This window comes from Antechinus flavipes, chromosome 2 (assembly GCF_016432865.1).
Source record: "Antechinus flavipes isolate AdamAnt ecotype Samford, QLD, Australia chromosome 2, AdamAnt_v2, whole genome shotgun sequence".
In the NCBI taxonomy this organism is placed as follows: domain Eukaryota; kingdom Metazoa; phylum Chordata; class Mammalia; order Dasyuromorphia; family Dasyuridae; genus Antechinus; species Antechinus flavipes.
In genome coordinates, this window is record NC_067399.1 from 335,314,307 (window position 1) to 335,458,485 (window position 144,179).

Genomic DNA, 144,179 nt, shown 5'->3' on the forward strand with positions numbered 1-144,179 from the left:
GTTGTGGCTTTCTGAATATAGTGAACTATGTAGGATACAAGCCCAACACAATAAGCAAACTGGTCAAATTACCTTTGACCAACTAGCAGGTAAAGGTCAGTTATGCAGACGCTTTAGCACAGCATCAGATTTTACACAGCACTGGCATACCTTTTAATCTTCAAGGGAAGACAATAGTAGAGAGGAGAAACAGAGATATTAAGACGCTCCTCCAAAAACAAAACTTTTAAATTTGGCTCTCTATACCATTAATTTTTTAATTTTTGATACAGATGCACTGGCTCTGGCAGCCAGGTTTTATAACCCACCAGAAGGACAGTGTCCATGCCAGCAGCTCCACTAAGTTCTTTCGATAATTGCCAGGTGATGTGGAGAGATCTAGAAAGTGATGAATGGAAGGGACCAAATAGGTTAACTGCTTGGGGGAGAGGGTTTGCTTGTATCTCTACAGAAAGAGAAGGAATCAGATGGGTGCCAACGAGCCATATTCACCTTGTCCATCAGAGAAAGACAGAAAACAGTGAAAACCTCAAAATGAAGGAGGAGTCCTAAGAAACATCTGACACTGAAAGAATATGGCTGATAACAAGACTGTTACAGAACTTTAAAACCCTCAGGAATCATTAGATTTCCTGAGATAAAAAATTGTTGATAAGACTGTTGCAGAACTTAAAAATCTTCAGGAATCATTGGATTTTCTAAAACATGATAACACTGACACAGGACTTCAAAACTTGCAGGAATCATTGGATTCCCTACACACATAAAGTAATGGATAACAGATTCCTTTTGGACTATTTTTAGGACTTACGGACATGTATAATTCCTCATGTTGAGTCATGTTGTCACATCATTACTAGCCTATGTTACTATGTGCTTATGTAATTTATGTAATTATGTGTAATACCTCCCATGTTGATATTGTATATACCTGTTTCAAGCTAGACCCTTCAGAAACCCACTAATATGATTTGATTCCCCATTTCCTTTGACATTTTCATCTCCCTTCCTGACACATTAGGGAGGGTATGATCACCTCCTTTTATGGTGTTTTCACCCCTTTTTTGAGAAGTCAGGAAAGGCGTGATTACCTCCTTTTTGGGGGTTCTCGTCTCCCTGAGAAATCAGGGAGAATGTGACCACTTATGTTCTAACACAAAAAAAGGAGATGTTATGGGCCAGAACTCTGAAACAAGGATTCTTACAAGGTGTTAAGTCAGTGGAATTGATAAATACAATGGTTATCTAGTTTAGCATGTTCTCTAGTTCAGTACATGTACTTAGTACTTAATACACTTCTACAAGATTCACACCTATGATAAGAGAACATATAAGCTTGGACAAACTCAGCCAGATTCAAAGCTAGAGAAGACAAGTGGACTGGAGGCTGAAGCACAAGCCTTTGGACTCAGATTCATTCATCCCATCTCACACCACTTTGGTGGCAGGCTCTCCTCCTTAGTTTCTCCACTGAAACAAAGACTCCAGAAGGCCTTTAAGAAAGCTAACCAGGCCCCAGGAAAGGAAACAAGACTTTGAAGGAGATAATAAAGGATTTAGACTTTAACAGCTGGCTACTCTTTGAAGGCTGCTCCCAGAGACCCAAGAAAACCAAACCAGATAACATTACATGCAGGTCCAACCATATCACTTCTTTACTCAATAAACTCCAGTGATTCCCTAACATTTTCAGGATCAACTACAAAATTCTTCATATGGTGTTCAAAGCACTTAACAATCTTGCCCTTTCCAGTCTTATTCTCTACCAGTAGCCTCCTGGATATTCCCATAAACAAGATACTTTGCAGTTTCAGACCTTTTCTCTGGCTGTCCCCCATGCCTGGAATATTCTTCATTTTTGCCTTCTGCTTTTTAAAAATCCATCTAAAATCCCATTTCTATAGAAAGTCTTTTCCATTACTTTTTTTTTTTAAAGGCAATTGGATTAGGTGACTAGCCCAATGTCACACAGCTAGTGTCTGAAGCTGGATTTGAACTCAGGTCCTCCTAAGTCCAGCAGCTCTATCCAGTGAGCCACTTACCTGTTCTTTCCAATACCTCTTAATACTAATGTGTTCTGTTATTTTCCATTTATCCTGTTTTTTTTTTTTTTGTACTTTTGTTTATTGTCTCCCCAATTAGACTGTGATCTCCATAAGGGAATATCTTTTTGTATCCCCAGAACTTAAACTAGTGCCTTTCAAGTAGTAGGTGCTTAATAATTACTGGATGATTGGCTGAAAATCCTAAGGGGCTATATTTCTTCCAATATCATTGCTCCCAAGCTCCTATTGATAAGCTTCTTAACAACAATGCCAGTCAAACCTAATTAGCTTTTAGAAAAGGCAATCCTCAAACATCATAGTAAGAAGATTTGGTTTAAAACATTCCCACCAAAATCTGGGTCATGTTCTACCTCAAAGAAATACAACATCCAGTGTGGAAAGACAGCTCTAACTTAAGAGTACATTGATGGCTAGGTGCATGAGTAGAGCAAAGGAATAACACATAACTCATGCACTGTCAGTCTTTTTCTTTCTTTGAAGAATCCTCATAAAGTTCCCCTAAATATAACTTTCAGATAGAGTTTAAGGGCTGACTCCTTTCTAAATTTCATACAGGTATTTCTCTCCACCTTCAAAGGGTCACCCTCTCAAAGCAGTTATTACCTTCACTAATATTAGCAAACTGTCACGTTAGGGAGACACTTTTCTGCCTCTAAGAGAGGCTGGTATTTCAGCCATTCAACTCTTATCAATGAGACTTCAAGACCTTCTAAGCTAATCAGGTTATACAAAATGCTGCCAACCTGGAAGGCTCATTTGCCCAAGATCAAGGAGGAACAATCACAAAAAGACAGAGGTACCATGTGTTCAGTTGCTGTAGCTAGGTAGCACACACAGAGAGATAAGGCAGCCACTTATCCTCCACTTAGTTTTTCTGGCAGCATTCCTGCTTCAAAGCTAAGAGGAAAAAAAGACAGTCAGAGAGAAAAAGAGAGAAAGAGCAAAAGAGAGAGATGAGTGACTCCTTTTATATGCACACTGAGTTCAACTTAAAAACTAGTCTTCAGTTCTTAGAGCTAGTTAGAAATTTTCCTCCAACATATAGCATATGCTCCTTAATCAGGCATGGCCAGTAGAAACAGGCTTTTCATAATTTTCCACTTGGACTAGAACCAGGTAGGGAATGCCTGTGCATGTGCCAAGAACTGGTTCCCTTAAATCCAGATACCCATGCTATATTGCTATTAAGGAAATAATCAGCTTTGAAATATTTTAATGCTCTTTTTATCCCTTTTTATGCATGATTACCAAATGATCCTCTTTGTCAAAAGAGAAACATAACCTCTTAAAAAATCTTTACTAGAGATATTAAAGTAATTTAAATTTTCATCTTGGCTACATACAACTTTAACCATGGATTAAAAATAATTTAACTATGCACAAAGAGAACAATGAAATATTATGGAATAAATGTCCTGCTTTTAACCACATTGTGTATTTTTAATGGAATAAGAGTAGGCTTTGGCGACAGAAAGACCTATATTCAAATTCTCCCTCTTACAGATACTATCTGTGTTATTCTGGGTTTGCCATTTAGCCTATCTACATCCCAAGTAACTTATTAAGACAATAAGTTACAAGTCAAAAAATAAACCTAAGCCAATACTATAAATTACTGAATTGTTGATATGCATTAGTAGAGTTCTCACACTGATAAAATCTCAGGTTCAGACTATCTCAAATATATTACAGGCGACAAGTCAAGAATTAGGGTGAAATAAGAAAGAGGAAAAAAATCAAGGAACAAACATTGCAGAATAAATGAAAATGCCAAACAAATTTTATTTATTCTCTAGCCATCTTCTACAGGTCTTATATTCAAACCACTAGAGAAAACAATCTATGATTTTAAGTCTAGTTGATTGCAGTGAAGAAGAAAAAAAAAGCCAAATATCTTTTGTGTCATTCATTTTCATGGCCAGTCTTACAATCACCAACTTTTGATCTGCTGTTAGACGTAATTAAAGAAATTTCATAAGCTTGTATGATGGGCTTGAGTTGATTAATAATTTCCTTGTCTGGAATTTTGATGTTAAAGCCCATCATCTTCATAATAGATTCTCTAAAATCCATGAGCTACAAGAGGGAAAAAGTCACACATACAAAAAGAAAAAAAAAAAGCAGCATCAGTGGCACAGGATTTTTGACATTTACTTGTTTAAGACAGCTATAAGAGAGCTACCTCTTTCATGAGTAATGGTAACAGAACATCAAACCAGGTTTTTAAAACAAATTTTTAAGAAAAATGTTCCTTTCTGAAATGAAGTCTGGATAAAATGACATTGTATTTTCAAAAATATTTCTTAATACTTAATTCAAAATTTATCAGGCATCTACATTTCTTAGCCCAATGGTAGAGTTTTTACTAGAGTAAATGTAGTCTGTTTCAGAAGCCTTAAAGCAGATTTAAACTTTAATAATAAAAATAACTAATGTTTCAATATATTTTTTAAAATAATATTTTATTTCCCTCTATTTTTTATTATAGCTTTTTATTTACAAAATATATGCATGGGTAATTTTTCAGCATTGACAATTGCAAAACCTTTTGCTCTAATTTTTCCCCTCCTTCCCTCTATCCACTCCCCCAGATGGCAGGTTGACCAATATATGTTAAATATGTTAAAGTATATGTTAAATACAATATATGTATACATGTCCATACAGTTATTTTGCTGTACAAAAAGAATCAGACTTTGAAATAGTGTACAATTAACCTGTGAAGGAAATAAAAAATGAAGGAGGACAAAAATAGAGGGATTTATTTCCCTCTAATTATAAGACAATTTTCAACTTTCATTTTTTAAAAATTTTGAGTTCTAAATTTTCAACCTCCCTTTTTCCTTCTTTCCCCCTTCCTGAAATTGTGAGCAATTTGATATATATACATGTTCAATAATGAAAAAGGCATGTTGTAAATCATGTTTAATCATGAAAAAGATATTACTATATTGGTAAATTGTAAAAGAAGGCCATATACATACAAAAGAAAGAAAATGAAAACAGTATGGTTAGATTTGCATTCAGACTCCATCTGTTTTTTTCTCTGTAGGTGGATAGCATTTTCTATCATGAGTCTTTTGGATTTGAATCAGCAAGAATAAGCTTCAGCACCTTAAAACTACTCTTAGACTTTTGAAATTCCTGTACAGTTCCTGTCCTCATGGAGTTTACAATTTAGGACCAACTATGAAACATACAAGCAACTATAATTCAATTCTTTGTCATGTTTTGTTGAGTCTAGCCTCAAAATTTCTTTTGCATCCTCTTCTCTATATTCATGCAACCACTGCCTTCATCATCTCTAACTTTCAATACTCTAAGTATCTCCTGGATCTCATTTTGTTGTTTCTCCAATCTATCCTTGACATAGTGCCAAAATAGTCTTCCTAAGGCCAGAAACTATTCCTATCAGTCTTGTTTTCAAAAATCTTCAGGTTCCCAAATTAAACCCCTATGAAAAACATCTTCTGTTCCCATTTGTTAATGCATACTCTGTCTTCAAATTACCTTTTGCTCATCTATCTACAAATTATATCCTACTGTTGTTCAGTCACTTCAGTCATATCAAACTCTTCATGATCCTATTTGGGGTTTTCTTGGTGAAGATATTGGTATGCTTTGCCATTTACTTCTCCAGCCTTTACAGATAAGAAATTGATACAAACAGGGTCAAGTGACTTGCCCAGGGTCACATAGCTAATAAATATATGGGACTAAATTTGAATTCAGGAAGATTAGTCTTCCTGACTTCAGACCCAGCACTCTTTACACTTTGCCATCTAACTGCCCTATTTAGGGCATGTAGTATGACCACAAAAAGTATTTGGTTAATGTTTCTTGGACTGAATAATACCTTGTATGACATAAAAAAAGCACAAAGTATTAATGAAACATTTTAATATAAAATGGACTTAATTTCATTGCTGTTATATTTTTTCAAGAAAAATCTTTGGGGCACAGATTATTGCCAATAGGTACCTAATAAATATTGAATTAGATATCAAGAAACATACTTGAAAATACAATGCTATTTTATGGAAACTTTTCATATTAGAAAAGAACAATTTTCTAGGAAATTTGGTCATATAAAAAAAAAAAAGAATCTTTGACCAAAAAAGACTATAACTTCCTAAGCAACACCAGAAACTGACTCAATCAAAACAATGCTAAATTTTAACTAACCTTTTACACATTACTTTTTTTAAATGGTTGTTAGAAAGTAGAGAACAAAAAAGTACCTGTTTTTCTCGTCTTACTACTTCTTCAAGTGCTCTTTTTACTGTGTATAGCTCATTAGTGACAGCTTCCAGCATTTGATAGGCCATCTCTTTTTCCTCTCTGGCTTCTTGTTCAGTGTAATCTAATGTTGTTTTCAAATTGACTGCTTTTTTAGTTGCCTTCTCTTTAATTGTTTCAACCCTTTTTAAAGATTTCTGAAGCTTTTCAATGGTTTTGTCCTGTGGGGAGTGAGTAGAGAATGATTATGATTCTGTGTCTCCTCTATCTGATAGGCAAGTTCTTGTATCTTCCCTCCAAAATGCTGGGCAAATATAAAAGAGGGGAAGGGAACAAGTATTAATTAAGTACCTACTAAGGAGCAAAGGGCTGAGCTAAATATTTTACAAATAACATCTCATTTGATCCTCACAAAAGCTATGGAAAATATGTTTGAATTATTACCTCCATTTTACAATTGAAGGAACTGAGGAGAAATAGAGGTTAGTGTCTGGGGTCACATAGCTAGCAATTGTCTAAGGCTAAATTTGAATTCAGAGCTCCCTCATTCTAGGGCCAGGGTTCTATCCATTGTTTTATCTAATTGTTCACAAGGAAGAGTTACCCACAATAACAAATATCATAATTGACAGAAAAAAAATAGTCATTAAGAATCTACTCACAGTAGCTATGTATATGCTATGTCTATGTCTATGCTAGTCACACAAAGGAAACCAAAGGGGAAAGTCTGGTCAGACTATTGCCAGTAAACTACAAACTTCATTAGGTGATCCATAAGTATATAGTAACAGCCATCATTCATTTAGAACTTTGTATTTATTATCTACTTTAAGCTTCAAAACAAAAACTATTAGATAAGTAGTAGATCTGGGGTTGCCCCATTTTACAGGTGAAGGGACTGGGGATTGAAGCCTTTCTCATGGTCAAAGAGTTTACTCTAAATTTAACCTTCTATGGACTGTGCCAACTGTCTTTGAAATGAATGGTAATATTTAATGCAGAAGTTGACTTGGGGACCTTGGGACACTCAGTGGAGAACTTGAGGAAGGTCCAGAAGAAAACAAAATGACTAATAGTTTGGAAATTTTCTTTTAAACAAAGAGCTAAAGGGCATGTTTGTTTAAATGAAATAAAAGGGCTTCGTGAAATACTAAGAGACAAAGAGTCTGGTTGAGTTTTTGAAACAACTTCACTTATCTCAACTTACTTTGAGGTCATTGACTCTCATCAACTGAGTTTTCATCTTGTGATTTGACAATTTCATTTCACTAAGCTCTTTCTCAAGTTTTTCCACCTTTTCTTCTAGTCTTCCAGTTGTTGAGTTCTGTAAGCTCTTCTCAATATTTAAAAATATTTGCTGTCTTTTTTCTTTTTCTAATTGCCTGGCCCTCTTGCCAAATTCTTCAGTCTGCGAAGTCTTCATTTGGTTTTTTCCCCTTTGATTTTCTCCCTACATCAAAACAAAGGAATTGGTCCTTAAGAGTATCTTAAAATACTTAATGCTTCTGTGATTCTCATATTGGAGCCATAGTTGATTAGTATGTCGTTTTCTTAAATCAAAGTTAACTTCTTTCTTATTTCTTTCTTTTTTTTTTTTTTTTTGGTGAGGTAATGGGGATTGAGTGGCTTGCCCAGAGTCACACAGCTAGGAAGTGGTATCTGAAGTTGGATTTGAACTCAAGTGCTCCTGATTCTAGGGCATCATCTAGCTATGCCCCTCAGAGTTAAATTCTTTAACAAATACAATCTACATCTACTTCAGAAGCAAACTATGTAGAGTACTAGAGAAGTAATAAGATGGTCTGGGGTTTGAATTCCAGATTTTTCTCAACTGCCTAGACTGCAGTTTCCTAATCTCTAAAATCGTAGTTTTGGTATTCCCTATCCCACAGGGTTATTGTAAGGATCAGATTGGACAATATATATGAAATGATTTATAACAGAAAAGTTATTTCTATCTAAACTATAAGTTCTTGTTATTGTTTTTGGTTCTTTTTGTGAAAGGGATGTAAGTACTGTTATCAGCATGAAACCAACCTTTGACTTGGTTGGGATGGGGTGTAATGTCCAACTATTTCATCTAACAACAGGAGCAATGTTTTTATTACTTCTATTGTCAAATGAAGTGGTCACTATGACAGAGACAAAATCAAGGAGTCAAACTAGACCCAAATTCATGGAACTGACTCCGGGCTAGGGGAACTGAGGAATGGAGTCTTTCTCATGGTCCTAAATAAGACTAGATTCAATCCAGGGAACATCAAAAAATCATTTTCTCTTTAGCTCACATTGCTTCTATTCCCATGTCACCTTCAAGGAAATTTCAGCATAATATTTGAATATGACAGACTAGGTCTCTACAGCTGTGGCTAAAGGTTCAAGAAATGCATACTTTTGTTATAGGATAACCTTTGTTCCTTCCCTCAGAAAATATATAAAGGATTCACAGGAATCCATAAACAAGCGCTACAATTTTCCTCCCCTTCTGATGAATTCCATCTTTTCCCAAGGCTTGTTAATGTCCTCCAGATTCATGAAAAAGAAACCTTGTCATTTGAACTCCCTGTGGAAGGAAATTAGCTTGGATTTGCTAGAAAGGAAGTATTATAATATTCTTCTTTCAATCCCCCAAACCCAGGCTTAACTCCATGGTTATGGTACTACCTGAGAGCTTTGCTCTTTTGGAAGGGAGTTCTGAGACACAGACCTACATTGGCCAAGTGACACATGGTAACATTAGGGTTCAAAGCTTCAGGTCTTTTGCTCCCCCATTTTTGGTGTAGATTCCCTGCTGCCATGTGTATGATCCTCTTCCCTTATCAAAATTACCCCAAAGTTAGAAAATCATCTCTTCTTCATAAAAATCTGGATTGTGTAATCATTCTGCCCAGAGAATTCTTCTCCTCTATTTTGCTTTAAGAGTATAGGACTTTCTTCTCAAGCCATACAGTTGAGAGCCCAAAAAACTCAATGTGCCTTTGCCTGGAGAAGTAATATCCTCCCTTCTTCTACCATTACTCCTTCCTGACCACCAACAGGATTTAAGTTCTTTCTATTATGCCAGGCTATACTCTAGAAAGGAGGGAAAAAGTGGAATTAGTTGAATATAAGATTGAAGACTCAACTCAGGCCTTTAAAGATCAGCACAATGGGATCTCTTTGTCTTGACCCTGGATCCTGACTGGTAAGCATCCAATCCTCTTAACTAGGCTCTCAGAGAATCCAAACCACTAGATGGTAGCAGAGTTTCACCAGTGGGCATACTCATACTCTCCATAAAATATGGATCAGCCCCAAACAAAGGCTTACCACCCTGTAAACTCATCAAATTGAGTTAAGAGACATGACATTTCTATAGTGTTTTAAGGTTTGCAAAGAAGTGTACATAGATTACCTTATGAGAAAAAAATAGTCCAAACATTTATGTATCCATATTAGAATGGACAATGAAATAATTATTTTTGATGAAGCTTTTGTTGATGCTAAGTTAAGTTGGTTTTGGAAGGGAAGAGGAAAAGAATATATATTGACACTCCTAAAGTGTAGCATAAGCCAGCTTTCATTCACAATGAAATCAGAACTTTAGTAGCTCTTCAAATAAAGGTTCATAGTAAAAGAAAAAAAATTTTAATCTGGTAAAAGTAAAATTTTTCCAATCTAAACTTCAAAACATTGCTCCAGATTAATTTTCATTAATTGCAACCATGTTTAGTTATAAACATAGGCTGTTTAAAAAATAAATTAATAAAATTTATTGCTAGTGCATTACCTATAAGGTAAACACTTTTTTTGGTGGCACAAAATTTTCTTAAGATTAACGCTTTCCATTTTCAGGGCATCTATAAAACATTTCAGAACCATTGATTCATTTAAACCTCACTACAATCTTTTTAATTAGTTAGGTCTTATCTCCATCATATAGAGGGGTAAACAAATCCTAAAAGTTGAAGTATTTTTTTTCAAGGTCACCCAATAACCAAAGAATGAAGCTAGAATTTAATTCAGATCTCATCCTGATTCCTGCTTTATACTATGTTGCCTCTCGTGAATGGCATGAACAAAGTTTTTTGTAACTGTTTGTGACTTGGTTGAAAGTGGTTTCATTGTTAGTTATTTGCACGCTATGTCCCCCATTAGACTGTGAGTTCAAGAGAACAATACCAATGTAATGTGAGTGACCAATGAGAGCCTAGTCTTTAGGGAGCATGTGCAGAGTGCTTGGTCTCATGGGATTAATTCCTTATATGTATGCTGGAGGAACATGCTTCTAAGTATATAGCGATAGACACCCCTACTCTCCTCTTCAGACATATGTCTAAAAGCAAGCTCACCAAACATCCATGAAGGAAACCTCATCAGACAATGTATTGGGCAATGCTCTTAGTGATTGACCAGCCCATCATTTTGCCAGTAATGGGGTCTGCTTAAAAATATTTCTTCGATCTAATTGTTACTATGTCTGAAATTCCACCCTTAGATAATCATTCTTCTTTTAAAATAAGACTATTAATTTCCTCACTCCAAAAAATGAAATATATTTATAATGAGGAAAGAAGAGAACAGACTTAACTTCTGCACAAAATCAGAAGCAAAGGAATTATTCAGTTTATTGTTCCTCCTCCCCCCAAAAATAAAATCTCTCAAGAATGCTAAAAATAATATAAATTTTTTTTCTGAGACAATTGGGGTTAAGTGACTTGCCCAGGATCACACAGCTAGGAAGTATTAAGTGTCTGAGACTACATCTGAACTCAGGTCCTCCTGACTTCAGGGTTGGTGCTCTTATCTATTGCGCCATCTAAATGCCCCAAAAATAAAATTATTTTTATGCACATTGGGTAAAATGGAGGGTGTTAATATAGTTTTTAAAATATTAATTTTTTGTCTGCCATATATTTCAATAAAGTCTTACTTTCTTCTTGTCAAAATCCCATTTTCCTTGAAAGAAGTCATCAGCGGCACCTATCTGTTCCCAGAGCTTCAGGGATTTCTTTTGCTCCAAATGCTTCTCTTCAGTTTGGGATGAATCACATACAGCCTCTTGATAAAGCTGATGCAACTGTTCAATCTGCCGAGTTAGCAACTGTATCTCTTGCTGAAATACATCTGTTTTCTACAGGTAAATGACAAAAGTGGGATATTTCCCTATAACCCATGTTTTCTCCTTCCTTTCAAAGTCAAACACGCAAGTTCGATAATTGTAAGTGAAATATGGATTTCATTATGCTGGAAAGACTTTCCCTCAAGAAAATCTGTGCTGAGGATCATTGGTTAAAGTGAATAGGAGAGAACAGAAGCTGATGTATGAAAATAGAATGCTTCCATTTAAATATAATATCGGAACTATCTAATACATTTTAAGGACACCAAATAACTCTCCCCAAAAAGCTAGAGTACTAGACAAAACCAACATTTTTTATAAAAGGTATCTGTAATACTCCAAAGTAAACATAGTTTTGCTATGATGATTTTAGAGTTATATATTATCTATGTGAGGCTTTTGGTTCAACTGTACTGATTAAAGTGAACAACCAGTTAAATTTTCAAAAAGTCTTATTGATATTTTGAGGGTTTTTATATAGTAGATTGTTCTAAAGAGAAAAAAAGTTAAGATTATTACTATTATATATTCACTAGATATATTTTCAAGTAAAATTAGGAGATCTCTTTCAGAAGTGATATAAACAGAATTATAGATTTTTACTCCTTTGTTTGCCTGACCATTATAAAAGTTCAACAACAAAATGGGTTCATAATTTAAAATGAGGCACAAACATTTGCTAAATTAAGAACCAACTTAGATCTTGTGACCAGAAAATTCTAAAATGATAACTTTTCTGCCAACATACTCACATAATTCCAAGTCTGTTCATTAGTACTGATTTCTTGTATTCTTTCTCTCACAGCTTCCTCTGTAGCTGGTACAGTGATAAGGGTGTTGCTTAGAAGAGTAGCAAGTTGATTGATGAAACTCTGGTACTGAGTCTGGGTAGTTTTAGTTTCCCAGTTGAAGGTAAATGGGGTTTGGTCTATTATAGACATTTGTTTTTCCTTGTAAAGTGAATCATGTTGACATTTATCCCAAACCTTCTGCCCATTTTTCATTTTGTCTATGAGAATGTTTTCTCTTTCCAAGTTCTTAGCCAGGAAAGCTTCATCACTATCCTAAACATGACAATATATATGTTAAATCTCTGACTTTCAAACCGAGTGATTTCGCATTTTATTACTTACTCTCTTAAAGATTAAAGAAGAATATTCTATATCTCTTTTCCTGAACATAAAAATGGTCATAGACTCTTATTTGAGGGTACAAGATGATGGAATTGGTAGCGTCTTCATTTTTAGAGCTGGAAGGATCTTAGATACAATGTAATCTATTCCCTTAATTTTTTTAGATGACAAATTGGAAGCCCAGAGCAAGTTAAGTAGCAAAAAATACTGGGCTAGGAGCCAGGAGTCTTGAGTCTAGGGCCACTCTTATTTGACTTAAAATGAATTATTTAATTTCTATGTATCACACTTTTCCTCATCTGTAAAATAGAAATAAAAATACCTGTACATTCTTCTTCACAGAATTGCTCTTATAAATATACTTCTTATAAAGTAAAATGACATAATAAATGTAAAATCACTTTAAAAGTTCAATGCTTTCAAAGTACTATATGAATGGAAATATTTTTGTTCTAAATTATTATCAATGAGGAGACCCAGAAAATCAACATAGTAGAGCAAAATATATACCAATCAATGTTCACTTTTTTTTTGAAAGGGTTTTTACTAAAAGGAAAGTAGGAAACAAGCATTATCAAGGGCTTTCTATGTGTCAGACATTATGCTAAACACTTTAAAATATTATTTCATTTGATCTTCACCCTAGGAGGTATTCATTATTATATCCATAGCAACAGTAGCTTTGGGAGCTATCACTCTACACAGAAGCTCTCTCCTGGCCCTGGGTACAGCTGGAACTAACAGGCAACTCTATTACCCATAAGCAATTCTGGGTTGCAGTTCTAAGATGAAGAGGAGTATGTGTGATCAGCCACAAAACAGCTAGGGCCCTGATCATAGTTCCAGCGATAAGAGGAGTACAAGCACTTGTAGTTGCAGGGGAACAGATCAGAAGATTAATGATCACACTTCTCCCAGGATAATACCACCCTAGAAGCATCAATAGCTTGCAGACTCTCAGAATTAGTTCTGAAAACAGTAGCATGAAGAAACCTGAAGATTGCACACAGGGTTTCCCTACCCCTACGTGAGCAAAGCCCAACTTTAAGATGAAGTTCAAGGTAAAGAAATAAGTAGGAAAAAAAGGAAAACAAAAAAAAAATTAACTTGAGCACAAAAAGCTATTATGATGTTCAGGGAAGATCAAGACAAACTTACAAGATAACAACAATGTAAAAAGAGTTACAAGTAAAGTCTCAAAAAAAAAAAAAATGCTAATTGGACCCACAGTCAGCAGGAATTCCAGGAAGAATTCAAGAAATAAAATGAATGGTAGAAAGAAAATTGAGAAAAGAAATGAAACTGATGCTAGAAAATTATAAAAAGAGAATTATCTATAATAGTTTGGTAGAAGAGGCTACCCAAAAACACTCAACAAAATTGGCCAAATGGCAAAAGGGAAACAAAAAAAAAACCCATCACTTAAGAACTTAAAAAGCAGAATTGACCAAATGAAAAACATAAAAAAACTCACTTGAAGAAAATAATTCCTTAAAAATTAGAAGTGGGCAAATGTGATAATGACTCCATGAGAAATCAAGAAATAGGAAAATAAAGTACAAAAAAAAGAAGAAAATGCGAAATATATCATTGGAAAAACAACTTACCTGGAAAAAAGATTGAGAGAAAATTTAAGAATTCTTGAAAGGGTCTAGACATTTTATTCCACATAATTATAAAGAAAATATGTTCCTGTGAATTCTACCAAACATTTAAAGAACAATTAACTCTAATACTATATAAACTATTTGAAAAAAATAAGGAAAGAAGGACTTTTATCAAGTTCCTTTTATGACACAGACATAGGATAAAAACAGAGAAAAAAAATTATAGACCAATTCCCCTAATGGATATTGATGCAAAAATCTTAAAATAAAATATTATCAGAGAGATTACAGAAAGTCATCCCCAGGATAATACACCATAAACAAGTAGGATATATACCAAGATTGCAGGGTTGGTTCAATATTAGGAAAACTATTAGCATAATTGACTGTATCACTAACGAAACTAACAAAAACCATATGATTATCTCCATAGATGCAGAAAAAGCATTTGATAAAATCCAATACCCAATCCTATTAAAAAACACTAGAGAGTATAGGAATAAATGATAGTTTACCTCTCAGATCCGTGGAAGAGGAAGGAATTTGTGACCAAAGAAGAACTGAAGATCATTATTGATCATAAAATAGATAATTTTGATTATTTTAAATTAAAAAGGTTTTGGGAAGCAATAAACTGGGAAAATATTTTTATATTCACAGGTTCTGATAAAGGCCTCATTTCTAAAATATATAGAGAACTGACTCAAAATTTATAAGAATTCAAACCATTCTCCAATTGATAAATGGTCAAAGGATATGAACAGACAATTTTCAGATGAAAAAACTGAAACTATTTCTAGTCATATGAAAAGTGCTCTAAAATCACTACTGATCAAAGAAATGCAAATTAAGCTAACTCTGAGATACCACTATACACCTATCAGATTGGCTAAGATGACAAGAAAAGATAATGATGAATGTTGGAGGGGATGGGAGAAAACTGGAACACTGATATATTGTTAATGGAACTGTGAATGGATCCAATCATTTTGGAGAGCAATTTGGAACTATGCTCAAAAGTTACCAAATTGTGCATACCCTTTGATCCAGCAATGTTTCTACTGGGCTTATATCCCAAAAAGATCATAAAGGAGGGAAAGGGACCTACATATGCAAAAATGTTTGTGGCAGCCCTTTTTGTAGTGGTAAGAAACTGGAAACTGAATGGATGCCCATCAGTTGGAGAATGGCTGAATAAATTGTGGTATATGAATGTTATGGAATATTATTGTTCTATAAGAAATGTCCAGAAGGATGGAAGCCTGGAGAGACTTACATGGACTGATAAGTGAAATAAGTAGAACCAGGAGATACGTGGCAACAAGAAGATTATACGAAGATCAATTCTGATGGACTTGGTTCTCTTCAACAATGAGATGATTCAAACTAGTTTCAATTGTTCAGTAATAAAGAGAGCCATCTACACACAGAGAGAGGACTGTGAAAACTGAGTGTGGTTCACAACGTAGCATTTTCACTCTTTTTGTTGTTGTTTGCTTGCATTTTATTTTGCTTCTCTGTATTTTTGTTTTTTACTGGTTTGATTTGATTTTCTTGTGCAGAACGATAATTGTATAAGTATGTATGCATATAATGAAATTAACATATTTCTATCATGTTTAACATATATTGGACTACTTGCTGTCTAGGGGAGGGCATGAGGGAAGGGGGGAAAACTGGAACACAAAGTATTTCAAGGGGCTAATGTTGAAGAATTGTTCACACACATGTTTTGAAAAATAAAATGATTTAATTTAAAAAAAAAAAGAAAATATGTTCCAATATCTTAGATCCAGAGAGTAAAATAGAAATTGAAAAAAATCAGCCAATCAACTGCTGAAAGAGATCCCAAAATGAGAGCTCCCCAAATCCAGAACTTCCAGGTCAAGGAAAAAACACTGCACGTAGCCAGAAAGAAACAATTCAAATTATCATGGAGTTAAGGTCACACAAGATTTAGCAGCTTCCACAAAAAATAGATACAGTGCTGTGAAAGACATTGACCCGGGCGACAGGTCATCAAAGTGTGGGTCCTGAGGCTGGATATTTGTCTGTGAGGCTATTGCCTGAAAAGGGATGGGGTTAGAAATGAGGAGGGAGACAAGTTGAGATGGAGTAAGGTCTCAGTTTAATGAATGAAGAGGGTCTAATTAAATATGATTTCTGAGTGGGGGGTTGCAATGAGAAGAATGTCAGACCATAGGTGTGGCTGACATCCTGGGGTATACCCTTATCTAGATCCTGGGCGGAGATGACCGATTTCTTGGGACACACATTATCTTATCTCAGGAATTTAGGGTGTATTGTTTGTTAACCACACAAGTAGTCACGTTCTTGGCTTCTTTTGTTTCGTGGAGTGTCCGTAGGCACTGAAGTATAGGTGGGTCTTTTATGCCTGGTCTCTAACAGACATGACTACTATGATCAATACAATGATCCAAAACAATTCCAAATTACTTATTAAGAAGAAAAATGAGGCAACTAGACAGAGCACAGACCTTGAAGTCAGGAAGACCTGAGTTCAAATCCAGTATCAGACACTTAATACTTCTTAGCTATGTGGTCTTGGGCAAGCTACTTAACCCCAAATGCTTCAGGAAAAGAAAAATGCTATCCACTACCAGAACGAGAGAGAACTGATGAACTCTGCATACAAATTGAAGTATATTCTTTCTTTTTTTCTTTCTTGTGTGATATGACTAACATGGAAATGTTTTGTATTATTTCACATGTATTCTATATATAGTTTGCTTTCTCAGTGGAGGTGAGAGAGATACATAGGAGGGCAAGAGAATCTGGAACTCGAAATTCAAAAAGAAAAGAATGCTGAAAAAAATTAAAATTTTTAAAAGAGAAAGGTCTAGTGTATAAGATTAGGAAAGATGATAGGCTCACTGTATCAAAACACATTTGGAGCATTGTATTTAACTCCTGAGAGCTACTTTATAGAAAGGATAGATGAAAAAGCAGAGGTAGGGAACATCCAGTCTGTGGGATGTATAAGGCTATTTGCTAAATCAATGGTAAGAATGTTATGGATGAGCTGAAAGGTAGGCACAATAACTTCCCACTGGTTTGGTTCTATAACTTGATAATTTTATATGGTTTGCAAATGATGTCATAAAACTCCAAATGGTTCCTGGACCCCAAAAAAAAAAAAATGCTGCAGAACATCCAGGTAATCAGGACAATGAAGGAATGTAAGGTCATGCTATTTGAGGATTAAATGGAAGAATAAATAGCATCTAACATTTATATAGTTCTTACTATATACCAGACTGTGCTAAGTACTTCACAATGATTATCTCTTTTGTTCCTCATTTGTAGCCTAGTAAGTAGGTATTATGATCCCGCATTTTATAGAGGAGAAAGTGAGGCAAACAGGAGTTAAATGATTTCCCCTGAGCTACCACACAGCAAGTAAGGGGTACATGAACTCAGATTTTCCTGACTCCAGGCCCAGTGCTCTAGCCACCGAGCTGTCCTGTCCTAATGCTTCGAGTACAATGATACCCAAGCTGCCTCAGAAAGTTTATGGGTTCTTTCCCCTTACTAGGGGATTTCAAAGAAAGTGGGGATGACTACTCAGATTTGTTTCAGGTTTGGATTGGATTAGATGGAGTCTGAGGTCCCTTGCAACTTAAGAGATTCTGTGATTTGGTTACTACTTTGGGTTTAATCATTCAAATTCCAAATCCATCTTTACAATTATCTACCTTTCAAGATTACAATTATGTCATGAGAAACTATCAAATCTTTTGTTGAAATCTTGGCAACCTTTATCTGCAGTGTTCCCATGATCTACAAGTCTAAAAAGGAAATGAGATTCATCATGAGTTATTCTTCCCTTTTGCCATTGTTCAGTCATTTTTTTCAATCATATCTGACTCTTCATGACCCCTTCTGGAGTTTTCTTGGCAAAGATACTAGAGTGGTTTGCCATCTTCTTCTCCAAATCATTTTACAAGTGAGGAAATTGAGGCACATGGGGTTAAGTGATTTGGCCAGGATCACATAGTGTCTGAGGCCACATTTGAACTGAGGCAGATGAATCTTCCTGACTCCAGATAGATACTCCAATATCTATACTACACCACCCAGCTGCTCTACTGTATTGAATTGATTCCCTAAGCTACTTTATGATTGTGACAATAACAATAGCAAAGAGAATAATAAAAATAGTTGAAATGTAAAAGTGATTTTCACCTAATATCTCATTTATCTTTATAACAAATCCTAACAAAGAAGAAAGAATATTTTAAAAAATTTTCTTAATGAGGAAAGCATAATGCAAATTAAAATCTGCAGTATTCTCATGATCGACCAGTCTCAAAAAGAAATGGGATTAGTTTTGAGCTTTTCACCTATACTGCATTGTTAAATTGGTTCACTAAGCCACTTCATGATCATGATAATAGTGAATCATTTACCTTTATAACAATCCTATAACAAAAAAAGTATTTTATTCTAGATGAGGAAAGCATGATGTGAATTAGCTAACTTGACTAAGGCAGATGATAAACTAATTAAACACAGACTATAAATTACAGTCCAAATCTTCTGAATTCCGGAGCTTTTTCTTTGCCTTCTACCACTTGCTTATTTTCAAAGATGCTTGAGAGATGGGAGAATACCTAGGGATGTTTTTCAACTGCTTTGTCCCAGAGGATCTGATGAATTCCCTTGACATCACAGAAGAAATCCTAGAGGCCCAAATTATGGTAAAGGAACATAAAAGGGATTTGGTTTGGAAAAGATGGACTAAATCAAGAGTCATTGGGCATTTGCTCAGTTTTCTATAGAACTAGTCTACTAGAAATAGGATAAAGATAAAACAGAAGATTAAAATTATTACCTCTTTGTAAATTCATCATGAGTAGAATGCTCTTACCTTCATCCCTAAAACCTCAAAGGGATCATCTGGTCCTTTCACTTCCAGATTCATAAAAGAGGCTAATTTATATGTGGCATCCACCAACTTTTTCTCCAAGCTGGCTGCTTTTTGCTCTGCCTTTTCTCTTTCAACCAGCTGTACTCTGTGTACGATATTAACAAGTCTTAATCTTAGACATTTCTTACATGCTAAATGGAATAATTTTTTTCCTTTAAAGAAGGAACATTTTCATGAGAGGAATGTGGATTCTTTGCTATGTAAACAGCTGGCAATTAACTATTTGTAGAAAGAAGCTAGGAATAGCACAAGAAATGCAAAAAAAAAAAAAAAATTAGGTCCAATATAATCATCTTTTAGTGAGATACATGCATGTGTGTGTGTATAATAAGAGAAAGGGAAAAATAATATTTGTTAACATTTATATAGTGCTTTAGGGTTGCAAAGGACTTTACAAATATCTCATTTTATCTTCCCAACAACCTAGGTAGATGCTATAATTATCTACATTTTAAAGATGAAGAAACTGAGGCAGAGAGAGGTTAAATAAATTGCCCAAAGTTACATCGCTTAGTAGATCTTTCTCAGTTGGGCTGCTATATCTACAAAGCCACTTGAATCAAATGGCAACTTTTCATTCTCTATGCACTCAAATTCTTTTCTACACATTATCCTCAGAAAAATGCCTACTTTCAATCATTTCTATTCCACCAGTTTTCAGCATCAAGAAAACATCCTGATGTTCTTTTATGACCCCAGGGGGGCAATCTACTACTAACTCTGTGCCCTTTCCACCCTATTCCACAAGAACTTCTGCTAGCCATTTTCTTTCTCATTTAAACTGTGACAGACTCCTAAAAGAACAATAATTCAACACACAGAAAGCATTCAAGCTCTTGGTGAAAAATCTAAATAGTGACTCACATTATACTTTTTTTTTTAATTACAATTTTTATTGAAGCCTTCTCTATGCCAAATGGAAGGGCTACTCAGTTCCAGACATGGCACTTAAGCAGAGATCAAGCTGCTACAAGATGTGGTTTATCTTCAAGAAATGATCTGCCACATAAGGATCATTCTAATGATAGCTGCTTTTATGGGTCCTTTTTCTGGACTTTGTCACTCTAGTTTCAGACAGTGTCTGGACAGTTATCTTCCTATTGGCCCTTATATTTAAATTGATCCTAATAAGTTTGGTTCTCAATTTTAGGCTCTTAAGTATTTTTCTCTTCTAAAACAGTTTGGAAAATGCAAGTCTCAGAAGAAAAATCAGACTGTTAGATGGTGTGACATATAGAACACAATTCAAATAACTAATCTGAACAGAATCATTTTTAGACTTCCTCTTGCTGATTAAGATGACAGTAATTCCTAGGACTTCTTCAAGTATATCTGGGCTATACTCCACCTTCTAACACCCAACACACCTCCCACACACATGAGTGAGACAGAGATGAGAGATAGAGAGACAGAGAGAAAAAAAGAGACAGAGATAAAAATAGAGAGAGAGAGAAAGAGAGAGAGAGAGAGAGAGAGAGAGAGAGAGAGAGAGAGAGAGAGAGAGAGAGAGAGAATGGTTCTCCATTCTCCTAATAGCAACCTGGGGCATAGTTTCAAATTTTTTATCTCTATATCAACAAAAAACTCTATATCCAACATAATACTGAATCCAAAATCATGTGCAATTTAACCTGATTTAACCTCAATGATTGGTAGTAAGAATGGAGCTCTTGGGATATTATTAAGTTGATAAAATATTTTAGAGAATGAAGGAATTTTTTTAGAGATGGAAAAAACCTTAAGCATTCAATTCTCTCCTTTTATAGATGAGGAAATTGAGTGTCTTAGAGATAAAATGATTTGCTGAAGGTCATCAAGCAGTAGGAGCCAGGTCTCTTCCATAAATCTACTGAATTTTTCACCATATCACCTAAAGTGGATACCAATTAGAAATACTTACCTTAGACGACTTTCAAGTTCTGCAACTCTTTCACTTAAATCCCAGTTCCCTTTTTCAAGGTTCTGAATGCTGGCATTTTTCAAAGACTTTATTCTGGTGGCTGAAGCATTGATTTCTTCCAGATCCCTGATATGATCTTTCAAGGACAGAATCTGGGAGGATTGTATGGCATTATTCTCTTTGTAATTTTCCAGCTCAGATTTCATCTCTTGCAATGATGTTTCTTTTGTGAGAAGCCTAGTTTGAAGATTCCTTACCTACATAGGAAAAAAAATATATAAAGTATTAGCCTTCATACCAGAAACCTTTAAATAACTTTTTGTTGTAACTTTTACAAATTCATGACCAGCAAGTGTATGTTTTTAAAAAAAAGTTAGTCATTTTAAAAATAAAATCAATGAAAATAAACATCATGAGTAAAGTTATTCATGTTAACACTATTACTGTTTGCGTTTTTGTTTTTCTTCCCAGGTTATTTCTACCTCTGAATCCAATTCTCCCTGTGCAACAAGAGAACTGTTCGGTTCTGCACACATATATTGTATCTAGGATACACTGTAACCTATTTAACATGTATAGGACTGCTTGCCATCTGGGGGAGGGGGTGGAGAGAGGGAAGGGAAAAATAGGAACAAAAGACTGTGCAAGGGATAATGTTGTAAAAAATTGCCCTGGCATGGGTTCTGTCATTAAAAAGTTATTAAAAAAAAGAATTGTATCTACTAACGAAGATCAATATCTCCCCTTCAACTGAGAGTCTTAGAGAGGTGCCTGGGACACCCAAGGTCTAGTATGTTTCAGAATTAGAACTTTCACCCAAGGTCTTTTTTTTTTTTTTTTTAACTTCAAGGCCAATAAATCAATCAAAAAGTATTTACTAAATTCCAGGCACTGTATTTGGCACTGAGATTATGTATGAAGATGAAGCAATATGTCTCTATTTATAGATAAAAGAATATTGACTGTAGACTTACAGATGACTTCCATAATATAAGCCTATAATATAATTTAAGCCAGTCATGCTATGGCATGCTATGATCCTAACTGACATCTTTCCTTTTATTTTGGATAAAGGTAAAGATGATTACAAGGAAGAGCTCAGTAACTAAGGAAATAGTCACCTTCCTAAACATGAAATGATTGGGCCTTTTAGGTTAGTCATTATTAGCCCTGAATTTCCTGTATCCCTCTCCTCAAATGTTCCTCTCTAGACCCTTTTCTTTCCTTTCCTTTCCATTTTTTTCTTTCCCTTCTCTCTCTTACCCTTCCTTATCTTGCTCAATAAATTTTTTCCTTTTTTCTCTCTCTTTAAAATATATGATTTAATATTTCCAGAGAAACCTCTTCCAATTAATTTCCTTTTCTATGACCACTCCCCATAATCATTTGCCTTTTTAGGGTAAGTCATAATCTCACCCCACAATAAATAAAAAAGGATGTCCTTTCCAACTACACTGTTTTGTCCTCTACTAGCCCCAAGTACAAGATTTACCAAGTTCACTCTTTATGAACAACATTAATAGATTTTGAGAGTTGATCATCTCAAGAGTAATAGATTATTAGAACTTATCTTGGGAAAAAATTTTAAATCTCTGCTTCCTTGTGTCTGAGCAAGTGAAAAAAGTCTTCTAAATGAAGGAAAATTGAACCACCACTGCATTTAGTTGGCCCTTAACTATGAAACTTTAATCTAATTTTCCAGTTTAAATTTCTTTATTAGGCTGAGTGTGATCTTGAGAACTAGTAAGAAAGGAAAAAGAAAGACAAATTTGCTTTTATTTGACATTGTAAAAGAACATTTGCTTTATAACCAGAAAAAGGTCAGGAACATTTTGTCACTGGAAGAAATTGCATCAATTACAAGCATTGAAATACCTAACAGGAAAGAATGACCTAGGTGCTTTGCCATAGATTTTTACTTTAGACTGCATTTGGGAAAAGAATAAGGAGAGTATCTTACTCTATCTTAAGAAGTCTAGTAGAAAAATAAAATGAGATAAAAGCTACTGTATATTTGTGATACATACAGAATAGATCTTATGTTAATATTCCATCAATATAAAAAATTGACACTTGCAGAGCACTTAAATTTTGCAATGCAATTTACATATCTCACTTGATATAAGTCTTATAATAAACATGGGAGATAATACAACTCATTTTACAAATGGGGAAACTGAGGTTCAGAATTATTTAGGTGATATGCCCATGGACATATAGCTAATATGTGTCAATGGCAAAACTAGATGGATTTTACAAGGGCACTAACCCTGGAGCCCAGCAGAAACCAAAATCTACCAAAGGGGAACTTCTTGAGGACTGCACAAAGGGAGAAAAGACACCAGGTATAGTGTGGTATGCCTTTGTCACATACACTCTCTTTAAGTTTGAGTCCACTTTCCCCAGGTTTTGTATACTTGTGGGAGTGTGTGCCAAGCTTATGCAGAAGAATGGTTTTTGTATCAACTACATATACTTACTATATATACCATATTAGTAAATACCTTTTTCTATAAACTAATCAATTTCAGCTGGCTAATTGATAATTAATTGAGGAAACAAACTGGATAGGGGCAATTGCACTACAAAACTATCCTGATCCCTCAGACTTACCTCGAAGACAGAATAATTCACTACCCTCTGGGAACCTGGCCAACATGTGAATAAGAGCTGGGACAATGAGTTTGGAGTTATAGAGGGCTGGAAAACTACATTGCAATACAATATTTTATGGTATTGATGAAATATAACATTTTATAAAATTGATGAAAACTATCTAAGAAACAAGATATGGTTTCCATGGTTGTATTCTATCCATGCCTCATATTGTATTGGATACTCCCATTAAGCTCTAGACCTGCCTACATTCCACAATATGTTGTTGTTATTGGTTGATTGTTGTCATTCATTCTTGAAGAGGACCAAAATGACATCACTATGTCAGAAACACATAATAGTTAGTTTGGCTGATCAGACCAGTATGAGCTTAGAATGTGCTGCAATAGGTCAGACACAAATTGGATTCAAAATGGATTCTCTGACTGCGGATTTCATGTTTGTTTTTCTTTTTTAGCTACTTCAATTCTGCTTTGCTCATTTAGAACATCTTGGTGGCAAAATGTTTAAGAATATTGAACCTAGAATCAGACTGACTCATCTTTCTAGTAAGTCTCATCTAGACTTCTCTAGCCACAAACACTTACTAGTTGTATGACCCTGGGCAAGTCACTTTACTGGGTTTTATTATTGTCAAAAACCTTCCCAAAGGGCTTGCTTCTATTCTGGGTTCTGTTTTTAATTCTCTTCATTCATGACAGTGATTGTTTTCAAACTCTGAAGTTCTATAATCCTTCTGCATGATTTTAAATGTTTCAGAACTCAAGTCCATTAAAGGATTAAAACTTCTTAAAGTTAGATCTGAATCTCATGGAATAGACAAAGATACTAAGGTTGACAAGTGCAGACCTTCTGAAAAATTCAGATATAGTCAACTAGTAAGAGAACAAATTGTCTAGTGAGTTAAAATTATTTTTTAAACTAAGAGATTCTGGAGTTTAAGTTTCAACTAAACCCACCATGACCAAAATCAATGTACCCTAGAGATATCCAAGGATGGTGATAACAATAACATCAATAATAATAATGACTATATATTGTTTTAAAGTTTTCAAATACTTTACAAATATTAACTCATTAAGATAAATTATTTTTATATTATGTTAACAAACAATTATTAAATCAGGACCAAGATTTTTCCGTTCTATTTCCTCATTCAGGGACCAGCCCCTTAAGGTCATTCAGCCAGTCTCAGAAAGACAAGGCAAACAGATGAGATTGGCCTAATTCTCCGGATATATGCTCCCCAATCTTGGGAAGCACCTCATTGAAAGAACCTTAATTTTGTTTATAGTGTAAACAGAAATCTACTAGATGTATTCCAGAACCACTTCCTCTGAGTTTAGGGTAATCCAGCTCCTAGGAAAAAACAAATAGAGTGGTTTGGGTAAAAATGAACTGCTTTGTCCAGATTGCTAGAGGCAGCTGAGAGTCAAAATCAATCCATGTTCTCACCAGGAGGAGCAAATGGTTTTCAGCCTACCTCCTCATTTAAAAGTCCACCCCCTCATTAATTGTTCACCAATCAAAGTTGGTTTTTAACCTATCAGAAGCACTCCCTTTCCAAAAAGCATTATCAAGGCAAAGCATTCAGTATATCCCCTTAGGTGTCTTTGATTACAGAGAAACTACTGATTATCAATTTATTGATTACTAACTAACCTAATTAATAAGCTGATTATTAATTACTCCAAAATCCTGTCTCATGAGCTTTTCATTCATCTCATATTTTATCTTCACAAGAATCCTGGGAGATAGATGCTATTATCCTTATTTTACAAATGAGGAAACTGAAACAAATAGGAATTAAATGACTTTCCTGGAATCAAAAGCTAGGAAATATTTAACTGGATTTGAACTCAGCTTTTTACCAGAGCCAGCAAGCACTCTATTCACAAAACCACACAGATCTTTTTCATGGAACCTTGGGATTTCATGGAGGACAAGTAGAAAGCTATTATACTAAAACATTTGGGGGTAGGATATAGTGTAAGTTTCAGAATTCAGTAAAGCTACTCCATTATTAACAATTCTACCAAGCAAAATGTTAGAAGGAAATGATATTTAAGTAGCTGGTGTATGAGCAGCTAACACGGAATAAACATAAAGGCAATGTATGAAAGAAATTAAAACCTCAAAGCAACTTTTACCCTCAGATTAAGAATGGATTAGTCTGAAAAAAAAAAAATAGCAACAAGCCAATTAAGCCTGTCATGGCAGTGCCTAAAAATTGTGTTCAATTCTTTGTGACCCATTTTGGGGGGTTTCCTTGATGGAGATACTGGGACAGTTTTCCATTTCCTTCTTCCGTTCACTTTGCAGATGAGGAAACTGAAGTAAACAGGGTTAAGTGATTTGTCCAGGGTCACATAGCTAGTAAGTGTCAAAGGCTGGATTTGAACTTTGGTCTTCCTGACTTCAGGCCCAGTACTCTATTCACTGTACTATCACCTCATTGCCCTACAAAGGTGGAATGGAAAGAAGGCTCTCCTAACTGCCATTCACTTATATATGTTTTCTTGTTTTCCGTACTAGAATGTAAACGCCTTGATAACAAAGACTACCTTGCTTATTTTTATTTGTATTCATTGGGCTCAATCCAGTGCCTAGAACATAAGCATTTAAATCTTTCTCATTCTTTCACTAGCTTTATTTCATCATTTTGTTTGGCAATACTACTCATAATTTTCTGTTATTCTCCATAATGTTTTATAAATTATTGAATTGAATTTATTTATTGAATTCTTAAGTGGCATTGCATATGTTTGCAATATCTTTCTTCATGAGAAGGAGATAAAAGTGTTCACTGTCTGTGGTGATTTCTGGACCTTTTGGGCTTCTTGCTTAGAAAGCAGTTTTGTATATGTTGTTTCTAAGCAATGGTATCATTATTTTGATCCACTTCTTATTTTTCAGAGTTGACAGCCTGTTTAAATAGCTTCTTATCTTTATCCTTTCTCCTATTTTTGTATTGATTTTGGCTTTTGCACTATGTTTGCACAATGTTATGACTAAACACAAATAGTTCATTCTGAAATAATTCCTAAATTGACAACCAGATATTTTCTGTATGTTAAGATATAGTTAATTTTGCATTTTCCAGAGATGATGAAGGAAAGGTCTTGAAAAGAGCCAGGCTCTTCATAAACCTCTGAAAAATCACAATAGAAATACTGAGAGGAAAAGCAGCTTTTAAGAATATTCCAAGAAAAAATAAAAATCAAACAACAGAAAATGAAAAAAAAAAAGGGCTGAATCAATTTTTTTAAATGGAACAATAGAAATAACTAATGCACCAAAAAGAATATTGATGGGAAAAGAGCCAAGACAGAACCTTAGATGTATGTATTGCTCATTTAGTGCATTAATCCAAATTTAACACTAATATGAAAATCAGAAGACCAAATTGAAGAAACACTTGTAAAAGTAAAAATCACGATAATTGATGAAGTTAAAATAAAAAATTCTTTGAAAGATTATAAGAAAATATTCAACCTTAATAATTTCTCAAATTAGTAAACTGGGTTTAATTCTATTAATATCATTATATAGAAAGATTAAAATAGATATGAAAGTTCCCTAGAAAGCTCAATTTAGGAAATGACATTCTTGTCAAATGCCACTCATTCTAGCATTCAAAGGAATCTGATATTGGTTTTGCATTCATTTAATGAAAAGTACAATTTTTTCGTTTATTTCTAAGCCTTGTCCCTGAAGCCATGATTCCAGAAAGCAACTCAGGAAGGAGATGAGATCTGTCACTTATTTCTTAAGGAAAAATTTCTCCCCAAAACTGTGTATTAAGGGATTCACACACCTCTGTCTGAAGACTCTTGTTTTTCACCAGTAGGGCTGCATAGTCTGTATGGACTGGATCGGCTCCCCTTTTGAAGTACAGCATATGATTTGGAGAGGAAACTGCTTCAAGGGGTGGGTCAAAAGAAGACTGAAAAGAGAAATGCAATTCAAGTATTTGATCTTTTAACATCAACTTTATGGACAGAACTAAAAATTTACTATTCTATCACAGTCATTCAAACAACAAACAAGAAATATTAATATTTTTCTTTGTTAACCTAGCACACATTAATATTCCCTCCCAAAAAAGTTCTATCCTATCAGCACAGGGTCTTTAAACAAGATGACTGAGACACACAGTTAACATTTAATAAATGCTGGTTGACTTTACTTAACCTAAAACGAATGTGTCCACCTACATCAATCTATGGGGTAAAAAGGACTATGGAAATTTATATAGTAAATCTGAGGAAAATTTGTCTAACATCCAGTAAAAGTTTTACAGTGTTTTTAAGCTGTATTTTGTTTACTAGGAAGATTCCATTTAACTCTAGAAATGAGAGAATATGTGAGAAAAGTGAGGATCAAAGATAGGAAGTGGCTGGCTCATGTTGTTCAATATCCATCTAATTTAATTGGAAACATTTACATATTAGAGCTAATGATTATTATTATTATTGTTATTGTTATCATCATCATCACTACCACCACCACCATCATTATTTTGAGCCAGTTTTGTATTTCTTTGCTTATTTGTCAAGATGTTTTCCTTTATTCCAAGAGCTCCTCCTAATGTCAAATAAGAGAAAGAACAATTTCTAAACTGTCAATTTTTTGTTGAATGAAAATTTATGAAACTAAAATACAAGGAAAAATATTTTGAAATATTAAATAAAATATTCTAAAAACCAATTGGTTACATGAAACCTGGTGAAATAAAAATTCCAAACCCCAAAATACATTTCCCTAAAGTTATTGGTCTTCAAGACTGTAGGTCTATTAAAGGCTAATAAAACTATAATGACCAACCCCAATTGCCTTAGCAAAAAAAACCAACAAAAAAACCCTGTAATGACCAATACTGGTATTACAGAACAGATAATCAAATATCCCTCTCAAAGAGAAAGAATATCACAAAAGCAGATTAGATTAGATTTTAGTTATGGTTAATTTTCCTTAAATGATTTTGCATGTTACAAATCAATCTGAAATGCTTTAGAGACTCTTTGTGGTACTCTGACTTGAACTACCCAAGGTTCTTAGAAAATTCAGTGCTTTGTTGTTGATGCTGCTGTTGTTCAGTCATTCAATTATGTCCAATACTATGCAGCAAGATTCCACTGCCTAAGAGTGCAAAAGTGGAAAGAAGCTAACCTAACAAAAGTTTCAATTCAAGAAAGGCTGAAAATATGAGTAAATAGTTGACACTGACAAAAAAGAAATTTTATGGAACTATGGATGTCTAAGATAAAAAGAAGATAATACTCCACAATGTTTTGAGAGAGGAAGAGAAGACGTAGAAGGAGGAGGAGAGGAGGAAGAGAAAAAGGAGGAGAAAAGGAAGAAAGCAAGTGAAGGAGGAGGGAAAACAATGACTTGAAAAATTCTAGAGAAGACTGACCAAATTCACTTTTGGGGAAGATTGAATTGGAATTGTAGGGGGATCTTTTATGGGCCAATTACATAACATTATCTTTTGTTTGCTGGGTGTTCTATGCTCCTCAGTTTTATTTGAGCAACTATTAAGAATTTGGAACCCAAATTTTAAAGTCATCAACTAAGCACACAGCTATAAAATAGGGATGACAGTGAGAACATTAAAATATTTTTAAAAAGTTCAGACTAAGCACATTTCAGTTCTGAGTCCTGCTCTTACTTCTCTTTTGACAACTCAGGAGATTCTAATTATATATGCTAAAGTGAAAAATTACAAAAAAGAAAATAAATTATGCCAGTAAACATTTGTTTTGTTTTTTCCTTTTAAAAATTCTATTTAAAACTTAAAAAAATAAAATAAGAAGAAAAACAGAAAAAAAAATCATTGTCATGTGCCCAGCAGAACATCAAAGAGAAAATTCGAAATATGTAACAATACATTTCTATTTCAAAAAAACAGATATAATAATAGAAAACATTACATTCCCGACTATCCGTCTTTTCTTTGCATTAAGACATTATTTAGAAACATATAGAAAAATTAAGTTTAGATCGTAAATTATCTCAATAATACCTCAGAACTATTTTTCAGAGGTCTTATGGAAATATTTATTTGCTGTCTTAATGTCTTTTAGTATCTCTTAATTAAGATATCTATAACTTAGAGAAGATGAGATAGCAAGAACAATGTTTTTCCTGTGGGACCTCTTTTAAGTCACTTAATTTCTCTAGATCTCAATTTTTTCACTTATAAAAAATAGGGATTGGATCAGATAAGTACTAGGGATTTGTTAGTCGCTAAATCTATAATCTTAAGATTCTGATATCCTAAAGGGATTAATTTGTATTAATGTCTTAATTCCAATCAAAAAAGGTCTCCCTCTGCCTCAATCTTTTAGCCCCAATCAAAACTGCATTAAATGGGCTATAGCATATTATCAAAGGAATATTGTCTATCAGAAGCATTATAATAGATCTCAAAAAGAGATGTACAGTTTGAAAAGTAGGTAGTATCTCAACTTACAAAAACAAGGGATGAAGTAGGTAGCCCATGTGCTCCATTGCTATATAGATAAAATCAAAGAGACCAAGAAGTCCTGAACATCTTGAGTGAATTTATTGTTATAAATGACAAGCCACATATGTTGAGAAGGTGCAACTGGGATGCCATCTTTACCACAGAAGGAACACTCATATGGATGAAAGCACAAAATCCATCAAAATAGGAATACACTAAAGAGGTAGAATGATGATAAAAAGAATACTTGGAAAGAGAAAATTTGAATTCATATCTTGGCTGTGTGACTTTGGGTAACTTCTAATTTGTATAATTCACTTATAAACTTGTTTCCTTATCTGTGAAATATATGTGTGAAACAATAATAATACTTACACTTAATCTCACAGAAATGCTTCAATGATCTAATGAGAGTAGAAAGTAGAAAAAGAGGCATTGAAGAACTAGAAAGAAATGGTTGCTAAAAGCCAGTATTAAAATCAAGGTTTTCAAGGTTGAATTGGCTGCTCATCATCAGGAGCATCCTTCTCCACTTACCTCCTCTACTGATTCCAACACAAAATTCATCCTATACAATTAATGGATTATCTTTCCCCTTTTTGCCATCTCTCTTTGATCTCCTCAATATAAACCATCCTAAATCCTTTTTGGGCTGCTTTACTAATAAAATAACTTAAATAAAATACCAGTTAGCAACCTCAGTTCCTTCTGATGAAATGGAAGAGTACCATCTACCTTTCTCAGTGTCCTCCTAACTCATGACATTATCACTATTGTCTGACCTACTTGTACAGCATCAGTACTCCTGGTGGGGGTCTTGACATTTCCCCTGCTCTACCCCATTCCTGAATCTTTAAGACTTTAAGTCTTTCCATCTACATAATAGTTGAATTTTATGTATTGTCACCCCCAATTAAAGCGTGAATAAGGAAGTATGTTTTATATAATGATACATGTATAAATTATATCAAACTGCCTACCATCTTTGGAAGGGGGAAGGGAGGAGAAAATTTGAAACTCGAAATTCTATAAAAATGAAGGCCAACATTTTTCTTAATATGTAGCTGGGGGAAAATAATATTTAAAAATTATCACCTTTAATAGACTTAGGATAGGTAGGAAAGAAGGTAGAAAGATATCTGGAAATCAATCTATTAGTCCTCCCCTCAAATTAAGATCTATAAATTAAATTAATATCAGCATGTATGTACTTGCATATGTTTGTATAACAATGGGAGATTATTTGAGATGGAATTAACTGAGATTTGAACAGTGAATGATGGAAAAAGCAGAAATATGGCATTTGCATGATGTTTCTGAGGGAAAGAAAGGAGAAAATAGTAAAGAAGCATTGAATTAGATAGATACCAACTACCAATTGGCATCTTCAACCTTCTGTTGGCAAGTTTGGCCAGGCTGCTGAGAGACCTCTGATGATTAGTGAGAGGGAGAAATAAGGAACAATTTAACCTTCATAAACAAAAGATATTCACAAATTAGATATTTACATGTTGGAGAGTAAACATACTGTACTTTATTTCAACATTAACCTATGAGCTCTTAATCTATACCACAAATACAAATCTGTTCTTTTTTTCTGGTTGTTGATGAGATAGTGGATATCTGTCTTCCAGTTTTCTCTCTCTATTGAAGGCTATATATGGGATTTCAGAATCTTATATCTTATACAGGAATGTAAAAGATATTTGTCTGTCAGTCAATTTTCATCACATTTTATAGCTTGTCAATGGCCAAACTAACCCAATTCCATTCAGCCTTTTATAGACATATAGGTACTAGAAACCCTTCCAAAGAGAATTTCATTCTTTCACAGAGATCAAGTTTACCCTAAACCATTATTGACATCCCTGACCACAAGCAAGACATAAACAAATAACACCTCCATGGATGTAGTGGATAGTATCCACACAGGGCTAAATTGCTTCAGCACCATGGCTAGCAACCATGCCATTACTGATGGGTGATGTCACTAATCCAAGAGTTCCAATAAAATTTCAAATATTTAATTAAAATGTCTTAAATATCACAATGACAAATTTTATGGTGCTCAGGAAAATCTTCTATGCTAGGTACAAAATTATCTTTAGTTATAAAACATGCTGTTGTGCAATTGTTTCAGTCATGTTTGTTCAATCATCTTTGTTACCCCATTTGGGATTTTCTAGTAATGATACTAGAGTAGTTTGCCATCTCTTTCAGCTCATTTACAGATGAGGAACTGAGGCGCACAAGGTTTAAGTGACTTTCCCAGGGTCACACAGCTAATAAAAGTCTGAGGCCAGATTTGAACTCAGGAAGATGAGTCTTCCAGACCTGGATATCCTTATAATTACAAAGAGTTCATTTTCATCTACAGAGGTGTTCTTTCTCTCAAGAAATTGGAAATAAATTGTAACTAATTTCTTAACTGTCTTCATGTTCAGACTATAAATTTTTAAGGTACTTCTAAAATTACTTCATTTGGTGAACTGTCTATTTAATCAAATTGAATTTTTAGCAAGAGAAAGAAATAGAAGGAAAGAAAGAGGAAAAGGAAAAAGAAATAAAAAGGAAGAAAGAGGGAAAAGAAAAAGAAGGAAGGAAGAAAGGAAATGAAGAAAGGAGAAAACAAAAAAGGAAGGAAGGAAGGAAAAAATAGAGGAAATGTTCCATTTATATCCCTGAACAAATGTCACTGAATGGTAGACCTTTTGAGAATCTTAGAGATCACTATTTTGTGACAAAAAAAGAAAATCACACAGTAACAGAACTGGGGTTCTAAACTAGGTCTTCTAAGATTAATTTTTTAACTGTTTTGATGCTCAGGCTATGAATTTTTAAGCTAGAAACTAACATTTGCTTCTGAAATTACTTGACTTGCTGAATTATTTTGTAATCAAATTGAGTTTTCAGTACTTAATATTATGCTTATATTATTATGCTGCCTCCAAATGAAGAACCATCCAAAAATATTGAATTGGTAAGGACCTCAGAGGATATTAAGTCAATAAGGTAGGGATAAAATCTGGATGTTATCTCTTTCTGGTGACTTAGATTAATATTGGATATTATTTCTCCTGGTATAATTCTAGATCAAATAATGAAACTAGAACATTTTGGATTGACTTACTTTTTTAATGTATACATGCATATAGTAAACTGATTAAATGGTAATCTCTGAGGTGGGAGGACAATCACTGGCCTTACTCTTAATAGGGTAAGATACAGAGTTAACATGTTCAGCCTTTTTATACCCTTTATCTTTGCCTCTTGTGAGCCATAAAATATATTGATGACATGAATGAGTCAATATTAACTGATTATTTCTACAATTAAAGACAGCTATAAAATGCATCATAAAAACTAAAACAAAATTAACTCTGCTTTAATTTTCATTGGAAGAAAATGTTTTGTTATTAATTGCTTCAAAGTTGCTAGAAATCAAGCCAAGGATTATTCTGGGCAAGGATTCAAAGAATCTTAACTCTAATAACTTTTACTAGTATATGTGAAGAAAAGTAGTTGTAAAGTACATCAATTATGGGGAGATGGACATTCAATAGAATACTTTTTTTCTTTTTCAATGAGAACTTAGGTTAAAACCCCAAATCAAATTTGTAGAAAACTACTACACAATGCTATATTTTGTAAGGGTGTGGAAAATAGGTATTAAAAATGTCAGAGTACCTGACCCATCACTGCGCTGTTTTTTCGAGATGTGTGAGATGATGGATATCTGACTTTTGACATCATAGTATCAAGTAGTGCTTTGCTTCGACTAGCAACAGATTTTCCTGAATCTGATTGACTTAAAAATTGGTGAGGATCTGCCATGCCAGAGATAGCAGATCTTCTGGTGATTCAGCTGCTTCTGTAAGAAGACAAAATATATCAGTATGAGGAGCCACAAGGTCTACCTACTCAACAGCAATGTCTTCAGAGAGGTTCCACTGTACTCTCTTTCTCACTATTCAGCACATTCTCACAGGAGCTATCCCAGCTGAATTGTGCTATCTGTGCTGCTTAGAGCCAAGAAGGTGGACTTTGTTTCTAAAGAGATCATCAAAACACAGTTTTTAGATTATAACTTTTGCAGTAACTTGCATTTATATGCACACATATATGTATATATCTATTATATTTACATATCTACATACTGGGCTACATATAAATGTGTATAATATAAGCAATACAATACATGAATCTTTTATACATTAAATTATTATATTAACTGTAGAATTCAGTTATAGGCATTGACTGTTGTCCATCCTTTGTTCTCAAGAACTAGTGACAAGAAGATGATATCCTAACTTGCAAATGAATTGGATTTAAGTGAGGCAGAGCTGTACAAAGTCAGCAGTTCCACTCTCTCCTACAGAGTCTTTGGAATCTGTTGGCAAGACATGGGTCTAGATATCTGATAATGGTTCCTGATGCAGTAGGAGACCTTGGGTCTTTTTAAGCTAAGATCTTTACCAGGTTTCAGCTTGTCTAAGGCCAACACCCATTCCATAATTAAGACTAGGTAAGAACTGAGGCAAAAAAATGAGGGGAGAGAACTTAGTACGCCTTCACAAAAGAATCAGTCTGGGAAGAGAAGATCCTCAGAGTTTCTGGCCAAAACAAAAGGTGCCTATTACATTAGGATAAGCCTCTATAGTTAAAATAAGTGATATTTGAAAGAAATAACAATCAGTCATTTATGTCTTTACTCTAATTAACCAATTCCTAAGAACAAAGTCTTCCCAACCATTAAAATTTTCTAGATGAGAAGAGAAAAATGTGTAATCCAATCTGGGGATTATACAATCTAAACTGGAATTTTGGTCCCTAAAACATGTTTAATACATCAGAAAAATCCCAATATAATTCAGTTGTCCTATTTGGCAGATTTTTATCCTGTCTCCAAAAATTAGCACTATGAAATGGGCACCAAATATTAACTGAGCATTTTTTGGAAGCTTTCCAAATATAATGTCTACAATACTCACCAGTTATAGGAAATATAAAACAGGAAGCTACTTGGAGATCAGATCACCTCCTCCTGTGATTTTGATGGTAATATGTCTCTTCTACTTTTTTCCAAAGTAGTCTTACAAATGCTGTAAAAACCTGAAAGTAGAAGAATATGATGTACTACACTTTATCTAGAAGATAATTGAATTCAGAAGTTTTTACCATATCAGATAAAATAGAAAAATGCAGATCTAAGAACAGTCTCCAGCCTTATTAAACGGCTGCACTGCTATGCCTATAGAATGTTGACATTTCAAAGAAGTGGTTGCTGAGTGATGACATCACAAGGATCAAAGGTCAGCAACACTTGCCCTGATTTCAAATCAATTCAATTCAACTGATACTCATTAATTGCCTAGTATGTGGCTGAGGATACAGAATTAAGTAAAATAATAAGGATTTGGATTCAAATTATGAATTATGATTATATAAGTGGATAGTTGATCATCACATATTCTTGTTGTTATTGTGTACAATGTTTTTCTGGTTCTTCTTGTTTCACTCAGGATCAGTTCATGTAAATTTTGTACATGTAAAATGTACATGTAAATGTAAAAATGAACAAATCAGTTCATCACTTTTTTATTTGAGTTTTTTTCATCTGTAAAATGAGGAGTACAAAGTAAAATATGTTTGAAATCTCTTTTAGATTCAATTTCTATACTTAACTATCCTTGCCCTCAAGGGGCTTGCAATTAAATTAAGAGGAATAAGATAAAGACACAAATGGCTATAATACATAGTATAATGTGTAAAAACAAAATTTTTAAGAAAAGGATTATATCAATTTAGTGGGGTATGGTCAAGGAAATTTTCATAGAAGAGGTGGAACTTAAATTTTGAAAGATGGAAAGAATATCAGTCAGATATAATGGCTTTTTATGTAGCAAATTAAAACCCTAGGTAGTTTCAATCAATTGCTTCTCAAAAAAAAAAGCATCTAACTGACCCACTAAAATTCAAAACACAAGAAAAGGTAAAAAGTGTGGTTTGGATCTTTCTGCCTTATAAAAGATATTTTTCCATTAGAAAACAACTAACAAATAAAACAAAATAAAAACTTAAGCACTCACCCTTCCATTATTTACCAAATGACCAAAAAAAAAAAAAAAAAAAAAAATGACGAGCACATGAATTGACAAAGTACCAACATTATCTGTTGTAGCTAAGAGTTTTGAAGCTGTTTGGTACTCTTTTAATTAGTAGATATTATTATGTAATTGCTCTTTTGGTCCTGTTTTTTGAGGGGTCTAGAGAAAAGTCCTTTCTTATTCTCTGTGGCTCAATTGCCCTCAACTTGAAAAAATTTCTTGAACCTTAGTTATGGCTCATATCTACAGTTTCCCAAAAGGGAATTAACAGGATTCCATCTAGCAAAGTTACTCAATGTAAGAAGTCGTTATCAAATAAGTATAAAAACTGCTTTTTTCCATCACAAAGCAAATGTTTAAAAATGAATCAACAAGATTCAAAATTGAGCATTAACAGATATTTAAAATATGAAACAATGACCTAATAATTAATTTTCTCTCCAGGAGATAAAGATAACTATAGAACTGATCAACAGATATTTCATATTCATCTCAGATCTGACTCTGAGCAACAAAGTTCCAAACTTTTGGTCTACCAGGTATGGCTCTTTTGTCCCCTTCAGACACAGAATTCTGATGATAGTGCCCTGATACATCCATTCCCCTAGCTAATATCATGATTCACTCCTCTCTTTTGTAGCTAATCTCTTTAAGTAGGTCATCTACAACTTCTCTCCTAAATTGCAGACTCAACTATCTATTGGCTATATCAAATTGTCTGTCCTATGTCCAAAATGAATTTATTATCTCTCCCCTTTCAAGTCTTATGATAAAGACTATGTCATATTATGTTCAAATATGATTATATCATAAAGTATAATCAATAATATACTTTATTATCCTTACATTTAAGAATCACAAAACTATATTTAACTACAATTCAACAATTAAAAGAAATAAAGATACTATCAAGGATACCACCATCCTTCCAAGTCATCCTGTTTTGAACCTAGCCCCTAATTCATTCTCACCCATACTTCCACATCCAATCATTTGCCATAACCTGTCAATTCTACCATTGAAACATCTCTTAAATACCCAACTCTCCCCTGACACAGATACTATCCTAATCAGTACATCTCCCAAAATACAGCATTTTCACTGGCCATCGCATATGCCTATAATTCTTTTCCTCTCTATTATTTACCCTGGCTTCCTTCAAGTCTCAGCAAAAATCTCAACTTATATAGAAAACCTTTCTTAATATCCCTTTCCTGGTACCCCTTAAATCTAATGTCCTCCTTCTATTGATTGTACAAATGACATATGTACAGAATAAACTGAAGAGTCATTTGCATATTATCTCTTCCATATAATTGTGAACTCCTTGGGATTGTCTTTTGCCTTTCTTTATATCAGAGCTTAATATAGGTACTTAATAAGTACTTGCTTGACTGAATGACTGCCTAACATGATGTTGTAGAAATCATTTTCTTTTTTTTTTAATTATAGCTTTTTATTGACAAAACATATGCATGGGTAATTTTTCAACAGTGAAACTTGCAAAAACTTCTGTTGCAACTTTTCCCCTCCTTCCTTCTACCCCTCCCCTAGATGGCAAGCAATCCCATACAAGTTAAAGTATATATGTTAAATACAATATATGTATACATATTTGTACAGTTATTTTGTTGCACAAGAAAAATTGGATTTAGAATGAAGGTAAAAATAACCTGGGAAGAAAAACAAAAATGCAAGCAAACAACAACAGAAAGAGTGAAAATGTTATGTTGTGGTCCATACTCATTTCCCAGGGTACTTTCGCTAGGTGTAACTGATTCTGTTCATCACTGATCAATTAGAACTGATTTTGGATCCTCTCATTGGCAAAGATAGCCACTTCCATCAGAATTGGTCTTCATATAGTATTGTTGTTGAAGTATATAATGATCTCCTGGTTCTGCTCATTTCATGTAAATTTCTCCAAGTCTCTCTGTATTCATCCTGTGGTCATTTCTTAAAGAACAATAATATTCTATAACATTCATATGACACAATTTACTCAACCATTCTCCAACTGATGGACATCCATTCAATTTCCAGTTTCTAACCACTACGAAAAGGGCTGCCACAAACATTCCCTGCCAACATTTGTCATTATCTTTTCCTGTCACCTTAGCCAATCTAACAGGTGTATAGTGGTATCTCAGAGTTGTCTTAATTTGCATTTCTCTGATCAATAATGATTTGGAACACCTTTTCATATGAGTAGAAATAGTTTCAATTTCATCATCTGAAAATTGTCTGTTCATATCCTTTGACCATTATCAATTGGAGAATGGCCTGATTAGAAATCATTTTCTACTCACCATCATTTACAGCTACTGAGATGGCTGAAAATTAAAGTTGAGCATAACTGAAGCCAGTCTTAGATGTGGTGAGCAATTTTTAACAGCAACTAATCAACACAGTGGGTATAGTCATAATGGGACTTGTTTCTGCTCTGGGTGAAATTTCATCTAGTGAGTGAGGCCAGGGACTTCAGTAAAGCATGGCTGGAACCAGTCCATATAGTACCAGATGTTGATTTAATTACATTTTCCATTAAACCACAATCCAATTTTTCCATCAGTTTTTTTTTTTTTGTTGTTGTTGTTGCATAAGGAGTTGTATTTAACTACTTTTTCCCCCCTAGTAATTCCCCTAGTAATATGTTTGGGGGTTTGAATGTTAGATTTTTATGTTCATTTGGTTCTAAATTTTCGTCATCTAATTTATTCTTCTGATTAGTCTTCTATTTTTAATAACAATCTATTTTCAATGATAATTACTGCATTCTTATATACTTAGAGATCTCGTTACCATTTTACCTTTGTTCATAATTTTTTTCATTAATTCTCTTGACATTCTTGACATTTGTCCATATGAATTTTGTTATCATTTGAAGAATTCCTCAAAGCTCTCCTATTTCATCAATAGCTTGAATTTTATTTGCAGTACTTATATTCAAGGTACTATAATTCATCCTTTTCCTCTTTTCAACCCTCTCGAGAGTGATTCGTTTTTTTTTGTTTTTTTTTTTTAATCTCTTGTGAATTACTACAAATCAGCTTTTCATTAATCGGTCAGTAAGTATTAATTAAGTGCCTGTTACCTGCTAGGGATAGAAATACACAGAATGAACAACACTCTCAAAGAGTACACAACTCTTTGAATAAGGGAAACAACAGGCACATATAGAGTTATTTGTGAAATAAATATTTTTAAAAAGAAGTTAAATACAAGATAATTTGGAAGACAATATATTAGTAGTTGGGGGTAGAAATAAGGAAGGGTTCATGCAGAAGGTAGTTCTTGAGCCCTGTCTTAAATTAATAAGACTCTTTGAGGCATAAGAAGGAGTATATATTAGGAAATAGTTATGGACAGTACAAAGGCACAAAGCAAATGGAGTTTTGAATAATGTGGAAAAATTCACTTACCTTAGTAGTACACTTTCCAGGAATGTACACATTGATAATGCGTCTTGACACATGCATTGCCAGAACTAACTCAGTGTTTGGTAGTCTCCAAAGGAAAGTGTGAGAGAAGAGGTGTTAAACTGAATACCAATTGAAGGTCTGCAGAGCCCTTGTGCTGATTTTATTGCTATGTGCCTGTTAAACCTAGAGAGAATATTAGCACCATGCCAGGACACTGAATCATTTCCATTTGAATCGTCTTAGGAAGATTCTGAAGATCAACTGGCAGAATAAGCTATCTATTGAGATCCTATCTCAAACTAAATTGCCTAGCATTCAAACTACTGCAGAGGACACAATTCCAATGGGCTGTCATTCAAATACTAAATATATATTGCTTTCATAAAAGACTATTTCATGGAGAACTCATACAAGGCAAGTGCTTACATGGTAGTCAGAAGTGATACAAGGATACTTTCAAGGTCTTTGGAATTGTGTGACATGGGAGATACTGGCATAGGTCTGCGTAGCACCACCCAGCTTGTGTGCCCTCATCAAAGAAGATGCTGAGCTCTATGAGAAAAGCAGAATTGAAGTAGCTCAAAAGAAGTGTCAGATGCACAAATTTAGGGAATACACTCTAAATGTTCACATGGATTATTTGTGTGACTATTTATGCCCAACTTGTAGAGCATTTGTTGGAGAGACTGTAACTTGACTCTAATATAGTGATGTCATAAGAATGACAGACATGAAAGACAATAACCAAACAACACCAAAGGCACAAAGATGGGAAATGGAATGTTATATAAGGAACAGCTAGGGGTGCCATGTTGATTGGATTGCAGAGTGTGATAGGGGAGAAATGTACAATGGGAATGAAACTATATAGATTGAGGACAGATGGTAAAAGTCTACCCATAAAAATCGGTCAGAGGAGTTCATGTTTTATTCTCTAAATAAAGAGCCACTCCAGATGAGAAAAGTGAGGAAAACAAGGTAAAGGGATTTGCCCAGGGTCACACAGTAAGTCTGATGGCCACATTTGAACTCAGGTCTTCATGACTCCAAGTCCAGTGCTTTATCAACTGAGCCATTAACAATTAAGTCACACCTTGTTAGTAATAACATAACCAAATTTTAGCTGGAATCGCTTTAGAGATAATATATCCCAACTTGCTAATCTTATATACGGAAACATATAAAGGGTATGATGAAGCACAGAGAGTAAGCAACTTGTCCAATGATAAGCATTATTTAACACTATATTTGGGAATACTTTTTAAAACAACTATCACTGAAAAAAATCTATAATAAAATTAAAAGATTCATAACTCTCCCACTATTTTCTCTGAATTGAGATCACATAATTCTTTGTGATTGATACCCTATCTTCATTGTGGCTTGCAAGATCTACCTTCCAACTCAAATCTAACTCCAAATCTATTTGCTATCTAGTAGTGTTATTAAGTGCCCCATTGGAGTCCAGAAGAGCTGGGTATGAATCTCATCACATACACTTGTTAGGAGGATTATTCCTTCTGTGGAAGCTGAAGCTGTAATCCCCGCAATTGTTTCAACTTTAGTCCTTAGTTTCCTCATTTGTAAAAAAGATATAACAACTCCTATGTGACTATTACAATACACTATCTCTAGATATCCTACTTTCTTTTGCTAATCCTGATCTGGAATGTGTGTTTAAATCTGGAGACCTATATTCTAATCCTAGAGTTTGCAGAATCAATGAATCTAATTTTTTGTTTTGTTTTGTATAGGAAATAACCAGCATTACTCATTCACTAATGATACAAAGGAAAAAGCCTGTCGCAGTTCTGAACATATCCTTGGTCAATTTAGCGACGCGTTATATTGCCCATTGCAACAACCTCCCGGTGACGGTGAACATGTTTTCTCAGAAATCAGAGACAAAGTCCACGGTGTTTTCCTGGCAGGATTGCTTCTGCAAACCAAACCTGGGAGCGACGGGGCAATATCCACATTTGTTCCTTATGCGCTCCCGTAGTTGAGCACCAATGCCACTATAAAAGAAGGTTAGCGAAGAACCTAGAGGGCACCGAAGGTCCAGACTGCTCATTCTCTTCCCCCGGATGTACGGACGTACGCACAACACGCACGCCACCACTGCCTCAAGGGAAACAGTTCCACCCCACCCCCAACCAATCCTGCGTCACTTTCCTCCCCTTCCCTATGTCTCCTGATTGGCTAGATTCGAGGGCAAGCTTGAACACTCTCTGGCCTACCGAGTCCTTTACCCTCCTCCTCCCGCTAAAATGACGTATTCTGCAAAATCACGCTCCCTCCAGCCAATAACTGGTGGTTTCCTCTTTCTTGTCTTTCTCCTCGCCACTACGTTTCCCTTCCCACCCGACCCCATCCCCGCCTCTCTGTCGATTTACCGCGCGCGCTAGCACGCTGGGGTCTAGCGCCTGCGCAGTAGATACCAAACCTCTAGGCGGCCAGCACGTGGGGTCTGTTGGTACTGCGCGGATCAAGAGGGTCTTGCAGCTGGAGGACTGGGAGACCGAAAGAGAGCTGTGGGCAGAGAAGGGCCATGGCACCAGCAGAAATTCTCAACGGGAAGGTGGTCTCCGCGTAAGCCGCAACTCCTTCCAGCTTGGGGGCAGGGTTGGGCTGCAGGACTGTGGGAAGGACACTGAGTTGTCCAGGGCCCCGTAGGAACATGATCGGGGTTGTTTCCAGAAGTGGTCCTGGCTCCGGGAGGAGGGCTAAGTTCGGGACAAGGATTCCCCTTAGCATCTGCTTTCCTGTCATCCCCCCCAGGTAGTGGGACATACTCTCGGTGCCCTGGGCTATGAGTTGCCCTCTCCTTAGATATGAGGACCGTCAGATTGTTGGTTCACTTCGCGGGGATTGTCCCTATATCTGTACTGCCTGGAATCCAGGGAGTGCTCCAGGACATTTCCCTCCTTGAATTCAAGGAATCCTAGTACTTGTTTAACGGGAATAAAAAAGGGCGATTTTACTCCTCTTTCTCTCCCCTAGTACTGAAAGTACTGAAGACGATCCATGGTCATTTTCGTTGTTGCTGTCCTTCAGAACCTGGGGGATCGAAAAAATCTACTATGGTCCCTAAATACACCTGGTAGTTATGTGATTGTCAGAAACTTATTTTAGAATCATGCCTTATATTTTCTTTCCATGGGTTATATTACCTAAAGTTCCCTGAGAATTGGATTACTAGGGGAGTGCTTTAATGCTTTATTGTAGATGTGAAGGTTGAAGTTGTGGGTTAGGAAGATTTGTTCCTTTGGAATCCTGCTTCTGGTACTTTTGACCTTGTCTGTCACTTAATAACTCATCCATTTTAAGTAGCAAAGTACCAGGAAACCTGTTCTTAGTGTGGTAAGAATGTAACTGATAGCAAAGTTGCTCCCAAACTATGCTTTTGAGGTTTAGAACTGAAACAAAAAAGTAAACTGGCTGTATTAGGCGTAGCTAGTTAGCATAAAGAAATTCCAATTCTTTGGACTGAAAACTTAGAAGGGAGAAAAGGAAGGCGACAAATGATGTAGCAAAGGCCCGGGACTATTTTTTTCTTTGCTCTTATATACATAATGGGCACATAATAAAAGCTTATTGAGTTGAATTAAATTATTTGGAAGGTTGTGATGTTCAGAAGGATAAATTTATTCTGCTTGGCCATAAAAAGCAGTACTAGGAGCAATAGACATACAGAAAGGCTAAAGCCTGATATATGACAGAGCTTTCTACTGACAGAAAAGTGTTAATACCATGACAGAAAATTATTCTTACCAAATGTAATATGAACTCCTCTCCCTTAATGATTCTCATAATGTCAGAATTTTAGTATTGTTTTTGTATTTGTATTTATTCTGATTAGGTTGAGTTGAATTATATCCTAAGTTATCCACTCACATTCATCCAGAGATTTATTTTGTAGATTTACCTAGCTTAAGATGGATCTCAGTTTCTAAGGACTTTGCTCCCTTCCTTTGGGATTCATGTCATGACAAGCAAAACGTCCAGAAAGAAGTGGTTTTCCTTCCTGGAACTTCCAGGGGCCACTGGAGAAGTCTTATAAGCAGGTCTTGCTGCTTCATACAAGCTCTTTCCCCCCTTTTCTTAAAAGTATAAAGAACTTTTCCATGGTTCTCATCAAACATCCCCCAGGGTGGCAATTTTGCTGCCTTGTTATTTCAGGCACTTTATTCCTCAACTCATAGCTGTGATTTATTTCAGGATTTGACACTAACAACTTAAGTTATCCAAAAGTAAAGTGGGAAAGGGAATAAAGATGTACTGAGCATCTACTACATATCAGGTACTTCACCAAGTACTTTACAAATATTATTTCATTTGATCCTCACAGTTTTGTGAGGTAGATACTAATATTGTCCCTATTTTACAAGTTGAGGAAACTGAAGCAGATAGTGATTAAGTGACTTGCTAGTAAGTAACGGAGGCCAGATTTGGACTGAAAGTAGCAGGTTATTTCCTCATTCTAGAGAGTTTCAAGCAAAGATCAGTTATGTTTTAGAAAGAATTCTTATTCAGATATAATTTTGTCTGACCCAGACAGTATGTCAATTCCTTAACCCCAGTGAAGTTTCCAAGGACCACAGCAGTGAAAATAACCTTTAATTGGTCTGCAGTGTTATGGAGGAAAGTGCCCACATGACTGGAAGACTGGTTTGAGTTGTTGGGAGTTGTGTTTTTTTTTTTTTTTATTTGTTTATTAAGATGAGCAATTGGCGAGGATTCTAAAGCTCCTTCCAATTCTGAGTTTGAAATGATGCTTTTGTGACTTGGACAGACAAGTCATTTAGTGTTAGACTGTTTTCTTATCAGTATGTAAAATGAAGAAATTGGATTGGGTAATTTCTAAGGTTCCCCTTGCTCTAAATCTTTGATCCTGTGATTAGTGCCAAAAGAGGCAGCTAGGTGGCCCAGTGTGATGGGCTCAGGTGGGCCTGAGGTCAAATATGGGCTCAGATACCAGCTATGATCCTAGGCAAGTCACTTAACCTACCTCAATTGTCTTATCTGTAAGATAGGGATAATAATAGCAGCTACCATTCAGGTTGTTGTGAAATAAAATATTTTTAAAGTGCTCAGCACGGAACCTGGCACATAGCACACACTTAACAGATGCTTATTTCCTTCCTTCTTTGTCTTCATTTTGTTTTTTTTCCTGCTTGAAATCTCACATCTTCCTTTCTTGTCATTAATATATATTGCTAACTTTACTGGTGTTACGTTTCAATTAAATATAATTTTTCTTTATACTTAGACACTATCTCAAGATATTTTTTTTCTCTCAGAAAGCTTTTTTTTTTTTTTTTTTTTTTTTTTTTTTTTTTAGTAATAATGGTAATGAAAGAGATGAAATCTGGGCTTCCTGCTTTTTTTTCATTTTTATCCCCAAAAATGACTTGTACTGAAAACTAGAACTTCTATACCCCTGAAATGTTTTTCATTTGTGAAAGTGCCACAAAGTATAAAGAGCCATACAAATAAGTATAATTATTGATAATAGAACTAATGACATAGGTAGGTGATACTTAAGTGTACTTTAATCTAAGAAGTGCTTAAGTGCCTATGAAAGCAATATAAAACACTCCCTTCCCTTGAGGAGTTTATACTCTCTTATGAACTTCATTAATCTTTTTAACTGGTTAAAAAACTTGCATTGTCACTTTGATATCATTAGGAAAGGATTAACAATCTGGAGGCACTGAAACCTGAAGTTGAGTCTTATGTAGCCACATCTTTTGAATAAGCAACATTGTCAGTGTTTTAGGCACTTAATGGAATAGCTATCACCTCTATTTTAGTCATCTTAAGAAAAGAAGAATGATATTCTGATATTCAAAGATTTGATATTCTAAGATGAGGGAGCCATATAATTTTCCTATTTCTATTTCTATTCCTGTATTCCAAACAAGACAAGAGCTGCAAAAGTAACATTCCTGTGTTTTCTTGAGGTTAATGTAAAGATAATAGTTATCCTGTGGCCAAAATGTGAATTTGTTTATTAACAGAGTTAAAAGCTGTTTCCAAGACTAATTCCTAGACTTGAAGACCCTTCTGCTTACCAAAGATTTCCCTTTAGTGAATTCTACAAGAATAAAAGCCAAGTTTTCCCCAAAAGGTTTTAAGTGTTGTATTTGTCCTAGATCCTAAATAGAGAATTCTTATCTAATGCTATCTAGCTGGAATATTTCCTAATAAATATTCAGTCATTCTTATTTACATCAGTTTTTATGTTTACAATCCAAAAGGACTTCAGGGAACTTGGAAAGAATACTAGTCTTAGGGTCAGAACACCTGGATTTGTTTTCTCAGCCACATACAGAATCTCAGAATTAGAAAACCCTTCTGGAGCTAACTAGGACAACCCATAACTAGTGAATTGGAAAGCCTTTACTTGAAGGCTTTCAGTGAAAGGAAAAAGGAAGCCCATTCCAGTCTGGGATAGCTCTACTTTTTTTTTTTTTTTAATTTAATTTTATTTAATAATAACTTTGTATTGACAGAATCCATGCCAGGATAATTTTTACACAGCATTATCCCTTGCAATCACTTATGTTTCATTTTTTCCCCTTCCTCCCTCTTCCCCCCCCCCCCAAGATGGCAAGCAGTCCTATATATGTTAAATATGTTGCAGTATATCCTAGATACAATACACATTTGCAGAACCGAACAGTTCTCCCGCTGCACAGGGAGAATTGGATTCAGAAGGTAAAAAGAACTCAGGAAGAAAATCAAAAATCAAATAGTTCACATTCATTTCCCAGTATTCCTTCTTTGGGTGTAGCTGTTTCTGTCCATCATTTATCCAATGAAACTCAGTTAAGTCTCTTTGTCAGAGAAATCCACTTCCATCAGAATACATCCTCATACAATATCGTTGTCGAAGTGTATAATGATCTCCTGGTTCTGCTCAACTCACTTAGCATCAGTCCATGTAGATCTCTCCAAGCCTCTCTGTATTCATCCTGCTGGTCATTCCTTACAGAGCAATAATATTCCATAACATTCATATACCACAATTTACCCAGCCATTCTCCAATTGATGGGCATCCATTCATTTTCCAGTTTCTAGCCACTACAAAAAGGGCTGCTACAAACATTTTGGCACATACAGGTCCCTTTCCCTTTTTTAGTATCTCTTTGGGGTATAAGCCCAATAGAAACACTGCTGGATCAAAGGGTATGCACAGTTTGATAACTTTTTGGGCATAATTCCAGATTGCTCTCCAGAATGGCTGGATTCGTTCACAACTCCACCAACAATGCATCAGTGTCCCCGTTTTCCCGCATCCCCTCCAATATTCATCATTATTTTTTCCTGTCATCTTAGCCAATCTGACAGGTGTGTAGTGATATCTCAGAGTTGTCTTAATTTGCATTTCTCTGATCAATAGTGATTTGGAACACTCTTTCATGTGAGTGGTAATAGTTTCAATTTCTTCATCTGAAAATTGTCTGTTCATATCCTTTGACCATTTATCAATTGGAGAATGGCTTGATTTTTTATAAATTTGAGTCAGTTCTCTATATATTTTGGAAATGAGGCCTTTATCAGAACCTTTAATTGTAAAGATGTTTTCCCAGTTTGTTGCTTCCCTACTAATCTTGTTTGCATTCGTTCTGTTTGTACAAAGGCTTTTTAATTTGATATAATCAAAATTTTCTATTTTGTGATCAGTAATGGTCTCTAGTTCATCTTTGGTCACAAATTTCTTTCTCCTCCACAAGTCTGAGAGATAAACTATCCTATGTTCCTCTAATTTATTTATAATCTCGTTCTTTATGCCTAGGTCATGGACCCATTTTGATCTTATCTTGGTATGTGGTGTTAAGTGTGGGTCCTTGCGATAGCTCTACTTTTAATAAGTTTAAATTTGTCTTTGTCATTCAACAAGCAAATCATTCAGTACTATTTAGCATCTGAGCCATAAAAGGAAAGATATCTTTGACTCCAGGAACTTTCAGTCTGATGGGGGAGATAATATGCAAAAAAAAAAAAAAAGTCCAAGAACAAAGAAGATATATATACAGATAATACTGAGGCCACGTGTTTGTAGTAAGAGGGCATTTTGGGAAAGGCATCTTGTAAGAAAGTAGGATTTTATCTAACTTGAAAGAAGCCAGAGGGTAGAAATGAGGAAGAAGAATATTCTTGGGGGAGGGGAGAGGGGACTGGACAGATAAATAAAATGGCAGGTGTGGGGAGATAGAATGACTTCTGTGAAGAATTGCAAAGAGGCCAGTATCATTGGATTACAAAGTGAATTAGGGAATGCTTTGTGAAATAAACTGTCAGAAGACAGAAAAGTGAGAGGGAGCCAGGGTACTTTGTAGTTTTACCACTCATTCTACTCTCTAAGAACAATCAGAAGTCAAATTCTCTTCCATATAAACTACCCTTTCATGTCTTTTTTCTAGCTTAAACATACTCTGTTCAAATACTGTCTTTAGGATCCTGAGTACATCAGTTTACCTTTCAAAAATTTGTTCTAAGTGTGTAAAATATAAATTGTTATACTTTCCCAGGAATAAGTATATCCCATCCCCAGGGATCATGAGGACTATGCTTTATGAACTTTAAGGTGCGGTATGAATCTTGTGGAGAAGCAGCATGTGAGTGCTGGATAACTTTCCTTGGACTTAAGAAGCCCACATGCAAGCCCTACCTCAGACATATACCTATTTGACCCTTGACAAATCACATAATATCAAAGCCAGAAGCAAGCAATAACTCATTTCTCCTGCAAGTCAAATAAATATTTGATTGTGAATGTTAAGAATTACACTGTTTTCTGGCAAGCAATAGATTAAAAATTTAAAAGCCAGGGACTCTCAGTCCCCTCTTCTACCTGAAAACTATTGCTAACAAAAAGCTATGTTCTTCTTACTTTCCTAATGGCTTTTCACCAAATTAGCACTCCACCTCCACCCTGGTACTTTTTGTATCTTATTTTGTTTCCCTCTCATGAGTAATTCTCCATACATAATGTTCCAGGTTTTGTTTTGACCAATATTTTCAACTTCTTCCATGTTCTTACAAATAGATAAGAAAACAGACTAGAGATACCTGTTGATCCCTGTTTACTGGTTTCAGAGTTGCTGATAAGCAATGAAAGGTTTAAATAATTCCCTAAATGGAAACTTAATAGGAGAAAAATGAAGATTTGATGTATGAAATGTTACTGTAAATTAATGAGGCTGATTTCTGCTCATAATATGAAAATTAATTTTATGACTTGAGACTAAAGCCTCAAATATCTCTTCCCAATTAACACTAAATAACGGGGGCAGTTAGGAACTTAATGCATGGAGCCTAGGAGTCAGGAAGTCTTGAGTTCAAATTCAGCCTCAGATACTTATTATCTCTGTGGCAAAGTCACTTAATCCCAGTTGCTTATCTCCCTAAAACTCTTCTGCTAAATAATATCCCTTCGCTTTAAGTAGATGTTGTTCAATGGTCTTATGGTTGAATTTGCTGAGAACAATTTTCATAAGTACTATTGGGCTTCAGAAAATGTTACAGCTTTATCAATACCTCATCTAACTGGTATAATACCAGATATTGTGGAAAATACAATTAAACTCTCTTAATTGCTATATAGCACGATAGTACTTTTACTATCATTGTCCCTAACTTTTTTTAATCTTCATGATTGCTTAACGTAGTTTTTAATTCCATGTGCCTTTTATCAACAGCCAAAACTAAGACATAGTTACTATTAGATTTCTGCATCAAAGATAGAGAGGGGGGGGAAAAAGTCCTAGGGATAGACAATTTAATTTAGAAAAACTAAGAGTGTTAATTTAATATTGGATAAGTAACTTTTAACCTTTGGTTTGCCTATCTTTAACTGCAGATATACTTGTTAGATTAGATCTTTTTCTTCAAATTCCTTCTCATTTGGATCGAGAATTATTTGAAATGCTTTGTGGATGAAGTTTAATTCATTTGTTTACAATTTGATACCATTTTAGGGTGTCTAGAGACTGAATCTGTAATGAAAAAAAAATTTATTGAGCACCTACTATATCCCATAGTATTATAAAGAACTTGACAATTATCTCATTTAATTAATCTCAAAAGAACCTTGGAAGATAGATGTACTCATTTTATCCTTTTATATTTGAGGAAATTAAAGCCAAGGTTGGTTAAGTGAATTGCCCAGCATCGCACAACTGGTGAGTGTCTAAGACTTTATTAGGACTCAGGTTTTTCTTATTCTAGAGCTGCCCTCTAGTCACTGGACCACTCAGCAACATCAAAGACTGAATTCAAGGAGTACTTACAGTTTGGTATAGCTTTATAGCTTAAGTATGAGCTGATAGATAGTACAGCAGCTCAACTAGAATATCTTCAACCCTGCTAGTGATCAGAAACAAAACCTGCAGTTGATGCCAGCTCTCACTGGCTGAAAATTCATTAATTTATACTTCATAACATTCAAAGCTTTTCCTTAAGAAAGCAACATGGCAGATACCAGAGAATCTGCCTTTATGATGAGGAGATTTATTTTAAAAGCACTTGGAGATCCTTGAATGAAAGGATATTGTAAGTCAGAATGCGAAATACTAGCTCATTTGACCTTATTAGTTAGTCTTTAACATGGTATCAGAGAATTTAGGCATTTTTGTTGATTTGGGAGTGAAAAGTTACAAAATCTCCATTTCTGAGTAAATTGGTTAAAATTAAGTTATAAATATCCCCACTTTAGAGATTTTTAGGGAAGAGAATGCAACGTTGTATGAGGAAATAATTAAAATTTGTTAGTTTTCATTATTTACTTTTATAATTTTATTTTTAATTTTTTTCTTCCTTCTCTGCACATTTTCTCTCCCCAAGACAAGTAATCTGATATTGATTATATGTCTACAATCATATTATACATTGCTACATTAGTTACATAGTGAAAGAACAAAAAGGAAAAATCACTAGAAAGAAAAAACAATGCAAAAGTAAAAATAGTATGCTTCAATCTAATTCAGATTCCATAGTTCTTTCTCTGGATGTGTATAGATTTTCTGTCATGAGTATTTTGGAATTGTCTTAAGATCATTATATTGCTGAGAAGAGCAAAGACTTCTCAAAGTTGATTATACCTACAATGTTGCTCTTACTGTATGCAATGATCTGTTTCTGTTCACTTCCCTCAGCATTGGTTCGTGTCTTTCCAGGTTTTTCTGAAATCTGCTCATCATTTCTTATGGAACAATAGTATTCTATTACATTCATATACCAAAATTTATTCAGCCATTCCCCAATTGATGGGCATCTCCTCAATTTCCAATCCTTTGCAACCCCAAAGAGATGTGTACTTGTACATTTTCCCATTTTTTTATGATCTCTTTGGAATATAGACCTAGTAGTGATATTGCTGGATCAACATACAAGGAAAGTATTTCATTAATTGCCAGTTCTTTATTTTATTGATCAGTACTTTAAAACTTTGCTATCACATTACAGAAGCAGACTAATGGACAGTTTTCTTCTACAATGTGGACTTAGTTTGGGAAACTTCTTTAGTTAATTTTGGTTTTTGATAACTATATGTGTTTTTCAAATAGGATAACTAAAATAAATAAATATATATATATATATGCACTTCATTGAACACCAGGTGGTGTCACAGTTAATGGCTTCTATTTATATGTGTTTCTGTTTTATTATATTTTATGTTAAAGTATTGTTAGGCAGAAGTGGATTATGGAATCAGCTGTAAGAGGTGAAGAGTTAAAATGAACAAAAAGATTTCTAAAAAAGAATATTAGGTGGCAGCTAGATGGTGCAATGGATAGAATGCCGGCCTTGACCCGAGTCCAAATCAGGCCTCAGACACTTAACACTTCCTAGCTGTGTGACCCTGGGCAAGTCACTTAAACCCAACTGCCTCAGCAAAAAAAAAAAAAAAAAAAAAAAAAAGTCTTAGACTGGGAGGGAGTGGTAAAGGTCATATAGTGCATATATTTTTCAATAACTTAAGACTCAAGGAGTTAAATGACTTGTATAAAGATATAATAGCAAATTAGTGAGGATTACAGCAAAGATTAAGGATCCCAAATAGTGTGTCCTGTATGCTAAGTATAAAGTTTATCTCTTAAGCACTACATACTCAATCAAAGCAGTTTGTACTATAAAGACAGCCTTACCATATTCTCTCTTTAAAATAATAATGATGATTAAAAAAAACTTTTCTAAATTAGGTACTTTTTTATGATTAGACCAGTAATTTGGCCTTGGGAATTTTCTTGTGAAATTTTATATCATCATGGGGCAACTAGGTGGCGCAGTAGATAGAGCTCCAGACCCGAAGTCAGGAGTACTTGAGTTCAAATTTGACCTCAGATACTTAACACTGTAGCTGTGTGACCCTGGACAAGTCACTTAACCCCAATTACCTCAGCAAAAAAAAAAGAAAAGAAAAATAATATCACGAACTCTATCTTTGCAAAAGAAATAGTCAATTTTACTGTATTTCAAGTAGGAGAATTGGGTAAGTCAGTGGCAAACTATTACTGTCCAGATGCAAAGTTTCAAAATTCTGTTTTGGACATTTCTTTGCATTTTTAACAGATAGCTATTTTTTTAACTTATCTATAGAGTGATCTCACAAAGCTATCTTATTTACTTGTAGAGCTTTTCTTTTCAGTTTCTCTATTATGTAAATTATGTTGCAGTTATTTACTACTACTATTGGGCCCCCCCCCAAAAAAAAAAATTCTTGGCAATATAAAGAACAGATTTGAAAGAGGTAAATTTTTCAATAGATTCCATAAAAACTAATTGTGTATTTGTATTGGGATCCATGGTTCTACTTTTAAAACAGAAATTTTTATATAATCCCTAGCTGACAGCATAATTACTTTAGATAGTTTTCAAGACCTAGCCAAGTTTTAGCTCCATGTAAGCGAAATTAAAACCTTCTAAAAATAGGATGCCCAACTTATAGTGAATTCCTCAGGACTGGAAATCTTTTGGTGAAGTTTGGATGACCTATTGAGATTTTTCTGGATGGGAGTCATACTTTGTGTAGAATTGTATAAGGTGACCTCTCTGGTCCATTCCAACTCTGTAATTCATTTAACTGGGTTCTTTGTTGCTGTTTTTGCCCTTTGAACTCTTGAGTAATTCTAGCTCTAAATCAGTGTTCCTATCCTAATTTATCTAATTGAAATGTGAAGTATTATTGTTTTTATTTTTAAGCTCAAATTTATGCAAAGTTCTTAAAATGTCCTGGTTTTTTAAGAGTTTGGTTTTTGTTTTTGTTTTGTTTTGTTTTTTAGAATGTTGGCAGGGTATTCTATTCTAGAGTTTCCCATAGCCAAAGAAAGATTGGGTGTATCTTTCAAAGTGCCTACTTTATGTTTCTAAATCATTCTGTTTTCATTCTTTTATCTGGCAGAGGAGGATTTGACCCAATGTCAAGGGGTGATAGAAGAGAGAGACATACTCATATCTTATCATTTCCTTGGGGCTAAGATTTCTGATAATTGTCAGGTTTGATGATTATGTTAGCAGAGTTATTAAATTGCTTCTTACTTCCAAGAAATTTCTAAGTGCCTTCTGGTACCAAATTTTATTGCATTGTAGCAAGCCTCAAAGAGAGAAAGAACATTAACTTCCTTCTGATCCTGTTTTTACAAATGAGATTTCCAGAAGGCATAGATTGAAGTGAATTGTTTTAAAATGAACTTTACCCTATTTACCTGAATACTTTAGGCCCTTTCAGTTGAGAATCAGAATTCCTAATATTATCCAGATAAAGTGGAGTAGAAATACAAAGAAATAATAAGACTGCATTTGCAAAAAAAGATTAGTATTCATTTTAAACACAGGAAAAACAAATACTCAAAGTGGTTAATTATACATGTTATTTATATCTGTATTTTTACTGAAATGCCATCTTTCCTGCCTGTTTGCAGTTTGGCCAACAAGACTGACCAGAAAAATAAAGAATTAAATTCCAGGTTCATGAAAACCAAATTTCATTTGGCTGAGATTCATTTGATTGCAATGGGAAAAAAAAAAAATGTGTTGTGTTGTTTGCACTTTGATCTGTTACCTTACCAGCTTTTGATCAGGAAGTTAGCACCCCTAACCAAGGCAATAAAAATATTTATCTTAGTTCAGGTGATATCTGAATGAGCTGATCTAACCCAAATGTTAGGGTTCAGTCATATGAAGAATTCATAGTGGCCCTTCTTTTTGGCAAAATGAAGAGATACAATAGACATCAGGAATAAGAGATACAATAGACATCAGGAATGGTAAATATGAAATAGAGTTGAGAGCATAGAAAGAAGTTTTAATAATGATGGAAAAAAACAAGTTTCTTAGTGGAACTCAGAATTACTCAGAGAATAACACTCCAAGAGGTTGAGGTATATCCTTAGGTGCCCGACTAAATCCTGAAAGGGATTTTGTACTCTAAAACAGTTATTAATAATAGGATTTAGAAGCATAGTGGTCAAGAAAAACATTGTATAGTATCATAGGGGAGGGGTAAGGGGAAAGACTACTGGGCTGAGTACCATGGTGGATGGATCCAAGGGGTAATTAACTGTTTTAAGCGATTTAGCCTCGAAAACTTTAACATAACTTGGATTTCTGGCTGGACTACCCCAAATGAAACATTTTTGATTATCAGTCTTCTTTCTCATCATTCAGAACCTCTTCCCAGCAGTGGAGACTAATGGTGAATTGGGATGGTGGATGAATAAGTAGAGAGCAGGGAATATGTGTGATAGTTGTTATGGAGATAAAAAACAAGATTTAGCAATTGAGTGGGCTTGTGGGGTGATTGAAAGTGAGGATCTTAGGATGAAATTTGAAAGACTGAAAGACGGTTCCTTTGAGTTAGTGAAGTTCAGAACAAGGGTGGATTTTGGAGGAAAGGATAAGCAAAGGACTTTTGCTTATCCTGACTCTGGCTGATTCTAAGATATCCAGGATGCTAATATTGGATATCCATTTTGAAATGTCCAATTCAGTGAAGAGAGCCATCTACACCCAGAAAGAGGACTGGGAACTGAATGTGGACCATAACATAACATTTTCACTCTTTCTGTTGTTTGCTTTCTTTTCTTTCTCAGTTTTTTTTTTCCTTGATCCGATTTTTCTTGTGCAGCAAGATAACTATAACTATGTATACATATATTGGATTTAACTTATATTTTAACATATTTAACATGTTTTGGACTACCTACCATATAGGGGAGGGGATAGGAAGAAGGAGGGAAAATTTGGAACTGAAGGTTTTGCAAGGGTCAATGTTGAAAAATTACCCATGCAGATGTTTTGTAAATAAAAAAACTTTAATTTTTAAAAAAATTCCAAAAAGAAAGAAATATCCAATTGATGAGGTTGAGGTCTGGCACCAAATGATGAGGTTAAGCATGAAATGATGGTGTTGGGACCCAAATAATGGGATGTGACAAATTCACAAGGGCTTTCTCTTTGGCAAAAGGTACTTTATTTTTAAAAAGTTGGGGACAAAATGAAGACACCAATAGTGGTAAATATGAAATAGATTTGGGAGAGCATATAGTTAGCTAGGAAAGAGGATTTAACAATTAACAGTGGAAGAGACAAGTTCTTCAATGGAATTCACTATTAACTGGGAGAAAGGGAATGGCTAAGAAGTGGGAATATGCTATTAATTGGCAGGTTAAATTATTAGAGAAGTTTATTGCCCTAAAAGAGTTAGTTAGCTAGAAGCTGGAGAAAAATCTTTGAGGCTTTGGAGAGGTAGTAAAAGTGATGGTGTAGAGAGCTGAAACTCTTGAGTCCTTGCACTGAGGTTGGTTCAAGCACTTAAGGCTAATTACCAATTAGACAATACTCTATAAGCATATGCTTGGAAAATGGCCCTTCCCACTATCCTGTGCTGACTCCATAATAGGTATATACAGAGAATTGTAGGAGGGACTAGGGGATGGGGTAAGACTAGCTAGGGTCACTCTCCGGGTGGGAGATGAAGAAGGAAGGTTGCGGAGATTCTGCTTCCATCCAATTCAAGCCTACCCGCTAAAGACCAAGAATAAAGACTAAGGACTTTTGCTTATCCTGACTCTGGCTGATTCTAAGATATCCAGGATGCTAATAGAGTAATCACATGATGAGGTGCAGTTTCTGGGGGAAACCACAGTGATGGAATCTCCTGAATTTAGGGCACTTTTGTTCTGACTATTAAATAGATAATCTGCTGGTCAGTGGTAATCAAATTCTTGAGACTATACTGAATAAATTACTTCTCAGTTCTATCTCTAGGCCATAAGATTAGCATATCAGTGACTTGAACTGGATAAATTTATCTCCTTGTTCTTTGCTAAATTCTTTTGGAATTTAGCCCACTTCAATTGATGTTACAATTGCAATAAACTTTGCCCCTTGACTTGGAGATGGGTTCAAACTTGCAAATTATTTTGAGACACTGGTCTGTGACTTCAGTCTTTTGGAGGTCTCCCTTTGAACCCAAGCATTTGGTGGCCCTGTATGGGGAGAGTCTGGTCTCCCCTGGCTTGATTCCCTTCTTAACATGGTAAGTCACCCTCAATCCTATAGCATCTCAAGCACCCGGGAGGCTTGTCTGGGTCATCTTGAACTCCACACTCAGCAAATTTTCCTTGACTTGGGATGCCCAGACATGGAAATTCTTGCAATTTTCAACCAAGTTCCTAGGGAATCTTTGCCACCTTTCTACCTTCTCTAGAATGCCAGAGGAGACTAAGTGCTATAGAATGACTTCTGGCAAAGAAATTTTATGGCCCAGAAGTAGAACTGAGGAGTGGTTTATTCACTATTGTCTCAAGAATTTGGTTATCACTGACCAGCAGATTATCTGTTTGGCAGTCAGCCATGTTTGTAGGACTATCCTAACGCCAAAAGACATGAGAATCAGATTTTTAGAACAAAAGCATCCTAAATTCAGGGGACCCCATCACTGCAATGTTTCTCCCTAGAGAAATCTTCCCATCAAAAAGAAAGACATTATGAAGCATGGGGGAGAAATGAGAAGATTCCCATGAAGCAGAACGAAATGGTAGGTTAACCCAAAAGGGATTCAGCAAAAATGTCATAGGCCATGGGCAGATTTATGGGTAATTTGATATCATAAATTGGCTTTCTGATTGGATTTTGTAAACTGGGGTTTCCCTAGACCTCTCCTGGAGTGGATTATAAACTGCCCTGATCCCTAGCAATACCTTTCGCTGATTGTCAGGGAATCTTTATTATAATTTTATCTGTACTTCAGGATTCTCAGCCAACTACACTTAGTTACCTTGGATCTCTTCACAATTGTCCTTTGCTAATAGGAGATTGAAGCTAGAGGAGAGACACTTAGTCTTGAATAAGATGGTCCTTTAATTTTTTTGCTCTCTTAAGAGAGAAGGGGTGAGAGCTTAGGACAGACCCTTCAAGTATATACACAAAAGTTTATTTTAGTCTATGATGTAGAAGAGGAAAGGCGGGGTGCGGGGACTTAGATAGAAAGGAAGTAAGAGACAGCATTATTTCTCCTAGAATTTCTCCTCCATTTCCTTCCCTAGATGGCAAGTAATCCAACCTATGTTAAACAGGATTTTTTCATTGGAAAACTGCCTGTTCATATCCTTAGACCATTTATCAGTTGGGGAGTAACTCACATTTTTATGGCTAAGACCTTTAGGGCTAAGCAGGACAAGTTTGACCTCATTCAAATGCTTGGAGTCAATGTAGTATTTATTGTGAACTTTTTTTTATTATGTATTGTGCCAGACCCTGAAGATAACCAGACAAAATGAAAAAGCCCTCTTTTTTCCCTCCAGCCTTATTAAATTTCATTGTATTAAATTCAATTCTTCACAATAGCTCTTTTTTATCTTGACTGCCAATTTTTTTATTACACTTAAATTCAAAATGAAAGAAATAAAATATTGCCATGTACACAACAGACCATAAGAAGGGATTCAATATAAAATACATATCCATTTCAAGAAAACCTATATAATAAATACTGTATGTTGTTTTCAAAGCTACCCTCCTTTTCTTTGCTTCCTTGTTGGTTTTCTTTTGTTCTTTGATTTTTAGTTTATGTCTTCCCCTTGTCTATTCTCCACCCTAAAGAAGGTTACAATTAAGTATGGCTATATATACATAAACATAGTTATCTATAAACATATCTATATATCCATATGTACCCTCATTCATATAAAACCATATTATGCTTATTTCCTCCTGTCTGTTTCTCTGAAAAAGGGTAGCATTTTCAAACATTTTTTCCAACCTTTTCTAGAACAGCCAGCTCATCATTTCTTACACTTTTTTGGAGTTGGATAGCATTTTCCTTCATAGGATCTCTAAGATTAATTTGGATCTTTATAATAATCAGGATGGCTTGGTTTTTCAAGATTGTTCTTAAAACAATAATACTTTTATTGTATATAGTATTCTCTTGGTTCTGTTCATTTTCTTTTATTACTTTGTGGAGGTCTCTCTGTGCTTTTCTAAAATCATTGAGCTTATCATTTCTTATACCAGAGTAATAGTTCATCATGAACATATACCACAATTTGTTTAGCTCTTCCCCATTGCTGATCATCTCTCAGATTTCCCATTCTTTGCCACCACAAAGAGCGCTGTTATATTTTACAACATGTGGGTTTTTTACATTTTCCCTAATCATCTTGGAAAATAGACCTAATAGTGATAATTGCTGAATCAAAGAATATAGTCAGTTTTATAACTCTTTGGACATAATTCTATATCTCCCTCCAAAGTAGTTGGATCAGCTCACAGACCTTAATTCATTAGCAATGAATTAAAGTCCCAATTTTTCCATGTCTCCTCCAATATTTGTTACTTTCCCCTTTCATTTTAGCAAATCTGATAGTTGTAAAATGATCTCTCAAGGTTGTTATAATTTTCATTTTTCTAATCAGTGATGAGTTAGGGTATAACTAAATTGTTTTGATTTCTTCATTAAAAAACTGCCTGTTCATATCCTTAGACCATTTATCAGTTGGAGAGTAACTCACACTTTTATGAATTTGACAAAATTATATATTTGAAATATGAGATCTTTATCTGAGGAATTTTTTATAGACCCCTCTCTCACCCCTGCCTTTTCTGCTTTCCTTTTGATCTTGGCTACATTTGTTTTATTTGTACAAAACCTTTTTGATTTAATAATCAGAATTACCTATTTTACATCTTAACACTATCTCTTGTTTCATCTATCCATAAGTCTGATAAGTAACTATATTATTATATTATACATCATTATATATATTAACTAATGATAGTTAATAGTTTTTTTTTTTCCAGTGCTTTTTTCTTAGGAAGATCATTTATGGCCTATTCAATTTTTTTTAAATAGATCTATTTAGATATTGTGTTTCCTCTTCTAATGCTAAAGCTTGTACTTTTATAAATATTCTATTTTGCTTACGTTGTTAAATTTAGTGACATAACTGGTCAAAATAATTCCATTTAATTGTTTTAATTTTATTTTTTTAGTGGTATGCATTCTTTTCATTTTTGATATTAGTGATTTGCTTTTCTCTCCTTTTTAAAATCATTAACAAATGTTTTATCTATTTTATTAATTTTTTCATAATACCAACTCCTAATTTTATTTACTAATTCAGGAGTTTTTCTTACATTCAGTTTTGTTAATTTCACCTGTAATTTTTGGGATTTCCAATTTAGTATTTAATTGCTTTTTGCTTCAATATCCTCTTCTAAAGATGAACTCTGGTCTTCTCTATTCCCATAGTAGCCAACTATGTTTAGGTTCTTTCTCCTTTTCTTGTTCATTTCTTTTCTTTTTATTTTTAAAATTCACCTCTAGTCCTGGGGTGTGGGGGAATGGTGTGTCTGGTCTCAGGTCCTTTTTATTGTTATTTTTTGAGCTTTCTCCGGGGCCCAATCTCAGCCCTCCTTTCTTTCTCGAAGCCATATATATGTCTCCCAAGCACACTATGCTGGAAATGCCAGCAGAGAATTCTTCAGGCTTCCCCTGCTCAGATATCTAACCTGATCCATCCTCCCAATTGTGGGGTGAGAATTCCTTGACTGAGGGTCAGCTACCCCCAGGGCTTATTTGTTGTTTCAGCAGAGATAACCTGGAGATGTTTGTATTTCACCCAGACTGAACTCCTGGGTTTTTTCCTCCAGTTGTCCCAGGAGGACTGCTGCTCTGCCCTAATTTCTTGTTTATTTTTGCCACTCTATATTCACTCTGTTTTGTCTTCTTTGTGCAAGAAATCTGGATCTGACTTATCCTATCATCTTTCAGAATTCTCTCATCACCCTCTTCTCTTGAACACATCAATTCTTTTATCTTCACTCTCCCAGTTTTTAGCCCAAGAAACTAGAAGTCCTTCACCTCAGCTTGTACTCTCTATCTTCCAGTACTATCTGGTTTACATTTTTCTTGACATCTCTTAAATCTTAACACCATACTTTGGGAGCAATATTCTTAATCAGGCAATAAACGTTTCTTAAGTACCTTCTATATTCCAGGTACTGTGCCAAATCCTGGGAATGCAGTGAAAGGCAAAAGACATTCTCTGTGCTTTAAGAAAATCATTTTGCTTAGTGGAGGATGGACCACTTGATGGAGGACGGACTGCAGTGGTTAGAAACTCAAAGCAAAGAGACCAGGGAGCAGACTATTGCAGTAGTCTAGTCATGGGCCCAAGGGTGTACTTGTATGAGGTTAGAGGCAGTGTCCCAGGAGAGAAAGGGTTATATGTGAGAAATGTTAGGAAGGTAAAATTAGCAGGCCCTGGTAACAAATTGGATATGGCCAGTGAAAAATAATGAAATAACACTTCAGTTGTGAGCCTGGAGGAGTAGTGTTGCTCTTTAGGGTAATAAGGAAGTTTGGAAGAGAACAGGGTTTGGAGGAAAGGTCAGGATTTTAGTTTTGGATACATTGAGTTCAAAATTGCTATAAGACACACAGTTTAAGATGTCTAATAAACTTTGGAGATGAAATTCAATAAAGAGGATTGGATAAATTGATTTGAGAATCATCAGCTTGGAAATAATAATTGAATTATTGGGAACTGGTGAAATCACCAAGTGAAAAAATATAGAGGAAGAAGAGAAGAAGGCCTGATACAGAGCCCTGTAGGGTACCCAGATTTGGTGATTGTGACCTAGATAAAATTCCAGCAAAGGAGACAAAGAAGAATCAGTTGGAAAGGTAGAAGGAAAAAACAGGGAAGAATAGTGTTCCAACATTTTAAAGAGAAGAGCTTATCCAAGAGAAAAGGGTCATAGAAGATATCAAATTACAGAGAGGCCCAAAAAGCAGAGGATGAGAAAAACCATGTGACAACTTAGGAGTCACAGTAGTAACTTTGGAGAGAGTAATTTCAGTTGAATAATGAGGTTAGAGATCAGATTGTTTAGATTTGGAAAAACTGTTGTGAGTAGGGGAATCAATTGGGAAAGTTTACATCTGACCCCTACCTCTCTCATTCTGCCCTCTCCCTTTTCTCGTTCTTTTTTCTTTCTACTTCTGTCTTCCCCATCTGCCCCATAATTGGGCAGGTTTAGAAGGATTGCCCAGCTACAGTGAGAGCTCAGGTGAAGTATTAAGGAATAGAATAGTTTATAGATTTTACTGTTAAAATAATATTAGAATTATTAACTGACAAATGAGGTGAAGGGTCTTAGAATCATAGACCTAATGCTGAAAGGAAGTTCAAAGGCCATTTTGTTCCACCTCTGCATTTTTTACATGAGGCCCAGGGACATGGACTTATTCAGGTTTATATAGTTACTCAGCTGTGGTATTTGAACCCAGGTCCTGAATCTGTAACTAAGGTTTTTTCCACAGTACCACACACACATTGTAACAGGAATAGCATCCAAAAAACCTAGCATTCTTCCTCACATCTTTCAATCCTGCATTTACATCTCATTAGTTCAGTTGTAACTAACCTCAGATCCTGTTTCTCTCTAGAAAGGAAATAAAAGACATGATTCCATAAAAGAATTTGAAAATCATCACTTACCCACTGTGTTATTAATTCCAAGATGTAGTACTTTTTCCTTGATTCTCAATGGTTTGTAGAGAAATGTAGTTTTTTTTTCCATAGGAGTTAAGTAATAGAAGAAATATATACCTTTTTTATCATGGATCTCTTTGTCAGTCTGTTGAAGCATACGGACCCCTTCTCAATTTTTTTTGGCCTATATTTTGTAATGGAAAGAAATGCTAAATTTCAAGTAGACCTACTTTTAAATAATGAAAATAAAGTTGTAATTTTTTTCCTATTAAAATTAATAAACTCTGTTATCTATTAGATAGTATTATCTATTTAAGCCAAGTTAAAAACCTCTGTACTAGATGTTCATCCAGTGTCTCAGGAGGTTTTGGCCACTCTCAGGACAGACAAAGTAGACATCACCACAAATTGGGTTTCAATGCCAGAGGAGAAAGTATCCATTTGTAAGAAGTTGGGAAGTTCTTGCTCAACAAGTGGTCAAATTTCTAGAAACCGCACTGCCCCCTGAATTATTCCAGAGCAGTACCTAGATTCTAGAAATTACACAATTAATTCCTGAGGGAAAATTGTGCAGCCTAACAAACCTTTCATTTCAAGGCAAATTTTATAATGAAGAGAGGACAAAGGAAAAATAACTTGTTTCCCAGGTACCAGTTCTGTATAGGAGGTCCAACAACTCAAGGTGCTGGAAGCATTCCTTGTAGATAAGATTTCCCATTAACGTCAGAGCTGATCTCTAATAGAGGACACCTTTATCAAAGAATAATATACTTCATGACACCTTGCTATTGAGCCCTTTTCTTAAGACCCTAAAATGAATAAATGATTATGTACATAAATATAAAATAAGGAGGAAAGGAAGGAAATAATCATTTATATAGCAGCTATTTTGTGTCAGGCACTGTACTAAGCACTTTATAAATGTTATCACTTTTGGTTCTCACAATAACCCTGTGAGATAAGTGCTGTTATTATCCTTATTTCACAGTTTAGGAAACTGAGGCAAACCAGTTAACTTACCTGCCCAATATCATATAGTTGCCTTAGTGCCTAAGGGCTAGATTTGAACTCTTAAGTCTTTCTGACTTCAGATTCAGATTTTTATCCATTGTACCACCCAAGAACCTGTAAATATTGAAGTTAAAAAAACAAAAATAGATAATTTTAAAGACCTGTTCTAGAAGGAGAAAACAGACAATTCATTGAGAATTGTCTTACAAAAAGATACCAATCCCCGAAAGTCAGTTCTAACAAACTTTTTAAGTACCAATTGTTCCTGTGTTTTAAATGACTTGGAGAAAAAAAATTATAGGCTTTCCTATCTCCTTCTACTAGACAAATATAGTATTGCTTCTCTAAAATAGAAAAAAAAAAAGCTGGAGGAAAATCACAGACCATTTTCATATTATTAAATTATATTGATTTTAAAGTATACTACTACATTCATGAAAAAAAATTTATTCCTTCTGACCAAGTAGGATTTATAAATGGAATATAAGGATGAATTAATGTGTGTGTGTGTGGGGGGGAGAAGCTAGGGAGGAGAAAGAAGGAAGGAAATTCACTGAAATAAATTCAATGTATTTATCATAAGGGAGCAAGCCTGTGTTAAAATATGGTAAAGATTCTTGTTAGAAAAAAAAATTTGACTAGGGGAGGGGGCAGAGAGAAGGAGGGAAAAAATTGGAATACAAAGTTTTACAAAGATTAATGTTGAAAAATTATCCATGTATATGTTTTGAAAATTAAAAAGCTTTAAATAATTTAAATGTAAGAAAACATTTCCATAATATCATGTAAATGCCCATTTGAAAATGAGTCAATTTTTATACCTTTATTTCCATTAAAAAAAAACAAAACACATTAAACAAGATTAACCACTCTTGCCATTGCTATTTAATATAATTTTAGAAATTAATCAGTAAAGCATGAAAAAGAAATTAAAGCAGTAAGCATTTAAAAAGAAGTTGTTGAAATAGATGGTATGTTTATATTCCTAAGGCAGTAGACGATTTAGTCAAGTTAATTGATAATGGAAATCATTGTTGTGGTAAAGAAACTATAAGGTAAATAATAGAAACTTCAAAAATTCTACATTTCTCCATATACTCCTAAGAATTTGGAGAAACTGATTCTTTTACAGTAATCACAAAATGTGTCAATATTTGGGCATTAATGTATCTAGTCATAAAAGGCAGTGTAGCTAGAGGTTAAGTTTTAAAGTCTAGAATACTTTAAATACTGCTTTTGATTTATATGCTATGTAACCACCAGAAAAACCCCACTTTTTGCAAGGGGCCTTTCTCTAAGCCTTGTAAAGTTGCAGATTAGTTGCTGATCTCCAGTGGAGAGAATTTTCACACTGGAAATCCTCTTCAGTGATATCATTGTGCTGATTGTTAATGTGTGGATTGGTTTTCTATAATTATACTTATTTGTTATATGGGAGGATTTCTTTTTGAAAATGGAGTTGTGGAGGAGAACCAAAAAACTTCTTGTCAAAGACAGGAATTTGGGGAGAGGAAAGGATTGTTACATTTTTAGAAGATAGGTATTAGGTGTGTGCAAAGACAACTTCAAAATGATTATTAACAGATTTAGGAACTGGGGGAAAAAATTGAAGAGACCCTCTTGCTCATAGTTGGAGCACAGTATACATGTCTACATGCAAATAAACAGTGTGACACACTGGATATAGAATTGGCCTCAGAGTCAGGAAGACCTACAAATCTTTCAGAATTCTCCAATTTTTTTTGTTTCTTTATGCACAATATTTTTAAAACATCTTATTGTTAACTTAAATATAACAAAAATGATTATTTGTAAAAAACAAATTAGCTACAATTAAGTATATGTTAAATTTAACAAGATAGCAATAGAGAACTACCTCTTTGTGATTTCCTTCTACTCTCTTCCTTCTATTCCTCGTTGAATATTATCTATCTATCTTTCTATCTATATATATTTTTCTTTTTTTGCTGAGGCAATTGGGGTTAAGTGACTTGCCCAGGGTCACAAAGCTAGGAAGTATTGTGTCTGGGGTCAGATTTGAACTCAGGTTCTCCTGACCTCAGGGCTGGTGCTCTATCCACTGCGCCACCTAGCTGCCCCCCGTTGAGTATTTTAAAAAATTATTTCATTTATGCTCTTTTTTTTTTTTCATCATTATCATATACTAATTGACTCTTCTACAACTCCATTTTCAAAAAGAAATCCTCCCATGAAACAAATAAGCGTAATTACGGAAAATCAATCCACACATTGACAATGTCTGAAAATATTTGTCTCATTCTTTACCTCTTGTCTATCATCTCTGTCAAGAAGTACATGCTTTTATCATCAGTATTCTGAAGTTATGACTGGTCAGACAACACAGTAGTCTGTTAAATTCAAATGCTACAATTTGTTCAACCTTTCCCCAGTTTGTAGAGGGACCCACTTTTCTTCCAGTTCTTTGCTATTACAAAAATTGCTGCTATAAATGTTTTTAAAAGCTAAGTCATGTGAAAAGATTTTGAAATTTACTAATAGAGATGTGTAAATCAAGACAACTTGAAGATAACACTTCATACTTAAATAATGAAAGTTATCTGTGGGATGTGCAATTTGAAATGTCCAGTAGATGATACAGGGATGATTGGAGCTCTGAAGAGAAACTTAAATTATGTAGATTTGGGAGGTAATTATTGCAAAGCGATGATAGATAAAGGAGCCAATGAAGTCACTTGGAAAGTATGAAGAAATGAGCAGGGCCTAAGATAGAGGCTTGGGGTGTATTCACAGTTAGATATTATATGAAAGATGACTCAACGAAGAGGACTAAGGAGTGGTCAGACAAGTATGAAGAGAACCAAAAGATAACAGTGGTATGAAAACTCAGAAGTGAGAGCGTACAGGAGAGTTTTAGTTGATAGAATTTTCGATTTAATGATGTGGCCAGAAATAAAATTGTAGAAATTTGAGAAGTGAATGAGAGGAGAGGGAGTTAGTAGAAGCAATGAAAGTAGATATGAATAATTCAATATACAATGAATAGAAAAGAAGGATTATACAAAAAGCTAAGCTACTATATGCAGTGTAAATGTATAAAGGTTTGATAAAAATATGAGATTGTGAATGGTAGTCTCAAAAAATGGGAAGCAATCAACAGCTTTATGAAAAAAAAATACAATTTCTACTAATAAGGGAGATGCAAATCAAAAACATCTGAAGTTACACTTCTAAAGGTTACATCAATTTTATTTCCCCCAGTTAATAAGTAGGCCATACAATTTTCTTTGAGTTTGGGTGAAAAAAAGAGGTATGATATAAGACTTTATTTCCCCCAAAAAAAAATCATAAAAAGAAGAGAAAATAATTATCACAAAATTTGAGAATTGGAAGGGTTTTCAGTGATCATCTAATCCTGTTAGAATCTAGCTCCAGTGAATACCAAGAGTTGAATGAATATCTGAGGCCAGGGGAAGATAGGCTTTGCAATCTTTGTTTATTAATCTGAGCACCAAGGTTTATATACTCTTTAGACTAGTATTACATTAACTCCTTAACTAGCAGTAACAAGATATCTAGCGTAACAGAGTCTTCAGTAACAGAAATTATCAATAGCAAGATATTTGTCAAAACAGAGTTGTAAGCAGAAATTATCAATGGCAAAGTATTTATCAAAACAGAGTTGTAAATAGCATACTAAATAGCATAGAAAGCATAGTGCTTTCTTCCTGTCACATGCATTCTCTATCAAGATTATCTTAAATTTATCTAGCATATGGCTTTCCTTCGTTGTTAAAGAGATGGTGAGCCTGTGCCCAGCAGAGCCTTCACAGAGAGCAGGTTCCAAGCAATACCTAGGCCAGACTCCTCCTGTTCATGCACCCACTCAATACTGGCCTTCTACATTATCCAACTCATAAACAAAGAATCTTCACTATGTGAAACAGGATGAGTAGTTTCTAATCTCTGAAGATCTAGGGAAAAAAGCCCTCCTCCCCCTTTAAATCAAACCTACTTCACCCACTCAATACTGGCCTTCTACATTATCCAACTCATAAACAAAGAATCTTCACTATGTGAAACAGGATGAGTAGTTTCTAATCTCTGAAGATCTAGGGAAAAAAGCCCTCCTCCCCCTTTAAATCAAACCTACTTTGTCTCCCATCCTCTACCAATAATCTAATTCCATTCCTTGAGGCCAGAATAAACAAGTCTAACCCCTTTTTCACATCATAGCTTCTCAAACATTTGCAGAGAGCTCTCACTTCCTCCCTCAGTCTTTTCTCCAAAGAAAATATTTTAATTCTTTCAGCAAATCCCCAGATGATCTGGACCCACGATCCTTTACTATCCTTGTTGCCCTCCTCTGGACTTTGTCTGGTTTATTTGTTAATTTTTTTTTTAATTTCATTACCTTGAACTGAACATAATGCTCAAGTTGGAGGCAGAGTGCACCATCTTGGAAGTTATGCTTCTCCTAGTGCAGTCCAAGATCGCATTAGATTTTTTTTTGGCTATCACAACTATTTTCTTAAAATCCCCTCCTTCACCAATATTCCTTACTCTTAACCCATCTCATATTTGGGGAGCTGACTTTTTGTTACATGTGCAGGAGTTATCCTTAATGAATTTCTTATTATTAGCTTCAATCCAGTACTTTAGTCTATTAAGATCCTTTTGAATCACAATTCAATTATTCACTGTGGCCAGCTGTCTTCCTCTTAGCTTTGTGTCTTCTGCAAATTTGGTGGTTGTACTAATAAATATTTATCCATTACTTTTTTTTTTTAATTAACCAACATTTGGCCAAGCACAAATCCTCGTAGCCCTCTAAAGGAGGATTCCTGTCACTTTAACATTGAACTGCTCTTAACAGTAACTGTTCTTGTGAATGTGGCCATTCAACAAGTTCTGAATCCATCTTCATTATGTTGTTACATACACATTTCTTTTCTCCAGAAAATCAGTATGATTTGCTTTATCATAAGATTTATTAAAAATCTAAGTAAACTCAATTCACAGTCACCTCCTCATCTAATAATTAGTTTAGTAACCTTGTTCAAAAAAAAAAAAAAAAAAAAAAGGAAACCAAGGCAGTCTAGCATGACCCTTGTAAGCCATGTTTCTCTTTCTAGAAGTTTATCATCTTTTTAATGGTTTGTGCTCGAATTTTTCTGGGAATTTAGTTGACATTGTCTTGCTTCCCTTTTTAAAAAAAAAAAAATCAAGACATTTGCCTTTCTCCAGTTAGTTCATCTGGGTCAGGTGATTTGGATCTATCAAGTACAACTAAGTGCTCATATTACTTATTTTGCATATCAGCTTCCTGTTAGTCATTCCAGTGCAATCAATATCTTGTCCTGGTGTTTATATTCATCCTTGATTTCCTCACCTTGTTTTTATCTTTTCTACATTTCTTTCTTAGCCAAACTGGTTGATGAATTTCCTTGGGTGTAATCATTAGTCAATTCTCATTTTTCTTCATTTTTGGAATTGATTTTTTGGGGGGGTTTTCAGAATATCGTTAGCATTTCCCATTTTGTCTAGTCTTGTCTTTCTTTGTGAAATTTTAGTCCATCAGAGATTCTATCTTTTCCCCAAACTCTTTAAAATATGCTTTTCTACTTTTTTAGGATATGTGTTAGACTAGGCCTAGATTTCTTTTCCTTCCCTGAAATAAATTTTAGGAAGATATCATTTCCCCTCAGGTTCCCACCATCATTTTCTTATTCATAATTGCTCCATTTGAAATAAAAATAAATGGAAACAACTTATGTGACAGTAATTGGAGAATAAGGCAATAAGTTGTTATGTTAATATAATGGAATATTATGGTGCTATAAAAAGATAAATATGTGGAATACAAGGAATATGAGAAAACCTATGCAAACTACTTATCAGCCAAAACAGAATTGGATCGATAATAACTGCAACTATATAAAAAAGAAAGATAAAGCCAAAGGCATCAGAACTTGAAACATATATAAGGGAACCTAAAGCAGAAATAGTTTTATTTATTTGTTAATTCATTTAATTCTATTGCGATGAAGGCTAAGGGTTTAATGTAGGATTTTACCACTTTGTAAGTTTTTTTTGTTGTTGCTGCTGGTGGTCATTAAGCTTTAATAAAAACACTTTTTTGTTTTATAATTTACATTTTTAGAGTGTTAATCATATACATTTGTAGTCTATAATTCCCACTTTAGGCACAATCAGTACTTTTAAATTAATGTCTCAACTATTGATATGATTTTCATTGGCTCATAGACCACTTCTGGCCCACGCTATCTCCTCCAAATACTTTCAGAGGTTGCACACTAACTTGTAGAACCTCAGAGTTGGATAGAATCTCGAAAGGTCATCTAGATCAAACGGTACTTCAAGAAAAATTACATCTATAACATCTCTAATAATGACCCGTCAGTTTCTGCCTAAAAATATTAGTCCAAAAATATTAGTTTTACAGTCCAGTCCCTCCTGCTTTTACAAAGTTCTAATTGGGAAGTTTCTCCTTTGAGAAATCTGCCCTTGAAACTTCTCATTGTCCCTAGTTCACTTTTACAGGCCCAGCAGAATAAGGCTAATTCTTGCATGTGGTAATATAAAATGCTTTTACTTACATTTTGTAATTTTATGTTCAGAACAATCCTGTGAAATAAGTGCTCAAACATTTTTATCCTGATTTTACAGATGAGGAATGTAGGGCTTATAATAGCTTTCTATGGTTAGTCACAAGTATGTGTCAGTTTTGAAGTTCCAAGTTCTCATCTCCCTTAATGAAGTCTAAGATTGCATTAGTTTTTTGCTGCCTTATCAAACTGTGATTCATATTAAAATTGTAGTCTACAGAATTCCCAGGCTATTTTTTACCAAAATTGATATATTTTCCTATTTACTCATTCATATACTTGTGCAGTTAATTTTCTTGACCCAAACATAGGACTTGATGTTTGTCCCCAGTTAAATGTCATCTCATCAGATTGAGCTCATTATTCTAGTCCAGAGGTCTGCAATGATGACAGAAGAGTCAGCAAGCTGGGAATGGTTTTTATATGTTTAAAGTAAAGTTTACTTAGCTCTCAATCATTCTTAGCTCTCAATCATAGGCTGGATTTGGCCGTCAAGCCATAATTTGTAAATCTCTGTTCTTTTGAAAACTTTGGGTATTCTGATTTTGTCATTTCCCATGTTAGCTTATCCCTAAAGCTTTGTGTTTGGTAAACAAAGCCTTCATGCCTGCTAAGAGTACAAATCTTTGGTACATCCCAGTAATACTTTGGAGAATGGATTGGTGTGGAAGAGACAAGGAGACCAATTAAGAAGCCATTGAATTAGTTTGTGAGATGAGGCATTGTATCAATGAATAGGGGAAGTTGTGTTAAAAAAGGTAAAGGAATAGGATGTTCAAGAACTCAGCTCAATCTTGGGTTCCTCTACCTGGCAGAGTCTGAACAGTCTAAACATTAATTGATTAGTTTCCAGGGTACTGGGTTAGGGGTGGGGTTAATATTAGGTGGGGTAGCATGGTGAATGCTATTCATTCATCTCCTCTTTCAACCCAGAGAAATGTCCTTAGACTTTCTTGAGTCAAATTACTGATGGTACTAGGAGTTGTCAACATTTAAAATCTTTTGTTCCCCCAAAGATGTGCTAACGATTCTATTTCACATTTTTATGAAATAACATTTATCACATTTCCCCACTCTTAATTGTGTGTAATAGGTTAGGGATTGTAGGATGGACTAATTGCCTCTCTACTTCACTGCTTCCCTTTCATCTTGTTCTATGAAATATTTGGATTATACTATCATCTATTAAATTACTTTTCCCCTCATTACCTCTCAGTAATGATAATTGGTTTTTTGTTCCTGCATTGTCAATTTGGGACACTGGAATAGGGTCCTCAGTGAATTTGGCTCTAAAGGGCTGCTTTCTTATTGCTAGAGTAGAGTCAGGTAATATCCACAAAGCAGTCAAGGGCCTTGGATGGGTGGCGCAGAAATGGAGAATGAATAGCCTGTAAGGTAGTCATCTTTCCATCACCTTTACCTATGAATTTCCCTTGGACTTGAACTGTCTTTTTCTTATTCATTTTAATTGTGAAATGATTTTGTTTTAAGAATATCTGCTTTTCTGCTTAACCAGTGAGGAAAAGGAAACTTGAACCCTGAAACAATGCAAGGAGCCTAAATTTAGTGCCAGATGGAGTATTTACCTTTGGGTTTCATTTCTATTTCAGGTTTGAATGTTTCATTGCTTTATATTTCCAAAGAGAGTGTGAGGATACTAGTCTCCTTATAATAATTTTAGTTTTAATTTCAGAGAGAAAAATACATCTTAATTTCTTAGGTTGTGATTTCTGGTCAGTAATTAAGGGGTTAACCTTTTTATTTTTCTCCCTAGGCAAGTAAGAGAGAGACTGAAGAGCCAAGTTACTCAAATGAGGGAACAGGTTCCAGGTTTCAGGCCAGGCCTGGCGATTATACAGGTATTCTGATGTCTTCATTAAAATAATTTGACCCATGGGAAATAAGCAGTTTTCATTTGAAATACAAAATTGTAATATTACCTTACCACACACTATGCATACTTTCAGCTTCCAGATATATTATCTTACTCCTTGTGAAATCTTTGTTAGGAATGGATACTGTGTAACATAATTTTCTTTCCCCATTATCTTGCCACTGTTGCTTTTTGTTGCAAATTTTTCCTTATTAGAAAGGTTGGGGTTGCTAAGAAGGAAAGACAATTTGAAGACTTGTGGTTATATTCCCGACACATGTTCTGTTCTGTGATTTTTTTTTTTTAACTTTTTCACAAATTGCTGTGAGAATCAAAGGTATGTTATAGAACTGTGCTTAGAATATCCAAGAACTGGTTATTTCTTTATTTATCTGGGGAGGTTTATTAAAGAGAGAAAACATATGTCATGATCAAATCCAGGTTTTTATAATAACATTTTTCTTTATCAATACTCTGTTTTAAAGATTTCTATCTAACCTTTTCTACCTTCCTTGTTTGGATAGGTTAACCTACACTGTTTTCATAAAGCAAAAAAAAAATATTGATTCTATTTGGCTGCTTTGCAGGTATTTACCAGGATGCATATCTTTGATAGATTTATCTCAGATATTTGTCTCTTGTGTTATAAAGGATAGTGGTTCATAATATGAATTATATATTATTAGACAAGGAATTGGGGAAATAAAATTAATTGGGCTTTTTAAGTAATACTTATCTTTGCTTTATATTATGTATGGCTTGAATGAACTGCTTCTAATTCACGAGCAGGTATGTATGAAAATAGCTGCTTGATAGTAATGTTGAGTCTTAGTAGACAATTGACCCACGATAAGACTGAAGTATGAGGTATTTATTAGTAATTCTGGATTATTTCATTCATATATAATCAGTGATATCAAATTTGGATTTTATATATGCATTATATCGGAGTAAGATTATTGTGAAAACTCAGGAAAGAATCTGAGATATTTGTTATGTTTTGATGAGAGAAATGCTTTGAATTTTCACATGCATGAATAAAATTACCTTTTTACAGTGAGCCACATGCTTGTATAAAACATCATTTCTATGGGAAAATAACTCATAGGTATTAAAAGACAACTTAAAAACAAACTTTCAGAATAAGTAAAAGCAAATCTTAACAAAGCAGTAATATACAGAAAAGTATTGAATGGAACCTTGCCCTCAAGATTTAATCTAATAATAATAAAACCCAAAAGCATGCAAAAAATTAAATAGCAATCAAAGATTTTTTAAACAGTTCAAGACACTACTAGAAGGGCTGTTGTTAGATCCTACATGATTATATAGTAAATAATAGAATTTGATTGATAAAAGTGAGTTCTACAAGGGTCAGGGGAAGGTGTTTTAAACTGAAGGAAAGCTATTTATGTATAAGTTTAGGACTGTCTTCTATGCCAAACATTTATAAGGAATATGTGTTATAGTGTTCCCCATATTCCAAAAATAAAAAAAGATAAAAATTAATCATTAATTAAAATATTGATCAATTAAACCATTGGTCATTGGTAATTTATTCACTTAGAAACAATTGCTTCTTTTTGTTGAGGGAGCTAGGAGAGAGATGATAGACACTTTGGCTCATGGTAAATAGATATGTTTTGAATCTTAGTAGTATAAGTAATAATAGTTCACATTTGGGTGTTTCTGAATTATATTTTCCTTTCTATTCCTCTTATGGGAATTTCACAACACCCTACTGATAGGTAGAACATATTATTCCCATATTTTTGGTGAGAAAAATGAAACTCATAGCTGAGCCATATGTACTTTAGAGCCTAAAGGAATCTCAGAGATTAATCTGATTTAGATGATCAAGGCCATAGAACTTCAGCCTAGGCATTTTTACTACAAATCCATTGGTTTTGTTTTTTTTCCTGCTCCACCACTATACTACATAAGAATAATAGCAACTAAGTAGGAGGCTGCATCAAATAGAGTTAAATCTAGTTAGTCAACCCTGATTATGAAGCCTTTTTTTTTTGCCACTTTTATTTACAAGATTTAATATTTAATAATGTAAAATGAAAAACTTTGTGAAAGCGTAGAGAGAAAATAATAATTTTTTTTGCCCAAGAGAATAAAATACACAATATCAATGATGATGCCTATTTTTAGAGTAACACATCTTTCTTTGGAATCTAAATAAAGGAACCAGATTTCTTCTGAAATTGATTTTGGCATCTTGATTGTGTATACTTCAGTCAAATTATGTTCCTTATCTTTTTCCTATAAAACCCAGTACAATCCAATACATAATTCCCACGACCTCATTCTTATTATTAGTTATACATTATGCAGGCAATACTCAGGTTCTTTACTGATGACTCATGGCACATGAATTTTAAAATAGCAATTCTTTTTTATAGCTGGACCTAGATTCCATTAGTACTGGGAGCTTCTGATAAGGAATTCCCTCTGTCAATACCATTAGAGTTGCCTAGGGGCATTGAGAGATTTAGTCTTATAAGTGGTACATTTTTGTGATAGCAAAAAAGCTAGAAACAAAATGAATTTCCTATAAAATGGAGAATAGTTGAATAAATTGTTATGCATAAATGTCAATTGGTTAACAATATTTGTTAATAAATGCTTGTTTTATTTGGGGTACTGCGTTAAGTGCTAGAGATACCCAAAAAAAAGGTGAGGGAGTAGAAACATGGCCCCTGCCTTCAAAGATCTTATGATTTAGTGGAGAAAATATGAAAAAAAAATTTTTGCATATAAGACGTATATAATGTAAATGAAGATTGATTTTTAGAGTGAAAGCACTAGCAATGGAGAGGACTGCAAAGGGCCTCCTTCAGAATATAGGTTCTGAACTTGAGTCTTGGAGGATCCCATTGAGGAAAGTGAGAAATCTGAGTATGGGAGATTGCTTATGAAAAGGTGAGAGGCTAGAGATGACTTATTTTTGAGCAAGATAAAGACAACTAAAGTAGCTCATTTGTAGAAGGCATAGAGAAGAAAACTACAAATTAACATTTTCCATGTTGTATTATGTTTTTATTTTCTTGAATATTCTCTAATTCTATTTTGATCTGATTCCTGCTGAAGTTTTATATGAAGAATGTTTGACAATTCTAGTATACACTGATAGCTATTATTAAATTAAAAAAAAAACCACTAAAAGATAGTTGAACTCAGATAAATTGCAAAGCAAATCTTTGCATTTACATTATTTAAATCATTGTATATATTATTTTCCTAGTTTTGCTTACTTTATATGTTTTTCTGTGTAAAATTGATTTCATAACAAGATACTAAAATTGTTTTATTTTTCTTCAAATGTTTATTGCCAACAAGAGCTGCACAATTCTTTGTCTTAGGAACAAGTTAGAGGGTAACAGATTTCTTAAAAGACAGCTCCAGAAACAATAAAAGCAATCTTCCTAGTTTCCTCAGCTTTAAATGTGAGAAGAGAGAAGGGAATATTAGATTCTCGTTTGTGTTTGTTGAATATATCTTTGTTTACTCAGATATTGGAAGATAGCACAGGATTATAAACTGTATCTGATTATTGATTTCCAAAGATTGTGTATTTCTGTGTTAAATTCTCCTAGGTGTATTAATTCCCCAAAGCTAACTGTAATAAGGTTTGTTTCAATTAAAAACAAAACCACAACTTTATCAAACTAAAATCTAATGGCTTTTCTGTATATTATACCTCAATAAATATCTTTGTATTTGTTTATTCTAGGTTGGAGATAGAGATGATTCAAATCTTTATATAAGTATGAAACTAAAAGCTGCTGAGGAGGTAAAATCTTAGCTGATACTATTGGCTAGCACAATGATTCCATATCATCACTTCTTTACCCCTCTCCTTCCAATTAAAATTCTGATACCTTTATCCTAATTTGATTTGTATTACAAATTAGAAATAAGTGGCTTTTAACTAGAGACTGGTTTTTTTTAATATTTGCTTTGCTTCTTAAATAGAGAGCTAGAATGGAAAAATTAAAGGAACACAATAAATCTGAAGTACTGTGGGAAAATAAATGAGTAATTGTATGACAGTGGTTCTTGAACTTTTTGGTCTCTGAGCCTCTTTTACACGCTTAAAAGTTATTGAAGACCCCACCTGAAGAGCTTGTGGGCTATATACTGTCATTGTTGATCATCTCAGAAATTCAGAGTTTTAGTATTGTTATAAGAATAGTTTTAAGTTTGTGAACTCCTTGAAAGGGTCTTCAGGACTCCTCAGGGGATGATTTATCCTAATCATTAGAATGCTACAGATTCTTTCAGGACATAGGAATTTAATGACAAATAATATCCTCTAACTATCTCCCAGTTCTTCCACTTTTGGCTAGTTAGATCATTAAATATCTTTTACATGTTCATTCTTCCAGATTGGAATCAGAGCCACACATATTAAACTACCAAGAACCTCAAATGAGGCAGAGGTAAGCTGTTGGGCCTATGTGGAGCACTTTATTGTTACATATCATGATTATGGACATGTAAAGACATTTTCAGGACTAAAAGTATGTGTGTGTCTGTGTGTATCTGTGTCTGTATGTCTGTCTGTGTGTGATGTGTATGTACCTTGCCTCGTATCTTAAGTCCATAGGAAGGAACTCAGAAGAAATGATGTAGTGCTGTGATCAGGTTATTCAGCATTGAACGCACATCTGTTTAGTGTCTGCTGTGTTTAGAGCATTTTGCTAAAAACTGAGGGAAATAACAAAGAAAAATACCAGATCACTGCCTTCATAGAGCATATAGTCTAATAAATGAATATGACACAGTTATTATATAAAATAACTCAAACACGTAAAAAAAAAGGTGCTATATACGAAGTTATATAAGAAGTTAAACTCCACATTGAATCCATTGTCTCTCTTAAATATCCTCTCCTTTACCCTCAAGGGTTACCACCTTATTTCAGACCCTTATACTTGGAATATGGAATGTGTTTCTAATTGTTGCCTCAGCAGCCATTTTTTACCTCCTCTCTCATAACATAATATCAAAATAGTCAAAATTACCTTCCTAAAGGACAAAATTATATGATTCTATTTCCTTTAGAATAAAATAAAAACTTCTTTTTGGAATTGAAAGTCTTTTCCAATCAGACCTTAGGTGATTTTTCCAGACTGGTTTGACATTCCTCCCTTCATTTAATATACATTCTGGCCAGATTTGCTTACTTTCTTGTTGCTCATACATGACATGCCATCCTATCTCCTTACCTTTGCACATTTCCTTTTCACCTTACTCTTCTACCTTTTAGAATCCTTTGTTTCCTTCAAAACAACTCATTTAATGCCATTCTTTACATGAGGCCATTTCTGGATCTCATATGTTGTCTCCTATAGAAAGGAAATTCTGAGGAACTATTTCATTTTTACCTTTACAAACTTTCATTTTGTACATTTTTAATAAATGTTTGTTGATTGCTTGATAGTAGAGCCTTAATGCTTATTCAAAGCATTTCAATAACAAGTTATTAAAAAGTAAAGCTGATGGTAGGGTCCTAAATGACTAAGTAAGAAGACAGGCCAAGAAGCAGAGTAGTATAATAGAGAACCAGCCTCAGTGCCAGAGAAACTGGATTCAAGCCTTAGCTTTGACATAAATTTACTGTGTGACCAAATTACTTAACCTCTCAGTGTCCTAGACATCTCTTTAGAACTATAAATTGCAGAAATTGCAGTTTTCATCTAGCTACCTACATTTGTAGGAACTTCTGCATCAAGACTATCTTATAACAATGAAATAAATCAGTGATCTAGACTATTTTCCCTCAGAGATTCCCATGCCTACCTCTCCCGCCCACCTTGCAAAACCCCCTTTTAAACTACTATCTCAGCATACCTCTTTAGTATCTAGAGATATTATTAGGAGGTGTTTTGATTTAACAGGAAAGTTATATGCAGGACCTATATGATAGTGGGTTTTTTCTTGGAACTATCTAAACCAGAATTCTTGGAAAGCAAATGAGACAATATTCTTTGCCTTACAATAATTTCCATTCCAACCCTCTACCTTCTTTAACTTAAAGAAATTTGTTTTTAGGTTTTAAGGTGCATCACATCTTTGAATGAAGACCCTGCTGTTCATGGACTCCTGGTCCAGTTACCTTTAGATTCAGAGAAGACCATTAACACTGAGCTGGTAACAAATACCATTGCTCCCGAAAAGGATGTGGATGGGTGTGTTTGCCTTTTTGAGTCACTTCATTTTAAAGTCATTGTATCTTTAGAACATCTATTAGTTATTCAGGAAACTTCTTGCCACTGTTTAAAAAAGGTTCAAAGCCCTTAATTGCCTTATTCTTATTTATTCTGTCTTTAATTTAATGTTTCAGATTAACTAGCATCAGTGCTGGAAAGCTTGCTAGAGGTGACTTAGGAGATTGTTTCATTCCATGTACACCAAAAGGATGCTTGGAACTTATCAAAGAGACGGGTAAGGCTAATTTTCCAGAGCCTCTTTTTTTTTTTAAAGGTCTTCTATTAATATTTATATTTTCTATTCATTGGTTCCATGTAAGACAACCTGGCATTAATTTAAGGACTTATTCTGTCCTCATACTAAGGAATTACAAAATTTATATAAAGGACATCTTTCCTCAAGCTTATATATATTATAACCATCAGTTCATAACAAATTAATTAAAAATCTTTGTTTTTTTTTTTTTAGAGTAATGGATACTTTGATTTAGTTATTTATAATTTTGGGGGGTCTTTACATTTATTCATCAGCAGCAAGCATTTATTAAACATTTTGTGGGCTTAATATTTAATACACTCAGCAAAGGGTTGGGTGATTTTCAAAGAAAGGCAAGAAATTCTTCCTGGTCTTAAGAAACTTACAATGTAAGGGCTGGATTCAACATATAAATAAGGAGTCAGCATATAGATACATATACATAGCTACACATACAGAACGGAATGGTAATTAATTTTTCCTAAAAACATGTAAAAATTTTTAATATTTTTTTTTTAATATTAAAGTCCAAGGTATTTCCTCATAGTGTTTATTGTATTTCTTGGTTTGTTCATATTGGCAGTCTTAGCCTATCTAAGTTGGGGGTAAGAAAACAGTGGTCTATGTTTGGGTCATACATTGTTCTTGCAGGCTTTGTCTGGTTCCATATGCAGTGAACAAGATTAGAATGTACCCTCAAGTGTCTTCAATGTTGCCTCAGTATTGGGCTCTGCCTAGATCCACTTTCTTGCCACGTGGCTTTGGTCTATTCCCCTGCCTTAGATGCTATTAGAGCTGTTTCCACACTGAGTCCCTATAAGAGACTTTGGAGTTGCACCCAACCACTTTTATTTGAGGCTTTTCTGCCATAGGGCTTGAATGCTCTTCCCAGGCAGGACTACACTAGTCCTTTCCAGTTGTCCAGGCTTGCTTTGTACTCCTGTTGAACTCTCTCAACTGGCCCATTCCAAGGTTCCTAGAGGATTTTATCAGTCCTTCTATATACTCATAGGTCTGGTGCAGGCTTCCATATGTGATTTCTCCTTATTTCACCAGATAATGGGGCATATTTAGTTTGGGACAGGAGAATGTTTGGGGAACTTGGGCTCCTGTGTGTCACCTCCCTTTCCAGGGCCCTGGTTTCCTTCTCTGCAAAATGAAGGAGTTAGACTGTTTATGTGATCCTTTCTAGCTCTAAATCTCTGGTCTTGGATGGTTCTTTTCCAGTCATAGCTTCTGTCTATACTTATTTCTCTCTTCTCTGTGCTTTCTGACTCCCTCACCATTCTTATAACTTTTGTTTCTTGTAATTTAATCTGGTACCCTCTACCATACTGCTGTTTAGTTATGTCAAGTTTTTCTTTTTCATACGTGTAGGTTTTCTTCCCACTCTTCTATGACTCAGTGAATGAATTTTCCTTAAACTGCTTTCAGAAAACCTACAGCAAGAAAGAGCACATATCCAAGTCTCAATTTGTTAGTTAAGCTTAGAAGCAGAGAATTTCTACCTGAGAATGAAGGGAGGTGAAGAAACTTATAAAGTTTCTGACTTATAATAGAAACCCATACATGAACATTTATTCCCTCTGACCCCAGTAAGATGTCTATAGCATTAAGAACAAAAATACCTCTTGCCTTTGTGTCTGAAATTGATTCTGGGGTTTCTCTCAGGAGTGCAAATTGCTGGTAGACATGCTGTAGTGGTTGGACGCAGCAAGATTGTTGGTGCTCCAATGCATGACTTGCTTCTATGGAATAATGCCACAGTGACCACATGCCATTCAAAGACTATCCAGTTGTCTGAGGAGGTAAGATCTTTAGGGAATAGTACACATGTAAGGTTTATTACTGTTAGTTGACCAAAAAGTATGCTTTGCCATAAGGGTGCAGGAGATTGGGTGTCACAAAATAGCACTTAGACATTGACAGTTTGTTTTCTGTTGAAATCCTTAGCCTAGCACAAAATCTAAATTCTAATTTAATGAATTTGTAATCATAGGCAAATGTCTAAATCAAGATGTTCAGGAAGATTTCTATATGCATAATAAGAAGAGGCTAATCCTTCCCTTCACAGAGAGAAAAGAGACAAGTATCGGAAATAGATTTTTTAGTTATGTCTTTGGCTCATCTGGAATGCTTTTTTCCTCTCCATCCTTCTCCCCAAATGCCTCCAGCAAATTTCTTTTATAATGTCTCTGCAAAGGACATGCTCATACTCCTGGTTTTAGAGATGGGGAAGTCAAGATCCTAAGAAGCTTAAGTGACCTATAAAGCTTGTTTAATGTAGCTTAGAAGGAAAACACAAGGTTCCTGATGGTATCTTCCTATTTCAATGCCCTAAAATACATTTCTAGTATCTATTTATTTACTGCTATGCTTGTTTTTCCCCCCTTTTTTTGACAGGTTAATAAAGCCGATATCCTTGTGGTTGCAACTGGACAACCTGAAATGGTGAAAGGAGAGTGGATTAAACCTGGAGCTATAGTAATAGACTGTGGAATCAACTATGTTTCAGGTTAGTGCTCCTTTTGTTATTTTTGGAATGTTGGGGAGGGTAAAGGAAGATCATTTGATTCGTGGGAAGTAAGCCATGAATGTACACATTGAATGAAATAGTGATAAGTGAATTCTTCTAGAATTTGTGCTGAAATGGATCTTAATATGATGTGGGATGGGAGGAATATAAAAGTGATTTTTAGATGATGTTGATGAAATCTAGTATTATTGAATAAATATAAAGTGTAGCATCTAGATTTTGTTTCAAGTCTTAAAGTGAGAAATAATCTTCTTTTCCCCTTCTAGTCTTAAATATGAGGTACAGTTATTAAATTGCTAGGAAAATTATTCACTGTCAAGTTTTCACCATATTTAATCTCCCTCCCACTCTCTCACCATGCTTTTAAAGCAGTAACTCATAATTGATAGCTCATTTTTCCTGCAGTGCAATTATCTAATGGATTATAAAGAAATTGCTCTCCTACAACTCATCATTTTCACTGCTTCCTGAGACATTGGAGTTTCTTCTGTTTAAGATCTTATGCCCTCTGTGTAACAAGATTTCAGCCTTTGCCATTCTTCACCTTTATTCTTTTTGAGATGGAGAGAGATGGAATAACAAAGTTGATGATAGCCAGTCATTCTTACAGGTTAAGAGTTATCATAGAATATTTACTTGAATTTGAAGCTTTTATCAGCCTCCCCTACAATTGCCTTTTTCAGAATCAATATGAATAAAACAAAAACAGCTCTTTCTTGCTGTTGTTCTTTTGTGGATTGTTATTGGTAATACAAGACCTATCAATTCTGCAAAACTGGTTTTTATGTTCCTTGAAGAAAAAAAAAAAAAACAGTAGTAGAGAAAATGAAACCAAAAGCTGAACTTTCCAAACATACTTTTTGGATACATCCTTGTTCCCTACAGAGTGATACTCACATCTTGGTTCTTATTTAATTATTAATTTAATATTAATTTCTTGATTTAAGTAATTAAATTTATATTAACTTAATTACTACTTTTGCTTTACTTTTGTAGTACATTCAAGGCATAAAATAACATCATCCTAGCAAAAATCCAAAAGGCTTATACCAATTAAGAGTTGAAGAGAGCGATTGGGATATTGAGAAGATGGGAACTATGCTGTATGGGGATCATCTGATAGAACTGGGAATGTGTATCCTGTAGAAGAAAAGACTTTAGAGGGGGCATGATAGCAATTTCCAATTATTTGCAGGGATGTCATTTGGAAGAGAGATTAGACTTCTTACATTTGGCTGCTATAGGCCAAACTAGGAGTCAGAGGTGGAAGTTTCTGGAAGACAAGTTTCAGTTCCATGTAGAATATTTCCTGACAAAGCATTTCCCCTCCTTGTCTGAAGTTCTTTAAGCAAAGGCTGGAGGGCTATTTGTTGAGACTGCTCTAAAAGGGATTCTTCTGCTTGTAGGGTTGGATTAGATGGCCTCTGAGGACCTTTCCAAACTTTAGAGGCTGGAATTCTGTGAATATTTCCACATCTTCATGTTGAAAAGTATCCATTGTGTTAATCATACCATTCCTAAGGCAGACAAAGAGCCAACAGAGAGAGAAAAAGACAGAGATGTCATAAAGCTTAGCTATTCTGGAGGAAAATTGAAGTTGATGATTTGAACAGTAGCTTTTGGAAACTTGAGTGTTTGCTATACTGGATGCTATTTATTAAGAATTGGGGAGGGGAGGTAATTCTCCTGGAAATGAGGAATCAGTCTGTAAGTCCATCTCATTGTTGGACTAAATTCTAGAATACAGAAAAAGAAAAGTTTGAGGTGAATATAAAAACCAATTTATAGACAATAATTGATTGTCATATGCTATAGTTACATTAATCAGAAATATTACTCTGACAGAATCTTTTAATATAATCTCAGAAATAGGTATTCTTTCCCAGTTTGCTGCTTAAAAACAAACAAAAAGTCTCACAATCTCAAATTTTCACAGGAGGTTTTGGTTTTACCACTAAAGATCAAATTATAATTAAAAAATTATATGATGCATTGACAGTCATGGTTTCTATAGATGAGCATCTTCATGATCCCTTAAATTTGCATACGGTCTTATTTTTCAAAGCACTTTCATTTACATTATTTTCGTTTTAGAAACATCCTTTTAAGTTTGTTAGAGAAGATAGCATTTCCCAACATCACAAAGGATGCTATAAATAGTTAGAGCTTGGATTAGAACCCAGGTCTTATATCCTTCTTCATCCTCAGAAAAATTAAAGCTAAGAAAAGTGATGACTGTAACAAGATTACATGCAAATGTTGAAAGGCCCCACTCACAATGGAATTCCATATTCTGGCTCTGAACCTTGGAGATGCAGAAGTCTAGACCTCCTTCCCCTTTTCTAGGAGAAGCAGTGAAACTAAGTGTGGGAGTTGCTTTGTGTAAGGAGTATATGGTGTATCCTTTGCTTTTGTTCTCTCAAATAACTATTCTTTGCTGGTAAGATTTGTAGTTGTTTTGGCATCCTTTTGAGGAAAGTATAATTACATTCTTTGCCTTTTGCATACATTTATGGAGCTGCTCATCTTTGGAATTGGATGTTGAATTGTTCTTCAGATCACGCAGGGAGCTTAACAGAATTCTGACAGTTGCTGTAGAAACGGGATTTGGCAGCTGTGACAAGGTTCAGGCTTTGTGCACCTAAAAACTCCCTTTGTAGGCCTTGATAAATTAACATTTTAAGAAGGTTCATTATGGAACTGTTAATTGGCATAAAAAATAAAGAGCAGTTTTGGTTTTCTTTAATGCCTGGTATCAGGCAAAAAGGTTTCCCTGTTAACCTATCAAAGCCTAAGCATTTTATTATGTTTTTCCATCTTTTTGTATTTGTTTATTTTAATAATTTAGTAACTACTGTTTATCCTATTCTTTAAAGAGGAAAAAGGAATTATATTTGGTAGGACCCAAGATTTTAAGCCCATATAAGTTTTTAGTACAAAGTCTCAAATAACTGTCACTCCATCAGATATGATAGGAAGCACAAAGCTGGTAAAAACACAGGATGAAGAACTGAAAATTCATGAAAAATTTAGTTTGGATTTTTGTAAGGATTTTTCTGTTTTTAAAAATTATTCTGTAGATAATACAAAACCTAATGGAAAAAGAGTTGTGGGGGACGTGGCTTATCATGAAGCAAAAGAGAAGGCTTCCTACATCACCCCAGTGCCTGGTGGAGTTGGACCTATGACTGTGGCAATGTTAATGCAGGTATTTCCATTCCCAAAAAAGTAAAAATAAGAAATGTTTTTTTTTTGTTTTTTGGTTTTTTTTTTAATCTGAGTCTTTCTTTATTTGTAAAGAATTTCTTTACTGTGGAAATTTTTTTTTTTAATTTTTAAATAATTTTTTATTGACAGAACGCATGCCAGGGTAATTTTTTTACAGCATTATCCCTTGCATTCACTTCTGTTCCGATTTTTCCCCTCCCTCCCTCCACCCCTTCCCCATATGGCAAGAGTCCTTTACATGTTGAATGGGTTGCAGTATATCCTAGATACAATATATGTGTGCAGAACCAAACAGTTTTCTTGTTGCACAGGGAGAATTGAATTCAGAAGGTATAAATAACCCGGGAAGAAAAACATAAATGCAAGCAGTTTATATTCATTTCCAGTGTTCTCTGGGTGTAGCTGCTTCTGTCCATCTTTGATCAATTAAGGCTCTCTTTATCAAAGAGGTCCACTTCCATCAGAATACAAAAAATAAGAAATGTTTTGTGTCATAACAGTTGCCACAACAGACAATGGTTGTTTATTATATCTTTCGGTTTCAGAAATGGTTTGAAAATATGCTTAGAAAAGATAAATAAGTATATGAGTCTGGCAGAGGAGTTTATGTGGATATTAAGATAACATAACTGTAGAGCAAGATATCTGTACCACAGGAATGAAGCTATGGCCAGATAATCTCTAAAATTATTTATATTTAATTTTAAAATGTTGATTTCTTAACTTTCTTAAAACACATTCAATTATGAATGAAGGGAGGCATGGCCCACGAGCCTGCTGGCTAGGATTCAAGCTAGCCTGGAATGAAAACTTGTTGAAAATAAGGCACAACGTGAATAATTCTTTTTTCCCCCAGAAGCAATTGGGGTTAAGTAACTTGCCCAGGGTCACGCAGCTAGGAAGTGTTAAGTGTCTGAGGCTAGATTTGAACTCAGATACTTCCGAGTTCAGGGCTAGTACATGAATAATTCTTTATTGTAAGATAATGGAAAGAGCACTAAAGGTAGATTCAAGCAATTTGGATTCTTGTCTTGATTCTTATAACTCACTTTTTAATCTTGGGAAAATCATTTAAATTATCTCTCTTTCCTAATCTGTAAACTGAAGAAACATGACTAAATGACCTAAGATCCCCTTCCTTTTCTAAAATGATATCATTCCAAGAATCTTGGATCTTTCCACCATAGAATCAGATTAGATAGAAGAGGAGAATGGGAGAGTTATTATCACATAATCCTGACAAGCCTGTGACACAGGTTTACATATAAGTTTTGAAAAAAGATTCAGACTTAGGCCTACCACTGACTCTATACTCCATGTTCTTTCCGTTACATCTGGGAGATTTTTTTTTTTTTGCTGAGACAACTGGGGTTAAGTGATTTGCCCAGGGTCACGCAGCTAGGAAGTGTTAAGTGTCTGAGGTCAGATTTGAACTCAGGTCCTCCTGATTTCAGGGCTGATGCTCTATGTAGAATTTCCTTTTTAAAGAGGCTCAGTATCTTCATAGATATTGCTTTGTTCTTTCTGTCTATGGATAGGGGTATTACAGATGAGGAAATTGAGGAAAGAAGCCTGATGACTTAGTGCATGGCAGAATTAGCATTATAACTCAAATCTCCTAACATCTAATTTGTATACTGTTTTTTCTCCATTTCTGAGGGGTTTGTTTTGGTTTATTTTTAAAGCTCTAATTGTTTTTGCTTTTTCACAGATGTAGGATGTCCTAAAACGTCTTGGTACAATTTTAAGCTTAATAACTTAAAGAATATAGAAGAGTAGATAATAGCTAACAAGAGTAGACAGTGATAAAAGATAATTACTGTGCAACACTTTGTATACTTTAAAATGAAGCAGCATATAGTGCTGTGAATATGGTGAAGAAGAGTGTTCAGCAGTAATTGTTTGAAATCCCACCTCTTGATAATGAATAACTGTGATTTTGATTGAGGTACTTAACCTCTATGAGTTTTAATTTCCTTAACTATATGATGCGGGTTGTGATATGTGTCACACTTATCTTTCAGTGTTGCTGTAAGGGATAAAATAAGATACATTTGTTTCATTAATACAGTAGATCTACAATTTATGTTTTCCTATGGGTATTCTCCCTGACAATGCAAATCACAACCCATCCATGCCTCCCCATCTTTGTCTCTGAAGGCCTACTGTTTTATGATATTGTAAAAAGTACTTGTAAACGTTAAAATAATGTATATGTCAGCTATCATTGTTGTTATTACTTCAAGATGTCTTTCAAGTGTTTTGAGTGTCATTTGTTTTTCATTTGGACTTTACATCATACATGTACATGCATACATCATACATACATGTACATACATACTGTGATATGATGTCCTGGAAGACAGCATCCCTTGCCATTTTAACAGGTTGTACCATTACTTCCCATTGATAGCTTTAGTTTTGTTTTGTGGAACCTTGCTTTATAATGTGTGCTTTCAACTAAAATAGCTTGTGCAAGCTTTAAAAAAAAAAATTTACTGCTGCCATAAAATTAGAGTATCTCAAATTCAGTAGATGAGTTTAAAGAAAGGTAGGAAAATGTTTTTGATCATTTAAGGGAGTGGTGGGTTGTTTTTTTTTTTTTTTTAATTTCTAGTATACAAGAGAATGGAAGGAAACTTTATGTACTTTTTTCTGTCTTTTATATGTGGAAATGTTTATGTTGTTGATGTTCTAGTGCCTGATTTAAAATATATGTACTTTCTGAAAATTATGTCCCAAAAGTGGGAAAAGGAACAATTATTATCATTTATCATTTTATCATTATCAGTTATCATGTGAAAAATCAGATAATTACTTTTTTTGGTAAGGTTATATTAATTTTTTGTGTATTTGTTTGTCTATTTCTTTTTATTTAGAGTACAGTAGAAAGTGCAAAGCATTTCCTAGAGAAATGTATACCAGGAAAGTGGAATATTCAGTATAATCAGCTTAGCCTGAAGACCCCTGTTCCAAGGTAATTTTATTGCTGATATTAGAATCTTCTTCCCTGAAATATATAATTAATGTATATTTATGGTATTTCTAGAAACAGCTTACTCTGAGGAGAACAATTTGTTAAATTGAATGAAACACTACATAAAATTTTCCTCTATATTTCTTTAAAGTGACATTGAAATATCACGTTCTTGCACACCAAAGCCCATTGGTTACCTGGCTAAGGAAATTGGCTTGCTCTCTGAAGAAGTGGAAGTATATGGTCACACAAAAGCCAAGGTTCTACTTTCTACCTTAGAACGCCTGAAACACCAACCTGATGGAAAATATGTGGTTGTAACAGGGTATGTTTATCCCGATATATTTTACTAAGGTGATTGGTAACCCAAAATCTAACCATAGATTTCCGCCCTCCCCCACCCCCACTTTTATTTATTATGAATTTGACAAACATGAACATAGATGAACATTTCATTGACTTTTTTTTTTGACAGAATTCTTACTCTTCCTTGTTCCTTTTTGAATTTTCCATAGTCCTCCCGTTGTAAGGAAATAGTATGAGCAAAAGAAATTCACGTAATAAACTTCATCTACACTTATCATCCATTACTTCTTTGCCAAAAGTAAAGAAATATGTTTGATAACAGACTTCTGGAGTCATGACTTTACAGTGTTCAGAGTTCTTAAAACCATCTAAGCTCCTATCCTTTATATTATCATAGTTAGTGTCAAAATTGTTCTGGTTCTGCTTATTTAGTTCAGCATTAGTTCATACAAATCTTCTCAGATTTTTTTAAACTTCTCTTGTCATTTCTTACTCAATAATATTCTGTTACACTCATGCAAAAATTTGTACAAGTCCAGTTGATAGGTCCAGCTTTGTTTCCAAAAGGATGCTCTTAAATATTTTTTGTATATTAGATATCCATCTCTTATCTCTTTGATGTATATTTCTAATAGAGTTATCATCATTGCATCAGATGATCTGCAATTTTTAATAATTCAGAATTTTAGAACTAATGAGATTGGCTCTTGCTAAGATAGTTGTCAATATTCAGCTTTGCAAAACCTTGTGTTCCAAATTTTCCTCCCTTTATCTCTTCCTCCCTTTCCAAAGACAACAAGTAATCCATTATAGGTGTACAAGAAAAATTAGATTAAAATGGGGGGAAAAAAAAGCAATCAACAGAAAAAAGGGGGTGAAGACATTCTGATCCACATTCAATCTCCATAGTTGTCTCTGGATGTGGATGGCATTTTATTGGAATTGTCTTAAATCAACACATTCTTGAGAAGAGCATCATCACATTATCTTATTGTTGCTACATATAATATTCTCCTGGTTCTACTTACTTCATTCAGTATCAGTTCACATAGGTTTTTCTGAAATCATCCTGACCATCATTTTTTATAAGTATACTGTAGTATACTATAAGCTATTATACCAACTAATGGGCATCCACTCAGTTTCCAGTTCCTTGCTATTAAAAAATGGTCTGCTATGAACATTTTTTCACATGTGGGTCCCTGTCTCTCCTTTATGATATCTTTGGGATATAGACTCAGTAGAGATACTGCAGGATCACAAGTTAGGCGCAGTTTAATAGCCCTTTGGCCATAGTACCAAATTGCTCTCCAGAATTGTTGGATCATTTCACAACTCCCACTTCCCCTCCAGTATTATCTTTTTTTTGGTCATCATAGCCAATTGAGAAATGTAAGGTGGTATCTCAGAGTTGTTGTGATTTGCATTTCTCTAATCAATCGTAATTTAGAGCATTTTTTTCATATGACTGGAAATATCTGCCCTCATTTTACAGGTGCTGAACTATCTCTAAGGAAATGAAGTGATTTGTAAGGTTAGCACTAGAGCATAGGTCTCAACTTCAGTTCAGTGCTTTTTTCCCCATTGTACTGTAGTAAGAATAACATATAAAAGTTAAGTGGGAAAATCGTGATCTTTATCTAATTTGAGGCTCAGTTTCCAGACTAACGGATAGATAAATGACCATGGTCTCTAGTCCTCACCCCAAAATTGTAGTAGCTACTTCCATGGAGAATGGAAACACACAGTAGGATATTAATTTCATTTCATAGTTTTAGGAGCTATATCAGATCCCTAAAATGAATGGAAGTGATGCCATTTCAAGCATTTCCTTCTCAGATATTTTTTGTAATTTTGGAATTATTTCATGCCACAAATTCTAGTAGGGTAGATAGAATTTGGCATGAGTTACAGTCTCTTTGTCAATGAGTGAAGTTCTCTATGCCTTTTATTCCAATCATATGACTGTATTTTTCTTTTTTGTCCCACAACAGTTACTAAAGTTTTAGCAAAAGATTGAATGAAATTCAAGTACTGTAAATAAGTTATTTTTTTTTCTTTTTTCTTTTTTTTCTTTTCCTTGTTTCATTTTTATATTGAAGAATAACCCCTACACCTTTGGGAGAAGGAAAGAGTACAACCACAATAGGGCTGGTTCAAGCTCTGGGAGCACATCTTCATCAGAATGTTTTTGCTTGTGTTCGACAACCATCTCAGGGCCCAACCTTTGGAATAAAAGGTATTCATTGATCTTTGATCTGGTGGTCACTGGGGACCTTCTCATTTCATTTGATTGGATTTTTGTTCCCTGCAGTAGAATCTTTAGATTCTGGATAGGCCAGGCATTTTCTTATAGTTTTAGAAATCCCAGTTCTTTTCTGCTCCAACTGTGCTTTGAATGAGGATTCTTATCAGATTTTAACCAGGAGCAGTTTTACTCCTTGCCTTCTGTTGTGATTTCTTCTAAGACCAAGTCAACATATTTAGAGAGTTGTTTTCTTTTTGTTTGTGCATTTCTAATATCATTATAGAAGTTCTGCTTTGTAATCTAATTAAAGAATGTTGGCATCTTAAAAGGGACCTTGGAGAACATGTACTCCAAAATACTCATTTTACAGTTGAAACTGGGGACCAAATTGATTACGGAACTGTGAATGCTTGATCTTTCAATCTAGTCTTATATAATGTTTCTCAAAATTGGTGCCATTGGGGAATATAATTCCAGTGCTAATGATCTTATTATTTTTATTTTTTTATATAAAAGACTTTTATTTTATATTTATATATTATATTGTGAAATATTAACATTCCATAAATTGAAAGCAGGCATAATCATGAATAGATTTGTCAAAATCTTTGCAAAAAATACATAATCAGGTATCTTAATTAATGATAGAATATTCATTTTTTTCAGATTTTTGCAGAGAAATTTCACTGTAGTTACTGATTAGATTATTTTGTTTTTGACCTGACTTCTAGGTGGAGCTGCAGGAGGGGGCTATTCTCAGGTTGTTCCAATGGAAGAGGTAATTTACATTTTTCTTGGTTTTCTCAAGCTGGATCTTTTTTACTTCGCAGGTTCTCTCTTTTTGTTAGTATGTGAGCAATTTGCAAAACATCCTGAAAGTAGATACTTTTTAATTTGTCAACTTGTTGGCAAACTTACTTCATTCACATGCATGGCCTTTAAGATTAAGCATGTCTTTTATTTAAACATTAATTTTTAAAAAGTTTCTAAGCTGGTGAATATTCTGGAATAGAGATTGAGAAAGAATTTATAAGTGTGAGAAGATATCAGTGCTCAGAATTTTAAAATGTTGTGACTCAAGCAAAGAGTGAGCTAGTTCATAAATATGCATGAGTTGTGCTGAAATATAACTACACAGTGAAATACTAACAACAAAACTTTATTATTCACCCATGGAACATGAAAGACAAATACACTTGAGTTGTTTAAATGGCTATATAGCTTACTCTAACTGTATCTTTTCTGGGTTCTGGATCACATTATTTAAGAAATGACCATATTTGAGAGGATTCTTTATGTGAGTAGATTATTGATTAATTTTTTATTTTCACAAGTTCTATGGAGTACTTTCTCAGTACCTAAGCCCCAATAACCTGTGTTAATTTTCTGCTGGCTTTAGCATAGTAGTTGGTTCATTTGCCACAATCTGAATATTATGAAAATGCTGGGAAGTTAGAAAACTGATATGAAAAAATATCTTTTTTTGGTAGTTCAACCTCCATCTCACTGGTGACATCCATGCTATTACTGCAGCTAATAACTTGGTTGCTGCTGCTATTGATGCCCGCATATTCCACGAACTGACACAGACAGATAAGGTACAGTAGAATATTTGGGAAATAAAACTGTTTTCCAATAAAATTAAAGATCACCTGCATTTTGAAGTATTGTTTATGTAGCTTTTGGTAGTGATGATAATAGCAATAAAATAATGTCTTCAAAAGTCCTATTTCTTTTTCTTTTTCAAGGCTCTCTTTAATCGCTTGGTGCCCTCAGTTAGTGGAGTGAGGAAGTTCTCAGATATTCAAGTCCGTAGGCTGAGGGTAAGTTTTCATTTTTTTGTGTGATTTGAAAGAATTCTATTGGAAGTAGGAAAAGGAAGTGAAGCTTCTAGTGGTCTCTTGTTGATTCAGTTTAGAACTGGAGTTATAAAGACCTCATTTTATTTAAATGGTGCTTTAGTAAGAATTAATACAGACTATTAAGGATTGCACCCACAAATTTCAAATAGCCAGATTTTAAATAAAACATTGATGATCTGTGTATAACCTAATTAAAAGGAAATTATATACACTAAGGATAATAATGCTTTTACTCTTAGAGAACCTTTGACTTTTTTCATTATTCTTATTTTGCTTTCACAACCATGTATTATGGTAGGTATTATTCAGTTTTATAAAAATAGAAACTGAGGCACAAAAAATGAAGTGTAATACCTAAGATTATGCATCAAATTATAGTTAGGACCTACACCTAGGTCTCTTAAGCCCTAGAGCTAAAAGAAATACCAGAGGCCTTCAAATCCAGATTTTCTCTCATTTTAGATAACAGGAACCCTAGTCACTCCTAAGGATAGTAAATGACCTGCACAAGATTGCACAAATAGTAAGTCCTAGAGCCACACAAGGTCTTTGAATGAATGTTCCTTCCTAATTGAGAGACTTAATAGGAATATTGATATATCAGCAGAAAAATTCATGAGGTTCCTATGTGAGAGACTAAAGATAAGTGAAATTTACTTTTTAGATATTGTGGGCCAAAAAAAAATAATGGCGTAAGTAAGCTTACTAAGAAAAGCTTGCCTAAGAAAGCTTAGTTCTTATCTGCCACAGAATTGGAGCAAAGGAGAATAAATTCTTTTTGTTTTTTGAAAACAAACAGGTATACTTCTTAGGTTCTTGTAGTTATGAGAAGGAGGCAACATATTGTGCAATAGTTATATTATTTTGTTGAAATGATCCCTGCCTCATTAAAAAACTTGGCAAAATTGCCTCCTTTCATATTATGTTCATGTTTGGCTCTTTGGATGAATGGGGTTTGTGTGTGTGCAGGTGGGAGAGGAATGTGGAGCCATGCTTTTCTAGAATGTTAAATGCCTCATAACTAAATTTTGTTTACTGAATGTTTTAGAAAAGAGTCACAAAGGAGATGAAAATGGGGGACAGGGATGAATTCTAAAGGAATAGAGGCAAATGTATAATGACCAGTAATATGAAGATTTATGGAGTTTGACCAAGAATGAAATTTTTGTTTCAAAAATAGGTTGTGTTTCTCAACTGATGTTAACAATCTGATCTAATAAGCAGAACTGATTTCCTAAAGTTCAGCATAATTCCAGTGGCTTATCTTGAAGTGATATAGAAATATTGCTTTTGTCTCTTAACTTTACTTGAAAAGTACTTATTTCCCAAGGAAAAAAAGATTTTTTTTTTTCTTCTCACTTACCCAGAGACTAGGAATTGAGAAAGATGACCCTGCCACCTTAACAGATGAAGAAATAAATAGATTCGTGAGATTGGATATAGATCCAGAAACCATAACTTGGCAAAGAGGTATCAGAATGATGGACCAGTCTGGTTTTTATTGTTTCCATTTAAGCCAAGAAAAGTGAATGTGCGCAGATTTAAGATGTTCCTTTATCTTTGTGTGAGTGGCAGCCAGCATCAACACTACTAGCCTCAAATAGCCTCTAAAGTGATAGATGTAGTCCTGTCCTTGTTAATCAGCTGTAATCAAGAAATATTTTGCTTGAATGATTAAGTATTCTTAAATTCTAAATGTTCTATATTAATTGAATGAGGGTTTCCAGGAGAAATTTCATACATGAATGTAAGATAATTGTCCACCACTTTTTGATTTTCTGTTTTAAAATGGCATATAGATTGTTTTTATAGTTCATTTAGAAAAGAAGGACTGGCAAGATGTGAGAAAGCAGAGATTTTTCTCAGTACTTAAATTTAGTATAAGCAATTTTATTTTAATTGTTGTCTCAGCTTGCCTAAGCATTTTTATCTCATTTTATTCAAATGTATTACCACAAACTATGAAATAGACTTCAAGTTGCACATCCTAGTTCCTTAGTAACTCAGTGAATGAATGCAAAATATGCCAATTATAGTAAGTTGCCTGACATCTCCATATGTCCCTAATCTTTTATGCAAAACTAGACTGCATGACCTAAAATTTTGTTTGACACATTAGCAATCAGTGTCCCTTTCCATATCCTCCTCTTTCACTTCCATATCCCATTTACATTTATCTATTGGGGAAAATTTTTCTTTTAGTCATTACTTTTTGCAAACTTAAGCCAAAATCATTGACTTATTATAGTTGGCCTGGTAACTACTTCTTGGTAATGACAATGTGATTATTTTAATGTCAGAAACAATATTGGATAGTTTTCAATTCTCCACTAGAATAACTTAGAACAGATGGCACAGTGAGTCATCAAGGAATAGTCTAAGGATTACTTTAAAAATTTTATTTCCCATTCATTTCATTTTTCTCCTTTATGTGTAATTCATACATTTTGTCCTAAATTAGAGGTATAAAGAGAAAGTGAAGATTTGAAGATATGATAGTGCTTACTAGTTCCATTGCTGACTATGTTTAATTAGGAGAATACTAAAGTTCAAAAATACAGAAAATTTCTTATTTTACCCAAATCTGACCAGATGTATTGCTAAACTCCATATCTTCATAGGATGTATTATTCAAATTATGGTCATGAGAACTCCAGCTACTTATACCCAACCAATTCATTCCATAATGCGTTCATTTTTGCCCAGTTTATGACCTGTATAACTTTTCATCATCAACAACCATTATAAATTAGCAAAATAATCTTTTACTTTGGAAAAAAAAGTTAGCTAATCTCAGTTTTTCATTAAATGTGATGTATTTGAAGGCGTGAATGGAACCCATTTTCTGTGAAATATTTAATAAAAATAATTATTTTTAAGGGGCTCTGATTTTAATTCTTGTGAGCTGAATGAAACATAATATACCACCTTCCTTAGCATTTTGATTTTGTTAATATTAAATATTTCTGATATTTTTATTCCATGTTCTATTGTGTTCTCAATAGGCCATAAATTATTGATTGAATATTATTCATTGTTTGATCATAAAGTTTAAATGGTTTCTTAGATATAACTCTTATATTTGATTTTTAAAATACTACTTTTTTTGTGTCTTCACTTTGGTAGTGTTAGATACCAACGACAGATTTCTGAGGAAAATCACAATTGGTCAATCACCTACTGAAAAAGGACACACACGAACGGTGATTTTTTTTTTTCTTTTTTTCTTAAAGTAAAAACACATATGAATTAAGTCCTCCTTCCCTTCTATTCCCTCCCCCACCTCATACCTACCCCTGTTTTAACAAATGCTTCTTTTGCCTTCTCCCTTTTAAAATGAAAGTGAGTAGGTGTGTGTGGCAGAGAGCTCTGACAGCTTTTGCATGAATTTCCATTTGCCACCTGAAAAGTTTTTCCCAGAATATTTGCGTGAAGATGGATAATCTCAAGTGAATATCTTTGCATATCAATTGGTTCTAACTAACTTATAAAAATTAGTTGTATATTCTATCAAATTAGAAAGCTTCAGAACTTTGAATTGAGTGAACACTGTCCTTCAATGAAATAGCTCCCTATGTGGGTCTCTATTTTAGCGAAGTAATAACTTCACAGATTACTAGTATGCTTCTTCCTTCTCCCTCCCAAAGTAATATAATTTTAGAATTAATACAATATTTTAAAAGAGCTAGAATAATTATTTACTCTAGGTAAGATTCACTTTATTGGTACCAGTCATTTCACTAAAAATTCCAAAACTTAATTTTCATGCAGTTGCTTATGTGGTTTTTGTTTTTGATCTTCTTTTCCATGCTGTCATCATGGTATTATTCCACCAGTAGTTCCTTTTGATAAGAATCCTCTAGAAATACAATCTCTGTTGCTTGGGCCAGAGACCTGGAGAATCATCTTGTTTTTGTTGTTGACTATTTACCTGCATGTATTGGGTTTTTTTCCCCTCCTAAATCATTATTTCTATCCTCAATAGACTCAATTTGACATTTCTGTGGCTAGTGAAATCATGGCAGTTTTGGCACTTACCAGTAGTCTGGAAGATATGAGAGAAAGACTGGGCAAGATGGTGGTTGCAAGTAGTAAGAAAGGAGAGCCAATCAGTACGGAAGATTTGGTAAGGCCCATTTTAAATTCTTAAAGTCCTAAAAGATTTTGTCTACTTTGATACATTCCATTTGTCAAATGTATTTCACTTTTTTTTCACAACACATGTTTATATTATTTCATTTATGTCCTAGTAATGACTGTAAGATAGAAACTATAGGTTGATTTGCTGCAGGTGAAGTTACTAAGCCTCAGTTCTGTTACCTGACTTGCCCGAGTTCATCATTCTAGGAAAACAAGGAATGGGATTCTCTTTCTGGATTTTAGATTCTTTTTCAGCTTTTGGTGGGTCCCATTTACTTCATCTGAGATATTTTGATAAATGATGAGAAGAAAAAAACTTTTGTTGAAAGCTAATAATTTAATTCTTAGGGATTTAGTCTTTGCCATTGACATTTTGATGGTGGCATTTGGAACTTTGGCATAAATGATTAGTAAGAAAACAGATATACTAATTAAATATTATCCTCATATTTTTGAAATCTCAGGGTTTGTGTGTTCTGTGTTTAACAATATGCTAAAGACAAATGGAAAAGTGATATATCCCTTATAAATGGTTTAAACCCAAGATAATAAAAATTACATAGAGACCAAACAGTAATAATTGAGAAATGATTATAATGGATTTAGAGAAAAGGAAGTTTTAAAACTTTTTATTTTCCCATTCTGACAAAGTGTATTAGGTTACGTAGACCAAACTAGAGTTCTGTAAATGTCTTTAGAATTGATTATTATTTTGATGGATCTATGATCTTATCAAATTTGGAATTCCCTTCAACAATATAGATTGTAACTGTCTCATCCTGAGTGATTTTTGTCTGTGTCTTCTGATAAAACCTTGACAAATGTCCCTCAGTAAGCTGTGGATCTTCCTTTAGATCCCTTATCATGACATGAGTACTAATACAGCAGCACATTGTCCATCCTTCATTGCATGACCATCCTGTCTTTTTTTTTGTCCCTACGTCTTTGTGACAGGCTTCTTTTACTCTATTACTGGTATACAGTTATTCATTAATAATTTGCTGCTCTTTATTTGAAATTTTATATCTTTGAAGACACATCTATGTTGCCATAACTTGGAGGCATATGATATCTTGGGATATTTTTTGGTATTTTAAAAAATAGAGTTGTGTTTCAGGCTGAAATTGGGTTCATTAAAAGCATAAGATCATTTCCAAAATGTAATAGAAGCCACTCTTTTTCTCTTACATAATTCAAAAATTCTTGGCCCTCTTCTTTGTCAATCATCAGGCTGTATCCAAGATACATGCGTGGACACACCAGCTCTCTGGGCTCTGTCTAGTTATAAACTGATCTCACTTTTCATGGTTGTTCCAGAAGCCAATAAACCTTTACATATTGGGAGAATAAGTTCTTCCTTTTTGGGGGAAAAAAAAGTAGGCCAATCTCAGTTTCACAATATTTAGTAAGAGATAGATATAGGTACAGGTATAAGTGAAACTGAACAATAGGTTTTCTCCACCCATTTTTTTATCTATATAATTAGGCTTTTCCTTTAAAATGATTATGGATCTTTTTTAGGAGTTCTTTGTAGTCAGCACAGTGTCACTGGTGACTGGAAAGCTTTATTACACATAAAGAATCTTTCGGTGTGAAAACTGCCCTGGATATCCTCAGCCATAACTAATCAACTAGTATTTATTAAAAGGCCCTACTGAATGCCAGACCTTGGCTAGGTACCAGAAATACAAATAGAGTAAATTAAATAGTCCTTGTTCACCAGGAATTTACATTCTAATGGAGGAGATACATATAAGTATATAAAGAATGAAAATATTTTTAATATTTTGACAAGTGTGTAAAGATTATAAAGGGCTGAAACTCTGCGTAGGTGCACTTGGACAACCGAGTACTTAAGGCTAATTACTTATTGGACAATACTGTATTAAAATATGCTTGGAAGATGGCTCTTCCAACTATTCTATGCTGGCTCAATCATTTGGTGTATACAGAGAATTGTAGGAGGGACTAGGGGGGTGGAGTAAGACAGGCCAGGAGAACTTTGGCAGTGAAGAAAGAGAGGAGAGGTAGTGGAGATCCTGTGTCCATCCCCTTCACTTCTACCCCTAAAGACTAAGAATAAAGACCAAGGACTTTTGCTTATCCTGACTCTGGCTGATTCTAAGGTATCCAGGGTGCTAACTTGGTCCTCACAATAGATTATTTAAATATTTTTGTTCGTAAATATTTATGTTATCTAAATACAAAATTGTAAAATACAAAGTAGTTTGGGAAAGGAAGGCACTAGCAATTGAGAAGATTCAAGAAAGTGATACTTGAGCTTCTTGAAGGAATACTAGGATTTTATGAGAAAGAGTTGAGGAGAGAATATATTCCAAGCATGAGGAACAGCTGGTGCAAAGGAGCTATAGGTAAGGAACAGAGAGGCCAGTTTGACGGATCACAGAGGATAGGACAGAGAGTCATGTACATCAGAGATGGAAGATAGATTTGGGTTAATGAACCTGGAAACCTGGAGGGATTTTTTTGACAGAGAAAGGAAGAGTTTGGAAAAAAGGATAATAAGCTCTGTTGTGCACATATTCCTGTAACATTTCTTCCACTTAAAATATCCAGTGGTTAGTTGGTACAGATTAAAACTTAATGGAAAGACTGGGGTTGGCAAGTCCTTGGGAGTGATTGGAAGAGATAACTACTAAATTAATTTCACTGATGTGGTCACTGGGAAATCATAGAGATAGCTATGATTAGAGGCCTTGGAAGAAGTGTGGAGGTGTTCATAGTTATAGGGGGCACAATATAGAGACAAACTAGCAAATAAGACTGGGAAGGAACAGATAAGGAAGAGGAGAGTGTCACAAAAAAAGCCCAGATGGTATCCAAAAGGAAGGAGGAAACTGGTTAAAGTGTTGCATGCAGCAGAGAGTTCAAGAAGGATGAAGATCAAGAACCTTCAGATTTGGTACCTAAGAGATCATTGGTAAGTGTAGAATGAGTAGTATCAATTGTGATAAGGTAGAAACCAGATGGCAAAAGATAGAGGAATCTGAACTTTCTCTAGGATTTGCCTGAAAATGGGAAGACAAAAAAAGGACAATATAACTTAGAGGAAATGGTAGAGCTAATAACAGTTTTATAAGGGTGAAAAAACTTTGATATATTTGAAGAGAGTAGTGAAATAACATATTTAGAGAGGAGTGGAAGATGAGGAAGAAAGGGGATGATTGAAGTTGAAATATGCTGGAGAAGTCTGGAGAAGATGGCATCAGTGACCTGTATAGAGATTAGCTTTGGCAAGAAAATGGGATGTCTATATATATATTGGTCTTTTCCAGATGCTTGTCTTGTCTCTTTCCCATCTGTTTTTTTTTTTTTTAATACATTTTTTTACTTACTCATTTTTACTAATAAATTTTTTACTTTATTTAGTTCTTCAGTGAGTGTGATATTGAATTCAAATGTGAGGGCTTCACTGGCATTTAGATCTTTCAGATTTCTTCCCCCCATCTTTGTTAATCTCCCAGTTTCATCCTTAAATACTCTCAGGATGATTTAGCAACATTGGGTCTCTCACAAGGTTTCTATAAACTTGTTTTTCCTTCTACTGCTTCTTTTAGGAGATAACACTACTTACATTCTTCCAATTCTCTTATCTAGAAGATGTTGCAAAATAGTTTGTTATGAACATTATTTTGTGATCTGACTTTTGCTTGGTTAGGAATTCTTTCCTATAACCAAAGCCATGAAAGGTAATTTCTTCTTTTCTAATATTTTGTAACTATAATTCATATGTATATTAATTTCTTAATATTGAAACCTCTTTCTCTATGCCTACCTTTGCACTGAATTAAATGAACATTAAAGTATATATTGATTTAATCTGGTGGGTCTCAGCAAATTATGTTGTGTTGCATTTTGTTTATTTTATAGATAGCTTTTATTTTTACATTACAGTAATTAAAAAGATTAAAATTCTTTCAATCCCTCTAGTTTTTATTACAGCACATGTTTGGCAGTTTTCTTTGTGGTGATCTTCCATGTTTTGAAGGGGTATTACAATCAATGACTATGACTCTTGGAGAATCCCAGAGACACTTCCATGTTGTGATTTGATATCAAAGCAGACATTTAGTAGAGAAAACAGAAATTAACTACTTTTCAAACCAATGCGAAAACAATTTCCACACCTGTAGGTATGCTTACTGATCACCCTTGCTTCCTAAGGCTCATTTCTCAAGGATAGATGGCTTTTCCAAAAGTGTACTTAAATGTTATTTTTGTCCTAGAACTTGGCTTTCTTATTAAGAGAACAAAGGTAACTTCACATATCGAGGTTAACTTTTAAAAGGTGTGATTTACTTGAACTTACTGAAATATGTTAATGTTTTTTCAAAGACAGAAGTTGCTAAAAATTCATAATTTATCTTTGTGCTTATAGGGAGTGAGTGGTGCTTTGACAGTGCTGATGAAAGATGCAGTCAAGCCCAATCTTATGCAGACGTTAGAGGTGAGCTTGGCAGTTTTTAATCATCATATGGCTTTAGCATAGAATGAACCCTGTGAGAAACAGACAAGTATTATCTATTGAGAGATTCCACTAGAGTATAGCATATTCTCCTTCCCCTCCCCCACTGCCCACTGATTTGCATGTATTTTCTGTTTTTTCAAATTTTTTACAATCCACAAAACAAAAAACAATTTGGCAAATATATATTAAGAACCAGCTTTGTGCAACAATTGTGCTAGACACTGGGGATATGAACACAAAAATGAAAAAGTCCCCTCCTTTAAGGAGTTACATTCTATTGACATCCCACATTTCTTTTTTATTAGTTTGACAGAAAATCTTGATTTAAAAAGGTAGTACTAAATAACTGCCATTGAAAGTCAGTTCTCCCTGGTTCTCATTTACAATTAGTTGGGACTTTAAATCTTTAAATAATATGTAGTCCAGTCCTTTCTTTTAAAGATTAGTGGGCAGTTCCAGAGAAATCTCATGACTTGTTCCTGGTATCCCAGCAGCAGGGATTTAAACTGGGTCAGTTGTAATCCAGTTTTTCCTCTCACAATTATGGATTAGAAGTATATCTCATTGTTATCCTCTAATTTCCATAGGGGACCCCAGTGTTTGTTCATGCTGGACCATTTGCCAATATTGCGCATGGAAATTCCTCAATTATAGCTGACAGGATTGCCCTGAAGCTTGTTGGCCCTGAAGGATTTGTAGGTAAGAGTCTGTTTAATTTTCAGAATAGAAAAGGTAAGTCACCTCACTTTTGAATTTATTATAAACTAAGCAACAGTAGGAAAAAGTTGAGTTTTCTTTTGCTTTTTTGCAGTGACTGAAGCAGGATTTGGAGCAGACATTGGAATGGAAAAGTTTTTTAACATCAAATGCCGATATTCTGGTCTCCGTCCTCATGTGGTGGTACTTGTTGCCACCATTAGAGCTCTCAAAATGCATGGAGGAGGCCCCACAGTAAGTAGTGAGACTCAGTGACATTTAATAACAATAGGACATTCTTTGAGCACTTGGTGTATACTACATAAAGAGTGTTTTGCTAATAATCACTGCAAGTGGAGCACCACCATGCTTAGCATCATTATAAAATAAAGCAGTGAGAGAACTTGTATGTTTAGATTTGGTACAAATTAAACAAGTGAGCATAGAAAAACAGCTTTGACATAAATAGAATCTTGTTTTCAGATGAATAAAAGGATAGAAATGACAAAAAAAAAAAAAAAGATTACCCTTTCATAGTACAAAGTTTCGTGTGAACAGTGATAACCAGAAAATCTCACTGACTCAATTTGGATGTCCTCAGAAGTGGTTATGATAATGGTATTTAAATCTGATTTCATACACCACTTTCCTAGAAAAGATTCCTAGGCTTATCTTGCTGAATCTTCTCTAGCTTAAGTGCTTTGGTACCCTTAATAAATTAATAAATTAGATTTACAATAAATCAGAAACTCCTCATTTATGCCCAGGCTATTCTCCTTGATTCCATTTTCTCAATAGCTGAGAGGTACCACTACCACTAGCAGACCTAAGATCCAGGTAAGGAAGAAGAAATAAGAAGGTTTAGCAAGAGAGACAGACATGCTGGGGAATGGCAGAGTAACAATCACTGAAGACATCTGTACTACAAGTTGCCTACCCCAGCTTAAAGAGAGAGTTCACAGAATTTCAGAGTTGGAAGGGACCTCAGAGACCATATAGCCCCACCCATATGTGAAAAGAGAAGACCCTCTACAATACCTAACAAGTAAGTCCCTGCAACATTGGCTTGGAAATCTCCACTGAAGGAGGAGGTCTTCTTTTAAGAGAACTTATTCATAGTTAGGAAGTTTTTCCATATATGGTTATATTTCTGCCTTCTGGGACTAACCAGAAAAAATGTTAATCCCTTCAAATACTTGAAAATGGTTGGACTTTGTACTAAAGGGCTTGGTTTTGAGTCCTTTCTCTTGCTACTTACTATTTGTGTCATCTTGGACAAATCATTCCCCCTCTCAAGGTCTTGGTTTTCTCTTCTATCATATGAAAGTTAGATTGGGTGATCTCCGTGATTGCAAATCTATGATTTTTATATCTATCTTAACTTTCTTCTTAAATAGGCTATTATGTGCAGGATTTCTAGTTCATTTTGTATGTTAGAATTCAAATTGCTTGATAGTACAACTTATTAAAGCAGTAGATTGAGGCTTTAAAAAAATTGTTCCTAAAGTCCTTCATACATGAAATTCTGCACACATGTACATGTGCACACATGTTTGTGTGTACTGTAGATGAACATTTAACTTTCATTTCTCTGGTACTTGTTTTACCTTTAAATCAATCTGTAAGTCATTGTGCTTTTTAAACATCTATTATGTGAAAGGTAACTTTTATAACAGTATTCTTATAACAGAATAAAAGTCTTCCTGCTTCAGGTTTCTCTTTATTCCAGTTCATCAATGTCTCATTGATTGTCCAAAAGACTTAAGTATGATTGCCATTGCTGCTCTTATCCCCACCCCCCATCCACATACAAGTGAAAGGAAACTTGTGATGACCGCATTAGCATCCTGGATACCTTAGAATCAGCCATTGTCAGGATAAGCAAAAGTCCTTAGTCTTTATTCTTGGTCTTTAGGGGGTAGGCTTAAATTGGATGGAAGCAGAATCTCTGCAACCTTCCTTCTTCATCTCCCACTCAGAGAGTGACCCTGGCTAGTCTTACTCTACCCCCTAGTCCCTCCTACAATTCTCTGTATACACCAATTATTGCGCCAGCATAGGATGGTGGGAAAGGCCATTCCCCAAGCACATGCCCATAGAATATTGTCCAATCGGTAGTTAGCCTCAAGTGCTCAAACCGACTTTAATGCATTTACTCAAGAGTTTCAGCTCTCTACAGAAACTATTCAGGAAACTAGTGGTTCTTTTTCACATCCAAGATGAAAAATCTTCTGGTTATAAAACCACACACAATCTAGTCTCCTCCTACCTTCTAGTGTTCATATTCCTTATGTTCTTACGTACTATATTATCTGCAATCCAGTAATACTGACTTTTTTGCTGTTTTCACATAAGATACTTCATCTTCTTGGCAGTAAGGTAATGCAGTGGATAGAACACTGGACCTGGAGTCAGGAAGACTTCTTTTGGAGTTCATATTTGACCTCAAATACATACTCGTTGTGTGATGCTAGGCAGGTTTACTTAATCTTGTTTGCCTCAGTTTTCTCATCTATGAAATGAACTGGTAGAAAAAATAGAAAACTATTCTTATTTTTGCCAAAAAAATTCCAAATGGGGTTATGTAGAGTCAGACACAAATAAAAATGACTGAATGTCAATAAAAACCCCATCTTATGACATTTTTGTTGGCTGTCCTCCATGTCTAGAATTTTCTCCTTCCTGAATTCTGTTTTTGGGTTTGTTTGAGGGTTTTTTTTTTTGGCTTCCTGGTTTACTTTGGATTCCAGCAAAAATCCTATTTTCTACAAGAAGGTTTTATTGTTCTCCTTTAACATTAGTGTTTTCCTTCTCATTATCTCCAATTTATCCTCTATGTATGTTGTTGTTTTGTTTGTATATTGTCTTTCTCATTAGACTAAAAACTTTTTGAGAGCAAGATCTGATTTTTGCCTTTCTTTGTATCCCGAGTGCTTAGCACATGGTATAGACTTAATAGATGCTTATTGACTTGTTGATTTGACAAGACAGAGTTTTAAGAGACTACAACCAGATGATTCTTTTTATATATTAAAATAATGAAAATCCAAAGAAAACAAAGTAATGATATCTTGATGGATGATGAATGTTGATAGCCATTTGTGGTATCTAGAAAATGAGGATTTTGATCATTTAGTTTGGGAATCTTAATCTTTGACTGGAGGTACCTGTAGACAAGACATCCTTCTACGATTCCATTGATTCTTGCATTTTTTAAAATTTATGTTCATTAGCATGAACACATGCTAATTTTTGGTTTAGTTCAAGCAACTGACATATTTGTATCAGTACTGGTATACATATCAAGAAATGTCTACCTCCATTTGTTTTTCTGTGTTCTCAGCTTAATATGGTTGGAAAGATAAAGAATACGTTGTTCACAGAGGAAAGCATAAACCCCTTAGAATGGAAGTCAAGGTCTCTGTGTGCCAGTAAGACCCACGATTTCCTTCTCTGATCATTCTTCCATTCCTCTTTCCACTGTAGCCCTCAATTCCACTCAGACCATATTACCTCTTAATTTATGCAGTTTTTTCCTGCCTTGAATCATATTCTTCTGTCAGTCCAAGTTTTATATAATTTTCCCTTTCTACTTTTTCTATGATAGTTTCCTTAAACTAGCCCATTGATTTCACCCTTGTGAATACAAGGTAATGTATTCTCTTGTCATTTTGTGGGATTCTTCGTGAAGATATGTCTTTGTCTTCTCAGCTAGGTTGCATGTGTTTCACAGCTTAGATCTCATCATTTACTGCCTTGTGTTCCCCGAAGTTCTACCTTGGTGCCTAAAACATAAGAGCTGCTCAGTAAATAGCTGTTGCTATCCATTTACACTTTTCCATCTCTAATTTCAGTGGCATATGTGTTCCTGCCACAATTTCTCTTTTCCTTAGATTTTCTTTTTGAATTGATGTGGCCAAAACATGAGTTATCCATTGACAGACCCCTTTGATGATTCGTCTCTCTAAACAGAGTTTTTAGGTTCATACTAGAATTCAGGGCACCACCGTATCATGGGGAAGCATTTAAAATAAGTGCCAATTAATTGTGAAAAGTAGTCAAATGTGGATTGAGAAATATGCGGTCTTGGCAGAAAGGACCTAGATTTAAAAGTTAAAATAAAGTTAATTGTGGAAAATGCTTCAATTTACTGATAGTTCATTTCTCTTTCTCTCTCTCCCTCTTTTCCCTCCCCCCATCCAGGTCACTGCAGGAATGCCTCTACCAAAGGATTACACAGAAGAGGTAATTTTGAGTTTGAATCCTAGACTGACTATATTTGGAAAAACCCCTAGATTTTAGTCCAGATGGTTCAAATTCAAACCCCAGCTTTGATACTAGATGCAGAATTATGGGCATATTGTTCTGCATTTCTGAATCTCAGTTTATCTATCTGTAAAATGGTTATAATTGCATTCTTAATTTCACAAAACACTTTGCAAGAAAGGCATAAAATACCATAAAAATGTGAATATTGGTGGTACAGTGTAAGACCCAAGTTCAAATTTGGGCTCAGATACTTACTAGCTGTGTGACTGGGCAAATCATTTAATTCTGTTTACTCTAGTTCCTCATCTATAAAATAGGAAGGAGAAGGAAATGGCAAACCCCTCCAATATCTTTGCCAAGAAAACCCCAAATAGAGTCATAGAGTTGGACATGATTGAAATGAATGAACAAGATTTGAACAGAAAATACACAAAAAAGACATGTTTTAAGAAATCCATCTATGTTCATGATTATTTCCATGTAAATTAACAAGAAATAGACTTTGCCCCAACCTTTCAAAGCACAAACCTGAATACAGTTTATATTTGTGTTATCCACTTGTCTCTTGCTTTTTTCAGAAGCAAACTGAACATTTTGCTTAGAAGTAGTTTGTTTGAGGGGGCAGAGTCTTCTGCTGTCTCAGATCTTCAATTTTTTGCATTCTAGTGAGTTTTTGCAGTCATCTTAACTACTTAACTAGTTAAGATGACTGTAAAAACTCACTAGAATGCAAAGAATTTTTGTATCCCTATTCCATTTGAAACTCAAAAAAAGTTTTGTATCCCTACTCTATTTGAAACATTGGAAATAGGCCACTGAAAATCTGTTGCAACCTTGAGTCAATCTTACTAGCTCAAATTTGCCTTTTATGATTATTTTGTAAATTTGAAGTGTAGGAGATAAATATGACTTCTTGCCTCTCCACAGATTTCTTTCCTCACTTAGAATGACCACAACCTAGCCACTTCAGTTTTTGTCTTCATTAATAAAACTGTACACTTAAACCTTCATCTTCAGTCAATCTTGGCAAACTGAGCGCTTATATATTTGGGAGAAGAAATATTCCAACCAAAAATTGACTTTTTCTTCCTTTTAAATTGTTTTTATTAATATGAACAGCACTCCTCAGAAATAGAACCAAGGTGTGTAAATTTGCCAGGTAAATTTTCTGTCAGGGTCAGGTTATATTACTATTATGCAAGTCATCCTGAGGGATCTGAGGTGGACATTCTTTTAAGAGTGAAAGTACATACAATTTCTTCAGGAATCCAAGTATTATAACTGCTCTTTTTCTGGTCTAATTTATTTATAAACGTGTGTGTGTTTGTAATGTAAGCTAGTTTTTTAAAAAATTTAAATGGTGGTAATAATTATCTATATGATTAGCTAAGTAACTGAGCCTGGAATTAGAAAGATTTGTTTTCATGAGGCAAATCTAGCCTCAAGATATTAGCTGTCTAGTCACTTAACTCTGTTATAGTTTCTACATCCATAAAATGAGCTGGGAAAGGAAAAACAAACCATTTCAGTATCTTTGCAAAGAAAACCCCAAATGGGATAATGAAGAGTCAGATACAACTGAACAACAAATAGCCATATATTCAGGAGTTTCAAGGAAGAAAGTTTGATTTTTTGCTTATAATGGACATGTTAAATTGATCCCAAAATGCTGAAACCAGTTGAAACTAAGACTAAAGGACTTTGGTTGTGACTGTTAATTTCATTGTTGGTCATCAGAGCAACTTGCTTTGTTTCTGAGATATACAATGTACATTATGTACAATGAGGCACTTTTGAAGAAGGCAGCTCTGTTGTACTTTTTTTTTGCCTTCATAAAACATTTTTCACTTTTTAACTTTTACAGAACCTGGAATTGTTGGGGAAAGGCTTTTGCAACTTGGGAAAACAAATTCAAAATGCCAGGACATTTGGTATTCCAGTAGTAGTGGCTGTCAATGCATTCAAGTAAGTACATACAAGTATGTACATTCAAGAAAGAAGTTGCAGGTAGAAGATGGTTGCCAGGTGTAGTGGCACATAACCATAATCCCAGCTACCAGGGAGGATGAGGCTAGTGATTTTCTTGAGTTCAGGAATGAGCTCTACAGTAGGCTAAGCCAATGTTCACACTAAGTTTGGCATGAACATGGTGAGCTTCTAGGAACCAGATATCATCAGGTTGCTAAAGATCAAACTAAAGATGTCAAAGCTCCTGATAATAGGATCTGGCCTGTGAATTGCCCCTGCACTTGCATCTTAGTTGACATGTGGAAACCCAGATTTAAAAAACAAAATAAAAGAAGCAAAAATCAAAGTTGCTCTGAAATGTAATTGAGTTATTTGTATGAATACAAAGTAAGACTGGTGATAAATTAACTATCTCACAGGGTTGTTGTAAGGTACATACTTTGTAAACTTTAAAGCACCAAAGTGTGAGTTTTTGCTATTGGTTTAGTCATGAGGGTGTTTGGAGGGGATGTTCTCACTGGAAGTTTTTTTGGATGTGATCTGACTTTCCTAGAAGGACCTGACTGCCTTTGTTGGGTACAAATATTTTTGTCAGAGCCAGAAAATTGGGTGGTGGAACATGCCTTCAGGAGGGTTGATGTATCTTGCCTCCAGTCATATTGAGATTATCAGAATGTCTTCACCATAATACTTTCTTATTTTGCCACAGGGTTAGATGTGATATCTGCCCAAATAGAAGAGAAAGAAACTATGGATGTAGAAATCCTGATCCTAGTGCTTAAGATAGGAATGAACAATCTACCTGTGCAGATTTGCCAGTGTGTAGATTAATTACGTTTACAGTTATGTTTCTGAGTGTTCCTGTCACCAGGTTCCAGGGAGTGCTTTTCCTTTTTGTTTGTTTGTTTGTTTTGATTAGAATTATACAGAACTTCTCTGCAGAGCTAAACAACTCCCACTGAATGGAAAAGATGAAGTCTATTGTCTTAGCTAAAGCTCTAAGGTAGAGGTCCCTTTGTATTACTGATGTAGGGGAAGGAGTGATGCTCCTGTATTATTACTAACCATCAGTCCCCAATTCAGTCTTTAAATGGATATTCAAATGCTGACATTATGCCTAGTACCACAGGACTCTGACAGCACTAGATCTGCTGTAGGATCATATGACTTAGAGTTTGTCATTATATTTCACAGAAGGTATTTGGCTTTTGTCATCTTCAGGTCTGTGTCATAACTCTTTACTATATTTAGTAGCAGTTAAGCCCTTTTAATAATTTACATCTAGTAGTTAGTCAACAAGCATTTATAAAGAACTTATTATATGCCAGGCACTATGCCAAGCACCGGGAATACAAATAGAAGTAAAAAGAGAGCCTATCTCTACTCTCAAGGAGTCTAGCTTGCATAAAGACTACCTTAGACCTATCTTAATGTGGAGATTATTTGGCAATATTGAGTGCTGTCTTTACAGGACTGATACTGAAGCAGAAGTGGAGCTGGTTGTCCGTCTGGCTAAGGAAGCTGGAGCTTTTGATGCTGTGAAGTGCACTCACTGGGCAGAAGGGGGGAAGGGAGCCACTGCCCTCGCTCATGCAGTCCAGAGAGCCTCCCAGGCACCAAGTAACTTCCAGCTCCTCTATGATGTGCAGGTAAGTGAGGTCTTTTTGTGACTGACTATCTGATTGCGTTCTGTCCTAGGCACTCTGCTACTCTCTGTGTTCTCACTTGGTTACTTTAATCATCTCATAAGAATTTAATTACTATGGATCAAATCCTCTCCATTCCTGCTACTAGAATAGTGATACAGCAGGTCAGTCTGGGGAATCAGTTGGGCTACTGAACAGCATGTTGCTGTTCACATAGTTTGCTGGAGCAGGGGTCCTCACATTGAGAGTTAAATTTAGAGCTCAATCTTTTACATTTAGTAAGATACTTGTTCCTAATATTGCCACACATACAGGCAGAATGAGTACCCAAATAGAGGCAACTTAAAGAATAGAATACCTTTTTCTTACCACCACCCTAATATGAGAAGGAATTGTGTACTTTTCAGTTCACCTTCTGATTATTCTGTATCTCAAGAGTTCAGTGAAATGCTCAGGTACAGAATAGAATTGCCTCTACAGAATTTGATCACTTTTGACATTAGTGTTAAATTAAATTTGCTCAGGCTCAGCAACCATGTTCTTGTAGCATGAACTCTATAATAAGGTTAATTCACATAGCAGTTTATTTTGTTTTCAATCCTGTATTCTGGTTCTTTCAGAATATTATTGGATATCAAACAAGATCAATAACCAGCAACTTGGTTTAGACCATAGGAATGATGTTTTAGTTCTGCTCAGATCTTTTATATAGGTTTTTGTAGGTGGTTTTGGTATTCATTTTCTATACCATGAACTTTGAAGTATGGTATTTGTGTAGAACATTTTGTTGGAAGAAACCATGTTGAACATTGAGAAATTCTTTAATTTTTAAAATTTGTCTACAATAATATCTTCTGTGTCAAGAAACCCCATTAAGCTAAGAGAATAGTAACTGATAATACAGTTATATGAGTGTGGTGTTAGGGTAAAGGGAATAGAAGACTCCATTAGCTTCTTAACCTTCAGTTAACTGATCTTTTTCCTTAATCTTCCATGGATATCTGCATCTCTTCTTGTTTTGACCATACTTCACTAAACTATCATTTCTTACAGAAATGCCTTCATTAAATTACAGTTTAATGTCATACCTTCAGCTTTTGTAGAGTTATTATCATGAGACACATCTGTTTTAATTTCTGTATCTAAGGGTACACATACAAAGGAGGAAACGAACACTACTTAGAGTAAGCTTGTATTCTAATGGAGGATACCACAAGTACATTTCAAAATATATACATTATAAATATGAAGTGTATACATATATACATATATGCATGCATATGGACAAGAGAATTAAACACAAGGTAGTTTGGGAGGGACACCATTTTCAGAAGATGGATGGGGTCTGGTTTACATCTTTAAGGAAAAGAAGTTCACTTATGAGATTGAAGTGAGGAGGGAGAGCATACAAGGCATGAGGCACAGTCTGGTCAAAAACATCGAGACAAAAAATGGAGTGAGGAATAGAGAAAAGGAGCATTTTGGCTAGATCAAAAAGGACAGGAGTGAAGAATAATGCCCAGTGAGGCTGGAAAAGTAGATTGAAATCAGATTGTATAGAATTTTAAAAGCTAAACAGAAGAATTTTATTCTAGAAGCCATTTTGGTGTACTGGAAAAGGGCATTGGATTTTGAGTCAGAAAAACTGGATTTGAGCCCTAGTTCCCCCAAGGACCATGGACAAGGTAGTTAACCCCTGTATGCTTCCATGTAACATAAGGGAAGTGAACTAGATGGTCTCTAAGGCTAATTTATAATCCTACAAAGACACAGAAAATAAAGTCAGAATTGTAGGTTATAGTCAGATTATAGAAAGTGTGGCATTCAGGAAAAGAATGTGAGATTTTATTTACAGTTTTGTGTGGTTTTGTTTCTATTTTCTTTAATCAGAAAAGCAATAGATCAGAACTGTTCTTTGGGAAGATTCAGGGACTAGTGTGTATGGATTAAAGTGGTGGATAGAGATTAGAAGGCTACTGCAAAAAGCTAGTTGAGAAGAAATAAAGACCTAAATTAGGGTAGTAACCATGTGAATGAAAATGAGATTCATTTGAGAGGCATGGCAGAGATGAAATTAACAGGAATTTAGTGACTAATTAAATGTGGGAGATGAGGAGGAAGGGGAGTTGAAAATAACTGATATCTCTTTCCTGGGCAATTAGGAAGATTTCATGAAGCAGAAGGAGGTGGATCAAGGTTTGTAGAGAAAATAAATTTAGTTTGGGATATGGTAAGCTTGAAATACCAGGTTAATCAGTCAGGCAGCTATGGACTAGCTCTCAAGACTTACAATAAGGTTTGGGCATAATTCTCATAGAAGTGAACTAAAGCTGTGGGAATGGCATATCAGAAGAACAAATTCTAGATCAATTGAAATCAACCAATATTTATTAAGCTCCTGTTATATACCAGGAACTATGCTAAATACTAGGGGTATAAAGAAAGGTAAAATCATTATCTCAGGGAGCTCACTGTCTAGTAGAAGAGGCAGCTTAAAAACAATCATGTGTATGTACAAACAAGACGTATATGGGACAAGCTAAAGATGACTGAATAAGAGAAGGCATTAAGAGGAACTGAGAAAGACTTCTGGCAGAAGTTGGGATTTTAGCTGGGACTTGAAGAAGGTTGGAAGATAGATAGGGAGGAGAAGAATTCATTGGGGGGAGGGGGAGAGGAAGGGGAATGGAGGGAAAGGAAGAGGCATCCAGGGAAAAGATGCCTAGAGTCAACCGATGGAAATGTCTTGTAGGAGAAACAGGAAGGAGGCCCATATGTTACTTAATCACAAAATTTGAGAATGAAATTAAGTCATGAGAGAATTGGAGAGAGAAGAAGGGGTCAGGTTATGAATGGCTTTGAATGCCAAACAGAAGATTTTGTATTTGATTCTTAGAGGTAATAGAGAATCAATAGGATTTATTGAATGATGGGGGTAAGAAGAGCATTTTAAGAAGATTGTTTTGATTGGAGGAGGTAAGACCAAGTAGAAGCCTGCTGCAATGGAGTCTAGGTGGTGGCAATGTCATGGGAAAGAAAGGGGTGCCCTAATTATACCAATTTTAGGACCATTCCCTCTAAAAGAATACCAAAGACAGATTAGCATGGTTAGCAATAGGTAGGGTTAATTGGGTGGGTGGATTATATATAGAAACAGAATGAAGAAGACGCAGTCCCAGGATGGCCAGGGTTACGTGCAGGTTTTCCCATGGATACTTGGGATTTCTTTTGTTTCTTCCTTCAAGGAAGTTTTGCATTTTCTGTAGAGTCATAAGTCATCTAGGTGACCTAATCACCTACATAGGGCCTATGCAAGCAATATTACAAAGGTAAAATCAACAGGTCTTGGCAAGAGATTGGATTTGGGGGGAGGGGAGAACTAAGGAAGAGTGAGGAGTCTAGGATGACAGCTGGGTTGTGAACTTGGGTGGCTGAGAAGGTGGGCCCTGAACAGTCAGAAGAAGGTAGAAGTGTCTCGGGGTAAGGTAAGGTCAGTTTTGTGCTTGATGAATTTAAGATGACTGTGAGGCATCTTGTTTTGAGGTTGTCAGGAGGCAACTGGAAATGCAAGTTTGGAGGTTGGGGCTGAGGCTAATGGGTGAGGGCAGAAGCCAGGGTATGGTGTGAAAGGTTGAAGATAAATAATTGGGTGTAGATAATGTAGGAGAAGATGAAAAGCAATAGAATTATTTTTAAGGTTTATCTTGGCAAGGAGCCAGGCCCCCTCTTTATGTGAGATGGGGGTGAAGAAGGAAATAGTATCCAAAGGCCTCTGAGTGATGTGAGAGAAGGAAGAGGAGAAACGAAGGAGCTCTTAGGGAGTGAATTCGATTTGTTTGTTTGTTTGAGAGGGAGTTGTTAGGGGATTTGGGGTTTTTGGTTGGTTTTTTAGCATAATATGAGGAAGAGGCCTCAACATAGGAAATTGGGGAGAGAGGAGTCATGGAACAAGATTTGAAAAAGAGTAAATTAAAAAGTACAGAAAAACTACTGTGATGAGTGAGATGTAGGATAGTAAAAATATTGTTTTGCTGCAGTGAGGGCTCAATTGAAATAATATGATCTAAAGTTGTAATGAACCCAGTCAACACAGTAGAGAAAAGAGAGAAGATAGTGGATAGTGGGAGCAATCCAAAATGCATGTTTGTGAGGGCAAGATCACCAATTGGATTACAGAATAACGTCCCCTAAAGAACACAGCAGTGCAGAATGGAACTGGTTCCCCCAGGGAATGATGGAAAAAGGAAGAGAATGTAGCTAGCTCAGCTTACTGGGAGGAAGGGATTATATTATATATATAATAATATAATATAATATTATATATATTATATTGGGATGAAAATAAAGAACAGGGTTGAGATTGCAAGGGAGAGGGATAGGTAAAATGGTAACAGAAATCATCAGATATGGAAATCTCAAGAGTTTGGAGATACGGAAGTGAAATAATTGTAAGCAATGGCAAGATCAAGATCTCTGTGTGTGTCTGGGGTAAGAAATGAGGGCATTGAGTAGCTAGGAAGTTGAGGGAGTATCGTTATGTATGTTGAAGTTCCCTGATATAAAAACAGGAGAAAAAAATGAGCCAGCTTTAAACTGACTGAGAAAAGAAGGTGAGCTCCCAGTATTTTGATGGAATGATAAATATAGATTAAGCTCACCTCAGAGGAGAAGATTTTAGTGGCAGTGGAGAGCAAGAAGGAGACAACTCCTCCACTTTTAGCACAGTCTAGGTATAAATAGTATTGTGCAACCAGTGCTGAAAAGTGTGGCCAGAGTGTCTATATCACCAGAAGAAAGCCAGGTCTGGGACAGGAAGGGCTTTAAGGTGAAAGTTTGATACTTAGAGAATGTTTGAGGTTGTACAGTGTGAATTCGAGGTGATGGACTTGAGAATGGGCCATATTGTATAGCTGGGTAGGTGGGAAGGATTTGGGAGTAAGCTTGATCAAATAGGGTTTGAACAAGGATGGAGATGAATCGCTGAGGTGGAGAAGAGATTGGGATGGAGATTTGTTAATTGCTAAGGAATAAGTTCAGATAGGCTATCTACATCCCTAAGGACTTAGCCTCAAGATGTATAACCAGAAAGGGGAGGAAGTACTCACCCAGGGGCAGATTTAGTCAAGTTATCTATGGAATGGGGGTGATAGGTGGCAGGGGACAGGCAGCCCAGGCTAGGAGAGCTGTGGAGGGAACATGTTGGAATGGTGTTTTTGTCCTACCCCAGCAAATAGGCAAGGCAGGCCGAATTTCCTGATATTTGATGTAATAAAAAGCAAAAGGCTGCTGAGGTTGTTTTTGTTTGGTTGCTTGGATTTTGGGTTTTGTTATTGTTGTTGCTGTATTGTTTTGTTTTTGTTTTGGTACACATTGCTTTATGAATCATGTTGGGGAAGAAAATTCAGCAAAATGGAAAAACTATGGGAGAGAGTTAGAAGAAGAAAAAGGAGAAGAAAGTAGTAGTAGTAGTAGTAGTAGTAATGAACATAGCATATGTTGACTTACACTCATTTTCTTTAGTTCTTTTTTCTGGATGCAGATCACATTTTCTGTCCAAATTCTATTGGGATTGCTTTGGATCACTCAACTATTGATAAGAACCAGGTTTTTCATACTTGATAATGGTGTACAATGTATTCCTGGTTCTGCTTGTTTTGCTCATCATCAGTTCATGTAAATCTTTCTAGGCCTTTCTTTAAAAAAGTTTGTTCATCATTTTTTATAGAACAATAACAGTGCTGAGGGATTTTTAACTTTTAGTAATACCTTTTGGGTTTGTTTGGGTTTTGGTTGGGTTACACTACAGATACTTTCCCTCATATCTCTTATCCTCATCCCATAGAATTTTTTCTTGTCACCAAGAAAGAATTTTTTTAAAAAACACATTAAGCAAAACCAGTACATTTGTATGGATCATTTGTTACTCATAGTCCTCCTTCATTTATAAGAATGGCCATATTTCCTCTCTTGTTTTGGTGGACATTTTCCATACCATCTACTGTGCTTTGTAATTCCCACATTCATTAGCAAAAGAAATTTCTATAATACTAGAACAGTATTTGGAAAATCTGACACATCTAAAAAAGAGAAATATTTTGTGCCTTATTCTTTTCTCACTCTGTGAATGTTCTTATAAGTGACTACATGACAATCATTCCCTTGTATCTTCTTCCCCACTAATACACCCACCCCCTACCCCAGCTCCCTGTTGTAGACAAGATCAGGATAATTGCACAGAAAATCTATGGGGCTGAAGACATCGAATTACTGCCAGAGGCTCAGCATAAAGTTGAACTCTACACAAAGCAGGTAGGAGTTTATGGGTTTTATCCTTGTCTTTACTACTTTAATGAGAATGTAGAAGGAGCACTGAATTAGGAAACTCTGTCTCCAGCTTTACCAGGTTGTTGTTTTGATGGGTCTCAAGTTTTTTTCACCTATAAAATGAGGCATTTGGATGAGATGCTCTTGGAAAGCATTGATAAAATATTTGAATCTTTTGCCTTATCAATACAGCTGCTACAAACTATATAATTTGAATACTAAAAACAAAATACTTCAGTGGTGCTTTAGATTTCTAAGTGTTTTAATCTCTCATCCAACTAGTATCGATATATTTTTAGTCTTTGATAACTAAACAGAAGATACTTATCATTGAAGTCCTACCAGATGGATACAAAAAAAATTAAAGTCATTTGGCTTTAGAAAGAAATGTAAAGATCATGACAATTACAATGCTTAAGTGACGTTGTATTCTATTAATTTAAACATTTCTTGATTGCTCCTTCTTTCCTTCTTTCTTGCTCTTTAGGGATTTGGAAACCTTCCCATCTGCATGGCTAAAACACATCTATCCTTATCTCATGACCCAGAGAAGAAAGGTGTACCCACAGGTTTTGTTCTGCCAATCCGTGACATCCGGGCCAGTGTTGGTGCTGGCTTCCTGTACCCTTTGGTGGGGACGGTAAGTGCTGCACAGAGAATGATGCTTGAGATGTTGTTGATAATTATGCTTCCTATTTTACGTTTATTCCTATAGTCACCAGTAAGTGGCTAGATGGACAAAAGCTTTGTTGCCTGAGGAGGAAATTGGAATCAGACCTATCAGAATGATTACTCCTGCTGAGGTACACTGTTTGGTTGCATCTAAGTATGGTGGGAGTGCTGCCTCTGCTGAATAATAACCTGGAGTTTTCTCACATCTATTGTGTCTTTGATTGAGCTCAGGATGGGCCTTGTTCACAGAAGAAGTAGGTGTGGTGCATTATATGGGGACACCAGGAAGGCTCCATTTCCTGCTCCTACCCCCTACCCATATCTCTTTGAGTTTCATGGCAGGTGTCTGAAATTCTGCCATTAGAACTTTATTCCTTTGGATTGGGGAATTGTCCCTATTGAAATTGTAGGTACCCAGGAGGGATAAGTCATTAAGTTAAATAACTTATATTTTAGTGTGTTTGTTTTCTTAGTTCTTTTTAACTTAGAAGCCAACAAAAAATTTTTCTTAAAGGGAATTAGAGATTCAGGAAAATAGGATATTTAATGTACAGTCCTTATTTACAGTTTTACTTCCAAGTAATTTCATTTATATTGTCCTTTCTTTGTACCATGTATATCTTTCAGTTCAATTTACTACCTTTGAATACCACAGAGCATGCATTCAGTACTTTTAAGCATTTATAAAATATATTCTACAAAAACATTGACATTTAAGTAAACTGAAACTATACAAGTGAAAGATAACAAGTTATTGTGTTTTAGAAGACAAATTAACTTTTAAATGGAAAAGATGATTGAATTTTTTCATTGACATGTCTTTTCTTAGTGTTACTGTCTTTTCTGAAAAAATCCCAGTCTTAATGGCTTGAGCCAGTCAATTGTACCAACAAATAAAGATGATTTTAAATGAACTTTTTTTGTTGTTGTTGTTGAGTCAATTGGGGTTAAGTGACTTGCCCAGGGTCACACAGCTAGGAAGTGTTAATGTCTGAGAGCAGATTTGAACTCAGGTCCTCCTGACTTCAAGGCCGGTGCCTATCCACTACCCCACCTAGCTGCCCCAAATGAACATTTTAAAAGAAAATTTAATCATTTTAATTGCTCGCATTCATTTCTAAATATATTCCCTCTTCTCCCACTAGTTAGCAAAGTATTTCTTGTAGTAAAAATAATTTTAAGAAGGGGAGTTTATATTGTTTCTGACAAGATATGCAGTTCTTTACCTTTGTAATAGCAACAAAAAAAAAGAGGTATATTTTCTAAATTCTTCTCCTGAGCCAAACTTGGTTATTATAATTACATAGCATTCAGTTTTGTGCCTTGTTTTTCCCATTTGCATTGTGGTTATTATATATATATATATATATATTTTTTTTTTGCTTCATCTTCCTTCTTCAGTCATACAAGATTTCTCTTTATTCTGTTAAAAAATTCTTATATTTGTCATTTTTTATTATTATCATTAACTTATTAGTAGTATTCCATTACATTCACAAAATGTAGTTTGTTTAATCATTCCCCATTCAGTGGGTCCTTTTTTGTTTCCAGGGCTCTACAGCTACAGTGTTAATTTGAGTATTTTGGAATATATGGGAAATTTCTTTCTTCTTTGAACTGGAGTATATGTCTAGTAAAATCTCTAGATCAAAGGATATGAAACATTTTAATCAATTTTTTGCCTAGTCTCAAATTATTTCATAATAGCACCTTCAACAGTACATCTTGTTTTTTCCTTTCAAGTAATTCAAAGTTTAATAGATGTGAAAACATCACAACTATATTATTTTGCATTGTTAGAGATAAGACATAAATATTAGTGGAGAATTAAAGACATAAAATAAAAGATTAAAACAGTTTTTTTTTTTTTTAAGCCTTCTTCCAGATGGGAAAGTAACAATAGCCTCTTCAGCCTCTTGCTTCAGATTTACCATTTGGCCTGTATGTCTAAGTCAGTGGAGAATGCATCCTTTAAAATCTTAAACGAGTATTGACTATGACTGACTATAAGCTTTTTGTCTGCTTGAACACAGAGTCAGCAGTAATTTTGTTTTGGAAATTCACATGTATACAATATTTAGCAGCAACTCAAAGAATTTCATTATTGAATTGCCTGTCACCTAGTAACACTGCCTGAAGATACCAAGTAACAGATTTCTCAGAAAATCTGCCTGAGCAGTGGGTAGGTAGGTGAGCTCCATCTGAGCCACTGTCTTTTTAGTCTACAGATTGATAACTTTTTGCCATAGGATATCCTGGGAACCTCACAAAATTGTTTGTTTTTAATATTTATATGAGGTTACATCTTTATTTTCTGATTGATCCTGTTTTCCCCCTTTACCTTGAACTCCAACTTTATGTCATTTTAATTTCTGGTCATGGATCATAGATGGCATTTGGCACCAAATGCTAACTTAGAGGATTTCTGAGTCCCTGAATTTTGTATCAAGAATTTCTGATTAGTATAGATGATCCCACTCACATAATAAATCCCTTGAAGTGGTCGCATCGTTTGAATTTGCACTACATATTTCCATTGGGTTAAAACCAGTTACCATATTTACCTAATTATTACTTGGAACAATACAAATTCAAATACACAGAACCACTTCACAAGATCCATTATATGCAGTAATCAGGACTATGCTTAGAAATGTCAACATTATATACTTATTGTGTATCTAATTTATACTTTAATATATTTAACATCTACTGGTCATCCTGCCATCTAGGGGAGGGGGTGAGGGGAAGGAGGGGAAAAATTGAAACAAAAGGTTTGGCAATTGTCAATGTTGTAAAATTATCCATATATATAAGTTGTAAATAAAAAGCTATTAAAAAAAAAAAAGAAGAAGAAAGAAAATATCAGTACCTAACCAAAAAAATAAAAAAAAAGAAATGTCAACATTAGGTGATAGTTTTTAAATTTTATTGTATTACAGTATGTTTTTATACTTGTCAGTTTTTAGGAATTCCACTTCAGATGTCTTATATTCAGTCTACATTTAAGGTAGCATTTGTATATTTTGCCATTATATAAAAATTATCAAAATCAAAATGTACTGTGCAAAAGTTTAATTTTCAAGCATTTTGATTTGTATTTAACCTTATTTTCTTGCTTATCCAGACAAAAAAAGGTATAATTATTAGGAAATAAAAGCAAAGACCTCAATGCTTTAATAATGCATTTAAGTTATGGCTTGTCTTTGGTTTTTGGAAGTAAATTAAACTAGTAAGAATATTGACAATAAAACGATATGTTCTTGTTTAAAAAAAACAAACAAAGCTGTTTTTTACTTAAATACACATAAGTCTTGAAGAATTATTAGGTAGATATATATATATGTATATGTTAAATATGTATATTCAGTTTTGTGAGTCTGCCTACTGAGACTAATTTATTCTTAAAAAAAAAAAAAAAGGAACTTTTATCCTTCTCATTTTACTTTGTTTAAACTAAACAAGGAAGATAATTGAATCCTTTTCAGACTTTATTCAACTCTTATTGAGCAGATATCGATGATTAGAAACCTTTATATGGCACAATTTCATGAATTCAATTTGTTAATTTTGTTGAAAAACTAAAAGGCAGCCTTACTTAGGTCTAGGTTAATTATAAGAATTATACATTTATATAGGGTAGAGGTCTCTCAGTCTTTTTCTTTTTAAGTAATAGGAAGCAGAGTTGGCAAAGATGACAAGATAAAACTTTAGTTAATTTTGGAGTCTTTTCTGGAAGACATATATAGTGAACGGTCTGACCATTCTCAAAAACAAGTTGGAATAATGTAGAAAAAAGTGACTAAAATCTCCATCCCCAGAGATTCTCCCCTCATGGACACATATGCTAGGGAAATCAGAGGCCTAAAAAGGTCTCCTACATACCAGAATATTTCTAACTTTAAGTCTTGGGGTAGCAAAGACATGGAATCAGAAATGACAAATAGGAAAAGCATGGAAAAACTCAAATGAATTCATACAAAAGAAAGTAAATAAAAACAAGAAAACAATATATACAATAATTATAAGAATGTAAATAGTGCATCCTGAGAAGAAATAAGAGAATAATACCTTCCTTCTTTCACTGATGTGGGAGTAGAGGACTATAAGTATGGAATGTGTTGGTTAGTTTTGCAGAACTGTTTTTGTTGTTTTCATCTCTATTACAAGGAAAGGCTTGCCAAGGATAGATGGGATTTAGTAACACCTTTTGCTTTTACAGCACATTTAATTTCTGAACCAAAACTATTCAAATAAATAAAAATAAAGCAAAAAGTAAGCATAGTGAGTGTTATAAAACATTACATCAAAAATGAAACCAGAATCATAGTCTGGGCTTTTATTAACTAGTTGTGGAACCCTAGATTCCTAACCTTTCAATTTCCTCACTTATAAAAAATGAGGACATTGGGCTTGATGAATTTTAAGGTTATCTCCAACTCTAATATTCTTAATTCTATGATACAGAATTTTTAAGTGATATGATATGTAATGGATTCTTTAAGGAAGTTCCATAACTACTCAAGTTGACTCCCTTGACTGATGATGAGAAAAATAACCATTTGACTTTTATTCCTTAGTTTGGTTCTATAAAGTAGAAGAAGGTAGAGGATTGTTAGAATTGGGTTGCTCATTTTTTACAATTCTGATTGTTCCTTAGATGAGTACAATGCCTGGTCTCCCAACTCGGCCCTGTTTCTATGACATTGATTTGGATCCTGTATCTGAACAGGTGAATGGATTGTTTTGAATTGGTAAGTTAAATATTCAAGGAGGACCCCCTCTATTTTTATGAAGATTTTAGAACATAAAATAAAGATTTTATATTGTAATGTTCAGCAGCAGAAAAGAATGATTATTATTATTTTAATTTTTCTTTTCTTCGCCAGATTTGGTGTATCTTCCAGAAACCACATTGGAAATTTACCCAGAAGCCTGTATTTGTAGTGCCTGATTTTACATAATCATGTATAGATTTACTTACATCATGAAAGTCTTTTATCAGTCCTTGTGCAATTCAATTAAATAAAATAATTTTAATATCTTTTAAATTGTTTGTTTATTACTTATTTCTAATTCTAACATCTCTTCCCCGTTTTACTTTCTCTTCCTTCTTGATATAGAATTAGTACCACCTCTGCTATATGTTTAACTGTACCCCTTTCTACTTTTGCTTTAATATCTCCTACTGAATAGGTGACAGTGCAGGATTTTAATAAGGAGAAGATCCCAATCCATCTCACCCATTTTACAGATGAATAAACTGAGGCTTCATCATATGGCTTGCCCATGGCCACACATAGAATTAGGGTGAAAGCCAATATTAGAACTTGGGTCTCCTGAGTCTGGGGTTCTAGAGACATATAGAAAATAACTGTTCATGAGAGAACAGGATAAAAAACTATTGTTCCTTAATTCTGTTAAGTTTCTTCCAGTACTTTTAATACATAATAATAAAATCTAATAATAACTAGCATTTATGTAACATTTTAAGGTTTGCAAAGCACTTCACATGTTAACTTATTTGATCCTCAAAAGTTCTGGGACATAGGTGCTATTATTATCCCCATTTTATAGATGAGGAAACTAAGATGTAGGAATCCCATAAAACTTGCCTAGGTCTCACAGCTAATAAATGTCTTAGGCAGGATTCAAACTCAGAGCTTTCTGACTTGAAGTCCAATACTCTATACATTCATCACCTAGCTTCCAGCTCATATCACAGAAGCTGGTAGGTAACCCCAAACATGGGGAATACCAAAAAAGAATTATAATTGGATATTACTTTCAGACAAAATATAGAGCCTTTTCCCCCATCGTTGACCTTGATGACATCTGCTTCAGAAAACACTAATAATGCAATGCTTTTTGAGTAGTTATGTATTTAATAATAACAATAATAGTTAATGTTTATATAGATTCTTAAATTTGTCTAATTCAAAGGCAAAGCCTTTACCTAGGTAGAAATTCCTGCCCAAATCCATTCCCCAATCCTTGTGGATTTGATTCTGTTTTATCCTGTATTTCTCCTCCTTTTCCCAGACAAGCAGGAAAAGTTGTCTACATTCAATGCACTTAGTCTTTTCTGGATTATCATCCGTACTTCTCCCCCCTATCAGTATGACCAAAGGCTCTATAATGGGTCTTCATCTCTTCCTTTCCTCTTATTGACCTTATCACTCTTATGAGTTTAATTATAATTGCAAATATATAAGTATTCAACCCATGTCTCCTAAATTCTGCTCCTGCATTACCAACTGCCTAACTGGATGTCTTAGGGTAGGCATCTCAAACTCACCTTGTCCAGTGCATTTTTCTCCTACTTCTCCAAACTTTCTTGTTTCAGTTGAGGGCTTTGTTATTCTTCCTGTCAGACATGTTCATAACTTTGGAGCCTCCTCTCCTGTTTATTCTCCAGCACCTAATCTATCCAACACAATGCCAGCCTGAACCTCATTTGATGCCCCTTTCAGTCCTATTTCCATCATATCTTTATCACATGACACCTTGACTACCTTGGCTACCACCTCTGTTGAGACTCCTTACCTCTTGGACTACTGCAATATCCTTACTGGTATCCCTCCATCATCTCCTTCCTCTCCGATTTATATTCCACACATCTGCCAAACACGGGTCTAAAGCTATCAAAACTCCAGCAACTTCCCTCTTGCTTTTAGGATAAAATATAAACTCGTGTTTGACATGACCCTTCACAATCGGACCCTGGTGTACCCTTTCCAGACCTAGTACAACTTTCACACATTCTAGCCCAGTCTAATTGGTCTAGACATTCCTCTCACAGGCTATTCCAGTTACTATCTCTGCCTTTTTCCAATCTAACTTCTAACCCTGAAATTCATCCCTCCTCACCTCCACTTCTACTTATCTATCTGACTCTCTGTGACCCCTTTTAAGGTTTTCTTGGCAAAGATACTAGAGTGGTTTGCCATTTCCCTCTCCAGATCATTTTACAGATTAGAAAATTGAGGCAAATGGGAATGACTTGCTCAAGGTTACACTAAGATAGCTCCTTAGAGATATTTGAAAATAAAAAAAGCAAGAAAGTCATGTAATAAGAGCTCAGGCTAACTAGTGGTCTACCCTCATTCTTTTTATGATCTCCCCTTCCCCCATGGAGGATTTATGTTAGGACATGGGCAATAGCTATATAGGATGATAGCATACATGATTTGCCATCTGCACTCCTGGAAAAAAAAATCATTTGGATGAAATCATAGATCCATCCAAGAGGGGACTATTACTTATAAATCAGGGTATTAAAATTAACTGCCTTTGCCCTTCAACTACTCCATTTGAAGTGTCTAAGGCCAGATTTTAACTTGGGAAGATAAGACTTTCTGACCAAGCACAGACCTCTATCCACTATGTCACCTGGCTGCTCCATCTCCAATAATCCCTAATTTCCTTCAAAACTCAGCTCAAACCTTACCTCCTACATGAGGTCTTTTTTAACTACCATCCTCCCCACACCTGCCACCTTTCATTATATTATGTTTCTTTTACATTTACTTATATTTCATCCTCGTCTTCCAAATTGGAGTATCGATTCCTCCAAGGCAGGGTATGTTTAATTTTCTTTTATAATTTCAGTGCCTAGTGTTACTACTGGGCTTATATCCCAAAGAAATCTTAAAGAAGGGAAAGGGACCTGTATGTGCAAAAATGTTTGTGGCAGCCCTCTTTGTAGTGGCCGGAAACTGGAAACTGAGTGGATGCCCATCAATTGGGCTGAATAAGGAGAATGGCTGAATAAGTTGTGGTATATAAATGTTATGGAATATTATTGTTTTATAAGAAATGACCAGCAGATAATTTCAGAAAGGCTTGGAGAGACTTACATGAACTGATACTGAGTGAAATGAGCAGCACCAGGAGATCATTATATACTTCAATAACAATATCATATGATGATCAATTCTGATGGGCGTGGCTCTCTTCAACAATGAGATGAACCAAATCAGTTCCAATAGAGCTACACCCAGGGAAAGAACTCTGGAAGATATGAATCACTATTTTTGATTTCCTTCACAGGTTAATTGTACATTATTTCAAAATCCGATTCTTCTTGTGCAACAAAATAACTATAGATATGTATACATATATTGTATTTAACATATACTTTAACAGATTTAACATGTATTGGTCAGCCTACCATCTGGGGGAGGGAGTGGGGGGAAGGAGGGGGAAAATTGGAACAAAAGGTTTTGCAATTGTCAATGCTGAAAAATTACCCATGCATGTATCTTGTAAATAAAAAGCTGTAATGAAATATATATATATATATAATTTCAGTGCCTTGGCACAAGTTCATAGGCATTTAATAAATACTTCTTAATTGATCGATTACTTGACTGAAAGCAGATAGACAATAAATTGGACCCAAAATTCATCAGATCCAATTGTATTACATTTGAAAAATTGTGCTATGCTTTTAATGACTCCAAGCTTCTTCCTGAAATAATTGTTGGGTTTGTTTGGATTTTTTAATTAACATCTTCTAGTGATTTTATATGCCTGTGAGTCACAATATATCAGTCTTTGAAGAATTTGGTGTAAGCTAACCAGAGTGTAATGGAGAGATGCATGGTGAACATGAATGAAAAATTGCAAGCCAGAAGAAGCATAAAGGATAGCTCCTTAGAGATATTTGAAAATAAAAAAAGCAAGAAAGTCATGTAATAAGAGCTCAGGCTAACTAGTGGTCTACCCTCATTTTTTTAATGATCTCCCCTTCCCCCATGGAGGATTTATGTTAGTACATGGGCAATAGCTATATAGGATGATAGCATACATGATTTGCCATCTGCACTCCTGGAAAAAAAAATCATTTGGATGAAATCATAGATCCATCCTCTTGGATGGATCTTGGATGGATAGGGAACTATTACTTATAAATCAGGGTATTAAAATTAACTGCCTTTGTCCTTCAACTACTCCATTTGAAGGTTATTAGTTTCATTTCTTTGTACAGAATGTGGGAGACTCCTGTTCTTGGAACAGATGAATACCATTCCAGGCGGTAAATCTCAAATGAAAATTTGTTGCAAGTACTGTTCTCTTGGGGAAAGAATGGTAGATCCAAGGGTACCATCCCATGCAGAGACAGCAAATTTTAATGAATTATTCTTGCTAACTAGGCAAGAGAGGCAAGCAAGCACTGACAGCAACTCCTAAATTTTAGATGGCCCTAGGGGAAAACCAGCTGCTTTCCCTAATTACAATTCTGGGCCTATTTTCTCCGGTTCTACTCAGTCAGGTATCCCTCACTTTCTTTACAAAGCAATAGAGCCCTTCTAGGACAGGAGCTGTCCTTTGATCTCAGAGCCCAAGATAGGTAGAATATGCCCTCCTCGCAGAATAATTGAGGAAAAATTTGTAGCACCCCTTTTGCTAAATAGTAATAAGGATCATAGTTGGATGCCTGTTTATCCGAGTTGGGAATGGGTGGCCACATGAAACCTACAGATGTTTCCTGTCCTCAGCCCGTCTTAGACAAAACAAAAATAGGAATTGATAATCTGAGCCTCAGGGTGCTTGAGCTTTTCAGGAAGCTATCACACTCCACTTGGTGTAGTGAGAAGAGAAATGTTCTTGGAATCAGAAGATATGGATTTCAGGAGCAATTCTGACAGTAATGCAATCCAGCCAATCTGGCCTTCCTTCTGCTTCTCACTCATAACACTCCATCTCCTCCCTAGGTGCCCTTGCTTTGACCATGCCGCATATCTAAAATGTACTTCTTTCTTACCTGTCCCTATCTTTATAACTCAGCTTAATCATTATCTTCTGCATAAAACCTTTTCCCACAGCCAGTCCCAAATGCAATTATTGCCTTACCTCCTAAACTACCTTGTATTTAATGACTTTTTGAATATATTTGTAGTTATACTATGCATATTAAAAAAATTATTTGCCAGTAAGGGTATGTTTCATTTTTTGTACTTTTATCTATGTCACCTAGAACAGTACCTAGCACGTAATAAGTTGCTTAATAGTTGTTGATTGGTCGGTTGTTTGCTTGACAGACAAGAGAAGAGCAAGACACGAAAGGATTTCTGTTGCCTACACTATCTTCGTGGTTCTATTAGTACAGACCCCTTTCCTCCTGAGCTCTCAGGGGCTCTCCATTTCTGGCCAAGTCACATGGTCTTGCGGCTCTAGGACCTCTCTCCCCCTCCCGATTAAGTGCCAGACGCCCGCGCAAATCCATCATTGCATCTCATCTCACCTTCCTGCCACACCTTTCCTTAGTCTTTCATCTCACCTTTTTTCCCCCCTCCTTTGGAGAGCCGATATGGAAAGGAGCAATAAATTCAGCCTCCTCCTAGAAGGGTCTTTTCCATTTCTTTGTTTTGAGTGGCATTTTCATGCTCTCGAGGGGGCTCCCTTTCCACGATCCTTCTCTATGTCCGCTGTCTCCCCTCTAGATGCCCTGAATGTCAGCCCCACCAGAATGGGGTGACTTAGTGCAAGGAGGGAATTCCTGCCCAGCCCCAGGCTCATCACCACCAGAGCTCCTTCGACTCCCCCTGCAGTCAGACCTGGTCCCAGTCCCCTAAACACGGGCTCTCCCACCCTCCGCCGTCCTTCCTTCTTTCTCTCCCTTCCCTCCTTCTTTCTCTCCCTCCCTCCCTTCGTCCTACCCTCCTGCTGCAAGCCCTGCCGCCTCTACACTTGAGGCTGCCGCCCCCTCCAATTGGGCAGGCTCCCCATCTATTGGTGCTGCCTCCTGCCAGTCTGTCGGGGCTAGCTCCGCGGCAGTGAGCTGGGGAAGGGGCGTAACCCATTTTCGAGCTGCACATCTGTCCGGGGCTGCAATAAGAACGCTAGTGGTGGGCTCAGCTTCCCGCTCCAAGGAGCCGGGATTGCCGAGGCATCTGTAGCCCTGGAAAAGGCAAAAGGTGTGAATCGCGGGCTGCCTATGGTTTCTCCGGGCACTCCGGAGTGCAGAGCTCCAGGACCTAGGAGTTTGCAGAGGCAGCAGAAAATCTGGACTTAGAAACTGTGCCCACCGTGCACCCGCCGGGCTCTGGGAACATGACTTTACCCCCTTGGGGAGGTAAGTAAGGAGCTGAGGACACCAAAGGTTTCAGGGTGGCAAAGAATACATGTGACTGTCATCTTGCGGGAGAGGGAGTGGGTGGGGAGCTGTACTTCCCGGACTATAGAGAGTTAATGGGGGAGATGGGGAGATAACCTTAGTGAGGTCCCCTTCCAGGGCTCACAGACTGGCTTAGGGGTAAACGGGCTCCTACCCAGGAGTCCTTTGTCCCTTAGAAAAGACCCCCACATTGTTAGGCATGTCTCCATTTTATCATTGCTTTGCAGCATCTCTGCAAAGCCTGTTTGATTGGGATTCCCTCTACCCCAATCTTCTTTTAGGAAAATATGTGACACTGTCGCTATAGTTAGTTTGTAAAAGGATGCTTGATTAGCTTTGGGATTAATTAATACACAGTGTTGTGCAGCATCTCATTCTCCAAAAGTGTATTCTAGCTTATATGTTTGTGTTTTCTGGTGGAATTGATTGGAACTGAGAAAATATAATTACATTAGATACAAATTCATTTTGATCAGAATTCATTTAAAATTCAGATGCATCTGAGGGGGAACACCTGTTACTATGTATTGTAATATTTTTTTTTTTTGTATTTGTTGAATTGTTTTAGGCCCTCTGTTCTCACTTTAGAAGGACCAAGTTGAAGTCCTTTCCAGGTCTATATCTGTGATCTTATAAATGCTTTCTATTTTTCTCTCCACAAACCACAAGGTTAGTTGTAATTTGCCTTTTAATTGTTATTTCACCATTTTTTCATATGAATTGGTAGGATTCTGTCTGGAAGAAAAAAAAATGGAAAAATCAAATTCTTCACCATTTGTGTGCCCTCCCTGTTGAAGAAAGTAAGAGATTCCTGGAGGGCAAAGGGAGAGAGAAGAGAACCTTTAGTGCAAGTGTGAACACATTTTCTTCCAGATAGCATATGAAAAACCAAGCTCCCATAAGAAACAGTGTGATAGAACAGTTATAGCCCAGGGCTGGAAATTAGGCTGGCTATGTATCACACTAGCTTCATGACTTTAGATAAGCTATAGAATCATAGACTCAGAGTAAAAGGGACTCTCAAACACCAGTTTAAGATTGTATAGGTGGTGTGGAAAGTAGGATTTAAATCCAACTCTTCTGACCTCGGGTCTCTTTACTAAATCATGCTTGCATCTGTGAAATGATCTCTAAATGATCTTTAAGGTCACTTGCCAGTTCAGATATTTTATGATTTCACAAAAAAAGCAGCTGATAAACATTATTTGAAGGAAAAAAGAAGAAAGAAATGGCAGCCAGCAGGCTAACCAGAATGAATGGTAAGAAAGCCAGAAAGCTGTGGGGTGTCTCTTCATGCTGAGAAATCTTTCTGAACCTTCTAACTGGTTTCTGATTTATGCAGTGCTACAAACAGCACACTGTACAAGGAAAGGGGGATTGCTTACTGTGTCAGTGGGAAGACATAGCTTGCAAGGTTATTCCCTTTCTGTAAAGATTTTCTTTAAAAAAATTTTAAATAGCAAGTAAAGAAAGGAACAGGGTGTGTATGGTAGAAAGCAAAGCATGCTAGGTTTGGACTGACAGTACCTGGCTCAGTTCTACACTCACCAACTCGAGGGAACCTCTGAGATTATTTCCCTGTTTATCTTGGTTCTACATCGTGGTTTGCATACTGTCTCTCCTAACAGACTATGAAGTCCTTGAGAGCTGGGACTGGATTTGGGCTTTTTTTTGGGGGGGTGGGGTTTAGATTGTTGTTTTGTATCCCTAGCACTTAGCACAGTGCCCATCACCAAGTGAGCACTTAACTACACTTATTTACTGCCTCTGTGATTTGGGGCAAGACAATCAGACAACCTGGACCTTACTTTTCTCCTCTGTGAAGAGTGTAGGGGTAGAGTTGGTATGGATAATCTCTTCTAGCCCTAAATCCATGATCACATGACAATTCTTTTTAAATTTCTTAAAATTCATGAACTTACTGAGTAGGACTGAACCTGTGATGTCAATAATAGAAGGATGGGGAGATTTTACAATGCAGGTCGAACCTTCTCTACAAATTATAAGATTGTTTAGCACAATGGTCCCCTAACTTTTGTGCTCACACAACTCAGCAAAATCTTTTTCATCATGCATTCTCAATATGTGTATGTTTACTTATTTGTGAATTATATACATGTACTACAGTAGGGTTAGGGCAGCTAGGTGGCACAGTGGGTAGTGCTGGGCTTGGAATTAGAAAGATTCATTTTCAAGCATTCAAATTCAGCTGTGGACACTTCCTAGCTGTATGACCCTGGCAAGTCACTTAACCCTGTTTGCCAGTTTTTTCTTCTATAAAATGAGCTGGAGAAGGAAATGGCAAATCACTCCAGTATCTTTGGCAAGAAAACCCCAAGAGTCAACCAATTGAAAAGTGGCTTAACACTGTAGTGATAATTATGTACATTATAAAACACACAAATAACAGGATATTTTAAATGTTAAATGATTTTATACTAGAGTCAATAAAAACCTATTGAAATAGACTAGTGCTTTAGGAAAGTCAGTTAGCAACTGAATGGAGGATAAATTGGAAGGGAAAGAATTGAGGCAGGGAAATCAATTAGGAGGATTTGGTGATGAGAATCTCAACTAAGATGGAGGGCTTTGGGAGCAAAGGTGACAGGTATGAGAGATGTTGGAAAGGTGAATAGGACAAGCCTTTGCAGTTGACTAGATATGTGGGAGAAGGAAGAAAACAAAGAGGTCATCAAGGATTGTACCATTATGTTGCTGAAGAAAACCATTTGAGTGAACATAAGTGGTGCTCTCAGAATAACTAAGTTCAAAAGGCAGGTGGGTTTGTGAAGAATTATCATGTAGTGAAATTTATGATACATAAAAACTATCCAATATGATTCACTCCATCCTACTTAAAATGGGGAGGCAGGGCAGGGTTGTTGCCCTGGAGCTGTGTTGTAGGGGTGTCTCCTACAGCCAGGGGTGATCTGGGATACAAGAAATGTATTTCGGGGGGTTCCCAATAGAACTAGCAGTATAACTGTCCTGAGGGGCCAACTCAGCAGAAGGAAGAGAATGGATTGGGGAAATCTTAGAGGATAAGGGTAGTATATGTTATGGGAACAAACCCCATTATGGATTATCATCAAATGGTGAGATAAGAGATATTTTTCTACCCTTCAATTTCAATCACTTGTTCCTTGGGGACAGACCAGGGCCTCCACAGAGGCCCTAGTTGAGAGCACTTAGAGGCTGTGATTTCTCAAGAGAACATTTCTGTTTTTCATCACCTTCTAGATCTTTCTGATGTATCACTGCCTGATTTTGCTTTATATGTGTATGTATATGATGTATATATCTTTACCTATTTCTTTGAATGTTTCATATTTCCCATTTTTATAGAATAATAAAATTCCATTTATAACGTACCATACTTTATTCATCCAACCTTCAGTTGTTGAGTATATACATAACTTTCCATTTTTTATTACAAATAGAACAACAAAAATATTTTTATACAAATAAGCCTGGGGGTGGGGTGGGGGGGGGCAGTTGGAGTTAAATGATATGCCCAGGGTCCCACAGCTAGTACTTATTTGTTAAGTGTCTGAGCTTGTATTTGAACTCAGGTTTTCCTGATTCCAGGACTGATGCTCTATCTGCTGTGCTATCTAGCTGCCCCCAAATGAGATATTTGTGAAGCACTTTTACCAACCTTAAAGTGTTATGTAAATACTAACTATTATTATTATAATTTTGGGAATAAAGTCCTAGCATTAGAATTAATGGGTCAAAAGCAATGATTACTTTTGTGATTCATTACAACATATTCCTCTCCAAAACATCTGCACAGCCTTCAGACACACAAACTACTTCTGAAGGCCTGTTTGCCTTCAATCAACAAGTATTTATTAAATGCCTACTATGCGTCAGGTATTATGATAATCCCAAGGGAAACAAAGAAAGACAAAAAACAATTCCTGCCTTCAAGGAGTCTGTAGTCTCCTGAGGGGAACCACATGCAAAGAACTATGTAGAAACCACATCTGGACAGGGTAATGTGGAAGTGATCTCAAAGAGAAGGTACTAGTATATTGTGTTTTGTGCTGTTCATCCAATATTCTCAGAGAACCACTGGAGAGAATTGGAATAGATGGGCTATTTGCTGGGGCTTGAAGGAAGCTGGGAGAAGGGGAGGAAGAGGGAAAGAATTTTGGGCATGGGGGAGAGCTGGTGAAACATCTTTGAGTCAAGAGATGGAGTGTCTTAAGCGAGGAATAGCCAGCATCAAAAGGTCCGTAGAGAGGAGTAAGGTGTAAAGTGACTGGACAGGGAAGGCAGCAAGGTTAAAGAGCATCAGAACCCAAGTAGATGATTTTATATTTGATCCCAGAGGTGAGAGGGAGCCAGACAGGGAGCTTATGGAGAAGAGGGTGACATGCTCAGGGCTGCACTTAGAAAGATTACTCTAATGGGAGAGACTGGAGACAGACACCCTCCCCCTCCACCAGAAAGACCACCTGATGGTCTTTTCCTGGGTGGTGAGAAGTGAAAATATACAAGAGAATCAACAGGCCTGAATTTTTGCAATGAAATTTACAAAGCAAGATTCTTGGTTCAGAGGATGAATGGGAGAGGGGGAACCAAGAGAGCTTTGGGGAGGGATGAAAAGGGTTATGTGATGGTGACTCCATTAGGGAGTCATCAGTGAGAGAAGATTGCCTTGCTGCAGCAGGGCCCAGGTGAGCTTAGGTAACTTAGGTGTGTAGTGGATCCAGTTAGCTCCTAGATATTGAGGAGGAGGACTCTGTTATTTCCTGTGTCAGGTTAGATTAAAGTCATCTCAATTTGTATTTCTCCTATAATCATCCTAGATATAATGATGTGGTGTTATTGGTTGTGTATAACCTTCTGTGACTCCACAAAAACACTAGAGTGATTTGCTATTTCCTTCTCCAGCTCTTTTGACAGATAAGGAAACTGAGGCAAGTAAGGTTAAGTGACTTATCCAGGGTCACACAAGTAGAGTCTGAGGCTGTATTTGAACTCACTTCTGCCTCCAGGGTTTAGTGCTCTATCTGCTGCATCATGTAGGTGCCCCATAGAAGTAGCATAGGATAAGAAATAGCATTAGGCTTGGAGGCATAAGGCTTGGGTTTGAATCCCAACATGGCTGAATTACCTAACTTCTTAGTTTCCTTATTTGTAAAATTGGGATAATACTGCTTATCTTAGAAAAGCAAAAAATAAAACCCTTTGTACACTATACAACATTATGTGGGCTACAAAATGTATTTTTCTTTTACTTTACCTTCTCTGTTAATAACAGCCTACATTTATGGAATGCTTGACAAAAAGCTTTAAATGTGTTATTTAATTTGATCCTCACCACCACCCTGTGAGGTAAATAGTATTATTATTTCCATTTTACAGTTTAATAAACTGAGGCTAAAAGGAGATTCAGTTTGAGTGTCTAAGGCAGGATTCAAAATCAGGTCTCCAAGTGCACTGCTCTGCCCATATGGCAATACCTAGGGACTTAGCATACATGCTAAATAAAGTGTGAACCATTCAAGGCTGCCCATACACTTATGGTTTATTTCAGAAGACAGAGTTCTCAAAATACTTAGTTACAGTTGTCTTTGCTTTTATATCTGTTCAAGAAAACTTCTGGTACATTGAATTCACAAGAGGACCAATGATAATACTAAAAGTGTTATAAGAGAGAGAAATGATATCGTAACCCAACTATGATTCTGGCTTTCATCATTTAATATTGGGATGAGAAAAATATATATGATCATCTTATTCTAGTCTTACCAGTACTACTTTTATGATAATAATTTAAATGCTTATCACAAATGAATAGTATTTGATTAAGCAAGTATTTACTGCATCACAAAAGGCATCAGGTATCTAGGGCTAAATTGGTTGAGCTCGTAAAATTTTATCAGCAAGAGATTTGTTTTGGACATTTTCCAAGGAAAAGTCTTACCTATTGTGTTTTAAATTATCATTAATGAAAATTCTCTGAATTTGGATGAACTATTATCTCATACTTTCTCTCTTTACTACTACCATACAATTCTTGTAGTGTGGAATAACTCTTAAATATCCTGTGTCTAGTGCATTATTTCAGTGGATGGCTTTCAAACAAGGATTAGAAGCAAACTTTTAAATGCTGGTAATAAACTAGGGAAAAAAAACAATAAAAAACAACCAACCCATTTATATCCAGAAAGAGATTTTCAAAATAATCTACATTTTAAATTTTTTTTTTAATTCCCTAAGCACTGACAAGTTATTTTATGCTTACTCCATAAAGGAGGTAGCCCCAAGCAAACTCATAAGATTTTTACTAACAAGGCTCCTATGGATTAATGAGGTGGCAGTTAGCTGGTGAAGTTAATAGAATCAGGAAGATACCATTTTGAGTTCAAACTTGGCCTCAAATACTTAATAGCTTGTGAAGTCTTGGGCAAGCCACATAACCCTGTTTGCCTCAGTTTCCTTATCTGTAAAATAGAAAAGGAAATGGCACACCATTCCAGTATGTTTGTCAAGAAAACCCCAAATGGAATCACTAAAAGTCAGAAATGACCAAACCACAAAAACATTAATTCTTCAAAACGAGTTATTTTCTTTATAAATACCTAGAATCTAGTTAGAACTTCATTATCCTCTTTAGATTAGAAAAGTTTGATTTTTCTACATATACACACTCAAAACCAAACAGAGAAGAATTCTAATCTCCTTTAAGAACAATCGTCTTTTTATTAAAAAAAAAAAAAAATAGTAGCTTCTTCTCTGCCCCCTTCCCCCCCCAAAAAAAGTCTTTTTTTTTTCCCCAGAGAAAAATGAGGCCATTATTGTCTCCATTAAGGAGTATGCATGTCATAAGGAAATGAGTCTGATACTGCTCTCTTTCCTACATATCTCTCTGCTTCCATCTCAAGAAAATCATTAGAATAATAATCAAAATAATGTCACAATGCATTACTCAATTTTGTATAACATATTAAAAGGAAAGAATTTTTTTAAGCAGGGAAAAAAATTTTGTTCATGGCAAAAGTTTTAAGGCCAGTTTGTTTATATTTTGCTATCACTGCCATCAGCTTTCACAATAGAAACATATGGTGGAAATAGAGTTCTTCAACAGAAATATCTGCAGAAAACAGTGAAATGAAATATCACTTTCTCTTTCTTTTCAGGTTGATCATAGCAGTGCGGAAGAGTGCTCTTTAGAGGGAAAAAAAAGAAGCCAAAATACATTCAAACTACATTTTTGATGGAAAAAGTAGAACTACAAGTAAAAGAGGATCCAGACTTTTTTAAAATCCATAAAGAATCATAAAGAAAAACATCTGTGTAGAACACTTGCATTTGCAAAAGGGATAAAACAAAAAAAAACAAAAAAAATTCTGTCATTTCACATGATAGTTTCGTCAGCTTTTTTCCCATAAAAAACTAAAAAGGAGAGCAGATATTTTGTTTTTTAGAGCCTGAGTGTGATGCAAAAAATGGAGACAACAGTGGCAGAAATTCAAATAGAAAGCAAGGATGAGAAAGAATCTATAGATGTAAGTCCTCAGGCTGAGGAGCAGGCTGAAAAAGCATCCATGATTTGTTTTAAAAGAAGAAAGAAATCATCCAAAGCTTTGAAGTCTAAGAATTGTTCTGAAAAAGCACCCCATTACACAGGTCCAAGCAGTGCTGAGGATCACACGGAAATGGAAGCTTCAGATCAGTTTCAGTCACCACAGGGGACCTGGGCAGCGATCAGACGTTTTGTCACTCGACAGAAAAGGTCAAAATCTTCAAAGAAACAAGTCCCCTTAGATACTGAAGCACAACCTAAGGAAAACACGGATGGCACCAAACCCACTAAGAAAAAGGCTCGGTCCAGGATTAAAATTCCCTGCATAAAACTCTCGAGAAGCAAGAAAAAATGCAGCCGTTCCCAAATCATTGAAGAATCTGAATGCAATATGAAAGTAAAGGAAGTTACAGGCAGTTCAGGTACAGAGATCCAGATTCCTCAGGAAGCTCCAGCTGTAAAGGAAAAATTAACTGCAGATATAAGTGGTGGTAACTCCCAGGGAGATAGTGCAAGAGTGCCACAGGTGAGTAACATCAACTCTTCTGGGGAGAATCTGGCTTCCATAGAACTTGGGGCTGATACAGAGTCTTGTGCTATTCATACAGCAGCATTAATCCTAGAAAAAGATATGGAAAAGACAGAGGAGAAACAGGTTGTTAGCCTCCATCAAGGAAGCCTCCCTGAGACTTCAGAAGTGGGACATAAGCTCCCCCAGGAGAATACAGAGGTCAGTAGTGCTGTGGTACCCGCTGAACCCCCCACAGAGCCACCTGCCACCACAGAAACACAGGTCATGGAAGAAACCATTAAGGATGTCATGGAACAGGAACCAAAAGAGAAAGAACATGAAAATGAAGGGATGGCTTCAGAAAAAAACAAGTCAAAAGATACCACAGTGTGCTTCAGTGCTTTCAAAGAAAATACAGTAAGTCCAAGAACACCCCAGTTAGAAGAAAGCAAAAGGATGGAACCAATTGCTATTATTGTCACAGACACTGAAGTCAGTGAATTTGATGTAAAGAAATCCAAAAATGTCCCTAAGAAATTCTTAATTTCGGTTGAAAATCAGCAAAGTGAGCCATTTTCTAATGCTGTATCATCCAAAGGAGTTAATGATTTTGAGGGCAGAACTTCTGAGCAGTATGAGAAGCTTTTAATAGAAACTGCTTCCTCACTTGTCAAGAACGCCATTCAGTTGTCTATAGAACAACTGGTGAATGAAATGGATTCTGATGACAACAAAAGAAACAATCTTATATAAAAAAACAAAACAATTTCAGCTCATGTTTTCTTTAATGGAAACCCAATGAAGAATTATTTTACATTTTATGACATCATTAATTCAGAAGAATCACTAGGGATACATTTACAATCTCCAAAACTCAACAGCACCAGCTTCTGTCGAGCTGAGATGAGAATTTGGATCAGAAACGTACTATATTGCTCCATAATGTCCTTTGATGATAAAATCTTGTTTCATAAAGCAATTCAGTTCTGCATATACATTAAGCCTGCAGTTTCAACCTCTCCCTCTTCTTTTTTTACAATGCAGTTTTGTTGTTATAATTGTGAATATGGTGAGCTAGTTTTGTAGATGTATGAATTATTGTGATTTAATAGCTAGCCAATGGTTTTACCTCAGAAACATAATGCATTGCTATATCTTAATTTCAGAGGAATATTTGTATGTTCACAAAATGCATATTTTAATTAGGAAGAGGCAGTTTTTTGTTCTTGATTTTTCCAAGCTATTGGCAAAAACTGCATTAAAATGCCTTCAGTTGGTGAATAACTGAAGAGCTGTAAATGATTACCTTAATTTCTCCCTCCTCTCTACATTTACATTGATACTCTTGTTCTCCTTTTTTACAAGAAGTATCCTTGACAAGGGGGAGAGGGAGCAGGACATAGGGAGAATAGTGAAACATCACTCCCCCTTAAGGTATGATATTAAGTTACTATGAAAGTATCTTGGCACTTTTGGTTCCCCATCCCTCTAGCAAGTAGATGGATTAGTAGAGGGATAACAAATTCAAAGAAAGATAGCTTAGCAGCTTTAAACCCTTTGAAGAACTCAAACATTTTCATTTTGGGAAAGCATCAGTCAAATTTGGCCAAAACACCAAGTTATTTATTATCTCTTTTATTAAGATATGTGTGATGTTTCCAAAAAAATCATGACAGACTGTTCTGGTATCTGCAGAACTAATTTTTACTTTAAACAAATTAGCAATTCTGTGATGGAAAAAGATGAATAGAGCATTTTCCATATTCTGCTTAGAGAAGGTGGCTTTTTTTTCTATTCAGAATTTAGCAACACCAACTATGGAAGAGATCTTTGTAACAAATTAAAAGGAATTTTTTTTCTTAGAAAGAAAAAATAAATACACTATTATGTTTTGTCAGTGGCAAGAGTTGAATTAAATAATCGATATGACTGGCTCAATTTAGACAACCTTAAAAAGAGAAATGAACTATAATTTAGAAATAATTTAGAATAGGGTCCGTGTTAGTTGATTGTTAAGAAGGGGAGGGAAGGGAAACTCATCGTTTCTGTTCCTATCAGTGATTGCCTTTCTAGCTCAAAGGGGAGTCATTTTGCCACCTCAGTATCTGACCAGAACAAAGGCTCCCAATGTTTCCATATGACTACCTCACATATCAGCATTTGGGTCCTAGAGCTAAATTTTGGCAAGCTCCAAATGGGGTATTCCTGAAGGCAAGGAAAAGTATTGACTAGATATGTAAGATATCTGCATTACAGAAAGTTATGTTTTCATGTTTAAAAAAAATTAATCAACCAGGAAATTAGAAATGCTTTACTATAGTGCGAATTTTCATATTTTATGGATCATATATAGTGAATATTACTACTTTGAACTAGAAAATCTTTTTTGTTCCATTCCATATACACATTTTTAACAGAAAAATTCTTTACCCTGAAATTAGAAAATTAAATCAATTAACACAAATTTTTACTCCACTATAAAAGTGCAAACTTGGCCCCCCTTCCACTCCACCCCCCCATTTGTGTGTCCTCCATGCTTCCAAATCTGAAAAGAAAATACCAGCAATTTCTCATGCAATCAAATATATCATCCACAGTTTTCTTCAGGGGATATTTTTTAGGGACATGAGCAAAGACTCCAAAATCAAAAATTTTAAATTAAATAACTTTACTTTTTAAAAATGACTTTGGTCAATAATCTTGATCATAGTATCTCAAATTCACTCTATGTGGTGCTAACAGATTTGGATGCTTTTTTTTTTTTTTATAACTTACCAGCAAATACTATGCCATATTTATGAAGTAAAGAATTTAAAAACCCTTATGTACTTTAGTTTTGTGGCAGATACAATACCCATTTATTGCAAACGCCTTTGTGCCAGTGGACTTATTTGAATTTTAAATAATTATTCATAGCAGATCAAAGATAGAATTTTTACTAACTACTGAAAATGTTTTGAAAGGGGTGCCATACAATTAAGCAGGAAAATTTACAATATATATTTTATGTTGTTCCAATATCATATGAAAATAACATCACTAAATGCAGAAAATGACTTTAAACTAGTTCTATCCATTGCTATGGGTTTTTCACTAGTTTAACATCCTTAATTAGCATATTGTATTGGATTACTTTTACTTTGATTGCTTGCATAGTAAACTTCTTGTTCTTCAATTATCCTACTATAAGTCATCAGCTAATTAAATTAAATAGGACTCCAGCCAGAAAAATTAGTCCAAATGTAGATTGATTGATTCTCTTCATTTACAAGCTAAGCCTTGACATGTCTTCCAATGAGCTGTCCAAATCATTTCAATATATGGGAATATTTATGTCAAAGATTTCCTGCAGTGATAATAACTGTTTTAAATTGGTTGACTTTTAAATATATTAAACCAATTAGAAGAATGTTAAGTGTTTCATTCTAATCCTAATTCATTTGTTAACATTATGGAAAGAATAGGCTAAGAGGAAAATATTAATTTTCATAAAATTCCTGATTTCCAAATGCTAATATGCAGCCATAGACTAGGATTCTGAGTTTCACTTAAATCTCAAAATTTTGTCAGCAATGATGGATTACTGGCTCATTAAAATACACACACACACACACACACACACACATACACACACACACACATACACACATATATTTTCTTTTCTGCTCTGGCTTTGAAAGAGTCAATTATCTGGTTTGGTTAGTTTTGGTTAGAGTCTCATGAATATCAAAATGCCCATGTTTTATGTACATTACTCATTTAGCATTTTCACAAAGCTTTTTTGCAAGATATAAAAATAGTTCCCAGTAACATTTAAGTAAAGGTGATAGGAAACAAAAGAACCTTCAAACAGAAAGTGTTCCCTGGTACCACCACCCCCTCTTCAAAGAATAATAAGCAATAGGGCAGAAATTTATGCCTGTGTAATTTGGATTTAAGAGAGCTACCCGCACATTATCTTTTGAAGTGATCACCAATTTTATGTCAACTATATTAAGTCTAGGATTAATAGTAGGATTTTTTATCAGAAAAATCCTATACATTGTACTGGTAAATAGGATTATTGTCTACTTTAGGCTATTGAGTGCAATTCAGTGTTAATTTTAAACAGTTTGCTTTAAAAAAAATTCCCTTTGCCCCTTCATAACAATTCAGGACTCATTGCTGTTATAAATCAGTTAAGACCTCTTTTTTCTAGAGATAAAAGTAGACTGATTTTTACAATATTTCATTACTTTTAGGATTCTCTGGTTTCAGCTACTCAATTACATAAGGGTTATCTATACTTTTCTAACCTTTTAGAACAGGGATTTTTAACTTGAGGTATGTAAACTTTAAAAAAACTATTTTGATAACTATTTCAATATAATTGATTTGCTTTATAATCCTATGCATTTTTCTTTTGCATTTAAAAACATCATTCTGAGAAAGGGTTCATAGGCTTTAGTTAATAAAGTAGTCCACATTACAAAAAAGGTTAAGAATCTCCCTAGAGAGCTTAAGTTTCATTTTATAATGAAATTCCATTTTAGTGTGTAACTTGGGTTTTGAAAACTGTATTTGATACTGCAGTTACTATGTACTTTCTTTTTTGCATTCCCATTTAAAGGACTTTAATTTTTTACAACCACCTGGTCACATTAAAGACATTTTGTGAGAGCTTACACATACCAAAGTTCCTTATCCCATCTTAGTCCTGACTTCTGACTCTTAGAAAAAACTTAAACTTTCAAGAAAACTCTGCAGGTTCAATTGTGATTCTGCCATATTACAACAGTATACCTAGGACTACTCCATTCTAGAGCAAAATTCGGGGCACACCTTGGTTTGATTTCTAAGCTCTGAATTTCAGTTTTTTAGAACATAAAAGAAGATTGCATTTAAAACCATGAATAACTCTATTCCATACTGCTTACTCTTTTAAAAGCATATAAAAAAATTCAATATTACTTTTAAAATTGTCCTGTGTATATTCCATCTGAACATCCTTCTGTTCTCTTCTAGGAATATTTTCTATGGCCCCTTTTATTGGCATCATGATTAGTAGCCCTTCTCTGTTCCCCAAATCTTTCCCAGTTAAAAATAGGAGGAAAAAAGAAATCTTGTAATAAATTCATATAGTAAAGCAAAACAATTACACACAGTGGTTATATTCAAAAATGTATGTCTCTATTCCCTGAGTCCGTCATCCCTTTAGGTCAAGAGATAGAGATAAATTGTCATTGGTACTTTGGTTGGTCAAAGTTTTTTAATTTTTTTAATTTTTTAGTTTTTGCTGAGGCAATTGGGGTTAAGTGACTTGCTCAGGGTCACACCGCCAGTAAGTGTTAAGTATCTGAGATCACATTTGAACTCAGGTCCTCCTGACTTCAGGGAAAGTGTCCTCTTGATTCTGTTCACTTCTTGCTACATTAGTTCACACATCTTTCTAAGATTCTCTGAAATTATCTTTCATCATTGATTAGTTTTATTTAATGTAATTTAATTATATACTATATGTATATTATATATATACTAAATATGAACTATAATTTGTTCAACTATTCCCAAACTATAGGTACTCCTCAAGCTCTAACTCTGCTTTTTTTTCTTTCAATCTCTTCTCCCTTTTTATGATCTATCCTCCAAATGTGAGGTTTATTTTACTTTAGTATTATTCTCCCTCTTAATACTAGCTTTTCTTATCCTCATCAGTTCCCTAATTTAGTTTAATGTAGTTTTACACCAATCTCTGTGTGTGTGTGTGTGTGTGTGTGTGTGTGTGTGTGTGTGTGTGTAAAAGACAGTGAGAGATGAAATTCATTAATACCTGTTCACCCCATCCCTTTATCTATGTTTGTGCCTTGGTACATTTCAAAGATCCTACTTAGCTCTGGTATAAGAAATGCTTAGAAGCCCTCTGCTCCATTAAAAATCCATTCCTCCCTACAAGATTATATTTAGCTTTACAAGGTAAATTATTCTTGATTACAAATCAATATCTTTTGCTTTTTTGTCTTTGACATGAGAGTTCTAGATTTTGGCTCGACATTCCTAAATGTTTTGAATTTAGGGTGATTGTTTTTCTTTCAATAGGTAATTTGATAAATTTTTTTCTTTGAATCTGGTTCTAATAGACTGGGAAGTTTTCATTTACAATTTCTTGAAATACAGTGTCCAAATTGTGGTAAATGGTTTTCAAGGAGTCTGATTTTTAAATTGTCTATCCTTGATCTGTTTTCCAGGTCAATTGCTTTTGATAGTAAATAGCTTTACATTTTCCTTCATTTTTTTTCTAATGGCTTTATTTTGTTCTAATATTTCTTATTTCATAAAATTCTTGATTTCTATTCCAATTTTCAAGGAATACATTGCTCAAGAAAAGTTTACTACTTTCTATTTTAGGTATTCATTCATCTTCCAATTCTTTCTCCAGAACTTTGATCTCCTATTTCACTTCTAGATATTCATTTAGTCCTTGAGGAAGACTGATTTTTTTTTTTTGTCTTGCTTGCAATTGCGTAGATCCTCTTTTCTAGGTTGGATATTTGACTATCTTTGGATCTAAAACAATTTATAGTGATGTCTTCTTTACTCTTTTTTCAGCCATGGTTACTAAACTGGGGCTTTGTGGGGCCAGGCTGGGCCTTCTTGAGTGGGTAGGGAATGAGACCCGGTTTTGACCTGAGTTAACAAGAGTCCTTGAATTGACCTCCACTTCCCAGGTGTATCTATACTAAATGTATCTAGTTGTTTTTTAGGCCCTCCTGCTAGATCACTGGGGTCTCTGCTCTTGCTTTCTCTGGACACAAAGATATACAGACTGTAGATTTCTCTGGTCTGTTCTTGTGCTGAAAAGCTTCCTTCCTGTTTGCTTATGGCACAGGCTTCTCTGGAAGGGCCCCTTTCTTATTGCCTAAAGACCTCTGACTTTTTAATTCTGGGAAGGAGTCATTTACTGTAGTTTCTCAGTGGATTTCTTGATCATTATTCAGTCTGGTGCTATTTTTAAGGTTTTGCTGAAATTGGTATGTAAGGAGATGGGACGCCTGCATTTGCTCAAACAAGCCATCTTGGTCTGACCTTGACTGTGCATTTATGCAAATGGAACTATTTCTTAGAGAAGTTGTTCTCATGTAGGAAATGAAATTTTTCTTCTAACTGGACTTGGAGTCAGTCTAACCAGACTTAGACATATCTTTACCCCACACCAGATTTCAGACAAATCTCTGTCTTTTTGGGTCTATTTCTTCATTTGGAAAAAATTCAAGGGATAGGATTAGTGACCTTTAAGGTCCTTTCCAATTCTAAAAGCCTTTGAGTTTTTGGCAGGGGTTCTTAACCTGAGTTAAAATTGATTTCGTGAAGTCCATGAACTTGGATGGGGAAAAATATAATTTTGATTTCCTTTATAATCCTGTGTTTTATTTTATGTATTTAAAAAACATTATTCTGAGAATTCCATAGACTTCACCAGAATGCTAAAGGGTCTATGACAAAAAATTTCAGAACCTTTGTTGTGTGGTTTATGATTCTACTATCAAATGGAAGTATTATTAAGTGTAATTAATTCTGTCTTGACCTAACCAGAACTAAGTAAATCTGACAGCATACAGAGCTTTTAAATAACTACATGATGTATTCGTTTTGAATATGTGAACAGGTGCAGGAACAAAATTCAATGCTACATATATTTATAGTAGTACTTTGTCTTGAAAATGTTAAGTAGAAGAGATATTACAAAAGTTCAAGTTGCATTTGTGATTCTGATTAAAATGGCTAGAGTTATATTTCTGTAGAACAGATACTACTGTCAAAGAAATTGTGCAGAAAAGAGATGTCTTAAACTGAATTAATATGTAAAAATTACTCATCCAGATTAAATATGCTATATCAGGTCCATGTTGTGTTTTGCATAATATGGCTGGTCTATCTCTTGTATGTGAAACATGAATACATTATGTTTCTTTTCCAAGCACAGAAAGCTTAAAATTGAACTACTAAACATAGCTCAGCTATAAAACTTCATCTTCCGTTTATGCTTTTAGTTGAAAAAAAAAAAGAGATGTCGATTGATGCCTTACATTATGGCTCTGTTTTATTATCACATACTTTTTTTGGGGGTGCTTATGCCTATGTCTATGCCTTTTAAGTGATATGTAATAAGATCATTATGAGTATCTTATAAAATCCTGTTGGTGATAACTCAGTAATCATAGGATTCAAATAGACCAAATAAAACCAAATTTTGATCCAAAGCAACAATGATGACACTAATAACAACAATAGCTAGCATTTATATAGCACTTTAAAGTTTGCAAAGCACTTTACATGTTATCTCCTTTGATTCTCACAACTCTAGGAGGTCCCCCATTTTTACAGATGAGGAAACAGAGGCACAGAATGATTAAATGACTTGCCCCGGGTCTGAGGCAAGTCTTCCTGATTCTGAGATGCACTTACTAGCCTCAATTTATATGCCTTTCCATAAAGCACCACTATCTTGCACATATGCTATGCGTACACAGGTGTGCACACACGTGAACCGCTTGCTTCTCCCTTGTTCCTTCAGCAGGGTTAGATCATCTGCCTGGTTGGTGGTGGGGATGGCAACTGCCTCCTCACAAATGCTGCTTCCTTTAGTGATTGCCAGGGTGGATTTGGACCACTCGTAGAGGTGAGAGGAGAGGCACTTCTCTTGCCGGGTTCCTGGCCTTAGGGTTTGGGACAGTCTCCACTGTGGGGTTTAATACCACACACACTATCCCCTGAGGTCCACCTCTCTCTTCCTTGGGGTGCTATTTCAGCTAATCTGACTTCCCTGCACCTTCCAGGCATCCAGGATTGTGAACACAGGAGTTCTTGGAAATCTTGCAATCCATTTTCTTCAGTCTATGTGAAGGGTCATGGAGAGAAACATGGAAACTTCCATCTGGACCAGAAGATATCCATTTCCAGTGTCTCTCAAACTTGGTCCAAAAGGGACCAAGTGCATATGAGTAATTATACTCACTTTTACAGGGGCCTAGCTTACTCAAATAGTTCTTTTGATCAGTAGGGGTTCTAATCTGGCTTCATAACTGAAGAATGGAATAAGATTTGTGCAGAGCCATACGTGCCTGCTTATCCCTCGGAGATAACCTTAATGCTTTGAAAAGGCTTTTTTCATCATTGTGTGGATACTTCCTGCAGCACTGCATATTGAAACCCCTCTGAGTTTTCACTGTCAAAAATGTAATGCAAATTAACTATGTACCAACTAATGAATCTCTCCAAATTTCACTAGGTTCTTAAGTCTAAGGAGAGATCTTGCCATCTAGGGGAAGGGGTGGAGGGAGGGAGGGGAAAAATCGGAACAGAAGTGAATGCAAGGGATAATGCTGTAAAAAATTACCCAGGCATGCGTTCTATCAATAAAAAGTTATTAAAAAAAAAAAAAAAAGACTAAGGAGAGAGGTAATCCCTTGTAAAACTCCACTAGATTAGCTTTTGAGAATTCCAGAACCCCTCCCCAAACTGCTGACATAACAGGATAGGACAAAGCAGTACTCCAGTGGTCAGAATAATACAAATGGGAAAATGGGAACAACCTTAAGTCCTAAACAACTAGATTTAAATGACTCCAATTCCATCAAGTATGGATACAAGCTACACGTTTGGAGGTGGCAGAATTTTATTTTTCCAAATTATAGGGGCAACTAGGTGGCTCAGGGGATAGAGGACAGCCCTGAAGTCAGGAGGACCTGAGTATAAATCTGGTCTCAGTCCCTTAACACTTCTTGGCTGTGTGACCCTGGGCAAGTCACTTAACCCTATTGCCTCATCTGCCTAAATAAATAAATTGACTAATTAATTAAGGAGCAGATAGAGGAAGGAAATCCCCAAATCCATAAACGGCTGGAGAGCTATTTAAATGTTAGATTAGGGGCAACTAGATGAGGCAGTGGATAGAGTGCCACATAGATAGTGGATAGTGCCAGTTCTGAAGTCAGGAGGACATGAGTTCAAATCCAGCCTCAGACACTTAATACTTTCTAGCTGTGTGACCCTGGACAAGTCACTTAAC

At 35.1% G+C, this 144,179-nt stretch overlaps 3 protein-coding genes across 3 annotated transcripts; 2 read left to right on the forward strand and 1 right to left on the reverse strand.

The window, feature by feature from the left end:
• Positions 1 to 3,824: 3,824 nt before the first annotated feature.
• LOC127549616 (coiled-coil domain-containing protein 170-like) lies at positions 3,825 to 35,331 on the reverse strand. The gene is made up of 10 exons (XM_051977807.1): positions 35,077 to 35,331; positions 33,773 to 33,956; positions 27,431 to 27,559; positions 20,998 to 21,254; positions 19,038 to 19,182; positions 12,159 to 12,470; positions 11,218 to 11,418; positions 7,513 to 7,755; positions 6,308 to 6,526; positions 3,825 to 4,142 (listed from the first exon to the last, which is right to left on the reverse strand). Exons 2-10 carry the CDS (start codon positions 33,917 to 33,919, stop codon positions 3,969 to 3,971), a joined length of 1,827 nt encoding a protein of 608 aa, XP_051833767.1. The 5' UTR covers positions 33,920 to 33,956; positions 35,077 to 35,331; the 3' UTR covers positions 3,825 to 3,968.
• Positions 35,332 to 42,025: 6,694 nt separating this feature from the next.
• On the forward strand, positions 42,026 to 120,012 carry MTHFD1 (methylenetetrahydrofolate dehydrogenase, cyclohydrolase and formyltetrahydrofolate synthetase 1). The gene is made up of 28 exons (XM_051977808.1): positions 42,026 to 42,206; positions 71,022 to 71,106; positions 74,863 to 74,922; positions 75,518 to 75,571; positions 77,187 to 77,323; positions 77,479 to 77,579; positions 79,272 to 79,408; positions 80,004 to 80,115; positions 83,217 to 83,344; positions 86,244 to 86,341; positions 86,493 to 86,666; positions 88,750 to 88,886; positions 89,627 to 89,673; positions 90,386 to 90,493; positions 90,644 to 90,718; positions 92,125 to 92,227; positions 93,884 to 93,960; positions 94,743 to 94,883; positions 99,297 to 99,365; positions 99,974 to 100,085; positions 100,198 to 100,337; positions 104,286 to 104,327; positions 106,216 to 106,316; positions 107,791 to 107,968; positions 114,167 to 114,274; positions 114,777 to 114,929; positions 119,622 to 119,715; positions 119,851 to 120,012. Exons 1-27 carry the CDS (start codon positions 42,166 to 42,168, stop codon positions 119,709 to 119,711), a joined length of 2,808 nt encoding a protein of 935 aa, XP_051833768.1. The 5' UTR covers positions 42,026 to 42,165; the 3' UTR covers positions 119,712 to 119,715; positions 119,851 to 120,012.
• A 5,687-nt stretch (positions 120,013 to 125,699) lies between these two features.
• Positions 125,700 to 135,125, forward strand: AKAP5 (A-kinase anchoring protein 5). The gene is made up of 2 exons (XM_051977809.1): positions 125,700 to 126,041; positions 133,238 to 135,125. The coding sequence occupies exon 2, from the start codon at positions 133,538 to 133,540 to the stop codon at positions 134,885 to 134,887; it is 1,350 nt and encodes a 449-aa protein (XP_051833769.1). The 5' UTR covers positions 125,700 to 126,041; positions 133,238 to 133,537; the 3' UTR covers positions 134,888 to 135,125.
• The last annotated feature ends 9,054 nt before the right edge of the window (positions 135,126 to 144,179 follow it).

What these genes read in the sequence shown, in the direction of transcription:
- LOC127549616 (XM_051977807.1), bottom strand. Translation starts at nt 33,919, where the DNA reads ATGGCAGATCCTCACCAATTTTTAAGTCAATCAGATTCAGGAAAATCT. An exon ending in ACAGCGCAGTGATGGGTCAG is followed by an intron (nt 27,560 to 33,772) that starts GTACTCTGACAT and finishes TTCTCTTTTCAG; the next exon opens with TCTTCTTTTGACCCACCCCT. An exon ending in ACAAGAGTCTTCAGACAGAG is followed by an intron (nt 21,255 to 27,430) that starts GTGTGTGAATCC and finishes TTTCCTATGTAG; the next exon opens with GTAAGGAATCTTCAAACTAG.
- MTHFD1 (XM_051977808.1), top strand. Translation starts at nt 42,166, where the DNA reads ATGGCACCAGCAGAAATTCTCAACGGGAAGGTGGTCTCCGC. An exon ending in TGGAATCAACTATGTTTCAG is followed by an intron (nt 80,116 to 83,216) that starts GTTAGTGCTCCT and finishes ATTATTCTGTAG; the next exon opens with ATAATACAAAACCTAATGGA. An exon ending in AAAAAGGACACACACGAACG is followed by an intron (nt 93,961 to 94,742) that starts GTGATTTTTTTT and finishes TATCCTCAATAG; the next exon opens with ACTCAATTTGACATTTCTGT.
- AKAP5 (XM_051977809.1), top strand. Translation starts at nt 133,538, where the DNA reads ATGCAAAAAATGGAGACAACAGTGGCAGAAATTCAAATAGAAAGCAAG.